This window comes from Cucumis sativus, chromosome 1, assembly GCF_000004075.3.
Source record: "Cucumis sativus cultivar 9930 chromosome 1, Cucumber_9930_V3, whole genome shotgun sequence".
NCBI classification, from domain to species: domain Eukaryota; kingdom Viridiplantae; phylum Streptophyta; class Magnoliopsida; order Cucurbitales; family Cucurbitaceae; genus Cucumis; species Cucumis sativus.
The window spans coordinates 19,083,653-19,225,691 of NC_026655.2; the positions used below are offsets into that span (position 1 = coordinate 19,083,653).

The window sequence follows — 142,039 nt, forward strand, 5'->3', positions numbered from 1 at the left end:
GTTTAACCCTTATATGGTTAAGGTTAGTTATTAACTATGGCCTTATTCACTTTTAATTTAATTTTTATTTTTGTTACCAAACTTTATGTTGAATATTCCATATATTTTGCAATTTAATTTTGTGATTAGATCGAATAATTGTTTTTTTAAAAAATAATTATAAAAATAAATCGAATAATTGATGTCTAAAATCCATAGTTGAAGAACCAAACATCACATCTTTCATTTTGAACCCTAAATATATAAAACATTTTTTTAATAAATAAAAAATTAAAACAAAATAAATTATTCCAATTTTGGTTGTTTTTTCTTTTTCTCTCCAACTTTTTTTTTCCCTTCTGTTGCAAATCTTAACATATTCCTTTTTGTAAGAAAAAACTAACAATAAGAATATATTTGATAAAGTCAAATAATAATTGTAAACGATAATAATGTGATGAATAGAGAGAATTTAATTTGTTTCGAATATAAAGATTTAATCAAGATGTTTCATTATGTATATTTTAAATAAATTTCTCTTTTTTATTGGAATCTTTTATCCTTTAAAACTTTAGAAAAAGTATAAATTTTAAATGTTTTTTTTTTGTCACAAACTCACATTTTTAATACCTTTCAACGTTAAATTATTTAATATAGGTTGGATATATGTTCGTTGACATGTGTATTCTTCTATACGTTTCTTCGCCAAATATTGTCAATAATTTGAACATAGCTTTACTTCGTTAAACAAATTATAGCATCAAATGTTCGAATTTCAAGATCTAGATTTTGTTGTCTAAAAAAAGAAACGCTCGATTGTACCTAATTATTGTATCTTTTCTATTCATACTAGAAAGAACAAAATTTCTCTCCAACTAAAAAAAGGGTATGACAGAATTTATTGGGTGGGCTATGCATTATTTGTCAAATGTCACAAATCCTTTTTTTTTTTCTTTCTGATCTTTAAAAGTGTTTTGATGGTGAAATAACAAATAAGCAATTGAAACACATTGCTTAATTTGAAGATAACAACATGTGTATAAATCAAGTTGCAATCAACTTTTTTAATGAATTTTCTTTTAATTCATATAGATATATAGTATTCACTAAAGATGTGCTCACATCCTTTGGTTTATAAAAATAATTTAATCAAGAAAAATGGATGTTAATACAAATTCATTAATTAAGCTTCATGTTACTTACCATCTCTTAAAAGTTATTTGTTAGATTCACTAATGATACGATAAATTAAATGAAGTCACAAATATATATTGTTCTTCCATATTAGTTGTCACGTCAATTTTTATCTTATTTTAACGAAAAAAAAAAAGAATAAATAAAGCTCTTCAATGATAGTTTTTAATTAGAATAAATTCTAAAGTTTAAAGGTAAAACTAAAACCTTTTCACGTAACTCCAAAACATAAAAAGCGTAGAACTGTTAAAAGTCCGTGAACGCGTCTCTTCGACATTTTACATGTATATTGTTTTTTATTAAATAATTTTGAAAAATATTTAGTTGTATTTTCAATGCATATTTTTCTCACTATTTATCCATAATAGCATAAAAAATCTATAGAGAAATTATTTTGTTGTAAAATATATATATATATAGTAAATATCATGAAATTTGATTCATTTGGTATATTAATAGATGGCAAAATTAAAAATTGTTTTATTGACATTTTTAAACACATGAAATTAAACATTGCATTATATATATAGACAAAATTATGAAATTTGAATCTTTGTTTTTTTCTGTATTCCAATTTTTTCCCTTTTCACACACTCATATTTTTTCTTGAGCTTTCAACTTTTTGTAGTTGGTAAAATTAAATACATGTATACATAAATATCAACTTTTTAATCTTCTTCTCTCTCGATCATCATTTTAGGTTCAAAAAGTTTTATTTTTTACTTATTATCACCTAATTTTGTTATAAAAAAATCAATTACTGTCGAGAGACAATGTTTGATCTAATAAAAAAGTATACAAGTCATTTATCGCTATATTTTATGTATATTAGCAACAAGAGTATCAATCGAGTTTCAAGTATACCAATAGTAAAATATCAAACGCGACTTTCAAAATGTATTTCACACATCTATTATTCTATTTCAATAATATATCAAAAAATTTAACTCTTCATTTTTTTTATATCCATCTACAATTCTATTCTATATTTTCATATTGAGTTTGAATCATCCTTCCAATTTGATGTTTAATTATTATAAACAAAAACACCTTTAACTTAATTACATTGATATTAGAAAGGGAATAAAAGTAAGAACTCAACTATCCAATTTTTTTTTAAAAAAATTAAATTAGACCGTAAAATATGGTTCAAGAAAAGTTTAATTTTCCTCTTTTCCATTAAATTAAGATTAATTAAATATGTATTGTAGCAAACATGTCCATGGAAATACAAACATTTCATAATGAGCATATACAGTTAATCATTGTAAAAAAGAAGTTTCAAATATGAAAACAAAGAAATTAAAATTAGTGGATTATAATTTCTCGTACATATTGGAGTTGGAAAGTTGAAATCCAATAACTTAAAAAAAAAAAAAAAGAAACCAAAACATCAAAAGTTATAATTGAAAGTCAGTTTCAAAGAGAGAAAAAGAGACTTATTTAGTCAAAAAAAAAAAAAAAAACTCTTAAATTTGGCAGTTTTCATAATCTAATTACCATTTTCTAAACTGTTGAAATTTAACTCTTCCAAACCAATAATGTAAAAACGCTTACAAATAAATTGGAGAAAATAAATTTTAAAAAAGAAACCCTCTTTTCCTACTTCTTCTTCTCATGTGTGAAATCATGACTTCTTATTCACCAACCTCGTTATTAATTCTATTCCTATAATTTACATTTTCTACTATTATCATATATATCCATTTTCATGACTCGACAATATCATATCATTGTAACTTCTCTATCACGATATTGATATAATTGGAAGTTTTTCGATTAATAAAAATAAGCTTCAAATATTCAATTTCGGAATTTATTCTTTTTACTTTTTATAGAAGAACAATCATAGGTTGCATCTAATCTCTATCTCATCATCATCCTTTTCTTATATAGTAGTGAAACACAATTCGATTTTTCTAAAATTTTTGTATCGATCCATGATAAATTTGAAAGCTACGTGCAACTTGACAATACCTTAGTTTTTTAAAAAAAGAATTTATAGAATTAAATTGATAAAAAAAAAAGGTAAAAGGAACCATGATTCCTAGAGTATATATTAGGGTAAAAGGTGGATTGGAAAATGCTTAAAAACAGCAAAAAGAAAATGATTAAAGAAGCCAAAAAGAAAGAAAATAAACTTATATATATATATATATATATAGATATATAAAATAAACATAAAGTCAAACAAAGATATGGGTCCAAATGCATTTAAGGAAGATTTTGGTTTCATCTTAGGAGTCATAGTTCTAACGCATGCTCCTTTACTCTTTCCAAAATTCTTATATTCTCATTCCTAATTAAATTCTCTCTCTCTCTTTTTTTTTAAATTTTTTTTTTTATAAAAAAGTCATTAATTACTCTTTTTTTTTTAAACTCACAAACCTCAATAATTAACTGATTATTATTCCAACTTGAAACCTCTCTCATTCTCTCCCTCTTTACCAATTTTTCTTCTGTCTTAAAATCCCCCACTTTTCCCCTTTCTCTTTGTCTCCACAAGATTACTGCCATGGAAGATCATCATGAAGATGAAATTTGCAATATCAGTTGGCTTAGCCTTGGTTTGGGATTTGGTGATCAATATGTCCCAAAGAAGATTCAAAAAAATCAACAGCAACAACAACAACTCTCTTTCACTCTCATTCCTAAAGAAGAATTGGAAATTACCAACAACAACAATATGGAAATTGATGATGATGAAGCTAATTCAAGTGAAGAAGATGATGATCATCATTTAATGAAGAGGATTAGAAGCAGTAATAATATTGTTAATTACGATCATCATCGTCAAGATTCTTCCTTTGGATCAATTAGAAGATTATCATCAGATCATTACATCAACAACAGCGATATTGTTAATACTACTAATCATAATTATAAAGGGATTAGTAGCAGTGGATCAGAATTAAGGGAGAGGAAAAAACTTAGGCTTTCTAAAGAACAATCCACTTTGTTGGAAGAAAGCTTCAAACTTCACACCACATTGAATCCGGTATGCTTCTTTTTCTTTTTTTTTTTTTTTTTGTCAATACATATTTTTTTTCCATTTTTATCAAATACCCATCAATTTTTTTTTGTTAATTTTTTGAATACCCATTTCACTTTTTTTCACTCTTTTCCATTTTTATCAAATACCCATCAATTTATTTTATGAAAAAAATCGATCTTCTTTTGTTTTTTTAATACCCATTTCACTTTTTTTCATTCTTTCCATTTTTTTTATCAAATACCCATCAATTTATTTTATGGAAAAAAATTCAATACCCATTTCACCTTTTTTTTTTTTTCATTCTTTCTACTTTTATCGAATAACCATAATTTATTTTTTCCGTTTTCTAATGAAAAAAACTGAATCTTTTATTGTTATTATTATTTTTTTCTGCATGGATTTGCAGGCTCAGAAACAGGCACTTGCCCAACAATTAAACCTCAAAACTCGACAAGTGGAAGTTTGGTTTCAAAACAGACGTGCAAGGTATTTTTACAATTTATTTTTTCTTAACATTATATCTATCTCCCTTCTTAACATCAGTTTCTAGTTTTCTGGTTTTCAAAAATTAAGTTATCATTATTCAGTTCGTTCCTTTCATTTAAGAATAATGTCAATAGTGAAATTAAAGTTTTCAAAAACTTTTTCGTTACCATTTTATTTATAATTTTTGAAATTTAGTAACTGTTTTCACCCAATTTTCTTAAAATGATTTCATTAAAATAACCTGAACATACTGGTTTTTCATGAACAGGACGAAACTGAAACAAACAGAAGTGGACTGTGAGTTCTTGAAGAAATGCTGTGAAAGATTAAACGAAGAAAATCGAAGGTTGAAGAAAGAATTAAACGAATTAAGATCGCTTAAACTTGGAGCTTCACAATTGTATATTCAGCTGCCTAAGGCCGCGACGCTCACTATTTGCCCTTCATGCGACAAAATTACGAGGACGCCCGCCGTCGACGCCAATTCTCCGCCACAATAATTTAATATAATGCTCTCTTTTCTTTTTTCTTTTTCCGGCTGTGTGTTCTTAGTACAGCAAAGAAAGAATAATTCAATTCAAATAATAACATACAGCCTTTTTTAGATTATCATTTATGAATCATCTCAAAATTTTATATTCTTGAAAAAAATCAGACCCCAAAAAATGATTTTCTCTCTCTCTCTCCTTGAATTGCAAATTTGATCTCAAAAGGAATTTGCAAAATACTGCAGTTTATTTTAAATATTTTATAAAGATTTTGGATTATATCTTTCTATATTTAGAAATATCTCTAAATTTAATTACGAGGTTTTATTGATTCCTAAGGTTCAAATGTAAACTCCAAAAATGATAAGAGTTCTAAACATTATAACAATTAAATTCTAGTTCTTTTTATGGAGATTGAATTCCAATCCCTTTTTCTGGGAGGTTTAATTAGAATTTTCAAAGTTAGTTAAATTGAATCAATAATGTTTAAAGAAGGAATCTAGAGAGGAAAATTAAAGAAGAATGTCACTGTAAACTGTTTTAGGGTTATGAGACCTAACAAAAGTGAGAAGGAAATTGGGTCTAATTTGATCTCTTTTTGGCCTCCCCTAGTTTTCATAAATTTAATTTGAGGACAATAACTCTAGTAGTTGAATTAAATTCAAGAATTCAACATTATTATTGACATTAACAATTTGGACCAATTTTTAAAATTTCCTCTCTTTAATTCTCTCTCTAAATGTGTGTATTTTATGGTTTTCTAGTTCGAAAAGGTTTTATATGTTAATATATATTATTACAGTATATATATATATATGAACAATTTTGGACCATAATTGTTTTTTCCCCACTCTCTATGTGGTCTCAAATAAGCCAGAAAATGTGTATATATATATATATATATATATTTTCTTATCCTTGAGTTGAATCATATAATTTTGATAATGGGAACTTTTAAAATCAAACTTGGACTTTTTTGGTGTGTATATGCTATTATTGTTGTTGTTGTAGTGAACAGAAAATTAAAAAGAATTTTTATTTTTCATATCAATTTTGGGATTATGGAATTTCCTTATGGGTTGGTATAGTAAAAGGCTTTTGAATATTAAGCACCTAATCTTTGACCAAATATCATGTCAACAAATTATAATTATGTGTGTGTATGTGTTTATATATTATTCCTTGTAATCATCGCCAATATTCTCTTTTTAATTTTTAAAACTGTGTTTTTTCTTTCTTCAGAAAAAGAAATTTGTAATAATAAATAAATAAATAAAAGCTCATAGTGAAATAAAGTTTGCATTATTCGATATATTGTGGCCTATCCCTATAAGATAAGTATGAGTTATTTGATAACTATTGTGTTCTTTATGTTTTTATTTTTGGATTTAACAATGCTTCTCAAAATAAAACTATTTTTCTACTTTTTTTTAAAAAAAAATTGAATTTGTTTTTCCTTATATATAGTAGATAATAAAATAAATGAAATTCTACTTCAATGGATGGAAAATTAGTGTTTGTTTCACGTAATTAATTCTAAAAATAAGTTTTTAAAACCTATTCTTTTGTTTAAAAACTTTAATTAAATTTTGAAAGGTTCAATAAATTTTTAAATTTTATTTAATTTTTTTTAAAAATCAATTCTTACTTTCCTTTTATTAATTTAACATGTATAACATTTATAAGCTAATTTGAAATAATTAATTAAAATCGTTTTGTCATTTCAAAATGATCTTATTTTATGAATGAAAAAGTATGATTTTTTCGTGTAGGGAAGAAACAATCACAATTTAAAAAATGATAAGAATATTGTGTCGGAAATATATTAATTTTGCTCATGGAAGAATTTTCTATAGCCTCTTCCTACTAGCTGTTGTATGTCTTGTATCTAACTTTGAGCTTCTTTCTAACTAGATCCTCTTGAACGTTCCTATTTTTGTGATTAAGACATTACCTTTTACTTCAGTTCTAAAATATTGAAGAAAACGTTAAAGGTGTGTCAACTTAAGTTAAGACATCATCGTCGCATGTACATCCTAACTTCTCTCGTACCATTGTAATATTTTCTTTTTTAAAGAAAAAAGTAATCTACATAAAGCTTTTTTCATTATTCAAAATTAAATTTGATTTTTTTCTTAAAAATGTGAAATAAAAAATTAAAGTAAATTATTTTCAAGTGATTAAATTTTTTGTTTAAAAGTGTTTTTAGGCACGTGGTATTCAAATATAACAAAATAATCAAAACAAGATCATTTTAGAACAAAACCATTCTTATAATAAATCTATATACATACACACACATCTCTCGATCCTATTTTGAATATATAGTTTTCATTTAAATGAGTTTAATATGATTAATTTAGTTTATAAATACTGAATATTACAATTTTACTTTTAAAATTCCGATTTTATTTTAATGTAATTCATAAGTTGTGAGGTTAAATATTGGGAGGATCACACCATACCATACAATATAAGATTAAAATATTATATCTATAGTCTCCTTAGTTAGTTAGATATCATCACTGCATAGAGCAAATTTTTTTCTCCAATCTTAATGCTAGAATAACTTTGAATTTAATGAAAATTAAACCATTTAATTTTGTAGTTGACAAACATGTTTGGTATGGTACATTTTGGTCCTATGGTATCTATTTTCACTTTAAACTTTCTATTTCATCATGTTAGTCCATTAAGGCTTTAATTAATTGAGCTTCGATTTTATCCACTAATTTTAATCTCTTAAAAAAAGATAATAATATATAGAAAATTTATGATTAATCACAAAACTATTAAAAATATTTATTATTATATAATTTATATTTTAGATATTTTTTTTTATCATTTTACTATGTTTAGAAAGGTTCTATATATCAAGTTCATTAACTTTAACTTTTAACGATGTCAAATTATGCATAAATAATTTGAAATAGTTGAAAGATATTCTATTGCATAAATTCTATATCTATAAGACTATAACGTAATGTTTATCATTTAAGTTTAGAATTTTTATGTTATAGAGTCGTTTATTATAAAAAGTTTTTATTTACCATATTATGACTATTAGAATTAAAATTATAAAAATAAGCCACAATTAACTTAATTAAGAACCAATAAAATAAAGAAATATGAACCCCTCCAAGTTATTAAGTTAATGTTATATTTAATTGGTATTTAAAAATTTTAAGAAAATGAATATTGTCAATAGTACGCATTTTCAAATATACTAAAGAAATTAAAACCAAATCATTAAATTCTTTAGAGCTCTTTTCATTTTTTTTTCTATACATTTTATAAGTAGTTTCGAATTCTTTTACTATTTATGAAAATTCGTTTGAATAATATTTATAAAAATAACAAAATATTATAGTTTATCTGTGATAGTGGTAGAGCGTGATATACTATCCGTGTTTATGTGTTATGTGTTTATGTGTTATGATAAACACATATGGTAGTTTGTCATTTTTTAACAAGATCTATCTAAAACTAAATTATGGTATTTTGATTCATTTTTTAATATTTGAAAACATCCCAAATTTCTAATGTATTTGAAAGTTTTAAAGAAAAAAATATTAAACATCTTTCAAAGCTTAAGAACTAATCAAACACGAATCTAAGAATCTCAAAGATGAAAGAACTTGTAATTTTCTTAAATCACATCGCCAACATTTACACTATTAGATCAAGGTAAGTTTAATTATATATTATAGCACACTCTCACTTGTATGTTTGAAATCTATGAAAAATTTAACACTATACTTTCTTGGACTACTTACTAGGATACCATCTTAAAATTACCAGTTAATTAATCCAAAAAATTAAATTAATAGATATAGACGAATTTAATTATATATAATCTAATCAAAATTTTTGATGACATGACACACACTAAGCAAATAATAAAAAATTGAGCCGATCGAACAAACCGAAGTCGATCGAATAGAGAACGAGAGGAGTCGATCGGTATCGGTTGAAAAAGTTATATGGTAGATGTCAAAGAATAGTTTTCAAAGAGTTAAACCGATCGACATTTACTATTCGATAGTTGAGATCGAAGTCGGTTTGAATATTTATTAAACCAAACCGACCATAGTCGATTTAGTGATAGTTTGGTTGAAAAATAGGCTACGACGAATGGATGATTTTTAAATTCGATTCGATAATTGGTTGAAAATTTGTGGTGAAGGACTTATAAGAAACTATGTTATTTTGTAGTAACCAAATAAAAGTATAATGTGTAATAAAGTTTTTGATTTAACATCTCTCTCAAATATATCTCAAGGATAATAATTTATTTAAATTTATATCTTTTATATAAAAATATTGCACTCATCATTTGCATATATAATATATATATATATTTTTTTCTTTCTTGGAAGGTTTTTATTGACCATGACTTATTGACTTTTCAAATCATAGTCTTCTCTTCAATGTAATAACATGACTCTATTTTTTGCCAACTCTCTCTCACTTTATGAGAAGTTTGGTATGAAATTTTCTTTGTCCCATATTACCTTTGAAATTTCCTCAAAAAAAAACTTACCCCCTTTGCTTTCCTAGTGGGTAAGTTTTTCTATTTCTTTTCTTAAATTTAAATTATTACTTTTAATTTATTTATTTAATGCATGGACATTATTCTTCCTCCTTCAAATAAGTTGACTTTTATTTAGTCTTTTTCTGTTCTATTTATTTTCTTTTTCAAAATAAATATATTTTGAAATGTGAACAATAATTAATATAGCTTCTTATGAATTATAGAAATAGAAAAAGATCTTAACAAGTATATAAAATCTAAAAGTAGAATAAAATAAATTTAAATTTAAGGTAGATCATGTATATATATATATATATATATATATATATATATATATATATATATATATATATATATATATATCCTATCATATTATAAAGATACGAGAGAAAGAGAGAGAGAGGGGCTATTGTGTTAAATATTGTAAATTAAAAATAATAATAAATATTAGAGCCATTAATTAACTTGGAGTACTCTAATTGAATCATTGAATATAAAGTGAATATTTTGCTATTCTATAAAGTTTGTGGGAATTATTTAGCTTACTCTATTTGTATAGAGCCTAATTAACAAAAAGACTTTTTGGGTTTTAGGGACCAATATTTTTCTTTCATTTTAAATGATTGCCTCCACAAAAGGACTAATTAAATATTGTGACTTTGTCTCATTTATTTAATTTCCTCCAAATTCATTTTCAAGTAATGTAAATTTACTTGCCCATTTTTTTTTTCTTTTCTTCTTTTTTATATTCAATCAAGTAATTTCATCTATTTTATTTTTTAAAATTTTCCAGGATAACTTTTGGCCAAACATTATGAGTTTAATTTTATATAAAAATATCCAATTACTTTTTCTTTTAATTAAAATGAAAAACTAATTAACTTGTTCAAAAATATATAACATCATCAACTCAATTAATCATGAACAAGGAATACTTTGTGTTTTTCTCTCTAGTGGAAGAGTTTGCTTTGTTTCCATTATTTCTCTTTCTCTATCTTAGAAATAAAATTATAGGAATTAATTAATTAGTTTTCATTCAATTTCTCTTAAATTTATTTTCATGTAAAAAATATTTTTCTTTTCACAATTCTAAAAATCAAACCTTACCGGTCTTTCAAATCATAATCAACCAATATATCAAAGTTCAAAAATATTTTTTAGGTTAATTTTCATAAATGTAACAAAACATTAAAATGTTTACATCACGTACAACAAAATAAAAAGTTCATGAAATCGACCATTTGTTTAAAATATTCTAGATTTATCATTGTCGTTTTTGAATTTCGCGTGGCTTCAGTTTCTTTTTTCTTCCTTTTCATCCTCTTCACCGTAGTAGTCACCGATAGTGTGTTCTTCTTTTCTTCTCCTTCTGTAATTATTTTATATATTTTTGATATCAGGATCATTGTTCTACAACTATTATTATTCTTTTTCATTATACTTCTGCTATTATTATCTTTGTTTTCAATCAATCATCAATCTTGTATTATTCTTTTTTAATGTGTCATGGATAGAGATGAAAACTACATGATCATTTACCATAAGGTTTTTCAAAACCATCAATATTTATCATGAACTACACACAATAATTTACTAGGACTTTTCAGAATCATAATTTATCATGAACTACTTGATCGTGTATCATAAATTACACAATCGTGTGATCATAAATTACACACAATCGTGTATCATCATCTACACGATCGTTTACTAGGGCTTTTTCAAAACTATCGTTTATTATGAACTAACAACCGTGTACTATGAACTATGCGATCGTGTATCATTTTCTACACAATCGAGTATCACGATCGTTTAGAAGAAGAATTACACGTGCATGTGGCTGGTGTTGATAGCATTTATACGATCGCGTTTCATTTCTTGCACGACTGTGTACCATTTCTTACACGATCGCTTATCGTGATCGTTTAAAATTAGAAGAATTACACGCGCACGCGTGTCCAATTAATCATGGGTTGACTGAAGCATTTTTTTATATTTTTTCATTGTGAGTTTTTTCTTTTTCAAAATTGTTCTATACCATATAGATATTTTACCGATTGATCTATTGGTCAATTAAAAAAATTACAAACTTTTATTTTTGAAATTTTAGAAAAGAATTATCACATCAACACATTTTCTAAATATTTTCCTATGTGTTTTTATATAATTGGAACATTCTCTTTTTCGTCTTTTAAGCAAGTATAGACCAACTAACACATATATATATAAAAAGATGTGTTCGACTAAGGAGCTATGCGTTCAAAAATCAATATAATCCTATTGATTGTTTTTATATATATAAAAAAGACATTTTCTAGCTTTAAACGTTTCTCTTAAGTTTGACATAAATAGCCATCTTAAGTCTTTTTTTCTTTAGATCAATAGCATCCAAGTCTTTGTAAATTATAAATTATAAATTTTGATAAAATAAAAATAAATGATGAATTTCACTAAAGATATCTTAAAAAAGAAAAGCTACGAAATTTAGTAATATATAATAATTGAGAAGAATTATATATAGCAGCCCTAGCACACATTTATTTTCTCTAACTCAAACCCTAACCCTCTCTATATTCTCTTTCAAATTGAGAGCTTATGTAGAGAAATATTAATCATTCTTGCAGCTGAAATGGAGCTAATTAAGTTCTATCAATAATTAATTTATTTACCTTTTTGTAGAAATAATTAATGAAAAGATAAATTCTGATCTCACCCACCCACCTTTTATAATAACATCCTCTTAATTAATTAAACCTTATTTACTTTTCAATTTTTGGGACAATAAATTTATTGAATGTGGAAAATAAAACCCTCTTTCATTTTATATATTTTTTAAATAGTTTCACATTTTAAAATGTCTCTTTTAACTTATTTAGTTTTTAAGAATCCAGCTTTTTTTTTTTTTTTTTTAACAAAAATAATGAAAACTAGCAAGAAATTAATAGAAAACACACTTTCATTTTTTAAAAGAATAATTTGATTTTATTGGTAAGGACATTTTAAAATTAATTTTAGTGTTGATTGACAAAAATCTATATTTTATTTTTTACCCTCCTCTCTCTCAGTTTTTTTCCACATCAACATTAATGTCTAGTAATTAGTAACCCACTACCCTAAGAGAAAAAGTAACTTTAGAGCCACATTGAACTATTTCATAAAATTACTTTTATGAAAACTTAGGACATAATTGATTCATGAGTAAAAGCACTTTAGGTTCTAATTAATTTAGAACATGGGTAATTCTTCACTTTTCCCCCATTGAATTTGAGTGAATTTAAGTAACAATAGTTTGAGGCACAAAGCAATTTGATTTGATTTAACCTATGACCATAGGTAAAGTTTATATCATGATTTATTAATTTTACGTATCTTTAATTAGCTTAGAGAAAATTGATTCTAAAAGTTTGATCACATAGTATACTAGCTAGCTTTAATAAACATTATACTCCAATTTTCATTCTCAAAATGTAACTTCTTTTCCTTTCTTTCTAATACGTTTAAGAAGCTATTCATGAATGATGTAAGAAATATAATTGACATGTAATTATAAGTTTCATATGATATAGTTTTGTTTTGCTTTTTTAGAGTACACCACCCGTGGTAGATTCAAACATTTAACTTTTTTATAAATAAGTATATTAACTCGAGTAGGGAAAACGAAGAAACAATTATAATATATTATATGAATAGAAAGTACATACTATAATATCAAATTAAGTTGTGATATTTTTACAAACACAATGTGTGTTTTTTTTTTCTTTTTTGGATATTATATTAAATTTACCTTTATCCACGACCTTAAGTTTTTTGGGTTAATCGATTATTTAATATAGTATAAGAGTAGGTGGTCTACGAGAGTTCTACATTCAAGCTCACATTGTTAATTTTCTCCTCAAATAATGTTCATTTCCAATTTGTTTGGATTTTCATCATATTTCAACCTCATTGGTAAAGAAGTTCAGATTTGGATAATATATATTAAAGAAATAATTGCAAACAATTAAAATTCAAAGTATCAGCATAAATAACAATATTTTAAAAAAAATTTAAATAAAGCAAAATTTATTCAAGTCTAAAGTCTATCATTGATCAACTATATTATAAATGTTGACATGTCAGTACTGATAAACCGTAAGAATCTACCCACAACAAGAATTACATCATTGATAAACTTTTTTGTATTTGTAATTCTTAAAAATTATTGTTATATTGATAATTATTATTCTCTCTAAAATGCTGCTAGTTATAATAATTACACTATATTAAAGATATCTTCACCATTAACTTGAACTTGTAAGTCAATTGATGATTTAAGATTTTTTAAACAACACGTTGTGTGGAGAAATCTATCTTCATCTGAAAATTGATAGTATATTGAAATTTTGAAAAACAATTAAGACATTTTAAGTATCCATTATCTTTGTATTTTCCATCAAACTGTTTAATCATAATTTGACAATGCGATAATAAACTTTACTTTTCTTTAAAAAAATATTCAAAATATTTTTTAAGTGGGTGATGAGAATGGATGGGAGGGTAGGCATATTCACTTGTTATTATTCTCTTAATTCTATTATTATTGTTATTATTTTTGGCTAAAACATAATTTCAAGTAAATTAAAACAACCATCTTTAAATGATAATATATCCGCGAAATTGTGACATGTATTTATATATATATAATTTCACCATTGAGGTTAAGCCAATCGAAAACCTCAAAACAAACAACTAACACTATTAATGCAAAACCAAAGCAAATGAAAATTATTATGTGTTCATTAACTCCATGAACGTCTTCCCCCGAGCTTTCCCTAATCTGCACTCACTTTTTTTTCTTGTCTGAAATGTCAGGTTTTAATGGCTCCTTTGGGAGCAGGTGAAAATCCTTCATTGAAACATCCTAACTTCCTCCATAACTCAATGGTTATTTAGAGGATTTTATCATTTTAATTCCTTTTTATATATATATATATATATATATATATATATATATATATATATATATATATAAGAAAAGTGATAGGGGAAGAAGTAGGAAGTAGTAGGGTTGTTGTGTTTAGGGTTGGTTTTTATTTGAATACATATGATGAAAACATCACACAATATATTTGTATATTTCGGCAATAAATACAAATATATACATATACTTCTTGTTACGAGGGTTTTCTGTCCCAAGTTGTAAAAATAATGAAGTATGACCCTAAGAGTGTATTAATTATATATACACTTTATGAATATTATGATGTATTGATTTTAGTAAGTGTGGAAGATGATTTTGTACATTGGTGTTGAAAATGATTTGGGCTTTTGGCACATAGCAAAAGTATTTTGAGGGAAAAACAAGTAGTATGTTGTCTCACATTCGAAGATTTTGATTTACTGAAGGAATTTGTATGCAAAGGTTTTGCGTGAGAGCTTTCAAAATGTATTTGTGATGAAAGTAGATGAACTTTGTGTCAATATGCACCATTTAGTAACAAGGTTGTGCTAAACTTTGCGTACGACATAACAACGAAATTTGGTCAAAACAACTAGAATAATCGTTTCTTCCTCCCTGAGTTCTCATACTCACATTTCCTCCTCCTTTGAACTCCTGCTAGATATTGCTCTCTTGCACTTGCACTCTTCCTTTTTGTTCATGTTTGTGCTTGTCATTCTCACAACTATCATTTAATGGTGAGCGACAGGTAGTATGTATAATTAACACTTTGTTGGTGCCACAGTAGCATTGACAAAGGATCAACTTTCTTCATTATTTCCTAAAACTAGGACAAACAACATTATTATCTCTTTAAAGTTCAGGTCATCCATACAAAAAAAAACGTTTTTTCTTGAAATGAGAGGTTTTTCAAATTTTCATAATACTTCACAATTAAAAACAGAGAGGAAGAGAGAGAGAGAACACAGAATGTTGTGTTTTGAGCTTTTGTTACAGTTCCCAATTACAAATCCTTGTCTTGTTTAATTTTGTATATAATGATATATTTCACCAATGGCAATTAATAGGGTTGGTGAAGGCCTTTTTAATTAATTTACTTTTATTATTATTATTTTTTTGGATCAGACAAGAGATTTTGATGTATCAAAAAAAGACCTTTTTACTGTTTATTTCTTCTTATTGGTACCATATATCATAATTATTATTCATTACTTAATGTTCTTCACACCCTCTTCTACTCTCCCTTTCTCTCCCTCTCTCATTTTCTCGATTCCTTTTGCCTTATAATTTTTAATTTTCATTCCCTCTTTAATTTCTTCCTTCACAGGTCACTTTTCAACTATAAATTCTCCATTCTCTTCTTCTTTTTTGTTTTGTTTTGTTTTGTTTTAAAACTATAAATCTCATATATCATCTTTTTTTATTTTGTGGGTCTTCACCCTTTCACATGATCATCATCATTTCCAAATCATCAATTTTTCCCTTTCTTCAAAATGAGTGGTGCAATGGGACTATCCAAGTCTAGCATTTTATTGTTTTGGCTTTCGGTTTTAGTTGTTTGTGTTACCTCCGTTGCGGGTGCTCGGAAGACGTTGTTTTTGGATCACAACGGTGTTAGAGACAACAAAAACAGCTTGACAACTACACTGGCAGAGACGACAATCAACAGGTGCAAGTACTCGAAGAACAACGACGTTAACGACCTCCATTGTTGTGAGTGCTTCTTCTTGAGCTCTAAGAAGATGATGATGATCGATAATAATAATGGCACCAACTTTGAAGAGAAAAGGGTTGTTCCTACTGGCCCTAACCCACTTCACAATTAAGTAGAGAGGAAAAAGAACAAGTGATCAAGATCAAGATCAAAGTCAATAATATATAATATTATAGTTTATGCTGATCTTGATTATTATCATGCATGATTATGATATATATATATATATATATATATATATATATAAATGTTTCTTAATTAGCTTTTGTTTTGGTAATTTTCATTTCCTTTTGTTGATATAGTCTAATTAATTTCTGTAAGAAGTGAAATCAAGAAAGCTCTTTTTTTTTTTTTCAAATAAAAAAGAAGACTAAAATTATGAATTGTTGCTTTCACCCTTTATTCCCCTTCAGCTATTCAAGTGATTACAGTTAAAGTTGATAGGAAGAAAAGGAGTTAATTAGGGCAGATGGAAGCTTTAAGGAGAAAGAAAATATGAAGAAAAAATTGAAAAGAAAATCTCAACAATATGATATGAATATCCCATATTTGGGAAATGGCATTGAATTGAAATGGGTCAGAAAGGAAAAGAGAGAAAGAAATTAATTAGGAAATTCTACTTTGTAAACACAAAGGGAATTGAATAGTAACCTGTTTTTTGTTGCAGCTGACAAAACAACTGTGGACAGTGTGCATTCAATTTCCAAACTACTTTTCTATATATTATTTTTTATAAAAAATTTACTTTTCCCATTTACTCTCTCTCTCTCTCTCTCCCTTTTCAGCTCCAATCTTAATTCATTTTGGTGTTGATATTAAAAAGATGATTAGGGGAAGTTAGGGTTGAATGCAATCTTTTAATTGTTTGATGAAATCCTCATAAGTGATTTGGAGAAATAATTTAGTGGATGTGTGGTTTGATATAAAATCCTTATAAATAGTTGGTTTGGAGAAAGTTTAAATCTAGTCTATATGGTTTGATAACATCTTCTCGTAAGTAACCGATTTAGAGAAAGTTTGGATTTTAATTTGACCCATCATATAGTTTATAGTTACAATTCATGGGTTTGATAAAAATTTGTAATATTATACGAACAAACTTTCTTTTATCTAGAGACTAAATTTGTAATTCATCACTAAAATAAAGTAATAAGTATATTATTTAATGACGTGCTAAATGTTGAATGAGATTGAAATGTATATCACCAATGTATTATTGAAAGTTTTCTTTAGTTTCTCAAATCTCGAGATTCCAACGAAAAAGAGGTTGTGGACAAATAGAAGTTTTGTTTTAGGGAACACAACATACAACATGAACAGAATCCAAAGAAAAGAGAGAAAATCACATATATGATTTGGTGATGATTTGGTTTTGATGGTTTTTTTTTTTTATCTCGGGATAATTAATTGGGATTGATGTTTTAATCAAAGAATATGATTAAGAAATGAAGAGAAACTTACGGTTGAAATTCTTCATTAAGTTTTGTTGACACTTTGAAATGATTAGTCAAAGCCTTTGGAATTTTGTATTTTGACCAAATCTCATTGGCTTTAGTCAATGCATTGACCATCCATGTGTTTGTCCAACGTGTAATTTCCTTTTCTTTTACTAAAATGAAAAATATATTTTGACTCACAAAAAAAAAAAAAGAAAAAAAGAAAGAAAAAAAGAGAAACAAATATTTTCATTATGAAATATGGTTTGGAAATAATAATTAAAGAGAAACCCATCAATGTCAAAGAAGAAAGACTATACTGCAGTTGTCTAGTTTTGTAGACTTTAATACATATCTTTATTTATAAATATCGAATTTATGATTCGTATTTATAGTGATAATTATTTTGCAATGGTCAAGTTCGAATTTGATTGTACTTTATATTCATTTCCATTTTCTAATTTCAAAATGTTTTTCTTGCTTTTGAGTTTTGAGTTTTGTTATATATAAATCTTTATAGAAAATTTTAAGATTTATGCTTTTACTTTGAATATTTCATTAAATTTTTATTTAGTGTGAATGTATATTAACTAATTCTAAAATTTTAAATTAATTTATTACTATTAAATTATTTTTTTTCGTGATAATATTTCTAACTAATTAATTAAGATATACTGTCAAAAACTGAAAGAGTGAGTGAACTTTGCTTAGAGACCAATAAAACTATAAATTATATATTGAAATCTAGTGACCAAATAACAAAAGTAGAATCACAGAGTTTTGAGAAAATCAAATTCAAAACTCATAGAAAAATATGTAACATTTTTGCGACTTATGAATAAAGTAAAAACTATATGTATATATTTTGAAAATTAGTTTAGACGTGTCCTCTAATCATTGATAAACTTTGTTACATTTGACAACCACCAATAAGTTTTTCGTTATAATCTAGTTTTGAGAAGAAGAGTTTATCCGTTCCAACTCCTCCAAATAGTCATATATTTCCTCGATGTCGATAAAGGGCTACAAGATCAACTACTTTAAATGGAATGTTCAAACAAACTTGCTATGTTATATATATGTAATACTAAATTAACTTTTCTCATCATAAAAATAAAAATGGTGGCGATCATTTGAGGTTGTCAATTGAGTGTGTGTATATATATATATATATAAAAATTAGAAGCATAAGAACAAAGAAAGAAAGAAAGACAAAGAAGATAGCCGTTCTGTGAAACACATTCCTTGTTGTTTTCAATTAGCTGTTGTTGACAACAACAAATCCCATTTGTCTCACATTTATAAGATTACAAATTCTTACTAACATCATAGTTATATGTTCAATACCACAGACAAACGTCCCTATCCTGCTTTTATCCATTTTTACAATATCAAATAAATAAACGCCACCTCATTTTTCAATTCAAACGACTAACTTAAACCTACTGTCAAGGACCATGATCGATTGATCCTTATGATTCGAAGAGAACTAAAATTTCTTTTCCTTTGAATTACAAAGTTAGAATTTAGTCTCCTAATTAGTCACACGATTTAGTAAAATCTTCATAAGTTGTAACGCTCTAATTCAAGAGGGGTATATGAATGAACTAAGAGCACATTCGAATGAGAGAGGTCATGAGCATATATGGTTAAGAAAGATTTTTGATAACTCAATCATAAAAACTCTAAAATTAAGTATGTTGAACTTGAACAAATTTTATGTTGGGGACCTCCAGAGAGATTTCTTAGAAAGCACTAACAGTTTTCACTCTTAGAATCAATTTTACTATAAGGACTATTTATGAAAGTTGTAACAAACTGTAGAGACCAAAGTTGCAACTATAACTATTTTAAAGTTGCAACTATAACTATTTTAAACCTAGAGATAAAGTTGATCTATTATCCAAATCTCATGGACGAAAATGTAATTTTCTTATAAAAAAAGAAAAGTTTAGGTATTTCTAATTCTATCAAGGTGCCAACTGCTAATAAGACCCAAATGAGAATTTGTAATATCCAAGGGAACTTCACAGTTTACCTCTTTCGTCAAAAACTATGTTGATTTTGTGTCATCATCTGTTCATCTCAAGCATTTTCAGCACAGCTTCACTGCCCACTTCTCAACCCTAAAAAAGCAAAGACAATAAAACAGACAAGAGGAAACCTGAATTGAATATTTGGTTGAAACCTTCTTCCTTTATGTTTTGCAGGCCAACTCAGGGATGCCTCGCCGAATACTTCAAGGTAATTATAAACTCCACACCCATTCTGACGTTTGTTCTTACCACATATGGAACTGAACATTAACTCTGGCCTCTGTCATGGCAAGAAATTCAAAATTGTAGGAGCCACTTTCTTGTATAATGTCATAGAGATTCAATTTTACATATGCTGTTGTTACAGGAAGCTCTAAAGATCAGATGATGAAGAGCACTTCATCTCTGCTACAGTCTCCAGTTTTCTGCTTCTTCCTTGGGATGTTAGCTGTGCTGGTTATATTGCTGATTCTCTTATTGATCTTTAGGAAGTCTTTTAAACAAAATAAAGTGGTGAAGTTATTAAGACAAAGTGGAACAACTCAAGGTAACAAAATAGAGTTAAATTGTAAGCTCAGAAGAAACTATAAATAACGCTTAATAAATTGCGAAAAAGTAAATGTTTTTATCTCATGTTGCAGCATCAACAGATTTGTTAAGCGATAACCTGCATTCATTAAGTTACTTTGACTTTCACACACTGAAAAAGGCCACAAAGAATTTTAACCCAACGAATCTTCTTGGCCAAGGAGGATTTGGACCTGTCTATCTGGTATGGTTTTCTTTCAGACAAACATGGATTTCATAAAAAAAAAACCAATTGAAAATGAAATGCTTAACCCAACGTATCTTGTAAAAATTACGATGTCTCATCTTTTCAATTTGGGATCCTTAACATACCCTTTCAAGATGGTGGCTCTTTGAGTTCATCCATGACCTTTTCTTTTCCACTTTTGAAACAAACACTTATTAAATTGTGAGGTCTCTTTATCTTTTCAGCTTAACTTTGAACTAAAGGAGAACTTATCTTTTATAGGGTACACTCGAAGATGGAAGGTTAGTTGCAATTAAGAAACTTTCACTTAACAAATCCCAACAAGGAGAAGCAGAATTTCTATCAGAAGTCAGACTGATAACAAGCATCCAACACAAGAACCTTGTTCGCCTGCTTGGTTGTTGCTCCGATGGGCCTCAACGGCTACTCGTGTATGAATACATGGAGAACAGGAGTTTAGATCTCATAATATATGGTAAATCACAGGAGTGTAGTTCTCTATCTGATGTGATCTTCCCTGCTGTTTACCTGCAAATATAATAAGTTGAACATCACAACTCTCACAAAACAGGTGGAAGTGAGCAAATCCTCAACTGGAACACCAGATTGAAGATTATCAGAGGCATTGCCAAAGGGTTGCAGTATCTTCATGAGGATTCCCATCTAAGAATAATTCACCGAGACATCAAAGCAAGCAATATTCTTCTTGATGACAAATTTCAACCGAAGATTGGTGATTTTGGGCTGGCCAGGTTCTTCCCTGATGATCAAGCTTACCTAAGCACTACATTTGCTGGAACTCTGTAAGCCTTTCGTTTGATTTCTCATGGCCACATCTTATAAATCACTGGCTAGTCTACAAAATTTGATATAGTATTCTGTAATTCTAATAGCTTTATCACACGTTCTTCATTTATCCAGAGGTTACACAGCGCCAGAATATGCAATTAGGGGAGAACTGTCAGAGAAAGCAGATGTATACAGTTTTGGAGTTCTTGTGCTTGAAATCATCAGTGGCAGGAAAAACACAAATCTTTCTTTACCAACCGAAATGCAGTATCTTCCTGAATATGTACGCATAAAATCCCACAACTATTTCCCAATATTAATAAAATTTCCACGGCATTATGATAATGAGTATTAAATGATACTAATATGCAGGCATGGAAACTATATGAGAGGTCAACACTGATCGAACTTGTGGATCCAAAGATGAAGGAGGGTGGATTTTTGGAGAAGAATGTAGCACACGCAATTCAAGTTGCTTTGTTATGCCTTCAACCTCATGGCAATCTAAGACCTGCAATGTCTGAGATTGTTGCCATGCTAACATACAAGTTTGAAATTGTTCAAACGCCTTTGAAACCAGCTTTCTTAGAAAGAAGGCACAAAAGGAACAGAGATCTATCGTTGACTAATTATGCAGATATCACTCCATCTCCTTTACAATGAAGGCAATGCCAATGCCTATTTTGTGGAAACGAAACTTGCTCTCTAACTTGTAAGCCATTTCATTTTTATCACATTGGAGGAGAAATTGAAACAATCATCATATAGTTTTAACTTGGTCTTCATTTTCTATGTCAACAAGGTATAGGTGTCGCAATTTTCATGAGGACTGTTCTAGTAAGTTGGACTATTCTTACTAAAAAGATTGATCTAATTTTCTCTTCTTCTACTACTCTTCCATTTCAACCTTTTACATGTCACTGCAATCGTAGAAATATAAGCCTTACTACATCAATTCAACATTCCATCTTGAGATAGTGCATTCAAATTTTTTAAGATATAGATGTTTCCTTTACAGATTCTTGGTTATGAAAATTTATTTTAGATTTCCAGACTTCAACAGACTTTAAAGGGGTTGGCTTATTAGTCAATAAGTGCCAACTGCTATGTAAATAATAAATGGCTTAGAGAAAATGAGTTCAAGGTATGATGACTACTCAACAGGATTATGTATTCTACGAGTTCCCTTGAGAAATAAATGTAGTACTAGGGTTTCATATTCTATGATAACACCGTTGTTTTATATTATAAGTTTATAACTGAACTTGCATCTAAATCCACTTAGGAACTTTGAGGATAGATTAAACAGAATAAATCTACCCTAGCCTAGTTTAATATTATACATATAACGTTGTGAATAAATATAAATCAGAATCTCTTTTTTTCATGGCTACTTTCACGATTTTCTCTTTTAATAAGCAGACAAAAAAATGAATATCACCAAGGAACTTCTCGACCTCCACAAGAAACTCTCACCTTGTGGGCTAATCAGATACATTGATCATTGCTTTCCCTTGAGAAACTTTGAGCTTTCACGAATTGGAGAAATTTGCTTCCATATTAGCTGAGCGTATTCTGGATGATCGATAAAAGGATTTCTATTGTGCTGATAAAACTTGCATATTCTGTCATTTCTCAACTTCTCTTCTCTTGATGGTGGATCACCCTTATTCCATTTTAACAATGTTGAAAGTAGGCCCATTTCATTATTTCCTACAAAGGATGAATGGAACCCTATTAAAATCTTAAGAATTAATTTTTTGAAATGTATATGCAAAAATAAAGCATTGCATAAATAATATAAAAGCAAAAAATAAAAAGAAAAATTAATTAAAAAGAAAAAAAAAAATGCACAAGTACTATTACTACTTTTTTCTCGCTTGAATCCTACCCTTGTTTGGAGAATCAGAAAGCTGAAACCCATAAGAGACTGCCATATACATTACTGCCCTTGCTATATCTCCTCTAACCTGCCAGTGAACAAATGCAGACAAGGAAATCATGATATATAAGAAAAGACAACTCAAGTAAACACTGTCTTCTAAATTTAATAATCTTTGCCGTGTTTCAGATCTCGATAAATTAGGATAGTGATATGTATATTTATTCAGAGACTTCTCAGGTTTCAAGGATACTTTTCAATTTCCTCATCCAAATAAGAACATATGATATGCCATGGATGTTCTATGATATACGAGATCATCTCCCAAAAGCAATCAAAGAATGTTTTGAATCAATACTTACTTTTCCTGGGAAAGAAAAAATTCCACCTTCAGTATTACCAAAATTTAAACAAAAAGTCTTACATGCTTAGGAGGTGCCCATTTTTCCTTATCGCTTTCAGTATCAGAAGCCGCTTCTTTTGAGGCTGGCTTCAAACATTCAGGGGATTTAACTTGGCATTCTCCAAAATATTTGTTTCCTCGGGAGGAATTGACTGCACAAACTTCAGTTAGTTACTAATATCAAACTAATTTCATCAACTTATTGCCATGATAGAAAATTCTCTAGATACCATTTGTATCTGCTGGATGGATATTGTGCAAATCTGTCAAGGATGGACCTCTTCTAAGCCCATAAGAACGAGGCCACAAATGCTCCCCTGAATAACAAGATGGAAAGATGAAGGAGAAATAACTCTTCATCTCTAAATATTGTTGTTAGGTTGCCTTGGTATACCACATACTGATTGTTTTATCTTCAACAATAAAGTATGTAACAGTCATACATTCATCTTTGTACTTAAATAGCTAAGAAAGCTATTAAACTGAAAGCTATAGAACAGGAGATCAAAGTGAAGGACATGATATAAAGGTGTTTAGACATGTGGCATAGTAAGTTCAAAAACTAGTCTACAAAGGAACTTACTGTTCCAACCCTCAGGTTTCCCTGCTAGAGACTTTGGCACAATCCTCTGCGAGTATATCTCCACTCTGTGGTAATCAAGTAAAATTCATCAACTACGTAGAATATTAAGGTGCAAGTCAACTAAATGCCCGCCCCACCAAAATGGGAAAAGTTATGATTGCATGAAATAATTAAATTTGTATACAAACCAAATTACATTGTTGTAATGAGAAATGAAGTGATTTTAGCTGTAATGAGAATTACATTGCTGATGAGGCTTCTGGATTGTCTACATCAGCAGCATCAAGAATCTTGATGGCATCCCAGACCTAATCACCACATCCCCTTAGATGAGAGTTAGATGCCAAATAGACAAGCTAGAAGCGGAACTAGTCAAGCTAGAACTAAAAGTTCATCATAAAAAATAAAGGGACTTTTAGTCCTTGGAGTATGAGTTTCAACAACACTTAGATCCCTAAGTATTCAAACTTGATATTTTAACTCGTTGGTTTCAGAAAATGGTTTATTTAGTCTCTATCGGCTGCAGTGTCGTTGAGGCGCAGCCGGGCACTCGCCTAAAGCGAGAGGCGAGGTGAGGTCTTAGTGCCTTGCAAGTACCCAAGACGAGCACCTCTAATAAACGCTCACCTTTTGCACCTTTCAGTTGCCTCGAGCATATGTTCAAGGTGGCCAGGTGTTTGCCCGGTTTAATTCCTTAGAACTTTTTTTTAGATAAAAAAACATTCTTCTCTAATAGGATAGAAGGAAGTATCAAAGTTTGTAAATGTAGAATTAAAGAAAAATTAAAGAAAGAAAGAGGAATTGAAGAAGAAAAAGAGTCAAAGTAGAAAAAGATTCTATATCTTTTTTCAAAATTTTTTTTTCCTCTAAGATTATTTGAGTTAATTTATTTCCAATCTTATGCATTTTTTTATTTATAATATTATTCTTTATTGTTTCATTAACTGCACTTCGCTTTAAACAAGCAACACCTTTTTATCGCCTCTCGCCTTGAGGTGATTAAAAAGTTTGTCACCTTAGAGTGCACCTTGCACCTTGAAAACACTGATTGGCTGCCAGTCAGTATTTCATTAATTAGCTAACATAATGATAACATGACATTCTTTTTATTAAAAATAATATATTTTTTTAAATAAGAAGAATTTAAATCTTTTTTCTATCTTCTTTCTTCATCCCCCCATAGGCCACTACACTCCTGCCAGGGTGCCACTGCTTGTAGTCACCCTGCTTCACCCTTCTCCCTTGATATGAAACTCTTCCTCATTTGAATGTGGAGTCGTGAGCAAGAGCAGGCAAGAGGCTGCCCCTCGTTTCAGGTCAAGGGAGAACGGCAATGAGGAGTGAGCGGGATTCAGCAACCAATGCCGGAGGGAAAGAAATGGCAACTATACCAGCTCTAGTTAATGAAAAACTGAAGTCATGGACAAAATAAACCATATTTTCAAACCATGGTAGTTAAAATTTCAAGTCTGAAAATTAAGGGCCTAAGCACTAGCCAACTCAAACCTCAAGGACCAAAATGTGTTTCTGCCAAAAACAAAAGGCACCTCTTTATAGGACAAGGAATGATGAGCAGCAACAATTGAATTTAGCTTACGTTTGAGAAGTTCACCTTTAAACTGTGCTACATTAGCATAATACATATTAACATCTTCACAAGGATATCTAACAGAAGGAGACGGATAATCATGGGCTTGCGCAACTAAACAAAGGAAGAACAATTGATAGGATATGAATTGAGCAGCCCATCTCCAAGAATCCCTATAGTGAAAGTTATCATCTCATGAGCCACTCATACAACAATACACGAATTACTTCTACACATACAAATCACCAAAAAAATAACAACCCCAAAATCTCAAAAAACACAACATTTCCGATTCGCAGAAGATATTGACCTAATTTCTTCTGTAAGTTTTGAAAGATTCAATACATTTTCAACAAACCCCTTTTCTATACACAAAGGTTTCACAAGCAATAAACACATTTGATGGAAAATACATAAAATAATAATAATAATAAAGGGTATAAGTAAAATGGGGCTAACCAGGCAAAGAGAGCAGAAACAGAGCAGGAAAGACGCGCAAACGGGAGAATGTTGAGGGTGTGAAGTGGGTTAGAATGAAATTCAACGAGAAGATTAGTAAATTTGGTTTGTGAAAGTAGAAAAAGTTTCAGCTTGAATGGAAAGCGGGTGGGTAAGGAAGAAGGGTTCTGATTACAGGGATGGCTGGCCTCGATTCCGGCCACCAATTTTCTGGGAGCGGAACTGCCGATGGCCGTAACGTATAACATTTCTTTCGGTTTAATTTGAGTTCCCACAAACGAACACAGTGAGAACGATTAACTTCTTTTTCCATTTGTTTTGGTAAAAGTATTATTCTTATTCATATATTTCTTTCATTTTCAATTTTAATTTTTGTATTTTGTCTAAAATAAAAGATAGTTCTTGACTTAAACTTACTTTTTTTTTCTTCTTTTAAGAAAGGAACTTACAAACTTTTCGAGTTAAATAACTCAATTTTCAAGGACTTGATCTTCGACTTCTTCTTCTTTAGTTTGATATGGCTTTCAAACTAACATGTGTAAGAGATTTTCACATTAATACAGTGTCAAACCTACCACACTCCAATATATAAGTTAGTACGTGGAGATCATAGTTTAGTTGAGGCACACAAGAAGTAAGATAGCACTCCCATTCAGGACATTATACTTACTAATCCCTTCTTTTCAGAGTCATTAAATGAGATTTACAAATTCTTCCTCTGACACACACGCCCTCTCGCTACATGTAATATCGTGAGTGCTAGGGTTGTTTTTTATGCTCGATGTTGCAAAGAACAAGATCACAAACTTAGTTATTTTTTCATTGATATATTTACAAACTTGACTAGTTGGTCCAAACCTTAATGCATTTAACTTCTCCTTTTAGAATGTGCATCATTCTTTACCTCATCAGCATATCCTATGGGTTTGAACTCAATTGAACTTGTCTTAAACAACCCTCGTCAGGAATCGATATCAACATCTCAAACTTTCGTTCTAACATATTATTTAACCACTTTTACATTAATGAAGATTTGTTTTTTCTTTTCCATTTTCTCTTTTTGTCTCCCAATGGCATTTAATTTTTACCTATATGTTGCTTCTTTAATCGTCGTTGTGTTGTATCACTGACCTCTATCTCTTCATTGTTGTTTATATGTTTTCACTATCTCCATCCATGGCCCTCACATGGACCTTCCTTTAATGTTATTAAAAACACTTGGGACTGCTTATTTCCCCCACCATGTAAATTGCAAAACAAAGCCCTACAGAATTCAATGTGATTGAGAAGTACTTTTTCTTGTTCTTTATCTTTTTTACCCTAAAATATAAAGTAAGAAAAATTCAACCACAAATCTCAAGCTGTCAAAAAAAGAAATAAAGAAAAAATGTGGAAAATGTGATGGAGAGAGAGAATAAGGTGATCAATACAAATTAAGTTAGCAACAAAATTGCAAACAGAGAAATGTTTAAAAGAGTTCTCGGCAAGGTTGGAAAGGATTTCTTGTTTGAAAATTCTCAGTGATGCTATTCCCAACATACATGATTTACAAGCAGAAAGAAATCTCCTCTAACTCCTTAGGTTTATTTTGCAAATCTCACATTGAATCTACATAATTTATATTGTGTGGGATTGTAATTTTTCAATTGGAAAATTTGGGATGTTTTTTTTTTTAAAATTATTATTATTGTAGGTTTGTTTGTTATTGGAGAGGTAAACTACTCCCCTTTGGATTACCAGGATCATCAGAGATCTATGTATTCTTGTAAAGATCAGTTGGATTGCACATTGAACATTTTGTGTAGATTGTAGAACTTAAGAAACAATAAGTGTTGTAGAAAAGGTGTGCAGACATAGTTGTCCTCAACTGCTCGTTTGAATTTCATCTTCTCGATTGTGAGGGTGATGGTAAGGATTCAGGGAGTAAGGCTCCTACTCAAGTCCCGCTTTGATTGCCTCTCCCACCCATTCCCCTCGTTGGTCCCAATTGAGCTACTAAGTCTCTAGAAGCTAAATGCATATATGACTCGATCAGAGGAGGGAGGTTTTTGAATCATGTGTGGTTTGAAGAATGATTATGGGAGGCTGTAAATTTCTTTTTGGAGGTGGAGCATCAACATTTTGTAAAGATAATGTGTTGTCTAGGAGGGCTTAGTGGTAAGTGAATGGATTGGAAACATTTTGTTGATCAAGGTTGTGTAACACGATTAAGCTGTTAGTAGCAATGAGAGTTCTTTCATCTAAAAAGATGATTTTCTCTATAGGAATCTCCCGTTAGGGTATAGTTGATTGGTTAATTAGGTTGCTTGTTCTTGGTTGGTTGCCTAATAATATACTTTTCTCTATGTATATATAAAGCTAAACCAAAATTCTAATCTGCAAGTGCAATAAACTACTTGATTAAGACACTTTAATACTCTGTTATTTTTCTTCTTTTGACACGTTTTTTTGTTTCCTAATTTTCACTAACTTCTAAACATTACATTTATACATTTCCTAAACTTCAAATTTGAAATTTACCATGGTGTGACAATGGCATTCAGTGTGATAGTCCAAAATCAAAGATAATAATACAAAGTTATTTGAAAAATTGCAGATTTTTGTTTTGTCTTTTGTTTTGGGTAAATTTAGGCTCCAAAAATATTAGAAAAAGTAGTTAAAAAGAAAAGGTAAAGAAAGTGGATGAATGAATTGAAAGGAAAAGCAATGGCATCACACAGAGCACATCATAGAGACCAAAAGCTGAGTTAGGACAAGATGGTTTTGTAACCAAAAACAAACCTTAGGTTCGTTATTCCTACACTATTTTCCCTACCAAAAACAAAAAATAAATAAAAAGAACTCTAAATTATTTCTATCTTTTTAACATATCAATCAAAATTCCCCCTCTATTTCTCCTCCCCTTCCACTGTTCTACTTTTGTTCCTATCCCCTTCCCTCCGCCGCCGCCACCGCCGTCGTTTACCTGTCCCTTTCTTCTCTTAATTAGGATATCAATGGTGGGTTGGTTCAGAAAAGTTGTAATGGTCAATGGGTCGGTCTGTTTTTTATTTTGTTTTAGATTTTTCTTTTTGGGTTGCTCTGTTCTAGAACCTTGTGGGAGCTTTGAGTTATGTCCGTTCATCCGTGATTTCTGAATCTGACACTGTTATTTATTACACCATCTGCCATCATCATCATCCGGTCCCTTTTCCGGCATGCTTCCCCATCATCCCCATCCGTCGCTGTCTCTTTAATTCTACTGGTAATGAAGCTACTGAAAATCTCCGGCTGTCGGATATTATCATTTCTGACCGTAGATACAACAGATCCGAACCTTGGACATCGCTCCATCTCTCCACCACCGGCACCTTCGGCGACACTATGATCCTGTGCTCCAATCTGTTCTGATTCTGATTTTGATTTGTTTTCTCCTCCGGCAAAAGTAACCCGTCTTTTCGGTGCCGATCGAAGCACCCAACAGACACCGTTTCGGTTCTCTTGCTGTCGAGTGACCGTCTCAACAATGCTGGATCACGGTAACTGGACTCCCCTGTTCTCTTCTCGCCCACTGACGAGTGTCTACCGGAGACTCTCCCGGATCCAGCCTTGCCGCTTCTTCTCCCCTGTTCTAAGTTCAACACTACATCCTTGGAATTCGATTCCCGTGGTGGCGGCGGCGGCGGCTGAGGTGGTGGAGGTGGTTGGTCGTGAAGAAAGATATTGACGTCTTCAACTAATAACACGTCCTCCGGGTCGACTCTGTAGCGACAGAGAGGGCAAGTGGAGTGAGCGTCGAGCCAAGTATCGACACATTCAACATGGAAAGCGTGTTTGCATTTCGGAAGAAGTCTCAGAACCTCCGTCGGCTCGAATCTGTTCAAACAAACAGCGCATTCCAGGCCTTCCTTCTGTCCACTCAACGACCCAAATCGGAAAATCGGTAACGATTCGATAACAGTCTGGTCGATGCCAGAGTTCTTCCTCGTCGAGAAGCTCGGAACACCCATCATCGTATTGGGACGCATCGAGTAACCGACCACCACCGCCGCATTCCCACGCTTGCAGTGCTTGGCGTATAAAAGAAGAAGGAAAGTAATGGAGAAAGTGGTGGTCAGGACACCCACCACCACCGCCATGCTCGGCCGGAATGGAGAGTAGACCGGCTTCTCCTCGGGGGGTGGAGCAGAGGGAATAAACAGAGGTGGTGGGGGAGGAGAAGAAGAAGAAGAAGCAAGAAAAACAGTTTCCTTTAAAGGGTGGGTTAGGATAAGGTTTAGAGGTCGGTGGTAGGTGGTGGGGGCTGCCGGAGAGACGGCGGTGAAGAGGAAAAAGAGAGAGAAGAGGGAGAAGGAATTGGGAAGGGTGCCCATGTCTGAATCAAACAGAGGAATGAGTTAGAAGGAGAATGGGGAGTGACTGGTGAGGGAGCAAATAGGAATTTTAAATTTTAATTATTGTCTTTTGTTTTATGTTTAGACTAAAAAATAAAAAATAATAAAAAAGTTTGATTATTTATTTCTTATTTAGGATTAAGAAAGATTCGGATTTGGGGATGGATATATATAATTTGGAGAGATCATGCAGAAACAAAACAAACCAAACCAAACCAAACATAAAAGCTGTTCACTTTTAACATTATAATTCTTTTTTAATTCATTAAATACTTTCAAAAATGTAAAAATTACTGTAGAAGGGAGGATGGTGACGTGGCAGGAGTGAAATGTGGGTCCGGGAGGTAACCTAGCACGTGACTGATGTTGGGAGTCTGCGTGCAACAGAGCAGACCATTGGATCGGTCCCCGCCCCCTGTTGGTTCACTTTGCCAACGCCATTCCCTTCCTACACATTTTCACTCTTAACACTCCTCTCTTCCCTTTTTCTTCATCCCCATGCTCAATCTCACTTCCATCTCGATTACCACAATTCAGGATCCGAGTGAATAAACAGTTATCGAACTGTACACACACATCTTCCGCTAATACAACAGTTGTTTATTTATTTTTCCACTTGTTAGAGGCAACAAACGTTCAGGAGTAAGGTTGCTTTCATGAGCTGAGTTCAAGGAACTTGAGAGCCATCGGGTGCTTTGCTTCCGACAGTTTGTTCGGTGGTAGAATTTCCACAATCTCCCCATTCACGAGTAGGCAAACTATGTCTGCAATTCTCTGGATTTGTTTGATACTATGTGAAACCATTACGATTGTTAATCCCCATCTCGTCTTCAGCCTCACCAATACATCTTCAATGTTCTCGGTCGAGATAGGATCCAATGCGCTTGTTGGTTCATCTAGCAACAACACCTTCACCACAGCAGAGATCCCATTATCAATTCTAACACATCCATTGCTAAACTACATCCCTAAACAATCAAACAAACACAAATGCCATTCCAATTGTATATTCTCCTGCTCAACTACTCGGATTTCCTATCTACTTAAGCTACCATTCATTCACATTTTCACTAAATCACTTGCAAAATCTAATAGAATGCAATGGATGCGACTAAATACCTCAGGTGCATTGGCTAAGGTTCGAGCAAGCGCAACACGTTGAGCTTGCCCGACGGATAGTTCAGAGCCAATCTTGCTAAAGAAGGACGAGTCAAGATCTGCTAGACTGAGTAACTTATGAACTTCATCATCACTCAGCTTCTTTCCCCTCAACTGAGGTCCATATCTTATATTGTCAGCAACAGTACCTGAAGAAGGAGAAAACATGGAAGGTTTGTTTTGAAAAGTAGCCAACAAAGCAATTGAATTCAACAGCCACAGTTTTGTTCTTGAATTTTGGACAGTATCGACCTCAAAACATAATGTCTTTGAAGCATTTCATAAGTGAAATTCATCACTGTTCTTCAAAATCAAAGTTCTGATAAATTTAAATGCTATGTTTTTCTTCCAGATTAATTGAACTTTTTGCCTAAAGTCAATTCCTCATAACTAACATCAAAACGTTTCAATTTTCTATGAATATCCCAAATTTTCCGATTGAAAAAACGAAACCCTAGGCGCAAAAAAACAGGAGAAAACGACGCAGCACCTTCAAAGAGAACAGGAATTTGGAAGAGCATCCCGACTTTCCGGCGAAGACCAAGAACGTCGAGATTGACAATATCTTGGCCGTCCAAAAACACGGAGCCCGCCGGCGGCTCCCACAGCCGATTAAGAGCCCTCAGCGTCGTTGATTTGCCACCGCCGCTTGGCCCTATAATTCCAACGATCTTCCCTTTAGGTATATCCACACTGATTCCTCTTAGAATCTGATTCGTCAAATTACGTATCCGAATCTTCACATGATCACCCACCCCTCCATTTTCACTTCCCTCGTTCACCACAAGTAGATGCTCTCGAAGCCCATCACCTACAAATCGAAACCAAATTTCCAATCACCGGTAAGATTCTAATAAATCAAAAGAGCAACTAACGAAAGTAAATCGAAATTAAATTGAAGAACTTACTGATACCGTCGGAGTCATTAGCCGGAGTAAGAGTATCTGGAATCATTCTAATCGCCGGATAGAGGGAAATTGAATAAAACAGAAGATGGGGGAGGTTGGGATGAAATTTGGAAGAAGTTGGGATGTAAAAGAATGGCGGTCAAATGAGAAGAAGATGGAACTGAATAAGCCGGTACCAGATGAAAATTGAAATGAAAAAGATGGATCGAATCCTTTCTGTTTGGAATTCAGAGTGGATTATAACAACGATTGTTATTTTGTTTTGTGATTGTCGTTTGGAATAATGTCAAATTTTCACGAAGATTTTCGATTGAAAAAGAAAACAAGGACTTTCATGGAGAAATAAGCACATGAAGAGAGTAAGTTGTTGTTGGGGTGGAGAAGAATATTTGATAATGATGGCCACTCAAGATTTTAATCCCTTCTTTTACTAATCGATTAAAGTATAAATTGTTTAGTGTCCATTTGTATTATTTTGTCCAATGTGCATGTGACTCAACATTCAAATCTTTTTTAAATAACCTTACATATCTTAATATTTTGAATTTAATTGTTTTACCAACAACCCAAGAATACTATATTAAAATATCTACCAATTTTAGTAAAAAAAATTGGTTCGTCTACACCCTTATCCCTTGTATATAATAGAATACAAACATTTAAAAATCCCTATAAATATATATCTATATTAATTTCAACATTTAAATATATATATACATATATATAATAGAAAATTTAAACTAAGCCTTTAGAAACCATGCACATAATTACGCTAAATATATATATTCTAGTTAGATAGCATCTGTACACATCTTAATTTTAGGTAGTTACAAATTTAGCAATTAAATTTAAATTAATTAAGTATATAGCACAATTTTAAAAAATTTGCAAATATAGCAAAATTTATCAAATTCTATCAATGATATAAGTCGATAGATCATATTGTAAATATTGGTCTGATATACCATATGAAGTCTATCAGCGATAGTTTTGTTATATTTGCAAATTTTTTAAAATATTGTTATATCCTTAATTATTATTGCTAAAATAGTCATCCATTGCAATTTTCCTTTTAATTTAGTACTAAAACCCATAAATTATGATTTTTGTATTTATTTCTATATTATATCATATATATTATATAGTCTATTAAAACTAAGCCATCTTAAAAATAAAATTATTTTGCTAATTATTAATTTTTAAATTTACAACCTAATGCCACTAATAATTGTTGCTAATACTCTTTTAGACTTTTCTTTACATTCTTTCTTAGGCTATTTTATATGTTTGTAGTTGATTAAAAAAACATGAAAGTTTATTGAACCATAAAATTCCAATTAAAAGAAGAATTATAAGAAAGAAAAACCCACTTCCCATTATATAGATGAACATCAATTCTTGAAGATCAAATAAATGATATAATTAACAAATGTTAGTACGTCAAAATAAATACATACAATAATTAAAACATTTTTTTAAAAAATTACGAAGAAGAATTAGTGTAGATATAAAAAAAATAATAGTAGAAAAATTAAACGGATTACATAGAAATTGAATTAAAATATCTCAAAATCAAATTTGAATTTCATAAATCAAACATTATTTAATAATGGTTGAATAAATACTTTAGTAATTGCATTTAAATCATTTCAAAACATTGGTGAAAGTAAACTTATAACTTAACGTCTAATATTAACATAACTTTCCTCCCTAAAAACCTAGGATTCAATCCTCCATCCTCTAAAAAACGAACACTTCAAAACATGTTATAGAATAGTGATTTCATATGTATGAGAGAAATTGGTGTATGTGTTTTATGCCAAACAACAATACATAATAATGAAGGGGGGAAAAGGAAGAGATTGATGATTGAAATTGGGTATTTGTAAATAAAAAGGTAGGTTAGGGGTGGCTAGCTAGCTAGGGTTTGTGAAAAACTCTGCCTGCAATAAGAGCAGCTTCCATGACTAAGGAGATGACTTCAATCACTTCATCAACTTGGCATTTGTTTCCTTTGAAAGGACTTGATCTTGATCTCTTGAAATTCTCCATGCAATTCAAGAAGCTTTGACTGCATTCTTGGCTTAGATAGTCATCTGAAATTATGTAACAAAAACACATATACACCACTTCAGTGGAGTACTCCAAACACTTCAAAAAGAGTTTATAGTTTTTGTTTTGGTTTCAAATTGTGTCGATTATTCTCGTTGGGAGTGAGGACTAAGTTGTGTGAGTGACTTTAACGCTTTGGAATGGTGTTGATCTTGTAATTGGGATTAGCAAAGAGAATTGTAACGTTTTTACATAGGAGATTTCGTATTCTAGTGAACCATAGTTTTTTATCTCTCGTCTTGAAATTTTAAGTGAATTCTTGATGTTTTCTAGTAATTTTGTGGTTCACTTCTAATCTCACAATTTTTTTCTACTTCTTCATGTATTAAGAACGTCGGGTTTTTACTATTAGATCAATGATTCAAATCTCTCACACAACATGTGTTGTGTTGAACCCTGAAAGAAATAATAATTGGAAAGCGTCGTATACGTAAGTAGGGTTGACTCACCTTAGACGTAGCAAATGTTTTATTTTTAGCATGCAAAGAAGATGAAACTCGAAAGTATAGGATTCCGAGCAACTTCGATTGCACTTAATTATTTTTTTTCTTTTTTATTTTTAAATTGGAGTATTATTTTTTTAAAAAAAAAACTTTGGATTAATTTAAGTTAACAAGTTGGAAGAGTTTAAACTAAAATCAAATAAAAGGGAAAGTTGAATAACCAAGTTAAATATTTCAAAAGTTTTTTTTTCTTTTTGGGCCCATTTTATTATTAATATTTTTCTTTATTGGAAAAGGTTCAAAATCCAAATTTTGATGTTTGTAGAAATTCCTCACATTCCAATGAGAACAATTCTCTATTTCAATTTGGTCTCCAACCCTAAGTCTATTGCACATTAATTAAACAATATATATATTGAAAATGAAAATTAATTAAAAAGTCTTGAATTTAATTTCATGTTTTTTCTTTTAATAAATAAACCATAAAATTAAGCTTTAAAAAAGGATCTTCATAGCCACCTTTACATGTGACCCTTTTTGGTTCACTCAAAGCAAAGAGACAAATTTAGCCATCTCATCACATATACCCTAAACTCTTCAAAATTATTGATCAGACAAAATTCAATCAGAAGTATGTGTCACCATCCATCTGCCGAAACAACACAAGGTGGTTGACGTCCTTAAAAGAGTTATTTTTTAAAACATATAGGAATCGCCACCAATCTTTTTTAGGGTGTGATTGGACACTGAAATAAAGTAAACAATTTTTAAAAAAAATAGTCGGCCAAAAATAGAGTTTGAGTTCGAGAGTCATTTTTGTGTGGAGAAGGTATTAGCACCCCACAACACTCATTTAGAAAATTGGTGATCAAATTTAAAATCTTGAATTGATAAATATTTTTTAGTTTATTTTAAAATTATTGTCTTATTTTTACTAATCTTATTTAAAAAGAAAAATATTGAGTACTCAAAATCATATGTTTTAATTTTTAGATTGATAATACACATATCATATATGTTTATTTTGACAAACTAAAAATTAAATTAGTAATTTATTTTAAAATGACAACAAATACATAATTCCATACAAACTCTACTTCTAATTAATTTATAAAACGCTTTTCGAATGTGACGTATTCGTCATCTGTCCAACTTCCTATCATATCACACTAATTACACCAAAGTTTATTCAACAAACACGTCACATTAAAATCATACCAACAACTCTAATGAGATATGAACTAAACCAAAGCAATAAACGAATGAACACATCAAATGGTGCTACAATGTAATAAGAACGATAAAACAATTTTGATAGTAAAAACTCGTATAGCGTAACAAATTTGAAAGAAAATTTTCGTCAAATTGGATTCTAAATTCAATTTTTAACAAAAAAAAAAAACTATAAAATCCTCACAAATTCATTAATTTTAATAAAAGGAAACTTCACTCAATAGGACCAAATCATAAATATTAACCATTGAAAAACTAGCTCTAGCATAGCAAGTATTGGTTTTCTCCAAAATTTTGTCAATTCCATATTAATTGTGCCATTATCTTAATTTCTCTAAGGCTTATTTATCTATTGACTCCGTGTATTTAGAAAAAGTAACACTCTTTCTACTCCATTTGTTGTACTAATTGTTGTACTGAAAAACAAATTAAAACTGACATCAATATTGATTATCAAATATGTACTGTCAATCTCTCAGACAAAAGATTTGAGCCTTGAGGATTCTAGACCTAACGCATTGTTGGAAAGAAAAAGAATTGGATGGGAATAGAGAAGTATGTGTAGTACTAACCGTTCTTGGCAACAACACAAGCATCGTGTTTCATACAACAAGCATCCAAGCCATCACAGGGGTGTTCCCCGGGGCATCCACTATACAACAGCCCACAATATTTCCCATATCTCAACAGTGGAGGCACTACAAAACACACACAAACAATTAAATACAAATACAAGCTCGAACCAAAATCAAACATAAATCAGAACTGGTTTGAATTGACTTTTCAAGTGAGTTATTAAAAAGAGTTGTTCCAAACAACAGCTTCTTAAACTAACCTGAACAAAACTCAGACTCGCATTTTCTACTGCAGTCCTTACTCTACAATATGAACAAATTAAACCAATTAAGAAGGAAGAAGATCAAATTAAAGAAAAAAGAAGATGGGAATGAAATGAGGAAGAACCATAGTGACGGAGGCATCAAGGGCTTGGACACCAATGTTGAGAGCATGAGAAGGAAGAAAGACAATGGAAGGCAACAGAAGAAGAAGAAGAAATTGAGGCATTTTCTTGTTCTTTTGGTTGTTGGAAAGACTGAATGAATTTTGGTTTGACAAGAAATTGTGGGGTTTTTGAGTAAAGAGAAAAGTGTTTTGGGATTAAAGAAAAACAAAAGGAGGAAAATAGTTGAAGTGCTTTTGTTTTGTAGTGACTCGTGACATGGTTTTTTGGAAACGTTTGTCAATTTGATTGAAGGAGAGATGAGGGTAAAAGGCATTTGTGACATTCGTGGCATTTGTGGCTCTTGCTCTCCCCTCGTGAACAATACTATTAAAAAATCTAAATGTCTAAATTATTCTAATTCACACTTCAAATATATTAATAAAACAATTTTAAAATATTAACCATGATAAGTTATCATCAAGATATAATTTAAACCCATCAATAAACAAAAAATAATAAATAAGATGTAATTATCAATTTATTTTTCACTTCCATATAGAATTTACAAACCTACTAGACAATATTGATAAAAATATCGACTTGTTAAGAACATATCCAATCAAATTGTATACTTTAATGGATTTAACATGTTATTGATGTCTTGTCTTAGATATTTTATTACACTGTCACCATATGATTTATTTTGAAACTTACTTGACAAATTTCAATTAAAATCTTTCTTTTTTTCTTTCTCCCTAAGGACAAAGGAAGATCCAAAAGAATCTTTTAGGAAGAAAATGAGGCCAAGAGATAAAAGAGAAAATATTTGTTTATTCTAAACACATACAACTTGTTCATAAATTTCATTTGGTACAACCAACATTAATTAACCTCAAGCTTCCTTTTCTTTTGATTAAGGACAAATTTTCAGTTTTAAATTACAAAATCATTTGTGAATCTTAATTCTTACCAGTGTGAAATTAATTTAATAACTCTAATATTCTTTTCTTAATTTAATAGAATGTAATTTTATCTCTTATTTTAGTAATGAATAAGGTTACTTAAATTGATCATCTCAAAAGAAAAACAAAAAGTTTACTAAATTGATTACTGACTTAAAATGTTGTTGGAGATTAACTATATATGGTTACCCATTATTTATTGATTTAATTAATAATTTAAATAGTGGTTAATTAATTATAATTAACTTTTTTAATGAATTTTTTGGCAAATCTAACAAAAACTAATTTTATTAAATTTAGGGCCAACTAGCCCCTAAATAAAAATGTCACGTACCTATCTTTTTTAGTACTCATATGCTCATAGTGATAGGCTTACCAAATTCAACACTAATTAAGTCTCCACCACCATCAATAAATTTAGCTAGAGAGGTGGAATTGAGAGAGTAATTAGAGTTTCTAGATTTTAAAGTCCAATAGAGTTTTTAAATTTAAATTTCAACTGACATCTATTTGTTTACGATGACAAAACGTTGCAAACTTAAATCAAAAAACTTCTTGTTAAAAAAAGAAGAAGAAAATATTGAAATAAATGATGTAGATTAGAGGAGAAATATAGATGTAGTTTTTGTTCAATTAGACCAATTTGTCAAAGAATGGAAACTGAAGAGCCCAATAAATACATAGAACATAGAAGTCACATCCCCCTAAAGCCTGCTTTAGCATTGGGTTGTGAGTTTTCTTATTATCTTTTACTTTAATCACTATATATTACTTTAATTATAATCTAAGAGACTTTCTTTAAAAAATGAAGAAAAAAAAACATAGCTAGAATTAGAATTACCATATAAAGTCATTAAAAAAATAACTACTACTATACATTCAAATCATAACGAGTAAAATAACCTCTTAATAGATGTACCATGTTAATGAAAAATGTTATAATATAGTTCACTATTATTATACTAAAAGAAGAATTTCATCTCATCTTATTCTTTTTAATTCAAATCTATGAAAAAAAGATGAAGAGGTAAAATAAGTTTTTAAAAAATTACTAAAATAATTTATAGTTGAGAAATTAGATAAGTCTATGTCACTTATACACGAGCAAATTTGATATAAATTGTGTTTTTGTGTATTGTTGAACTCAAGAGAGATAGGAAAAAAAGTTTTAAACAAGTTTCCAAGCTTTTCCACCATCCATGTTAAATTTTTTGAGTCTTCCAAACATCATGACCAAAATGAGTACAATTTTGGCTTTATTACTCCATTTTGCTGAAAATCCATACCATTTATCAACACAATCGTTTGGTGGATGAATTTGCAATTTGCAACTATACCCCGTTGAGAATCCCACGTTTCCGTAAGCACTATCAATATTACAAAAACGAATTTAACTCAATTGACATATAATATACATAGTATTAACAATGAATGTTCTATATATAATTTGAAAATTTATATTCTTGTATAGTTTTGTGAGTGGTTTTAGTGTCCTTAATGAACCTTAATTTAATTCCTGTAGTAATGAGGTGAAACTCCACCAACCATATATGTCTATCTCATTAACATGTCATCAATGTTGTATTGAATTTTGAAGTTAGGTAAAAAGAACTTAGTGGGTAAACACAATTTAGGAATGATTTATCAAATTTCACAAAACAACCAAAAAAATCATTTTCAAATATAGTAAAATAAATCAAAATATATCAAAATGTTAATTTCCATCAATATTAGACAGTGATAGATATGAATAGTGTCTATCAATGCACTAATCTAAAATTAGAGATGCTAAAAAAAATCAGTAATCCAATCAATCCGGATTATCCAACCCAAAGCGTAAGGCGAGTTGGATTGGATTAGAAAATTGGAGAAAAAACAAGTTGAGTCGGGTTGTGCAACTAAGAGGACGGAGTTGACATGGCCTAAACCGATTATGTATATATATATATAAACCTAAAACCTAAAAGTAAACCTTCACTTGAATAGAAATTGTATATATATATATATATATATATCCCCTTGCACTTTAAATGACAATTTGTTTACCTTACCTATTGAAAAACAATACTAAAATTTGTCTAAATTATTATGGAGAGAGATGAAAAAAAACAATCATCCCGTCAACACAATTCAGCCCAACTCGAGTTTTTTGGGTTGGTTTGACACTTGGATATTGAACGTATCATTTTTTGCCCACTCGTATAATTTGGGTTGGTCTATAATTTTCCTCCAACTTTCCAACCCGAATTATGTACACCCTATTCTAAATCTGTACCAACCAAATTAAAATTCCATTTGAAACACATAAGGAGTGTTAAGTTCAACTAATTTGAACTAGAGTGATAAAATGAAAATTTGTCCTATACTAATTAATAAAACCACATTTAGTTTTTAAAAGATTTTACACATTAGAAACATTTTTTTGTTACAAAAAAAGAGAGTATAAGTATAAAATTGACTTAATTTACAAAGCCACCATCCAATTTCAACTCAAATTTGATACCATCACCAAAAAGAAAAAGAAAACAAAAAAGAAAAAGAAAAACACAAAATTCAAATTTAATTTATAGTTAGCCCCTAAATACATTTCAATTAATCTTTTAAGTTTTTAGTTAAACTAAAAAAAAAAAGTGAAAATAAAAGGTATAAGGGTTACCTAATAACTTCGAGCACAATATTCAAAACACTGAAATTGATCGGATCTTCAACCATCTTTTTTCTCTCAATTATGCAAATAATAGTGATGAATATGATTAGATAAGAAAGTTGTGAGAACAACAAATTTTGCCAAGCTTTTGCCTTTTTTGATCTAACTTTTCTTCTTTGAAGATGTCGAAAATGATCTTCTAGTTCTTGTTTCTCGTTTAATGGAAGAAAAGATGTATATGGAGGAAGATACCTGTAATTTAAAGTTCAAATATTCAAAACTATTATTTAAAAATAAATAAAAAAATACAATTGTAATTGTGTAGAAATTCCAAAAATATAGGATATATATGAATAATTTAATTTTTTTGGTTTAAAACTATTCTGTATAGATATATTAATTACACCTACTGGTACTATTTTGTTTTGTATATTTTTGTGTGGTTACAATTGGGAATATTGACTATTTAAAATAAAGAATGTAGATTTAGGTTTATTTATTATATTGTTTACTATTTTATGTTTTGACATTATTACTTTTTTAATTAGTAATTTTGTTTTATTGAAAATATTGATTAGGTAGTAATTAAAACTTTTTTTCTTCATTAAGAACCTTAAAGAACTCATTCATATACAACAATTTCTATTAAAAAAAACATTCATAAACAACAATTTCTATTTAAAAAAATTCCTTTTTTAAAAAAATTATTCAAGATCTAACATTTCTATTGAGGGAATGTAGTTTTAACGAATTTAGAGATTTAATTTTGAGGAGAGAAAAATATAAATTAAGTCTTATATTGAATGCCTAATTTTAATCCTACTTCTCCTTTGAAAAGTTACATCATCATTTATTGATTGTTGAATTAAAATACTATCTTTTTTCTTTAATTATATTTCATTGTTAAAAAAAATTATTAAAGAAACTCTCACAATCTAACACAAGTAAAGAAATTAAAGTCAATCACATTATGATAGTCTTCTTGAATAACGAGGAAAAAGAAGAGAGATACTAACATCATAACAATGAACATGATCAAGATGGCAGAAGAGAGCGATGAAATGTTGACGATGGTTTCTCCCGCATGTCGAGAATTTGTGCTCAGAAATAGAATAGCAACAACTTTTTGATAAGAATTCAATCCACTAAACCCATTGGAGTCCCATTCCATTGAACAAATCAATACAAATTGAATGAAAATGAACCCAAAAACTGTCACAACCAAAAGACAAGAATGAAGACTGGGAAGCAAATGAATATACCCAATCTCTTCACTAGTCTTCAACAAATAATCAACTTTCAATCGATGTTCATCGTTATGATGATCTTTACTAAACTTCCCAATAACCCATATGCAAAACCTTAAACAAGATGGATATAAAGTATTACCAACCAAAATTTGAGGGATTAAGATTAAAAGAAGACCTGAATTTTTATGAAACACAATCATATTTTCATTTGTTGGGACAAAACCACAACTAGCTAAAGTAGAAACACAAGTAAAGAATGAAAAAGTGACCAAATTTATACCTTTTTCATCAAGAATCTCTTTAGCAAAACTTGAAATAAAAAGAAAGTAAACAACAATCATTCCAATTCCAACAATATGAGTAATCAAAAGATAACCCAACACAACAAAACCTAAGAATTTGATTAAACTCAAAGAATCAAAACCCTCAAGAGTTGTTGGAATTTGGAGGTTTTTTTTAAATAATCTTCTCAAATGAAGTCCAACCATTGAAGTGAAAATCTCACCTCCTATGAACATGAGGACTGTCAAAACAATGAGTTGTGAATTTGAAAAAACTTCCATTTCAATGGATGACATGCTTGAAACAGTTGAAGCTGAGACTGAAGTATAGAACAAATCAAGCTTTGTGGGTTGAAAAAAAGGGTATGTTTTAGGTTTTAAAATCATTAAGATTAGAAATCCAAAAGAAGAGATGAAGATGAAGTAGAAGAATTGAATCCAAAATGGGTTAATAAATATTTTTAGAAGAAAGAAAATAAATTTTCTTGGGTTTGATAAAAATAAAGTCTCCATATATTTTTGTAATTTTGAAGGCTAGGTCATTTGAGAGGATGGGGTTTAGGGTTATTTATAAATATAGTGGATTTTTGGTAAAAAGAAGTCTTTGCAAAAATTATAGCTTATGAAAGTATGCTATTGGTTTATTGACAATATGAGAGAGACATCTCACATCAGAAAGGAATAGAAAAGTCATGAATACCTATTTCGATGTGGAATACAATGACTTGAGTTCTTATTTCTAAAACAAATAGGAAAGGGATGGATTTTAATTAATATATAAATTACAATTTTTGAAGTTTAATATATTATTTAGGATTTAAAATTACGCAATCTAATAAATGGGAGTTTGTAAAAATAGCAAAAAAAAAAATATATATATATATATATAAAATTTATGATAATTATAGAGTGAATGTCTTTTACATTTCAAAACTGCAAAAATAGCAAAATTAAATGCAAATTACCATTTGATTATCGTCATATTCGTTAAATTTACAATATGCAAAAAAATATGTGTTATGAGCTGTTTTTTCTAAAAGAAATTTTGTCATCTAATGTAATTTTTTCTAATAAATCTATATTCAACGAAAAATATTCTAAAAAAACAATTATTATATACTATTTCGTTTTAGAAAAAGAAAAAAGAAAACAATTGAAATGTGTGAAGTTCGAATTTCCTTTACTTTGAATGGATAGATTTGAACCAAGAACATACATGAACAACAAATTTGAATTTTATTATTCTACTAAAAAGCACTCATTTTAGAAAAAGGATAGAACATACCAAATTAACAAAATATTTACAAGTTATAGCAAAATTTCAAATTCTATCGATAACAAATATTAGATAGACATTGATCTCCTTCTATCAGTAATATTGATAATTAGTGATAGAAGTCTATAAGTTTCTATCATTGATACGATCCAAAAAGTTATTATAGCTTATAAATATTTTAATCTATTTTGCTATCCTAAAAAATGTACCCATATTTTAATCAAATTAATCATATCTTTGATTTTCTTTTACATGAAAAAAAATACTTGTATCCATCTTTATTTTTTTCAATTTCTTTATTGACGTTAAGTATAGATGAAGGGATTTAAATTTTTGACCTAATCGCGTAAAGAAATTGTCTTAATTAAAATTTTGAATTATTATGTTTAATTTCATTGTCACGCATTTATTTGTGTTAATAGATTAAGGCAAAGAAATTTGTATTAATGATTATAAATAAAGTTGTGTTTTCATTTTTACACAGGTGATGTATTTTGTATTAGAGAAGCTTCCAAGCTCTTTGTGATCTATTCATATTAAACTTCTTTAATCGTCCAAAGATCATGACGACAATAAGAACCAGCTTTCCATTGTCGCTCCATTTTCCAGAAAACCCAAACGACTTGTCGACACAATTGCTTTGAGGATGAACTCGTCTTCCACAGCTATATCCCATCGAAAACCCCACGTTTCCATATGCACTGTGTCCAAATTTAATGCATAATTATGTTAATTTAGTAAGATATGAAACAAATTAATCGTTGTATAAAAGGTTAAAATGAAAATTAATTACCTGATGACTTCAAAAACAATGTTGAAAATATTGAAATTGAGAGGATCTTGTTTCATATTATGTCTCTCAGTGATGCATATAATGAAGGTGAAGATGATGAGATAAGAGAGTTGTGAAAACACAAAATTATCCATAAATTTTGCCCTTTTTGTTCTTGATCTTCTTTTTCTATTGCCTTCCATTTCATTTTCTTCTTCTTCAATTGATTTTATTGGCATGAAAGAAGTGTAAGGTGGAAGATACCTGAAAATTAAAATATAAATAATACAAAGATTTAAAGAACAAACTTTTTTTTATTATTATTATTAATAAAAAGTTGCTACTTTTAATAACAGTAATAATAATTGCATATTAATTGATAGTGATAAGTCAAACTTTTACCAATAATTAAAATTAAATTAAGACTTTTTTTTCTACGAGGATTTGTAGACATCAATCATAGTTAAGAAGGTCATTTTTCTATAAATAAATAAATTAAAGAAGTCATCCTTAAAAGAAGAAAAGTTTCATAACTATTAATTATATTTATATGTATACTAAGGTGTGAGTCCACCTTATTAATCATTTCATTATTATAAAACCTTAATAGTCAACCCAATTACTTTTTTTTTCCTAACTAGCACAAGAAATCGAGTGTATTATTGATCATTTTAATTATTGTATATTTATTCTAAAATAATTGTTGAAATTAGTTCATGGTAAGAATTGATGCCACCCCAATTATACCATTTATAAGCTTACCTTAAAGGGTTAAATAAAATGAAAACTTAAAACCAACTAGTTATCACTAAGTAAATTAACCAAACCCAAATTAAGTTCTTTAATTAGTTGTTTTCAAATATATATATATAAAAATATATATATTACTTAATCAAGTTCAACAATTTCTGTACTAAATTGAATATATATAATGTAACAAATGCAAAAATTAATCAAAAGAGAGAGAAGAAATTACTAACATCATAGCAACAAAGAGAACCAATATGGCAGAAGAGAGTGTTGATAGATCAACAGTTGATTCACCACTATGTCTTGAATTTACACTTAAAAACAAAATCCCAATCAATTTCTCAACCCAATTTAATCCACTAAATCCATTATTTGATGATCTCCACTCCATTGCTCCAATTGCTACAAATTGTATTAAAACAAACCCAAGAACACTTCCAACCAAAACCAATGAATATAGCTTTGGAAGCAAATGCAAATACCCAATTTCTTCACTATTTTCCAACAAAAACCCAATAACTTCTTTCTTCTTCTTCATAATTTTCCCTAAACTCCAAATACAAAACCTCAAACAAGAAGGAAATAAAGTATTTCCAATAAGTGCTTGTGGAATAAGTATTAAAAGTAACCCTAAATTCTTCCTAAATACTATCATGTTCTCATTTGTTGGTACAAACCCACAACTTGCAAAAGTTGAAACTACGACAAAAAGTGAAAAAGTTGATGTTCTTAAACCTTTTGATTTCAATACTTCTCTGGCAGTACTTGAAACACGTTTTAAATAAATTAAAACCAATGCTATGCCTAAGAAATTGAAAATTAGGAGATAACCAAGGACAACATATCCCAAAAACTTTATGGAATCATATTTTAGAATTATATCAAAACTATTATTGATAACTCCCAACTCTAGATTGTTATTATTGAAATCATTTTCAACACAAGCAATTTTTTGTTCAGAAAATTTGAGTTTCAACTTCCTTAATTGAAGTTCAACCATGGAAGTGAAAACTTCACCACCTATAAACATTAAAACAGTCAAAACAATGAGTTGGGAATTTGAAAAAACCTCCATTTCCATGGTTGACATGCTTGAAACTGTGGAAGCTGAGACAGAAGTGAAGAAAAGATCTAACTTTTTTGGAGCTAATTTTGGATTTAAAATAAGCAAAACCCAAAACCCAAAAGATGAAATGAAAAGAAAATACAAAACATGAATCCAAAAGGGATTCAACAAAATAAGAAAACAAAACAACCTTTGAATTCTCGACATGATAATTATTATTATGATTAATAATATTATTATTCTTATAGTAGAAGCTAAGAGACATGGAAATCAATGAAGACTTTGATTGAATGTTACGAGACATTTATAGTACAAATATAATTTTGCATCCGTAGTACCTTCATTAATTAAGGTTATTATTCCTCTCCCCTTGTGATTTGATTCCCTTAATTTGGATGAGCTTCTTTAATTAATTAGACGCCTCCCACTATCCAATCATTAATCAAATTTTCTTTTAAAGAATTATGAACCATATACTTTTTTATTTTTAAAAATTTGCAATAATTGATGTGTCATAAATGCACTCATTTCTTTGCGTTTTGTAATCTATATACAATTAGAAAAATAACTAAAATGTTTCAAAAAAAAAAAAAAATTCAATCTATGGTAAGATGCACACAAATATTGTCGAGATATACCTAAATAATTTTATTTTAGTCAACAAGATGTTAGACATCTATTTGAGTAGAAAACCAAGTGGTTAAAAAAAATTCTTAATTTCATTCATTTGTTAACAATTTTCAACTTTTATTCTTATAGAAGATGAACGGTTATAAAAAGTTGGAAGAAAATAAGTATAATATTTTTAAAAAATCAAATAATTATCCAACGTGTCCCATATTTTAATTTTGGTAGGTTAATAGTCTAATAAATCTTGAACTTAACCATTTGCTTACAAGAATAAAAGTTAAAGATATATTAAACATTTTTTCATTTGCTTACAAAAATAAAAGTTAAAAGATATATTAAACATTTTTAATAAGTTTGTTACAAGATTAAAAAATTTGAACTCACTTATTAAACAAATAATTATGGAATGGAATGATTAAAATGATTGAAACTATGTATGTTTTTAAAAAGCTCACATTAATAATATTGTAATTTTTAGAAATCAATGGATGTATTGATGGAATATATATTATCCTTCATCGGCCCATACAATAATTTGAAAACATTGGAAAATAATTTTAAGGAAACCAATTAGAGGAAGACACATGGGGAGATTACACATGGCTACGATGGAGTTATGTAGGAAACCCTAGTATATCCTCTCATAATTAACGACTTAACTGATTCCTTTGTGAATTTTATAAGTGCATTATTGTGAGCAAAATATTGACTATTCCAAACCAATAATGCCATTTTTATATTATGTATGTATGTGTGTGTATATATATATATATAATTGTTTATTGATTTATTGAATTTAGATCTAATCAATCATAACTTTTTTTTTTTCTTACGAGGAATACTAATCAATCATAATTTTTTAGAGTTTCATGGTTATCATTGTAAATAAAATGATATTGGTTACATGCTTGTTTATTTAGTTTATGGGTATCTTTATTAATTTTTAGTGTCAGCAAATCAATTCAATAGGATATTGTATAAACGAAATAAATTGATTTTTTTTCTTATATTTTGTTACCTACATTTATCAATGTTTTAAAAATCAATTTCAGTTTTTTTTTTCTTTTGTAAGAAATCGTTTTTTAAATTTAAAATTTTACTAAAAATTCTAACTCTTTTGCTTCATAAAGATTGAAATCCATGGTAAAAAATTAACTTAATTTTTAAAAATCAAATACTTACCGAACATTTTATTAAAATGTAAGTTATATAAGTTTCTATCAATTATGTTTTTATTTATATATAATGATCGATATGCATAATAATCAACATCCTAGGAATTATTTGATTTTATAAAATAGTTTGAATACTATTATAATATTTTATTTGTAATTATTTGATTGTATACATATATATAATTATTAACTCCTAGGATGTTTACATATTAGAATAAAATGTTAGAATAGTATTCAAACTCCTGGAAGTTAATAATTAGAATAAAATGTTTACAATCTAGGAATTAATAATTATATATATATATATGGAACTGGAATCAAATAATTACAAATAAAATATTATAATAGTATTCAAACTATTTTTAATACCTTTAAACAAATTAATAATTGGCAACTATATTTTTAAATTAAATTTAGAATTATCAAATACATGGTTAGATTAATTAATTACTCGATAATTTATAATAAAATATAAAAAAATTGTAATGTATAACAAATTAAGAATGTGGTATTTAAAGTATATGTCACAATTTTTTTCATTTTGTAAATATTTGATACTTTTAGAATATGAAATGTATCAAGTACATATCAAAAGTATCAGTAGTATATCAAGCGTACCGTGTATATCGAATGTATCTTTACTTTTTTTATATTTTAAGGGTTGGACTTGTTTTTTTTGTCATTTTTGCAAAATTAATAAATTTGAGTTATATATGAATTTAATGTTTAAAACTTGTAATCCGAAAATATAATATCTTTACATATATCATGAAGAAAATCTAATCACTTATGTTATCAAACATAGTTTATAATTTAATTTTGAAAATATATGTATAATTCAATTGGGAAAGTGATAGTGATTATAAGTAGTATGAATCTTGAAATTAAAAGTTCAATTTTCCGTCTTTTTAGAATAATAAAAAAAATTAAATGATTAATCCATTGACAATTATTATCCTTACATATCTATTATTTTTATCTATTTGTTTGAATATTATGCCGGCCATGTTAATTCAACCAACATCAATTGTATGGTATTTGTCACATCCCCATTCTATTAATAGCATAGCATTATTTAAGATGAAGTTTAATTTATGGCATTTTCTAACCCTAACTTAGCATATGTTCTTATTAAAGTGAAGTTTTATGAAGTGGTAAACTACAACTAATTTCAAATCACTATATATGAACATTTGGGGAAGCTATAAATTTTGTTGCCAAGACTTTATATCATAACTTAAATAATTTAACAAGCAAAGATATATTAAGGTAGTTTTTAAAAAAATAATAACAATAAAAAACAAGTTATATACAAGATAAAAAATAAAAAAAAAAACTATTATGAAGTGAAATATTTTGCCCACTTACCTATTTTTTACAATTTTCTTTTAAGATATTTACTTAAGTACGGTAAATTATTTTTAAAAATTAATAAAATAAATATAAAACTAAAAAATAGAAATTATTTAAATTAAATGTATAAAAGTAATTAAAATTATATGAAATATAATGAATAATCTAATTTTTTAAATCGTAAAACTAGAAAGAGTTGAAAGACAAAAACTAAGTGTTATATAAATGAAATAAAAATGTTTACGCTCCATAAAAAAATCAAGTTAAATTATATTTAAAAATATGCCTAGAACTTTTCACTTTGCCTAAAAGAATGTCTAAATTTCTAAAATGAAACCATCCAGAAATGTTAGAGAAAGGAGATAAACTATTAATTTGATATGGTTTGAGAGAGATTGTGTATATGGTTTCTACCTTCTGTTCATTTCTCTTTTATCTCCTTAGGACGTTGTGTATACAAAGTCTTTACTTTATTAAATTGTTAATTTAGTATGTCGAGTTTGCCATATTGAAAATGACTTTTGAACTTGGACCCATTGCAAATGTTAATTAGGAAGTGGACGAGCTTTCTCCCACGTTACATTGAAAATTTAGCAATGCCTAAAAACTTTTGGACTTGGGCCCATGCATGTGTTGATGCCACCCCAGATTTGGGTAATTATGCTCATTCATATAGAAACAATTAAATTTTTAACACTTATTCGTTTATTTTTTTTAATCTGGTTTATAAAAAATTTAAAAAACCTCGACATCGTGGCCAAATTTTATTATTTAATGTGCAATTTGTCTTATTATAATTGTATAATTATATATATATATATATATATATTCGTCCAATGACTTACCTTAGCTTGTATTGCTTTCTCAATACAATTATCTTATAGGGTTTTGTAGTACCACTTATTATCTGATATCTTACAAGATCCAATTATCAATTCTCTTAGAAAGGTATATAATTATTTTTGTCAAATTTATTTAAAGATAGTGTACATCTCATAGTCTAAGGTTAGGTTTAGATATTGGTGTTTTTCTTCTTTTCTATAATTTAAGGTAAAAGATAGTGGTTTATTTATTTAATTTTAAATGGTTTCATAAAATAAACCTATAAAGCAGGAAATTACTCAAAGGAATACACATATTAAAAGAAGTCTCAATCTTTACACTTGCAACGTAAGGACAAATATTTATATATATATATATGTATCATATTATCAATGTGGCCTTCATATAGTGTAGGCTTTTTAGATTTTTTTTTTTAAAATTTGTCTTCTAATGAAAATTAATTGATGTTTCTAGTCAGGTTTTCAAAAGGATTATGGTTTAGGGTTAGGATTTAGGGTGAAGTTTTCAAATTTTAAAACTTAACTTAAGACAAAAAATAATTTGTATCATTAGATTTTGTGAATGATTTGATGTTTATGTTATAAATAAAGTGTTCCACGTTTAGTGATTAAATTTTGACTTTGTTTTTAGTTTATTTTCAAATTTAGAAAAATGTAACCATTTTATTTTCTTTTAAATTTTAGTTCTTAATTAGGTTAGTATTAAATTAAAATAGTTGTTAAATAAAATTTTAAATTTAATAGTTATGAAAAATAGTTGGTTTTCATAATTATAATTATTTTAAATTAAGTTAATGATAAATAAAAAATTGAAATTGAAATAAAAATCATAAATGGTAAAATTTTGAAATTTATGACAAATTAAATCAAACTAAATGCATATCAATCTTGAAATTTAGACGCTAAATAAAAACTAGATATATCTAAAAACATGACGATCAAACAAAGATATTTTTTTTTCAAACTTGTAAATGGATCATATTATATCTTTATTTAAAATTTTAAATTCAAAGTAACTCATAATTGAAGTTTGAAATAAATTTAAACTATATAAACCAAATTAGTTGATATAACGTGTAATTGGCTTTCTCCCTTGAAGTCCGGTTTGAATCTCCTGTACCCCATTTGCTATATACTAAACAAAACTAAGTTAATACATAGTTGGATACTTTATTTTGGTGAAGGAACTAATTCTTTTGTGAAACTAAAAAGAATGTAACAAAATTGAAACAAAAGAATAATTAGTTGTTACCAAACCAAAGTTGAAGGGAATTTTCTTCCCACACACTTGATATATTATTTGATTTGTATGAAAAAAAATGATGAAAGTATCGAACATAGAGAAGTATAAATGCTCCACACACTATTGTGGAATTAATTTAGATCCACCAATACAAGGAAAGAAAGATTGAGGGTGTTAACTTTTTTTTTATTTTATTATCTTTTTAAAGAAGGGGTTTGCAAATTAGATGGTGGATGGAACCTTCCACTTTTTAGATGGAGATGTTATGTTAATTATCGTTGAACTAAACCCGTTTTAACATAGTAAAATATGTATTTTTATACAAAATGTTACTTGAATGGATGTTATTTGAAATTTTAAATCTAATTCGATTAGTTATGATATATATATATTATATAAGAGATCGAATTTTCTTTTATATATAAAATAGAGAGTTTGAAATTCAAAATTTTCATATGTGATATAAGTGTGTGATTGGTGTGTTATCCCTAGTGGACATAGAATAGCACATTCATATACCACTTGTAGCAGTATTGATTTGGAGTTTGTGGTAATAAGAAGTCAGTAGAACAAAAATAAATATAATATCAAAGTGGATAGGGCAATGTTTAATAGATTACAATTATCAAATAATTTAATTATTTATCAAAGAAAGTTTGCAATATAACTATTAGATTCAATGTGGTGTTTGTAGAGATTATATGGCAAAAAGGAAATAAAAAATTAGCGTATATATAAAAATTTAGATTTAATTACCGAGTTAGTCTATGTGACATGAAAGTTCATCAATAATAGACCATATTCTTTTGACGATAGAGTTTATTATTGATAGATTATATAATATTTGATTTTTTTAATAAAAGCGCTACCAATATAATTGCTCAAAAAGTTAAATTGACAATTGGTTAGTTAATTAAGAATAGGTTAAATTAATTAATATACAATATATCATACTTAATAGCGACAAAAATGAGTGATTTGAATCACTCAACCCACCATAAAAGAATTAAATTATCCAAAAGTACCTAATATTTTTTAATTATATATGTCTCTAAATTTTGAATCTTTTCATTTTGGCATAACTTATATACGTTCCAAGTTAATTAAATGATGTTATGAAGACATTTTGCAATTCTTATCATCAGTTATCATAGGCTGATAAATTATGGTGGTTAAAATGAAAAGTTTGAAAGTAGATAGATATAATTGGTATATTACCTACGTCGATTAAAATATTTTTACTTTGTAAGCGTTTAAGATAAATAATTGTTATAAAAAATAAGTTAATTAAAATTTTATGAGAAAAAATATGTATGAAGGTGTATGCTAGCTAATATGAAATGATAAAAGAAAATTTTGAGAGGTTAATTTCACAATAGAATAAAAGTTTAAAAAAATTAATTCTAAATAGATTAATATATAATTTGATTGTTAGAAGTCTTCCTTATGAATAATTGCAAATATTATTTGTTTTACAATTTGGGTCTCGAAATTTAAATTTGATTCTCCTTTTACAATTAATTAAATAATTAGGGTAGAATTCCTTTTGACTTGACCTTTAATTTGTTTCTGTTAATTTGACTTTCATCAATGATTAATGTTAATTTGGGTTTTCTAAATTCAACACCACTTTTGTAGTAATGATTTATAATTACTAATTATTAGTATCTTTGATTTTCTTTTTGTTTGGGTATATTTTATGTGCTAATCAATTAAGTTAGGTTTAAAAATTATAAAATTTATATAACATTTTTGTGAGATTATAGGTTAAACTTGTTAGTATTATCAAACGTTTTGTATTAATTCAAATTAGAGATGTATGGAAATATAACAATTATATTTAAAATAATTAAGTATATAGCAACATCTTTAAATATTTACACAATATGTGTTAGAAGTTATATCACTAATAAATCATAATATTTTATTATATTTTTAATTTTTTAAAACGTTACTTTGTATTTAATTAATATTTTTAAAATTCTTATAGGAATTTTTAAAATGATGTTTCATATATAGTTTTATCTATTGACACAATGGATGTGATTATTTAAGAAAATAATTTAGATTTATTTTCAACAAACAAATTGGGATATGATGAGTTTTTAAAAGTTAACGTCTAATATTTTGTGTATACTTAAAAGTTGGAAAAATAAATAAAGATTAAAATTTTCTTAACCTTTTAATCAAAACAAACATATTTGTAAATAAGTTTTAAATTCTCTACTAATAATAGACATTTATAAACGTTGATAGACTTCTATCCGTTTCTATAATTATTACTAGCATACACTGATAAAAGTCTATTACGGCTTATCATTGATAAAATATAAAATTTTGCTATATTCTCGTTTATTTTATAATATTTGAAAATATATATTTTTTACTATTTAATAACATCATAGTCCAAGGTAATGGAACAATCAAAACACAAACCCTACTAAAGGAAAGAGGAGAAGAAGATCCAAAAATGTAAACTAATTAAATACAAAAGGAAAGACACACTAAGCATAAAAATTTCCCAATGAGGTAAAATTGCTTTGATAATTTCCTTCAATAATAGGAGCCTTAATCCAACTAAAAACAACAACAAAAGGAAACCTAACTACCTTGAGAGGGTGCAAATGGTAGCTTATACGGATACGAATTATGTTCATTTACACCAAAAATATGATGTATATCCATCAAGTGACTCTCAAAACTCTACGCCTCAAATAATGATCAACATTGTCGTATAATTGATAAACAAAGAAAGAAAATAAAATTATAATAATAATATAAAATAGTAGAGAATCGACGTACATATATGTAAGAAGGTTCTCTGCAAGTTTCTTAACTACATTTATGAAACAAAAAATGAGAACAATTTTAGTTGTACTAGAAGGAATAATTCAAAATACATAACAAACACGCTTCAAGTGGCTGAGAAAGATTAATATAAATTATAAAATCTTTTTCTTTAACCCTAACATTAAAAAGGTAAACAATACAAAGATGTCAAATATAATTAACCAACAAAATGAAACTTCTTAATTTGAATTTCAAAATTCAAATGGTGAAATAATAGATTTAAACCAATTTAATAAATATGAAAGTGAGAATTCAATTAAGTTAAAATATTCAAATTATGAAGGGTGGTGTGGAAATATTGAAGTTTAATTTGTTTGATATATAAAGTTAAGGTATTGTCACTCTCACACACATTGATGATTTAATTATTCCACGCAACCTTTATTCTATTGTTTTATTGTATGTTCAAGTAAATAATTAGTTAATGAGTAAAAATACAATTAGTTAATAATTAGATATTGCATTGAATTGTTTACGCATGATTAGCATCATTAAGTGATTAATCTTGTTCTTGTCTTTTCAAACTGAGAAGATCTCTCAAAGGACAAGTTGGATCTCAATCTCCAATGTGTATTATTCAAAACGTGCCTTACAATGAAATGGGAAAAGACAATCCACTCAAGTAATTGCGCCAACCACTTACCAAAAAATATTCTTTCTTTTTGTTGAATCTATGAGTTTAAATTGTGATTTACATTTATTCTTGTTCTTCCTTTTTTTTTTCTTTTTTCTTTTTCCATTTTCGAGTAGAAAAGTAAACCCAAAACATATCCTTATTTGCAAAGATCATAAATATAAAAGAAATTTATTTATGTTAACAAATTTTTAGTTCCCAGCTAAATCGAGTAGAGCTCTATTAATGAACAACAAAAATAAAAGTTTCTATTATAAACATTAATGATAAAATATTAGATGCCCATGCATAGATGTACTTAAGAAAGAAAGTGGTATTATATTCACTCACTTACTCCACGTGTTATGTTATCCATGTGTTCTACCACTACAAGCATATACTTTAGTATCCATTGTTATGTGTCAAAACATTATCACTCTATTTGTTATTCCATGTGTCTCAAGCTTATACACCATTAGCGTCTATGTAATTCACCCGCCACTTGTCTCTTTCCCTATAAATAAAAGTCTTTGGTGGATCTTGTAAGAACACACATCAACGTTATTTCGTATTGGTGAAATTTCAAAGTTTTAGGAGTTACTAAAGTATAGAAATTCCATATTATTATATTTTGTTACTTTGTTTTAATTTCTCTATATTATATATTTATTTTACTAATATATATATATATATATATTTTGAAATTTTAAGACACTTTCATATATCTACATTGAAAATTATATTTTTGATTATTTTCTATTGCTAATCTTTTAAGTATTTAACACTTAACTATAGCATATATTCATTGAAAATAAAAGGTATATTATTATTGCAATTTCAAGTGAAGAAAAATCTACAAAGAATGAACTTTACATGTGGATACAATTAGTTATAGTTGAAGATCTTGCTTGTGCACCTTCTATTGTAAATGGAGCATCAAAGTAGATAGAGATACTTGTGGCATCTACTATGGAATAAAAACCTCCATTAAAAAAAACAAAAGGCTTTCTAGATTACAATATGTTCTTATATTATATTTGGACAAGCATGCGTGCATGCATGCTACCCAAAGAAGTTTGAGTTTGGTCTTAGGCCTAGACGTGCACTCTCTTCCGTATGTATAACGGTATAAGCTTAACTTTGATGCATCTTTGTTATCAACGGTAGACATAGACTTTTGAGCAATTGTTCAAAATTCTGATGGTGAACCTTTGATATATTGACACAAAAAGCTCTAAGTTTATTAGTACTGTTGAGCTTGTCAAAGTTTTGTTGTTATATCCTAGACATTTTATTACGGCCGAAGAAGCATGCATTTATTCTTTATTGGGTTAAAATAAAATTGAAGATATTCTTTAGAACTTATACTTGAAGATAGGGACTATTTTAACAATGAAATTGAAACATTTTGTTGATGATATTAGAACTTTTTCATCGACAAGCTAGGCACATGTAATGCATGCCGAACAAAAGTCTCTAGTGTATGGCTTGAAGATCACCCCATGAATCGATGTTGTTGCGATTGGCATCTAGTGATTTGATACCTTTATAAATAATTTTGTTCTTCTCTATCAAAATAATTACTAAAAAAAAATATAGTATATATAATATTATCTTCTAGAAAAATAATTTTTAACATCATCAACCAAACTTGTTGACAAATTCTGAACACGTCTCATGTTTCGTTCTTAAAAGAACAAAAACAAACACGTTCTACCTTATAACATTTTCCATTATTAAGTAAATAATTCTATTCTTTTATTATTTTAATTAATTGATAATATCTTGTATCTTTGTATGACAGGTTACAAATTCTTTGGACGTAGGAGCATACTATTCTTGTTCACGTTATAAATTTATCTCTATGAATGCAATGGATCATGTACTTTTATCACTTAATGTTATTCTATACTTAAAAATCTTGAATAACATTATAGAAAAAGTATGAAAAAATCCGATACATACTTCCATAATATATTGAAAATTTTTCGATACTCGAACAATATATGAAAAGGGACAAAGTTCTTTTTTTTTTTTTAATTGTAATAAATATTGTCTCTCAAGTACTTTAACTTATATGATATACTATATGTATGTAATGTTAAAATGTATGAAAAGTATTTCGAAAAAGAAAATGAAAAGTATTTCGAAAAAGAAAAGTATTTTGAAGAGATTAAATGATTAATACTCAAATTAAATAAATAAATATATCATTAATAATCTACTAATTATTACACAAAAGTTGAAATACTGTATATTAATCCTTTTAATTAAGTTAAAATAATTTATCATTTTAATTAATCCCACAAATTTTTAAGTAATAGATTCATTTGGTATTTGAATTTTCAAAAATAATTTTTATTCTTACCATTTGCTAAAACGTTAAAAGAAACCAAGCATCCAAATATTTTAATCTTGACCTAATTTTACTATCTTAATTAGTTTACATGTCTTCACAAAAACAACTAGAAAATTTACACATAGTTTTGGTGACGAAATGAAAACATTAACATCACATATCTAAACTCTATTCATTAATTTAAACTATTCTAAAAAACTTCATCCAAATTATTTTTAAAATATACATACTAACTAAACATACTTAATCTTTACCTATCTTAAATTTAGTAAATTTTAATCTTTATGTAGCTCAAATCTAATTCTTCAATCACAATTTTTCTGGTCGAATTTTTTTTCTCTCTCTATTTTCTGAAGTACTTTTTTTTCAAAACGGTGTCAATTCAAAATGCTTCCATTCATCGTTTTTTCTTCAAACCATATGAATAACTACGTGGTTAAGGAAGTTAAGTGGTGGTTTAATGGGGTTGGCGGCGGCCTCCCCACTAAATTTTCTTCCCAAAATGGTAAGAATAATTCAAAATCACACAAACCCAAAATATTTTTCAAATGATCTTTGCAACTCTTAACCCAACCACACAAATCACATTCCTTGAGGATCAAATACTACAATTTCCTCACTTCTTTATAATCCCCTTCACTCCACTCTCCTTCTTCCTTCAAATCGATCTCTTCCCCCTGGCCGGCCACACACATCTTCCACCATGAAGAACATACCTCTCTACTTCCTCCGATCTCCGCCGTCTCTTCGCTTGCCGTTGCCACCCGCCAACCCCTTCTTGTCTCATCTCTCCTATTTCATAACCATCTCACTCTTTGGCTTTGGAGCTCTAAAGCTCACCCAAACTAGAACCTCCTCCTCCCCAAATGACCTCAACCTTTTCTTCACCTCTGTCTCTGCTGTTTCAGTATCGAGCATGTCTGTCGTTGAAATGGAAGTCTTTTCCAACTTCCAACTTCTCATCATCACCACCCTCATGTTCCTCGGCGGTGAAGTTTTCGTCTCCGCCGTCGCGTTCCAACTCTCTCGTCGGTTCAAATATTTGAACGAAGAAAACCATGTCGATTCGGTTCGGTCCATTGAGATGGAAGAAAATGGGACGTCGTCATCCACGATGGTCACCATTGATGAGTTGAGTATCTCAAGATCATGTTCGAAGGTTTTGGGTCATACGATAATTGGGTATCTTTTGGCGACGAATGTTCTTGGTTCTTTTCTCATTTTTATATACATTATTGTGGTACCTCATGCAAAGCAAGTGCTTGAAAGCAAAGGCATCAATTTCTTTACTTTTTCAATTTTTAGTACGGTTTCTACTTTTACCAACTGTGGGTTCATACCTACTAACGAAAATATGATCGCTTTCAACAACAACTCCGGCCTTTTGCTCATCCTCATACCACAGGTATCAAAAGTTTAATGTTCTATTAGATCCAAAATTTAAATTGATTGTTTTTCAAAAAAAGAATTGGATGTGTTAACGTAACAACTATTATTTGTTTCCATCTCTCAAACTCGTCCAATCATTCTTCGGGAAAATCACGAGCCAAACTTATTCTTCTTTTCTAAAAATAATTCAAGTATGTTTGCAATGTAGAACTCAACAGGTGCAGCATCTTAGATGCATCTTATTCACATCTTAGAACTCAATGTACAACTCAAACCCACTCAATTAAAAAATCTTAAAAAAAATAAAAAATTTAAAAAATCTATTAAATAACATAAGATTAAAAGTTAAAAATTATTATATGTATGGTAGTAAGTAAATCAAAATTTAACTATCAATCTAGAAATAAATATAACAAAAATGATGATATATACGAGCACTAACACACTAAATCATCATATCCCATAAAAACTTCATTAATATTAAGTTGAGTGATCATCAACTTGATTAATCTCCGGTGTTTCACTTTTAAAAGAATATGGTGTACGTAATTTTGGAGTATACAAACTTTATTCTTTTAAAAAAACTATTTTAACGTTTTTCTCTTAAAATTAAAATGTATACAATGGAAAGTATTACTCAAAAGAATTAGATAAAATTATAATGAATTGACTTATAATACAACGTTGTTTAAACTTTACGATAAATAGTTTATTCATTTATTCTTGAAAAGGTATTGTTGGGAGGTTGTTTATATCCAGTGGGTCTCCGGTTGGTGATAATGGCAGTGGCGAAGGTGTCGGGGAAGAAGGAGTGGAGATACATATTAAAGAACGAGTCAAAGATGGGGTATTCCCATCTCTTGCCAGGGCTCCATTGCGGGTTTCTGGCTGTGACAGTGGCAGGATTCATAGTGTTTCAATTGATTATATTTTGCTCATTGGAATGGAACAACTCCGACGGAATTTGGGATGGCTTGAATCCCTACCAGAAGTTTGTGGCCTCACTTTTTCAGGTCACTAACTCAAGACATACCGGAGAATCCATCGTCGATATCTCAGTCATCTCGCAGGCAATCTTGGTTGTTTTTGTTGTCATGATGTGAGTTTTGCTTTCCTTTCGTTCTATTGCTTTGCTTCTTCTTGCGTGTGTTAAATGAATTTTGAAATTGTTAAAGTTATATTTTTACTTGAAATCAATCACTTAACACATATTATAAAGAAAATAGGTTTAAAAAGTATATAATTAAATATTGTATTGATCTGGAATATGAGAAAAATGTGACAAAAATACTTTTAGATATTTCAAAACTATCATCAAAAAACATACCGAAGTGATTTTAGGAGGATGAGATATCAATTTTGTTTCAAGTTCAAAATCACATCATTTGGAATGCAAATTTCAAAGTGATTTTTATCAGGGATAGTACAAAATTTAAGTGACTAACATTTCAAATTTAAAAAAGGAACTCCCTACTCCACTTGAATTTTACGGGAAAGCTTACTAATCTTGGAAAATTATCGTAAATAGCAAACTAGTAAAAATATTTACCAATTATAACAAAATTTTAATTTCTATTAAAGATAAATCCTAATAAAATTTTATCGCGTCTAAAAATAAAGTTTATTGATGTCAATTCATCATAAAATTAATCTAAACTTTTGATATATTTTATAAATATTTTAATTCACTTTGTTCTCCGTTTCTTCTAAAATTGTCACGTTTTTATTTAGATAAATATAATTTTCTTATAAGAATCGATTTTTATTTTAAAAGAACTTTTAGAACGAAGAGATTTGAATTAAAAAAAAAAAAGAACATGAACCTATTATGTAAAAGTAATCCTAAATTTTTTAATAACTAGGCTAGTGAGTTTATAATTTATAATAAAAGGTTACTTACTTTTTGCGTACCCTCAAAATAATATATAAAGATAAAATTCTTAGTGTAAGTTTTTTTTTCTTTTTTTTAATATGTCACAATCTGACTATAGAAACAATATATATACTTTATTGGCATGCATATCTATGTAGAATCTTATAACTATATATATATTACATGTGTCACTTACTCACCCAATACTAGTGGACAGTTAAGTTTTCAATATTAAAATACTTAAGAATATAGTTACGAATAATTTTTTCTAAAAAAAAAATTTCCTCCATTTTAGCTGTGGTTAATGTTTATTTATATGTATATATATATGAGTTTTTTTTTTTTTTTTTTGCTATTGGCTTTAAATTCTTTTGCATCATTTATATTACTAAAGTCATGAAGATATTTATTCTTATTCCACTATCTTAGTGTTGTAATGTCATTATTGACCTCAAAAATTTTGTGAATGATATGCAATAAAAAAGACTTGACGTGAGAGTTAAAGTAATTATATCCCAATTCATAAGTTTAGAAGTTTAATTCAATCTTGAAGGGTTTATGTCATAAAGTCTAAATTCTAAGTTTTGAAATTATATGATCTAAATTTTAACTTTTTTTTCAAGGAACCAAATTTAGAATTGAATCTTGTTGATAAAATAGGAATTGAAAGCTAGTGGTTGAAATAAAATTCTCAGGTAAAAGGATGATAGAAAATATTTGATTGAGGGTGGAGATAATGGGTATTTGGTAAATGAAAGTGACCAACTTTGAGTAGTTTTGAATATGTTCTTTATGAAACCCACTTAGATATTGAAATTTATGTCATATTCATATGAGTGATTTTTGTAAATATAAATAAATATGACTTTAAAACAAATAACATTTCATATTTACAAGTTGGGGATGCTTAAATTATTAGCTTTTTCTTTGAAATTTACATATGATTATGGTTTTTAGGTATCTCCCACCATACACAACTTTTTTACCCATAAGGAACAACAAAGAGAGAGCTTCAATAATGACTGATGGGAAGAACAGAAGACAATACTTAGTGGAATTATTCACATTCTCACAGCTCTCTTATTTGGCCATTTTTATCATTCTCATATGCATCACTGAGAAGCAAAAATTAAGAGATGATCCTCTTAACTTTACTCTCCTCAACATCACCATTGAAGTCATCAGGTAACTTCAAAATTCAAATTATAAGTCAACTGTAGGAACAAAAAGGTTTTATATATTCATTTATATATAATGTTGAATATGGCAGTGCATATGGAAATGTTGGATTCTCAAGTGGGTATAGCTGCAAAAGACAAATTAAAGTTGATAGCTCTTGCAAAGATGCATGGTATGGATTTGCTGGAAGGTGGAGTTCAAAGGGAAAATTCATTCTTATTCTTGTCATGATTTTTGGAAGAATGAAAAGTTTTACTATGCATACTGGTAAAGCTTGGAAATTATCATAACAATTACCCTAGCTTTATTATATATATACACACACACATATATAATAAATGTTATATGTTGTATTTAGGTTATTACCAGACGAGACTTCTTTATGCTGTAATATAATGTAAGGGCAAGTCTTGCTTTTATACCAAGTTGATTGAAACTATAAGGTAATTAATTACATTGTGTGTACCGTATAACAATTTGGCAACTTTGGTTAAGGTATTGTATACTTTGTTTCTCTAAAGTTTCTTCTAAACAAATCTCCACTCCACATTGTTCAACTTTGGATGAAGTATTGTTCGAGTTAAAAATAAATTTCCATAAGATTTTTTTATTTTAAATTTTAAATTACAAATAACAAATTTTTTTTATTAAATGTCATTCCATTTTGCCTACTTGGAGACAGAGTTTTTTAGTTCAAATATTTCACCCCAACTTGATACTAAAAATGATGTATTTCCATTTTTCTTTATTAAAAAGAATAAACATACGAAATAAGACGACATTGTTATCACAATTTGAAATTTAAAAGTTAAGAATTTTAATGAGAATTTAAAAGAGCAAAAGTATTACGTATTTGAGGAACTATAACCATTCCTTAAGATGTGAGGATTCAATTTTAATCTTAATCACCATTAGTTAGATTAGATTCAGTAACTATTTGGTTTCTAATTTTCCTTTTTTTTCTTTTTAAGATTCAGCCTATGAACATATTTTTCACCAATAATCTTAATCACAATTAGTTTGATTATTTTAAAAAATCAAACAAATTTTTTTAAAAATAATGAACTTTTTCAAATGTAGCATAATCACCCAAAATATTTACCGAATATAATAGAATTTCGGATATCATCTAGTAGATAGATATGGATAGAAGTTTATCAATATCTATTGTCGATAAAATCTAAAATTTTACTATATTTTATAAAATATTTTGAATAGTTTTACTATTTACAATCATCTCTTCTAAAAACTTGTTTCACTCTTTAAAGTTGGCTAAAATTCAACCTTTGTTGAACCTAAAATTATGGGAGAAAATAGACTTGAATAAATAATTTTTTTTTTAAAAAAAAGGCTAGCATGCCGTGGAGAATCTGGATATTATTATTTTTCTCAACACCGAAAGTGAGGAAAAAGATGCAACTGTGGATGAGTACTAACCACGAATTTTTTTATACGTATATTTTTGTATGCCAAAGCCCGTTTGAATCAAAGTTAGAGGTGTCACAATTCATTGCTAAATCATTGTCAAAACAAGGCATAAAAACGTCTAGTGCTAAAATGATGAGATTCAATTCCCTCTCTTTAAGACCAATCTATGTTGGTTTTTGAAGAACAAGCCTCACTTTCATTTCATTGCCAAAATCCAAACAAATTCTCATCCTTCTTCTGTCTCATCTTTACCATTATCCTTTTTGCCTAATCTTGACTTTGTCATTGATCAAATCTTCACCCTAATTTTAACTTTCTCACCCTTTCTTTTAAGATGGTAAGATAAGATGTATCGATTTTACATCTCTTTTAACCTTTCTGTCAAGAGCAATCATTCAAATCTTGGTATCTCCCAATACTTTATTCCTAATTTCTATAATCAAGTGCATTTCCAAGCATGCACTTGTTTTAGTAAAAGAATATAACATGTACAAGTACAAGTACAGTACAATGTTAAAAAAATAGTATTTACAAGATGCTTCCTCCTTGAATGTGAAACGTCCATGAATCAATGATATAGAGTGACAAATATATAGAACAAACAAGAAATGACAAAAATGCAATGTGTGGTATGGGAAGAATGAAACCAATTGTAATGCTGGAGAAATGGTACGTAGGATGTACCTCAAATGATATGAGCACAATGGCCCGGTTCACAAATCATCACGGCTGTCTTTGGGTTTATCTGTGCTGCTAACTCTGGCTGCACCTTCATATACTCTGTCCGCACAAATTCTGCAGCTTCGGTGGCATACTCTACGTCTACCAAAGCGAGACAACAACCTCTAAAGCCAGCACCGCTGAACCGTGCTCCACATACTCCAGGTGCTCTCAAGAGGATCTCATATAATTGAACAAGTGGCTCCGCACCTGCAAGGAATTAGGAAATCATATATGGTGTTTACAATTTGTTGCTGATGACATAATTTTTCAGCTCAAAGTAAATCTGAGAAAATCGTGTATTCTAGCAACAAACCCATGTAATTGTTTGTGACGTTCAAACAAGAACTATGCCATCACTATACTTTAGTATACCAAATCCAAAAGGAAAATCTGAAATTTAGGGTGCAAACAAAAACTTGAAAATAAGGTATTCAATGAAAAACAAGGTTGTGGTGTGTTCGTGTTTTGAATGTGTTTGCTAGTAAATTAAAAATTGGATCCCAATTTAAAACCTTTTCAAATGAATTTGCTACTATAATTTTAAACCATAAATGACTAGTTTCGAAATTTCCTTTCATTGAAATTGAATCATATAATCCAACAAACAGATTTCAAAAACATGTATGTCAAACTGATATTTGTTGAATCCATTTGATTCAATTTAGTGAATCTAAAAACATAAAATATAATCTAAATTATATACCAAACATGTCTTTATCCCAACCTAGTAAGTTGGATGCCTGGAACCATAAGTGGAATGCTCGTGATGCAAGGGATAAGAGATAATAAATATTTGTTGACGAGAGATAGGGAGAGAGAGAGAGAGAGACATGATATAATAGTCTTTATTATGCAGTTAGCACTAACTAGAACTTTCACGCATACATAGCTTGCCCAAGTAAAGTAATTGATATAAGAAAGTCAGGGCATACCACATTCGTAGTTTACAATTGAACTTCGTCCAGAATCCGCTATGAGTTTTCCAAAGTCTTCCAACCTTCCTGAAGCCCAGGCTTCGAGTCCTAAAGTTACCATTATATTATAATTCTGTTCAAGTCCTCAACATGACTACAGTTATAAAACTGAGGGGGGAAAAGCTGGTACTCGAATAAAGGAAAAGAAGAAATAACGTCTATGAAAGAGTACCTTGTAAAACTCGCGTGTTTTCTGAGAAATAATGCTCTGCTCTTTTTGCCAAGTTTGGTTCTAGCTGGGACTGTACAGGAAAATCCAAACGAGGTGAAATTCAAGAAAGAGTGACAAAAATAAAGTACAAAATTGTCGGCAGTTTTGCTAATATTGCTTGACTTCATTACAGACAAGGATGTAAGGTAGAGTTGGTAGAATTGTTGGAAATTGGAATACATCAAAAATTGATTAAATACACGAAATAATAGAAATCAAATCAACTTTATAAGATTCATTGATATTTGCTGTAAACCTGGTATAGGACCATGTAATAAAATGAAACAAAAAGAAATTGATGGCTGGTACTGAAAAAATATGGCAGAAGAAACAATGAAAACTGATCGAGGTTAAAATAAGTAATTGAAGCGGTAATGCTACCTTAGGCAGTTTTAAGTCACAGTTTTAACCTCACTGAAACCAGCAGACCTTTACATCCTTGATGCATTTCATCTCATAAGGTAGAATATAGAGAGAATTGTTTGAATTCCTATTGATAGAGTGAGGGAGATAATAGATAACTGTATTGAACATCATCTCTACCCATAACATATATTTTTACAATAGAGTGCACCGAGTATGCTAATTTTAGTCTCTTTTTTCTTTTTATAGAAAACAGTAACTTATAAGGACAGCCTATTGGCCGAGGAAGAGAAGCCCATGCCTAAGGATCTACAAGAAAGTCTTCCAATCCAATACGATTCTTTTATAATCTTTAAGCCAAGTTTCCTCAAAAAGCATAACGTTTGGAACAGGAATTTTTTCTTTCCCTGATCGCATCACCTCCAACAACTAGATTTTAAAGATGATAATTTGCTAGTAGTTTTACACGACGGTACTATAGTATAGCTGTGTACATTAATTCTATTTTACAGTTTTTCAGGGTTCGTAACTTTAGCAAATCCAGGGAGGCCAGAGCAATAATGCATGAACAAATCAATTAAAAATTTATATGCATAATGGTAGGCATAACTTTGAAGCTTACTATTTGACTTTAATATAGTTCCTTATCATACAAACATTCACCAATGCAGAAATTTTGGTTGTAGAAGGAAGATGATAAGACTGATTATCGCTTTCATTAATGTTAAATGGCATTACCTTATGAGCTTTATAAGCTTCCTGATCAACTGATAAGAAGATAAAATTCAGAACGGAGATAAGAATCAAAGTCATCAAACGAGGATTAAAAAATAACCAATACAGAAAAAAAAAAGGCAAACTTTACAAGGTCAGCAGAAATACTAACCATTACAAAGGAGTGGCTCCATATGAGAATTTCCAGATGCACTATAGAATGAAAAGGACGCATAATAAATCCATTTTGTCCATTAAGAAGCAACAAATTTCATATAATGCTCATTTAAAATGCAAAAAAGAGAGAAAAGCCAGCATAAAAATAGCTTAGTGGCTAAATCATCCTAACTTCCTTTAAGAGGTTCTACGTTTGGATTGTCCCCACCCTACATGAGAAGGTATTCTCAAGAAAAAGAGAAGAAATCCCTAATAAGTTTAGATCTCAAATTCTTGTCTTTGTAAGGCACGACCTATTTATACATATCTAGACGTTATCTACAATAGGTAATGAATTCACAAGTGTTACCCCAAAACTGAGCCAGTACTTCCCTTGGTCTTATAGCTTCTCCTTGTAGTACAAGATTCCCTTTCAAATACATATTTCTCTTGTTAATTTTCCAATATTCTCGCCAGACTCGCCTTTAGATCAGTTTTTCAGCTGCGATCTTGTACTAGATTGTCTGATTCTCAAACTACACTGCATTACAACCCCAACCCAAGCTCTCCTTTTCTACTTAGTCAAAGAGAGTTGCTTAAAATACTGCAGTCAGTCCATTTTATGTTTTCCAATTTAATTTCCTCCGTCATTCTAAAGCTCTCTTTTTATATAAATTAATATTTTGAGGCACTTAAAATAGAAACTCGATAAGATATTTCTGTGATTATACTCCATCCCAACTTCAAGCATATAAGCTGATGTAATTCAAGTCTGAATTTAATTTCTCAAAATGAATTCTCTGCCAATTATGGCTAAGATAAGGGGTATTTCTTGAGGATTTGTAAGTAGTTACAATTAGTTGAAATAACTGTTTATGAAACAGCCTTAACTGTTAAACAGTTTAACTGTTTAAACTGTTTTACTAACTAACTACAGCTGTTTAACCATAGCTTTATTCTATATTACATCATAAGCTCAAAGACATAATTCCAAACTCTAATCGAACTTAAGACCTTAAACGTGAACGGTTTTAAAGCACAGAAGGAAGATGTCTGATATGATGAAATCAGTAATAACTAAAACAGTAAGCAAGAAGAGCATTAGTCTCTTTCATTCTACATTTATATGAATAAAGCGACTTGTTTCCTTTTCAAAAAAAAATAAAACAGTAAGCAAGAAGGGTGTAAATATTACTTCAGAAGAATTTTTGCAGCCTCTTGACACTCTGCAACGCGGTGATTATATCCAGGGTTATTTGTCAAAGCCTGCTTCAATCCTGAAAATGCTAATAAAATTTGGTATTCTTTCTGCTTCTCAGATTTTAGACTGCTTTCCATATCGAGTGGGCGGATAAGCTTGAAATCCTTAGTCTTCACATGCCAAATAAGAATTGTGAGACAAATGACAGTCATAATTAAAGGATAAAACATGTGACAACCCAGAATTTTGAAAGAAATAGAAAGACACCCAAACACTGAAAGCCAGTACATTCTAGAAGGATTGAAGGCTTGTTTCTGAAAAATATGATCAAATTGCCATTATTGAAAAGAACCGGAAACTACTGGAAAAACAAGCATTATGCCCGAGTAGTATAATTTTGCACGTCTGAGTGTGAAGAATAATCCAAGCCAAAAAGAGTAATGGTTAAATGACTGTTTCACAATTGCCAAGGCTGATTAGACGTAGGAAGGGAAGAAAGCTACCAAAAAGAAGAGAACAATATCCCAGGGGCAAAAATATAAGTTGTAAGCCTGTAACGCAAATATAGTTGCTCCTTGTTTAGCGGTACGCTTTTATAGAAGAAACCTTTAGGTCAATGCTTACATTAACTTTGATTGTGCACCCCATAACGTTGCTATTATCTTATATATAAGATACAATTTCCCTTTAGATACATATGAAAAATAAACAAAAGGGAATAACATGAAAAGCAGTCTCCATAAGCTTATGCGCTCACTGAAAACAGCGCTGGCTATTAAGTATAGATAGTTTATATTTTAAATACACATATTGTTATACTTAATTCTTCCCCCCAATTAGGTTAAGTAGTATTTATACCTAATTTTAGTAATATATCATTTAAAGAAATTTCAGGGTACTTTTATGAACTCGATGGGAAAACTCGACCTACATGCTATAACTATTATTGTTCAACCAACTAGAAAAGGGGATATATCAAACAGAAAAGAAAAGCAATTGCAAAACTCAACTCTGGCTATTATAAAATTTAAATATGAAGAAACATTAATATAAAATTCAAATAATTTGCAGGTTTACACACACGCTCACAAAAGAGAAAAAATTGGAAGATGAAGATAACGAAAAAAGAGTGAATAACGTATTGCCCAACTCAAAAGGGGTAATTTAAAAATTTACATACAGAAACTGTCTCCTAATCCTAGCCAATATTACGAACACAAAAGAATCTTATTACTTAAAATATTCAAAATGATAAAATGGTAGATGAAATAAAATTCTTCTGTAGAACATAATAAAATATTTGCAAAAAGACAACAGTGCATAATTAATTCACTACCTTGCAGTTCATGTGCAATAGACAACCATAGCTTGAAAGTAATATTGCTGATTGGTCCAGTATGCCATTTCTCAGACCCAAGTATCCATTTTCAATTAGCCTACATTACAACGAAAAACAACATAAAAAAACATGTGAATGTAATTACATCGAGAGTTCACATTTAGCTGCATTTGGTAATCGTTTTGAATTTCTTAATGGAAAATAATTATTTTAACCATTTCATATTGATTTGTAAATAATGTTCGGTATTTAATAGTAAATTTGAGAAGCAACTCAAGGGTCGATTCGTTAATCTTTCAATAATGAATCTCTTTATTAAAATCTCTATTGAATAATAATCTCTTAATTTAGTAAAAAAATAGTATCACCAATAACCTTTTCTAAAAAACTACATCACTGCAAGAAATGGTTTGAGCAATTTTGATGAAGTGCAGCTGACTGTTTCTAATGCAATACAAAACTGACCCAAGTAAAATCAACCCACGCATTTGTGAATCTCCAGAAAATGCCTCATATCAGATGTTCGGACATTAATTGTTCATCTATCACCTTACCAAAAGTTTATAAGATTACTTATTATCAATTGGCAGGCTGAATAGTGGTGCATAGGAAACTGTGCCAGTGCAATCCTCACCAAGGTGATTTCAAAACGAAGGATGCACTTGAAAAAAATTAAATGAAGATCAAAAGTTTATGTCTCAATGAATTAAAATTGAAGTTAACTGAATGGAATAGTTCACGATAGAACAGCTATATGAAGGGGATGTGGAAATAATATAACTGCCGTTAAGCTCCATTCTTATAGAAGCAGGCCAAACTAATTTGTGTTATCATGGTAATTTGAACATGTAAACTAGTAGCATTGTTATCTCAGACAGACCAGTTGACTATACGAGGCAGAAATATAATCTAGAAATCAAACTACCCACCTATCATATTCGATATTTTCTGTTGGAGATATTGTTAAATTATTAGCATTTTCCAGCGCTAACAAGTAAGCCAATCCAACCTGTCAACCATAAGCTAAAAATATTAGAACTTCGTTATTAAAACTGAAACCTCTCACTATGAGCTTCAAAATTAGCAATGTAACATTCCAAGAACAAACGGGGGAAAACATCCCACTTTGTACTTTATCTTTACAATTCAGTTTAATGTATAGCTACATTACAGCCTGCAATAAAAAACGTGATATTCAATTTTTCCATTGAAGACTTACAACAGACTTCAGGTGGTGCGTCTTTGCATATTACCAAATTCCTTTGACTCGGGCCCATCACTCTAAAATTTTAAATCACATAGTAGTCTTTTGTGAACTCCACTTAGGGGTTTTAGATAACTACGTACATCATTGCAAATTACAATCAACTGAAAAGTCTCTTGTTCCGCAAAATATGTTTCATACATATTTAATTAAAAAAATTATTTCCTTGTTCAAAGTGAGAATGATTAGCCAAATGTATATCAATTTATATTATATGAAATAAGACCTTTATTTTTTTTTTTTTTAAAAACTCTCGCCCCAAAGTATAAAGTTTAACTAGTATAGTATAATATAGGGAAAAATAGACTTATTGTCATGAAGTTTAGAGTTGGTGTTTATTTGGTCCACGAGGCAAGCAACATTCGGGTACTTTAGGTTTTGAGAAGGATTCTAAATGGTCAAAAGCTCCTTTAACCATTACTTGACAAACGTGACAATAAATTTTCATTATAACCTGCTGATTTGCCAAAATTAATAATTTAATATTTCTTTCTTATGAGATGAGCATCCTCTTTCTTCCTTTCTCCCATTCTCTGGCAATCTCATCGCTACTATCATAATGCTTCACTCCAACCAACTATCATTGTCATCACCCCTACTTTAACTCTGATCTAATCGCTCAAGATCTTTTCTCCTTCCTTCCAGAAAATCTAGAACAACCAAATTTGAGCTCTGTAGGGACGGCAATGATAGTTGATTGGAGACAAATGACGTGATGATATCTCTTGTGAACTCTGCGCTTAGGAAAGGACAAAAGTGACTCTTTGCAAAAAGGGAAAAAAAGTTCCATGCAAAAGTAAACAAAGCTGTGAGTTTGGAACACATTGACTAGGGAGCAAAACTTATACACATACCACAGCGTTAATTGTATAGAATAAAAATTCAAATATAGAGAGGAGACCACAAAAATGACCAAAAAAAAAATAAGGGCTTGCTTTCGCTTTGGCTAAATCATGTGTCAATCTAATTTGCCAGGAAAGAATGATTCTCTCAAGTCTTGGTAAATCAATTTTATGAAGTAATTTAATCCTATTAACAATCAGCCGACTTTACAGCTGTCAGAAAGCAAAAGGAGACACAAACGCAAAGCATGAGAAAAATATATTCATGTATATATATACTTACAGCTGCAGAAGAGCTGAGTCCTGAACTGTCAAGACCATCAGAACCATAAATATATCCTATTATTCCCTGCAACATTGCAATAAAAGATCTGAGACATAGTTTAGCTACCTCACAACTTTAAAGTTTATTTAAATCCACCTCAAAGTAAAATAAGTTCTAGTTAACTTTATATTTATTAATACACACTCCAACCCAATGTTTACAAATTCCCCACTCATTAGTCAGGATTCCAGCAAACAAGGCAATTATATTAATGCTCTAATGTAACTAACCTATATTGCTTATCACTAACAAATTATTGAGAGATGGAGGATTTCAAGGCACAAAAAAGGACTTTATTGTAGTTTAGCTGGACAGCCCTTTGCAAAATCGTACATCCTACTTAACTTGGTGGAAACTGAATGAAGAATAAACAGAGCATTGTTTAAAGGTAAAGTGATACAATACCTTCTGATAATTGTAAACCCTAGACATTCTAAATTCCAGTTGACACTTGCAGCCAGAATATTAGGTAATGACCCAAGTCTCCAAGTTATAAAGCTGACTACTTCGGTAGTTAATTGGTTTAAAACAAACTAAACGTTCAATAAAGGCAATACTATACATCGTGAAATCTAATATACTATTTGGCGATGACTTTTTTACTGGGTTCTTCAAAAATTAGTTACAAACTCCAAAACAAAAAAAAGTCTCTCACCTGAGAAAGACAATGTTCTTTTTCTTGTAATGCATATACTGCTCCTCTAGCATACCGTCCCCAGTTATTGTCCTCTTGCAATTTAGCATGACCATTTTCGTTAGTCCCTTCCTTCTTGTTACTACAGTGGTTTGGATAGAGCTTTTCATCAACTCTGCAGTTTGCACAATATAAGTCAATGATTTTTTTTCTTTTTTCTTTTTTGATAAAAAGTCAATGATTGTTTATTGCAGCAGTGTGCAAGAAAACTAAACTAAGCATTTGCAGACCTCTGTGAAAAGTAGGCCAATATCAACAAGAAATCCAAAAACAGACGATTAAGTCCCACTACATTTTAAATCTTCAAAGTATGATATTGCTTTCTCATATATAGTTTCGGGCAAAATACAAAATGAGAAACAATTCTAGTTTCAAAAAGGAAAGGAAGTGAAATCTCATACTGTCATACATATAATTCTAGTCCCCTTTGTACTCAAAGCGATATAGTTATATAATGAAGACAAGTAATAAGGTCCAAGGAGAAGAAATCGTTCATCTTAGCAGAAAAAGTTAAAAAGAAACTAACAAACTAAAGTAAAAATTTTCTTTGAGAATGACTGAATGCAGGGAGAGGGAACAAACAAGTTGGAGACAGCCTCATTAAGTTAGCGATTAAGTTATTTCTAGTCAACATGAATTGGCCTTTTTAGGCTGTTTTGCAGACAATTCACAATCACAGCAGCAGTAGGAGATAGCATTTGATATTGCATGGTAAAGGATTATTTCATCTCAGCCTATAGGCAATGTGGTGTTATTTACATGAATTCAGGAAAGAAAAGCCTGCAGTTTTCACCTACCAATAATAAAAGTATTGCCAGGGTGGTAATTGATGCATACTTTCACAAGAGTTTTAAGAAATAGAACACAAAGATTTGAAGCAGTGTACTAAACCTGAAATTAACATCTCCTTTGAACTGAGCTGAACGGAGTACAACCTACAAGAGCTCCAAACATTAGATTACATCTAATCATATGGAAACTTGGGTTTCCAGATAAAGCAAGCTGTTCGTGCATATTCGATCATTCATGAAGAAATATAAGGTAGAGATTAATATCTCCATGTGCAAAAATGTTTAGGAGCTGAAGTTGAAAACCCAAGAAATTAAAATACTAGCAATACACATAACAACCATGGTTCATCAATTTAAAACAGAAGTAAAAGTATTGCAGGTCCTTTAACCTGTTTACAAATAGACGAATGTGTGTGAATATAAATACATACACACATTCATATATATGTGCATAAATTCCATCAAACAAAAGGAGCTTGCAACTGTAATATCATTTCATACCGGTCAAAAAGGTGATAAATCATTGATTCAAACCTTTAGATCTTTTGAAACACATATAAGGTTATAGTATCTTTTATAATTTAGTAGACCTACAGACATTTCAAGTTTCTTTGTAATTTCTATTTGCTTTCTTTTACTTTCATTAACTTTCTTCATACTCTTGTTTCCCTTCGAAGATGGCCCTATCATGTGCACACACTAGAGTAGTACACTTTTACACTTGGGTACAAAGTAAAGGAGCTGAATTTTAAAATCTAAGGAAATATCTTCTAGTACTTACCCTGATTAGTGACCAGGCAGATGGCATGATCAGATTAACTAAAAGTTGGTTTTAAATTGGCTTGAGGTAGAATATAGCTAATGCAAGATTTAAATAGCTGAAACATCAAAAGCTATTCAAAAGCAAAAGGCATTCCTGGCCATCTTAACGTTGCTACTATAAACCATCAATAACCTGGTTATCATGTGCTCTCACCCACTATCAAATCAAACAATGAGTCCTCAACTCACTTAAGGCCGTTTGGGGCAAGGACTGTCTAAGACTACAATAACCACCCCTTGCTACAGCAAACACTATTTTATACTTTCCAATTCAGTGAACACTATTTCAAAACCCTCCATTTACTATAGTATTTACTATTTGCTACAGATTTATTGTTTTACATTCATCAATTTTTTTGTTCTTTGCTACAATGTTTACTATTTCCTTCTCAAACTAAAATAGTTTAAACCTCAAACACATATTATTATAACCCAAACTAAAATAACCTACACTCAAACACAAATCATTGTAACCAAACTATAATAACCTAGGACTATAATAACCAAATGTTTGCCCCAGTGCCCTCTAAAAGTGTCCTAAAAATTGAGTGAATCTAGGAACTACAACCATATGCAGATATAAACCATTACAGTTTTGATGGGTGTGACCGAATGAAGTATGGTCGGACCGTCGGAGTAGCCGTCAACATGTCAGCTGCCGATGATGGGGTATTATTCAGAACCAAGGTAATACCTCCGTCCCATGTTGGTTAGAATGGGATGACCAAGCTCTCCCACCTCAATAGCTGGCTTTGGGGTGTGGTTCACTAAGGTGCTTAAGAACCTAACAATTTCTTCGTAAAATTAATATTAGTAAAATATAACATGGATTTCAACCCACATGTGAGTAGCTGATTTTGAGGCATTGTAAATCCTGTAGTGATGCTACATTTTTTTAAAGAAGTGCTATTAGTCTCTCAATTGAGATTCAGGACTATGTCATTCAAATAGGTACTGCAGAAGTTTATGATTGCGTGATCATTACCTGAACATCGCCGGAAGGAACAAATCCTAAAAGCACTCCCTTATTTATGGCCATCGCTGAAACATTCCCACCCTAGCAACCAATAGGAGAGTTCAAAAGAACTTCAGTGTTATCTTGGAAATAAAATCCTGATTCTAAATCCAGCACCATTACTTACTAGTATAAAGCTAAAAATGAAAACCAGGCAAAATGTCGTTGGCCTTACTGCATAATAGTACAGCACCAATGCGAACTTCAACGAGACGAGGGTTCAAACTTTTTAATATCATCGAGTTGGACTAACCTGATGATCAATGTGAGCTCCCAGTGGACAAATGCGATAGGGAGAGACAACTACGCGAACGTCCTCCTTGCTTCTCTTGGACATTTCCGAAACAATCGTCTTGATTCCATTTAACTAAAACAACCAAACAGCTCAATTACAAATGAAATAGGAGAGATCCAATATAGAATCACAAGAGAGAGATTTATGTCAGGACTCGAGAACAATCTCCCATTCGATCCCTATACTAGCATTGAGCTAAAACATTAACGCACGGATCCAATACGAAATGTACTAGGTGAATCAAAAATCAGAAAACACGTTCAGTATATCAACTCAAGTTTTCCAGCTAAATATGATTTAACAAAACGCGTAATCCAGAAACCAGTGAAAACCAAGCAAGAACAATACGAAAGATATTCACAAAAACCCGAAACAACATGGAACCGCATTGCAAAATGAAGGCAAACTTGAAGAATTTACCTCTTCCTCCGATGGCCAAGACGGCTTCCCCATGCTCTGTAATGCAAACAATTGGCGACGCGATTCGAATTCTGTAGGGTAGCCAATGCAGAAATCTGTAAGGATTCTAGGAGAAGAATGATGAATAAAGAGTAGAGGTGAAGAAATCTATAGGAATAATAATGGAGTTGGCGACAGAATCGGATGAAGAGTAAACGTCTTGTTTCGTAAATTTGCTATCGAATTCTCCATAGCCAAAACATGGGCGAAGGTTTGGTTGTGCTATTCATCCGAACGGTTTGATTCGGTTCGTAAAATTTTGCTCGTCCTTAGCCCATTGCCGGTTGTTCTTGGAAACATTGTTTTTGTTTATGGTAAAAGTAATGTAACCACGATAGAGTATTGAATATAATAATAAGATATGTGGTTTAAATCTATCTATTTAAAAAATGTCTAATACGATACTCGCTCAATGTAAGTATAAGTATTTTGAGTAAAAGTACTTTGTTACACTTTCTTTTAATAAAAATTTTGACATACAATTGGATGGTGGCAAGGTCACTCTAAATTATTATCATAAGTTGTGTTTCGTGTATGAGTAGGTTGTCGGATGTGGTCACTCGACAACATATGGTCAACCACGACGGAAAGAATATAACTAGTTTTTTCCGTAGTTGTTTTGTTAGTTTAATGTTGAATTTTTATTTTGGAAGAAAACAATATATTAGCATTTTCTTTATTAGAAATTGTAAATACATTGCATGTGTTTTCTTTCTCATCCTTACTTTATTGTTGAATTTTTATTTTCAAAGACAACAATATATTAGCATTTTCTTTATAAGTAATTGTAAATACATTGGATATGTCTTATTTATCATAAAAGTTACTGTTATCATGTAACTAAATTAAATAAAAATTAACTTTAAAAGAACAAAAATTATCATTATAAAGTCAAGTTATTTTATACATCATATATTGTAATATTATTTTATTCATCCACATCATAGCAAAGTATTTGATCATATATTGTTGTGAAGTATTGATAGTTATAAAGTTGTGGGTCCAAAATACAAGAAGTTGAATGAATAAAAAGGAGAAATAAGTGAAGGAAGCGAGATGGAAGAGTGGAAACGTTGATTGTTACGATAATTTCACTAAAAAATGACACAAACCAAAGATATTTTCAAAATTAAGTCACATTTTCTTTGGACATCTTGAAATATCGATCATAAGCCAAATCAACGGTGTCACGTTCCATCAAAGCCTCCCTTCAATCTCTCACCAGCGTCCCTCCATGGATGAAAGCGATAGCTATAGCACATGGGACCTTTTTTCTCTGAAAAGAACGGTCATGGCTGAAGCAACGAGTTCCCTGTTTCCTCACTTTCACTGTTAATCACTGCGAAATGCCTTGAACGAGAGTTCATACATTTTCACTGAACTAGGCTATGGTTTTCGTTTTTCTTTAGCTTTTCACGAACAGGCGATGAAGCTAATTCTCTAAGCTAATGGAGCTGGTTACACATAGTGCTGCATCGTTGTTTTCATCTGCTTCATTTCTGTGTGTTTCAAATTTGAGTTTTCCTGAATGTAGACGCCGGAATTCGAAGCAGAATGTTGTTCGAGGTCGCAGAAGAAGTGATATCTGTTTCGATTTGGATGCTAATTGGATTCATTCGTCGTTGAATAGAGCGAGGAATCGTGGAGCGGAGGTGAGGACTTCAGTCGCCGTGGCGGAAGAGGTTGAGGTCTCCAATTTAAATCGGTTTGAAGTGTTTGATGGTACTCCTACGCCTTTCGGTGCCACAGCTCGAGAAGATGGGATTAATTTCGCTATCTATTCTGCCAATGCGGTTTCAGCTACTCTGTGTTTGATTCATCTTTCTGATTTACAGGAGGTAAAGTAGAAATAAACTTGAATACATTGTTGTTGTTTCTCCATAGAAAGCATCTTATTCAATATTGCCGTTGTTCGGAACTTTATTGTCAGAAGTGCATTGTAATTTATCCTTCAATTCACGTTGGCTTTTCTTGAGGGCATTTAGATTGGTGGCTTTTGCTAGCATATGCATTTTATGGAACCCTAAACGTGGATGCTCTATTTTATGAATCCTTCCCTTTCACGATTGTTATGTTGATAAACTTATTTCTCTTGAGGCACGTGTGTGTGAAAATAATTTCTGAGTCTTATCTCTGATTTAGCTTACTCTGAATCGCTTACTTCACTGTAGCTGATCCCATGGTTACTATTAACTTTGTGCAGAATAGAGTGACCCAGGAGATCACACTTGATCCCTTAACCAATAAAACTGGGGATGTCTGGCATGTATTTCTGAAGGGAGATTTTACTGAGATGCTTTATGGCTACAAATTTGATGGGAAATTTTCGCCTCAGGAAGGATGCTACTTTGACTCTTCTCGGATTTTGTTAGATCCATATGCTAAGGTTCGTAATTTCATCATTTTCATTTTGAAATGATAACTTGTATGCCATATTTATAAGTTGCATTATTTCATTACTGTGGCTAGATTGTAAGTTGTACGAAAGGATGTGTAGCAGGTTGCTGACTTTCTATTTCTTTTCTCAGGCTGTTATTAGTAGAGGGGAGTTTGGTGCCTTGGGACCCAATGACAACTGTTGGCCACAAATGGCTGGGATGGTACCCACTGCTAATGAAAAGATAAAAGATGTATTTATGCTTCTCTCTTTCAGTTTCTTTAATTCGTGTCTGTGTATACAGTCTATGGTGCTTCTCAAACCTTATGTTGCAACTGTTAAATGGAAAGAGTTTCTGCAGATCCCCTTTTATGGGGGTCCCTTTTCTTTTCTGTAATTGCATACCATCAATGAAATTATATTATTTAATCCAAAAGGAGGTTCTAAAGGAACGACCATAACCATTTAAAAAGATCTAAAGCAGGGAATATTTTCACTCCCCAAGTTCCCAATCTTTAGACCAATCTCTTGCCAAGTTTCAGCATAATTTACTAAATGTGGCCCACCTCCCTCCTCCTCATACGCCCTGGAAAAGGTCTCTCATTACTCTTTTCAACCTTCCCTTGGAATACCAAAGAACACCAATTAGATCAAGGTGTGCCATCCTTCTTTTAGAGAAAAAGGTTTTTTCCAGACTGAGCTATGATCTTTTTTTAAAAAAACCAAACCTAAAAAACAGAGACCAGAATGCTTATTAAATAGGCGCAAAGAAGAGTTAAAAGTAACCTCCTCTTTTCAATGCTTTTGCAAGATAATGCAGTTCCATTTCATTGTAAATTGCTTCTATGTGCAGGGCATCTAATATGCTTATATAATATATATTCGACTCAATGTTTTCAGTTTGATTGGGAAGGAGATTTACCTGTGCAGCATGCACAGAAAGATCTCATAATATATGAAATGCATGTACGGGGGTTCACCAGGCATGAATCAAGCCAATCAGAATTTCCTGGGACCTATCTTGGTCTAGTTGAGAAGTTAGATTATTTGAAGGTACTTTTCTAGAGTGCTCCAATAATAAATCAATGCTCTGTACCCCTTTCTGCGTGCTTTTTTCTTAATATCATTCATGTAGCTCTTATCTAAAAAAGGTTAATACTAGTGTCATTGGAGAGCAGCATTTTCTTTTATACATTTTTTATTTGTTTAATTGTGATGAATAGCAAAATGGGTTGTCATATTGGTAAATGTCACATAAATAAATAATTTGCAAATATGGAAAATTTTTAAATTTTCAGGGTTTCATTGATATACCATTTTCTTAGACTATCTCCTTGGCCTTGAGTTTAAGTTGAAAAAAATATATGGGTCTCGTAGTGAAATATTGGATTTTGTTTCTGGTTGGGTCTGATGATGTTTTTTCGTCCATTACTCCATCCAATTTCTAATAATATATTCATTTAATCCGTTTTCATTCTTCATGCAAATTAGGTTGTTCCGGATCTGCCCTTCCATTATCTCAAATGTTGCTATCTTTAACTAGTAATACATATTCTTCATCCTTTCCTAGTTAGTCAATGACACAAAATCTTTCTAATTATCAACTTTCAGGAACTTGGAATCAACTGTATAGAGTTAATGCCATGCCATGAATTCAACGAGTTGGAATACTTCAGCTATAACTCTGTCTTGGGTGACTATAAGTACTTTTTGACACCTTTCTTTGGAGACCTTTAAATTTTTGCTATAGTTCAATGCATGGCTTGAAATTTTCCTCTGAAGAAAAGGGCTGAGATCCTTGGACTGTTTTTATTTTTCGTTTGTAGTTCACACATAGTTTTATTTTATAAGAGAACAAGTCGCCACTCTTGAAGATCTGTCATATTGTAATGGCTTTGCTTGGTTTTTTTTATTATTTTTCTTATTTTATTTTCTATTTTATTTTATTTTATTTTTTATAAGAAATAAATATATTCAAAGAACAAAGAGAACAACCTAAGGGCAAGGGATAAAAGGGCCCTCCCCAAGAAAAACTAAAAAAATAAGGGTCTTCCAATTGTTGAAAATCATAGAAAGATTGTAATTATAAAAGTGTTTGGTGTTATTCGAAGTTGTGTGTTAGAAACATAGTCCAAAAGGAATCAAAAGAATTATAGTTGTCTAAAAAAATTCTACTATTTCTCTCTTTCCAAATACACCACAAAAGGGAACAGGTTGCACATCTCCACAAAATGTTACCCGTCGAACTAAAACCTTTGCTATTGAGCCCTTCAAGCATCCAACTATCAATCTTACTAGGAAGACAAAAATCCAGATTAAAGATTTTGAACAACATATTCCAAGCATTCATAGTAAAGACACACTGAAAAATAAGTGGTCCAAGGTTTCCTTGTCATTGAAACAAAGGCAGCACATTGAAGGACTGAGCGTGGTGGACTGGAATTTTTCTTAAGCTTCTCATGAGTATTTAGACTTCTATAGACGAGCGACCATTAGAAGAACTTCACCTTTTTCGGGATTTTAGTCTTCCAGATGTGACAAACTAGAGGTAAGGCGATGGTGGGGGATCTTTTGGTTAATTTAAGAAAGGTAGACTTCGTAGTGAAATTACCAGCAGCACTAAAGATTCCAGTTAAGACTATCACGATCATCCGTTATGGCCCACGAATGAAGAGTTTCCAAAATGGTAGCCACGTTGTCGAATTCATTATCTGACACATTTCATCGAAAACCCAGATTCCAAGAGTGACTAACATTACACTAGCAATCACCCATGAAAGCATCCTTATTCAGCGAAATGGAAAACAAATTAGGAAATTTTTTCGAAAGGGGTTGAGTCTCACATCAACTATCCTTCCAAAATCTGATTTTTGTTCCATCTCCTAACAAAAAGGCTGAAAAATTAAAGAACGTCTCCTTATGTTTCAAGATGCTAGCTCACAACCTATAAGACCTTTCCCTATCCTGGGCTTTAGTAGACCAACCATTCTCCTCCAAGTCGTAGATGGCCACAATTAAACGTCTCCATAAATCATTCTTTTCCTTACAAAATCTCCACAGCCATTTGGTGACAAGTGCATTGTTCTTTTGCCAAAAGGAACCAATCCCAAGGCTGCTATAACAGATTGGGCGAGAAGTAGTATCCCACTTCACAAGGTGGGCAGCCGACTTAGTTGACCTCCCCGTCAAGACAAAATTCATGACCATCTTCTCCATTTTATTGATGACACCAATCGAGGCTTGCAAAAGGGAGAACAAATAGCAAGGAAGGCTATTCAACACCAACTGCACAAGGGTTAATCTGCCACCTTGGAGAAGGACACATTCTTTCGTCTATCAATTTTGTACCTGAACCGCTTCTCAAGGGAGTTCGAAGCCTCTTTCCTATTGCAGGCCCCTCCAGTAAAGAAACCCAATTAATAAAAGGGGAGAGTATCCACCATGCAACCCAAGGTATTAGCGTAAGAATCCAGATCGGCAGTATCAGGTTAATACCTGTTAATGAAGTTTTGGCACCGTTAAGGGACAAGCCAGTTCCCAAGAGAAAGAGATTAATCACCCTCCACCAAGCCTCCAGATTTCCATCCTCCCATGCAGAAAAGAGAAGAGTATTGTCCGCATACTGTAGGTGAGTTAGATCAACAAGCAGAAAATGGAAACCTTTAATGGTTCGCTTCTCATTATAGTAATGAATAAGAAAGCTAAGGGCGTCTCCCACAATTGTAAAGAGAAAAGGGGCCAGCGGATCTCCCTAACGAATGCCCCTTTCGGGAAATATCTTTCCCCTTGGCCTGCCATTGACAATGATCGAGAAATTAGTTGTCGGTAAGTAGCCCCAAGTCCATCTCCTCCATCTTTTACTAAAGCCTTTTAAGCTTCATAGTCGTATCAAGAAAGGACCAATCCACCTTGTCATAAGCTTTCTCAAGGTCAAGCTTCAAAAGAACAATTTTTTTGCCTTTTAAAGACCGATCATCAACAACCTCCGAAGCTATAAAAATTGCATCTAGAATTTGCCTCCCCTTCACGAAAGCCATTTCTAGGTTTTAATTTGTATGCCATGAGCAATAATCTGTACAGACTTTTATACTAAAAAATATTCCAATGACATGGGAAGTTAATTTTTATGTCGGATTGGTTGTCATGTACACCTTAAGAATAAACAAATACAATGAAATCTATATACCAACTTTTTAGAATTTTTACCCTTTTTTCAATTAAATCACTTCATGAACTCGATTTTTTTTGTCCAGGATGAACTTTTGGGGATACTCAACAGTCAATTACTTTTCACCAATGATACGATATTCTTCTGCTGGCATAGGAAACTGTGGCCAGGATGCTATAAATGAATTCAAGCTTCTCATTAGAGAAGCACATAAACGTGGAATTGAGGTGGAAGAATGAAACAATTCCATGGTTACTCTTAAAATATGACTTATTTTTCAATTTTTTAGTTGACATTTTTTTTATCAGGTAATCATGGATGTAGTTTTCAATCACACGGCTGAGGGGAATGAAAACGGCCCAACTATTTCTTTTAGAGGTGTTGATAATAATGTGTATTACATGCTTGCACCAATGGTATGTATCTCTAGGATTATTAATTTTTCCCCCTCACATTTTATTTAGAGGAAAATAACATATCATCAGTATAAGATTGAAGAATGATCTTTTTGCAATTTTCTTAATTCAGCTTTCTGCAAAGTTTATGTTATTTAAACTATACTAGTTTTTTTGTACTCAACTGCTCGAAACATCTGTAGGCTTACCTCACCACTAATTCGTTGGTTAAAATTTAAAGATATCGAGGATGGAAAAAACCAAGGATATCAACACTGTTAAAAAGAAAAGAGAAGATCAATTCTCCCTTATAATTCATGAATGCTGAAATTAATGGAGAAATGTTTGAGAAACTGACTACTGGTTCTAATGTCTATTTCTTTATATATGTTTAAGGCTTTGATGTGTGCATTCAAATTACAGAGCCCTGGCATTCAGTATTTCATACTTACACTCGATGGCTGTTTTAAATTTAAATCAATAGGATAATATTACACATGTGCTAAAATTTAAGTGGAAGATTAAGCAATGGTTATGGTTCAGTTTAGTCTTCTTCTTTGTCTCTTTTTTAATCTTTCTTTGTATCTTCTTTTTTCAATTATTTTATGTAATCATATGATTCACATCTTAACCATGGTTTTCCAGGGAGAGTTTTATAATTATTCGGGATGTGGGAATACATTTAACTGCAATCATCCAGCTGTTCGCACATTCATTGTGGACTGCTTGAGGTAGATGTATCATAGTTTCAGACACCATATTTCTGGCACCTGTTGGTTTCAGTTTATTTAAAAGTATTGAAAGCGGTAAAAGAAAATAGACATTGGGTTACGTGGAAACCCAAGTACCGGGAGAAAAACCACGATTTGACTTTCTTATTATTATTTTATATGAACAAAAGATACAAAGGAAAAAATAAATAGACAACAAGCTTATGATAAAAATAAAGAAAGAAAGAAAATTAAGGTAAATCTTTCCTTGGGCCAAAGCCCACTAATTCTAACAAAAAGACATGAAAAGAGGTATGTCAAAAGGAGAAAGAAAATTAAGTGTATACTTTTAGAAAATAATTTACAGCGAACTTAACATTCAACAAGGTTAGTTAACAGCATAATAAACCAAATCTAAACGAGGATATAAATTGAAAATGCAAAAAAGAAGGGAAAAGAATAAAAATCTTTTTAGAGAGAGGCACCCCACTGTAGAACGGCTTATAGATGTACGTAGAGACAGGTATAAACCCAGTCATAGCCCACACCTTCTTCTATGGGCTTTCAACTCTTAAAAAAAATCTTCTACTTCCCTTGCGCTAGATATTCCACAAAAAGAGACTCTCCCTTGTTTTGAAACAGTGAGTGAAAGACGATCTTCTCCATCATTAAACAATATCAACTTAACAGGCCAAACACATATCAAAAGTCCAAAATAATCTATCTCAAATCAAGTATGCAAATTAACAGCCCCATGAAACCAAAACTAGATTCTCAAAAGTACCCACAAAATATGCCAGCTGCCTTGATAATAAAGAAGAGTGCCACCGTTTGACTATGATCAGTAGGATATTTTGGTTTATGCATGTCCAGCCTTCTAAATTTGAAAATATTTTACTATCTGTCAGATTATTGCTTCTAGTTTAGTCTATCATCTCTTTTGGTTTTACCCGTGGTCATTTCCTCAATTCCTCCCTTTTCATGCAAGAAGCGTTGAGATGACAAGTTCTTGTCTTTAATCATTCTCATCTTCTTTAGGTTTTTCTCCTTGGAAGTAGTTTTGTTAAAAATATATCAACTGACCCTAAGCTATTGTACTTGTACTTGACTATTCCCTTTGAGTGTCTGCATATCATGCATTTTCAGAATAATTTATTTGGTTTTTGAGATGCAAACCTTTGGCCACAGATATTGGGTGACAGAAATGCATGTGGATGGGTTTCGCTTTGACCTTGCTTCTATAATGACCAGAGGTAGCAGGTTATTGGCTGATCTTTCTGTCTGTATGCTTAATTTTTTTATGGATACTTATCTCACTATTCATCCTCTTCCTCTTTTGTGGACAGTCTGTGGGATGCAGTAAATGTGTACGGAAGTCCAATAGAAGGTGACATACTCACAACTGGCTCTCCTCTTGGCAATCCTCCATTGATTGACATGATAAGTAATGACCCAGTACTTCAAGGAGTGAAGGTATTTACCCTGAATCCCTCTATTCTACTTGATTGTCTGCTTCACGGACAATTGTAAATATGACCTAGGGTCCTAGATGGTTTTCTTCTTTCTCCTTTCTTGATTTCCAAAAAACAAATAGTCAAAAGTATGTTTTTATTGGATTGGAGTTGTTTTTTTTGTTAGACTGATTTTCTTACGCCCTTGTACATACTTTCATTTTTTTGCCAGTTTGCTTGCTTGTTTTGTCAACGTTGTTTGGAGTTTGTAATGGTCTTTAGCTTTGATTTGTTTTGTCTTTGTTTTCCAAATTATTTGTCCCTAAGAGATTCTAGCTCTTTTATATTTCTCTTGTACTCTGAGCATTTGGCTCATTTCATTTAATTAATGAAGAGTCTCATTTCCGTTTCAAAAAATAAAAAAATAAAAGCTCAATTTTTAGAAAAAAGAAACCCAGAAAATCATTTCCTTGATGCATGTGATATAAATGAAATATGGCCTCCTTAAAGGCATGCTTTAAAGCATTTGGTCTTCTTTTTTATCTTATGGTAGGAACAAATCCTATTTTTTTTTTTTTTCTTTTTCATTTTTTGTTATCATTATGGATTATTCTTATTCCCTCTCTTCTTATATAGCTCATTGCAGAAGCATGGGATGCTGGGGGCCTATACCAAGTAGGCACATTCCCTCACTGGGGTGTTTGGTCAGAATGGAACGGGAAGGTCTGAAAAGATATTTTCCATTTTCTTCATCATTCACTTATATTTGATCGACAGTGTTGAGAGGTCTATGCTTCCAAATTGAAAGTTAAAAGTAAATTATTGCCACATTACCTGAATACAAAAATAATAAAATAATGACTGGAATTTGGTGGATCGTCAATTAGCCAAGTAACTTTAAAGATTTCTCAGAACTCGGAAGTCTTAATGACATTGCTTTAAGAACTTCTAGTTATGTACCTATATATTTTGGTATTGTTTATTTTGTTTGATCAACTTTTTTGTTTTTGGATCAATTTCAGTATCGAGACGTTATACGGCAGTTCATCAAAGGCACAGATGGGTTTTCTGGAGCTTTTGCTGAATGCCTTTGTGGGAGCCCTAATCTTTACCAGGTTACGTAGAGTTTCTCTTCCCTGCCTAGTGAAATAATGTTACTTTTCTTTAGATAGATTAATCCGTCCATGACAACATTTTATTAGAAGGATAACAACAGTACCATAATAGCTTTGGATATATTTTCAAGAATGAAGAAAATAAAGTTGGGATTTGGAAGTAATAAACAAGGAACCACTGTATACCAGCATCATAATGGAGGTTTACTTTCACAAGACTTCCTGTGGGACATTGAACATTATAAACCAGCATAATGTTGGGAGCCTTGTAGAGGCCGTCCTTCATTTTTGTGGGTTTTGTTTTTTGTTTGCCCATATATTCTTTCATTTTTCTTTTTCGATGAAAGTGGTTATTTTCATAAAATATATATATATATATTAGAAACCAGCATAATGGTTGCATTGCTAGGGAATAGGGCTACGATTAAAAGGTCTGTGAGTTGTATATTGCACATGATGCTTGATACTGCCTGGTTAAAGTGGATGGAAATGTTACAAATTAAATTTCCGTTTTTAATTTACTGTATTGAACGATATCATATCAAAATATATTTATAGTTTTTCTAATTCTCTTAGTTCTTTTCTGTAGCAGATTAGATATTGCTGATGATTACACAAGTATGCTACAATTATTTATGCATATGAATATTAAAATTTAAAATGATTATTTTTTGAGGAAAAACTTCTTGGGGTGAGGAAACAATCGCATATTCAGTGACTCAACACTCTTTTGATAGATTTGTATACTGTTTTTCTACACCCGCTAAATGGTGCAGATTTTATGTCCCTTTACCAATTACAGTTTGGTTGATCTTTTGGCTAGTTGGAAGGCTTTTATGAACTGTCTTTAGGTCAGGGTTATATTTCATCACATCAATGAATTATCGTCTAATTACCCTGGTCAAAGAAACAAGTATTTTTTATTTATAGTTTAAATTTTTTTCTTTTTTTGTTTATCCTATTAGTTATAATGTTGTTTAGGATATTTGCATATTGAGTAGATTTCTAACAATATTTTTTAATATGCATATCGAGTTTAATGTCTAACAACGTTTTTACAGGGAGGAGGAAGGAAGCCATGGAATAGTATCAACTTTATTTGTGCACACGATGGTTTCACTTTGGCTGATTTAGTGACTTATAATAGTAAACAAAATTTAGCAAATGGCGAAGAAAACAATGACGGTGAAAATCATAATAATAGCTGGAACTGTGGACAGGTATGCAATCAATTGTTTGCATCTCATAAGACCATCGTTGATGTGGTATTAAGATAAAATCATTGGACCTTAATAACAATAGGCATACTTTAGGATTAGGTATTGTTTATCAAATAGACCAAAACCTCTTTAATGCCTTCTGATGGTTAAAGTTTAATTCTACTAATGGTTTCAGAATTCTGCTGGACTCCTCTGCAACATTTCTTCCCTGAAAAGATATTATTATTAGTATCAAATTTTCATAAGATAGTAGAATTATTCTTGCCTGAAAGCCTTTACCATTTAGTATTCAATGGGTTCAAGTCACTCACAGATAGAGATTGGGTTATGTTTTAATCTAGTTCATCAATCAACGTAATGGTTTATGTTTTCTATTTAAGAAATAACTAATAAGTATTAAAGGCTCCTGGTTTGTAAGGATGAGTATTAATCTTTCTATACAGGCGTCTCCAGAGAACTTCTTATTCCTTTTTGGAGTCTGTCGCTTAGTTATTCGATATGTTTAATATTTTTGCTATGTTTTCACTCTTTTTAATGTGCCCGTTTCTTATAATATACAGGAGGGAGAGTTTGTTAGTATCTCAGTAAAGAAATTGAGGAAAAGACAGATGCGAAATTTCTTTGTCTGCCTCATGGTTTCCCAAGTAAGGTCCTTTGATATGATATATGACCTGTTAATTTTTTACGTTGATTAAACAAATGCACAAAGGATCTCTCGCTCATATCATACTGGATGTGTCAATCAGATTATAGGGACATCATATTTTCTTTCATATACTTGTACAAGCATTGTTCTCTAGGTTTGACGTTGCTGTAGTTCAAAGTTTAGCTATGCATGTATGGGAAGTTGTGGTGTTTATGGCAGTAATATTTGTCCCTTGAAAGCAATCTTTTTTAGCTTACTTCTCCAACACCTTAGAATCCCGTTCACATATAGGAAATTTTGATGATATCTTGATATAGAATCTACACGTTTCTTTTAAAAAATATGTTAGTAGGTGTCTTCTTTTTTTTTTCCTCAATGAAAGTTGTACATATATATATATATATTATAGGAAAAGGAACCTCATAAGAATAAGTGAATTACTATGAACATCCTAATATCACCCTTGACTTGAGAAAAAATAATATGAAATCATTTTTTATGAATATTGGCATTGAAATTAACATAAATTAATTAACATATCAAACTACTACAAAGTGCAAACTAATTTTTTTTTTTTTTTAGTAAGGCATAAAAAATAACCATTTGTTATGAGGATCCAAGGAACCGGTTCAAGTTTTGGTGTGAGATAAAAGGCTTATTGGATGCAGTGTTGTTAAGGCGCAACCGGGCGCTCACCTTTCAATTGCTCGACTTTTTTTCTAGAAAAAAAAAACATTCTTATCCAATAGGTTAAATGGAAGTATCAAAGTTTCTAAAGGTAGAATTGAAGAAAAATCAAAGAAAGGAAGGAGAATTGAAGAAGAAAAAGAGTCAAATAGAAACAAAATCATTTTCATTTCTATATATTTTTTCAAATATTTTTTCCTCAACATTATTTGAGTTAATTCTTTCTAATCTTGTGTATTTTTTATTTATTTATATTATTATTATTATTTATTATTTTATTAACTGTGCCTCATTTCAATAAGGTTACCCTTTTTGTCGCTTCTCTTCTTGAGGCGACTAAAAAGTTTGTCGCCTTAGAATGCATCTTGCACTTCGAAAACATTAATTAGATACGTATCTATCTTAAGATAGTTGACATTCCGAACCGTTGGTAAAGAGATTGTGAGAAATATGGAAATCTAAAGGTGGGTGGTACCTATAGATTCCAACAAAATGAACACAACCTAATACGATTTTACAACTCGGACTTCACCTTCGTTGCTAAACACTGAAAATAAACACGTGGGTTGTTTGTGCTTCGATGGTAAAGTTAATTCAATTCTCAACCAGATTCTTTCTTGATGACTTTGAATTCTGGTTTAGTCGAGTGGGTTACTGTTTATCATTGAAAAGTTTGTATTCTTTTTTTTTAAAAAAAGTTACTGGTAGTTCTATCTCCTCGTGAACATTCTTGTAATATGGATGGTGGCATGCACGTAGCATATATACTCGGGTCACAGTGTTAAGCAACATTTATTTCATCGCAGTTGCTTCCTACTGTAATAATGAGTCTAAAAACATGTACAATAGAATTTCGTCCAATTTGTTGATAAAAATTCTTATAAATTAGTTTTCTAAACTTTTGTGACTAATTTTATCTGATCAGGGCGTCCCGATGATATTAATGGGTGATGAATACGGTCACACGAAAGGGGGGAACAACAATACATATTGCCACGATAACTATGTAGTTCCTTTATCTCGCTATTTCCCAAACTTTTTTTTGAGCTGAAATTCAATGCAGTTAACCTGCACTACTCGCTTTGCGACAGCTCAATTATTTCCGGTGGGATAAGATGGAAGAGTCAACCTCTTTTGACTTCCATAGATTTTGCAGTCTTATGACCACATTTCGTCAGTAAGTGCCTTCTGAATTGAGTTGTTTCGTGAGTTTGGTGTTATGAATGTCTATTAATCCCGTCTTTCTATGCCATCTCTCTATGATCTTTTGCAGTGAATGTGAGTCACTTGGCTTAAACGATTTCCCAACGGATGAGAGATTGCAATGGCATGGCCATTCTCCTGGAAAGCCAGACTGGACTGAAGCAAGCCGTTTTGTTGCATTCACATTGGTACATTCCTTTCTCCAATCAATATTTTCTCACTCAAACACAAAACATTCTTCTCAAAATTATCTTTCATTCTTCATATTTTTGCTCTTCTGCCTCCAACTTCAGTGAGGAGAATAAGTTAAATATTAAGTATATTTAAGTTATTATTTTTTTAATTGTTAATTTAGATCAATTAGTGTTTAATCAGCATTCTATAATTAGATCATTTTCTCATTTTCTTGTAGGGTTCTAGATAGCCACTTTTTAGGTTGTAATATGAAGCTTTTGGTTATTATTGAACCATATTGCTTCTCAACTTGCTGAAATCATATCAGTTTGACGGTTTCTGTATATACTCTAAAGACTGGTTCTTATAATGAGATGGCTTGTTTGCTAGGTTGATTCGGTAAAGCGAGAAGTCTACATTGCCTTCAATGCCAGTCATTTACCTGTCACGGTGACGTTGCCCGAGAGACCCGGATATAGATGGGACCCTTTGGTCGACACGGGTAAGAATTCACCATTCGACTTCCTCACAAATGACATTCCTAAAAGAGATGTGGCAATCCAACAGTATGCTCACTTCCTTGACGCGAATTATTATCCCATGCTTAGTTACTCTTCCATCATTCTTCTACTCTCTCCTGAAGAACCCGCATCATCTTGATCTTCTAATAATCGCACCTCATTTCCCTTAAAACTGCTTCCTTTCATGTGTGTATGTATATATAGATTGAAAATGCATGAGGGGTGGACAATCAACTTTTGACTCAAAATCGAGAGTACAAGCTTATGTCATCTGTGCTCGTGTTTGGAGTAAATAAATTGGGATGTGAGTGACATTTATTTCTTTATATCTTAAGTTCTTATACGACCTTTTTCTTTACATAGAGACATGGTTTCGTTTGGTAAATTAGAGTAATTTTGTTCTGTGTTTCGTGGTAGGGCTACGATTTTCCCCTTCCATAATGCTATTGTCATCTGTTGGGTGATATTTGGATACATCTTCTCAATGCATTTCATCCTCATCACTCACTCTAACAAGAATTGAAATACTACACGACATAAATAAGAATAATTTGTCACATGTCAATGATGAAACAATTTGGTGGAATGCGTCAGAGTTTTTTTTTTTTTTTTCTTATTGCATATATCTCAAGGTGATTGGTTGAAAATTGATCTCATCTCACTATGACTTATACATAATTTCAACCTATTTTGTGACTCTAATGCATGTAGAAGTGTTACTGTTAGTTTGGGGGATTAGACCTTTAAACCTTTATCGTTGTTGAAATAATGTTTTTTTTTCATGAAATACTACGACCCTTCCTCACTTTTTTTAATAAATTTAGAGCCCTTCAATTCATTATGGGATTATAGGTAGCTAAGATTTTATTATTTTTACTCCTAACATTTTTTCATATACAACAAAATGATTAACTTATTTACAAATATAGTAAAAAGTAGCAAAAACTTCTCATTGCAAGATCTGTTTTATTAAGACAATTAAGTCCTTCAACTATGACAATGGTACTAATTTAGTTTGAACTTTACTTTGTAGTGATGTAGAATGTTTTAAATTTGTAACAACGGCGTTTCAGTAGTAAAATATATGGTTGAAATTTGGTGAGAAATAAAATATATGGTTGAAATTTAGTGAGATTTCTTATACATGTGGACCAAGAAATCAGTTATGAAGTAAATGTATTTATTCAATGGCAAACAATAAATCGTTGTACAAATACAAATTTAACACTTTGAACGTTTTGGGTATGAAATTGGTGCAAATTTAAGACAAAAGGTATAATGTTGCGTACTATATATATATATTTCATTTATTAAACACTGCATACTATATTTATAGTCTGAGACCTAACATATTTACCCCATTGGAAACAAATTCTGCTTGTACAGTTTTACAATTGCAACCTTTTGAATATGAGACGGACGATTGTATTGCACTTGCTCTAACTCGATGAACAAGGCCGTTGTACAAAACCTGAAAGTTGCGGACAATCTTGTAGTATAATGTAGTCTCTGAGAGAATAGTTTTATAAAATGTGGAAGAGAAAGAAAAGCGTTAAAACATTCACAAGGAAAATATTGAAGACATAGAAATTAAAGTACAACAAGACTTAGTCGGAGAATTGACAAGTGAGTTTTTCGCATAGTACACTTTAAACACTTTTAGATATGACAAACTTGCATATGAAAAGTGTGAAATGTCACTTACAAGCAAGCGACATAGAAATTAAAGGAAACAAGCTAAACACTAAACTAAGTACAAAAGCATAAACATAAAATGGTGTGAGGTTGTTTGGACATACAGCTATAGGCAAACAACACCTTGGACGAGCATGCTCTGACACACAGCGCTGCCCCATCCATCGATTTCCTGTACTTTCTATATTAAATATTTATCTTTCTGTTTACATTCCTTTCAATGGATGAAGGGAGGTTCAGTTTGAGAACCGATTTTTCCTAATCAAAGGCTTTAGAAATTCGTTTGGTTGTAAATTCTTACAATCAAGATTACTGATTTGGTTATCAGTTTGGCTAAAAATCAGGAAGACGAAGCCCAACAAGGCTTTCATGTAATGGAAGAAGCTTGAGGTAAATATCCAGTTTTCAAGTGGCACAACATGCTCGCAAGCAGTATCTTCTTGTTGTTTATGATCTGATAGCTTATCTTCACTTTGAGTATCAGAATCATTCTAGTTCTCAATCTTAGTTGTATCAAAAGAGAAGCATGGTATTTGCCTGGAGCAACTGTAATATAAACTTGTCTAAGTAATAGAAATGACGTTAGGAAAATGTCTTTGAATATTTATGTATTCTGGATTCAACTAATTTGTCTTTCAAAGTCCTTAGAATTAGAAACCTTATGTTGTCCTCATGCAGCTGCATTTTTTCATCCACTTGAAGTTTCTTCGTACATGGGAACCAAATGAAACATAACTTTGCAACTTCTCTAACTTGTGGGGATCTTGGAACGAAGGTTTGATCTTCAATAGAAAACTCTTCATCTTGCCTTTCATCTTTGGGTACTTTAGAATTGTAAATTCAGTTTCACCGTAACACAATACAATATCAGTAGAAGAGAGCGATAATAAGAAAAAGTCAAAATCGAACATGTTTCAAGTCTATTAGTAATAAAAAGCTATAGTTGATAGATTATAAATAAGGCCATACAAAAAGAAAAATAGTAGTACAACTAAGCATTTATTTAGAAGTAGACAAATTTATTAATATTTCGTATGTGTGAAGATCATAAAGAAATCGTAAAACTGAAGTCTCATATCTTATGTATTAATAAGACTTTACAATACTTAATTAAAATAATTATTATTATTGAGAAAACTACATTTTGACCAAAGACCTATAAATTTAGTTTTTATTTCAAAATTAAATTTAAAAGGTTACACCGTAAGATTTGAGTTTGATTTCAATTCCATTCTTAAGTTTTAAATTTAACATTAAACTTTCTTTTCAAGTTAAAGTTACAAGATTTAACCGATGCTAATGTAATTAAGTTTCACTTATTTTCCTCACTTAGAAAAAAAATTTAAAAATTGATAAAGTATTTACACAAAATTATTTACTTAATTTTATATAAAGTATAGACATTTAAATAAATTAAAATATTTATAAAATATAACAAAAAAAAATTAATATAATATTTTATTATTGTCATTGGTGGTAAATATTTTATTTTTAGAATTTATCAAATATAATATTTTGAAACAAAATTTAGGTCTAAAAAAGATTATAAACAAAATTTAGGTCTAAAAAAGATTATAAACAAAATTTAGGTCTAAAAAAGATTATAAAAAAATTATTTCAATAATTAATTTCCTAAAGAGAAAAAAAAAAGGTAAAATGGGTTTTTCACCATTCTCTATCTGTGGGGCTTTCCAGAGCTCTCTAGAGACAGCCAGAAAAGAACACAAACCCTTTTCTTTCTTTCTTCTTCTTCTTCAACCATTCTTCCATTCTTCCATTCTTCTTCCTTCTCTTCTTTATAAGCAACCTTCCAATTCCCTATTTTCACTTCATCCGAAGAATCATTATTATTTTTTTAATTTCTGTATCAACTAGGGAGAGAAGTTTCTTGGGGAATTGACAAAAATAGGCCAAAAATGGGGTAGAAATAGAGTTTTAGGATTGATTGTAGAAAAGTTGAGATTTAGGATAAATTGGAGGTGAAATGACGAAAATACCCTCTTTTATTTTCCTTCCTCTTTTCTTCTTTTTCCTTTTCTTCAACCCGAAGACAGAAGGCCGTTCAAAAGAAAAACGTAAACTCGCATTTGAACTCTCCCGCGTCTGCAGTTACCCTCTTCAACTCTCTCCCGGCTCCGGTGAACGTTTTTCTCTTCCGTCCATTTCTTCTCCACTTCCATCCATTTCTTCTTCACGACTCTCCGCTATATTTTCCGATTTCAACTTGTTCACCGAACGTCTCCATTTCTTCTGCACGGGTCTCCATTTCGACTTCATCTCCGGCGGGCGCTTCTCCACTTCCATCCATTTCGATTTCAGGTTTGTTTTCACCGGACCTCTCCATTTCTTATCCACTCCTCTACATTGGCAGTGCCGTATCCATCATCTTTGAAGTCAAGTGAGTAATAAAATCTCAGTTTTTTTTTTAGAGTTAGTCTGTTGTAGCTTATTTATTATTACAGTATTCCATCTTGTTTGTTTAAGTTGTCTGTTAAGATGTGAGTTTTTTGTTTTTGGCACATTTTGGAGAAGAAATGCATGTCATATGCACACAGACATAGAGAACCGTGGGAGCCATTCTGTTTTTAGGAAGAAAAACCATTTCCTTTGCAATGTACTGTAATAATAGAAAAACCATACCTTGGAGTTTAGAACTTGAATTCGAACATATATTTGGTATCCCATATAAACTCTGCAAAGTTACCAGTACAATAGATATGTGCTAAACATGCATTCTAAATATTGTATTCTAAAGACATTATCATAAGCTGCATTGTTGAAAGACCATTTCCTTTGCCTTGAAGTTTTCCATCATCTCTCACCTATCAGCACCTATCTCTCACCTTCCAAAATTTTGAGTAGAAGTCCCAATATAAGAGTGTTAACTTCCTAAACCGTTTAGAATGCATGTTTAGCTAGTCTACTAGGTGTTAAGGCTATAGGGTTAGCAATTGTATTAGACTTAGCAACTTTGCCTTGAAGTTTTCCATCATCTCTCACCTATCAGCACCTATCTCTCACCTTCCAAAATTTTGAGTAGAAGTCCCAATATAAGAGTGTAAACTTCCTAAACGGTTTAGAATGCATGTTTAGCTAGTCTACTAGGTGTTAAGGCTATAGGGTTAGCAATTCTATTAGACTTAGCAACTTTGCCTTGAAGTTTTTCATCATCTCTCACCTATCAGCACCTATCTCTCACCTTCCAAAATTTTGAGTAGAAGTCCCAAGATGCTAGTGCATCCATGTTAAGTAAGTCTCTTATGCAATTATATTTAATTAGTTTTTTTTTTTTATGCAGGTCTCAGTATGGCTTCGACATCAACTAACGGTCCCATGTACAAGATTGACCCTGCTCATCATTTTCAGTCTATAGTAAGTAGTTTAGCACATTTAGAAAACAGTACACGTACAATAAAGGCTAAATTGAAACCGGATCAATTAACCTTATTTAGAAATACAAAGTTCGGCCACTTTTTGGATCTGAATATAATCTTTAATGGGCCGCTCATCCACTACTTATTGTTAAGAGAGGTGGAAGATGAAAGGGTTGATCACATAAGTTTCAAGATAGGAGAAGTCGTGTGCAGTTTTGGAAGGAGAGAATTTAATATGATGACGGGTCTATGGAGTTCTCAACCAGAGCCTATTGATTTGGTTGGGAATAGTAGGTTGTTGGAGAAGTTCTTCGAACAAAAAAAGTGTATTTATATAAGTGACTTAGAGGACACATTTGTGGAATACGAGGGGGATGACGATGACGATGACATAGTTAAATTAGCTCTAGTTTACTTTATAGAGATGTCATTGTTAGGAAAAGATAGGCGGACGAAAGTGGACCGAACTTTATTTAGGATTGCAGATGATTGGACCACATTTAACAATTACGATTGGGGAGGGTTGGTTTTTGGACGTACACTTTCTGCCTTAAAACGAGCCTTGGACATGCAACATGCGAAGGGAAAGAATAAATCAACTAAGACAAAATATACTGTCATGGGATTTCCGCAGGCGTTACAGGTATGTTACTTTACTTCCTATGCACATATTTATATATACATATATCTTGGGACACTTGCTAAACTTGTTTTGTTGAACATGGAATAGGTTTGGGCATATGAGTCTATACCAACCATCACTGAATGTGGTGTACATAAAGTAAGCAACGATGCAATACCACGAATGCTGAGGTGGGTGTGCGAACTATCGCCGAAGTCTCATGTCCTACAGAGGCAGGTGTTTGACTCACCAATGGTAAGTATCAACAAACAGTAACTTACCGAATGCATGACTTTGTTCCTTTATGTTTTGACTAACTAACTACATTTCCACTTTGTAGTTCTTAATTAACGTGGTAATTGAGATGATGCCTGAAGAGGAGGAGCATCTAAGAATGTCTTCAGGGGAACTTGTTGAGAAAACTCATCCATATAACACCGTTTCTGAGAAGAATGGTGATTCAAAACGACCAGGAGAAGCTAGTAATGATGACAATGACTGCAAAAAGAGTAAGAAAAAGAAGAAGTGGAAGTCTAAGATGAAAGAAGTTGTTCGAAAACTCAAATATCGAGTAGCGGTTCTCGAGAATGAACGTGAAAGCCTAAAATCAATGCTGTCGACTATATTGAAACACCTTGAAGTTCAAAAAAAGGTTAGGAATCAAAGTTTGTTTAACATTTTCAAAGTTTGTTTAACGTTACCAATACATTTTGACATTTCCAAAGGGTGAAGAAGGAGACTGCACGGGAGTTGAAGGTCATGATGCCCAGACCGAAGATGTTGACACACCCGGTACACCTTCTTGGTTGAGGATGCCCAAGGAGGATGACACAAGTGATGGGGTGAAACATGTTGAACGTCAAAAGCAGGTTAGGAATCAAAGTTCTGTAGTGGGGTGAAAATCATCCTTACTAATGCTTTATCCTTAGTAATGCATTTTGACCTTCCATAGGGTGTCGAAGCAAACCGCACGGAGGATGACACAATGGATGAGTTGGATAAGAAGGTTCATATTCATTCGGAGGAGCCAGTAGACGTCGTTGACGATTTGAACGAGGAAATTGGAGTAAAAAGTCTTACTTATTTTGATTCAGACGTCATGGAAATAGAACCATTATCCACTGAACGACCACATGTTCGGCCCGCACGTAGCAAGCGTGCAAGTGTATACTTGTCAACCCCCTTCACAGCTTTAGATAAACGGACTACAAAATCAATCACCACCACCTCTCAGTCTCAACCATCCGTCTATGATCCTATGCACAAAATACCTGACGCCCATTTAGATCGACTCAGAGCTTGGATCACAGACAAGCGTACGAAAGATGAGGTGCGTGAAACTTTTCACGGGAAAAAATCGAAGGAGTTTTTCAGAGACTTGTTCATGTGTCGTCGGTGGTTGGCGGATGAGGTTAGAACTTTTCTCATTATTTCTTATTTACAGTTTTAGAGCACTTAGTACCTTCAAGAAGTTGGTTTGATCGCATAACCGAATTAAATGCTTTATTTTGTTTCTATTAGCATTTGGATGCACTGTTTCTTCTCATTCGCTTCAACATTAAGACAGCCATGATACCTACTGCTCAAAACTTCACAACTGTAGACACACTATTCATGGTTTGTACTCGCAACCATACTTTATGTACTGAGTTTGCTTTTGATATTTGTCTTATTGTCTCATTGTATACATGCATGTGTGTTTTTTTTCCTTCCAGCGACTATTAGTTGCGAAGTGGCCTGAATACCAAGAATGTATTAAAGAGAATCGACCATTTCACTGGAAGGAGGAGTATCGGTTGGTTGACTATGTTGTCGGATCAAAACAAGACTGTCAAGATCCTTGGGTGAATGTTGATTACATTTACTCTCCATTCAATATCCATGGCAATCATTGGATTCTATTATGCTTGGACTTCAAATGCAGCAAGGGCTGAACCTTTAAGTAATCAGCAAGGGCTGAACCTTGTAAAAACTAACAGAGGCTGAACCTTGAAGATGAATGTAAAAACTAAAAGTAATCAGCAAGATTTGCATCATTAATACTGCAGTAGCAAAAGGAGAGCATTTATTGAGTTCTAAAGCACACAATATTGTCATAATAGGATTTCAAGTCTTTCTCAAAAAGCTTGAAATGCCAAAGGAGTAAATATTCTATAAACAGTTCACTGTAGGATAAAAAAAAAAGAGAAGGAAAGTCTTGAAGTTGCAGAAGAAAAGTCTTCAACTTAGAATTGTCAGTGAGATGACTTTAGTGATCTTGCAAACAACACAGGACACAATTTTATAAGCATCTTCCACCTGCATTAAAAAAATGAACCTTTTTTACATCGTGATCATGCAAACAACGCAAGCACAAACCAAGCAAGTATAAAACTATTACTACGTACCAAGACGGGTACTAATCTTGTATGCTCGACTTCTGGATGTATGAAATTGGATTGGTACACGTTAATCTATTGTGGCCTGTTTCTTTACATCGACCACATTTATGCAATTTTGGTGCTTCACCGACACTTGGAATCCTCTTTTTTCTTCGGTCGACCAACTCTTTTGACTACTTTCGGAGGTAAGACAGTCATATGTACATATTCTTCGGTTGTCTTCCATTCCGACTGATTCCCAACTGGGTAGACGGCCTCCGAATATGCTGCCAACAAACATTCATTAGTGTAATAGTTAGCACATAAGCTATAAACATTTATATTGCGATCCCGTGCAACAGCAATGGCATGTGCGCATGGTAGTTGCTCAGCTTGAAACTCCTTACAAGTGCACTCTTGAGTATGAAGATTTATGACCTCCTCTTTATCTAAATCTTTAACATGGAATTGGTAACAATCAATTGGGTTGACTTTCATTGTCAAAGCTCGTTCTTGTTTCTTTTGTAGAACTAACTCTGCCCATTTAGTCAATGTAGACGTCACTTTAATGCCTTCTTCTCGACGCTCCCAAAACCAACGTTGTAGCAAAGCTCGAACATGTTCAAGGAATGAAGCAATAGGCAAATCTCTAGGTTCTTTCAGTATAGAATTCATGGACTCTGCTATATTTGTTGTCATCATATTATATCGTCTTCCTGGACAGTGAAAACGAGACCAACGTGTTATTCCAACATCGTTTAAATATTTTCCTGAATCATTAGGAAATGCAAGAATACTTCTCCACGCTTCTGAGAACGTTGATTCACGGTATGTTCTAGATGCATTGTAAAACAAAGTAGCTATAGTGTCATTCTTGTATTTATCATTCAAATTTTGAGTCAAGTGTTGGACACAAAGTCCATGGAATGCGGAGGGAAAAACCGATGCAATACACTTAGAAAAACATGTTTTTCGATCTGTCACGAAGCCTAGATTAGGCACCTCTCCTATTGCACCTTTCAATTTCTCTAAGAACCACTGTATTGAAGCATCTGTTTCTCTGTCCACCACTCCAAAGGCAAGAGGATAAATTTGATTGTTACCATCCAAGCAAACAGCAACTATCAACTGACCCCGATATTTGTTCTTAAGGAATGTTCCATCCATGACTATAACCGGTCTAATGCAGTTTAAGAATCCTCGAACACATGGACCAACAGCCATAAAAAGATATTTGAAGAAACGATTATCTTCAAGTTCCATGTGAAATATTGTACCTACATTTGCAAGTTTGAGAGCTTCACCATATCTAAGCAATAGATTATATGACTCTTCAGGACACCCGCGCACTCGTTCATACGCATTTTCTCTAGCGCGCCATGCTTTTTCATAACTCATATTTATGCCATAGTCTTGCCTCATGTCTTCTATGATATCACGCGGTTTGTATAGACGACCGACTCCCTTGAACTTTGACTTTATTAATTCTCCAACAACCCAAGATTTTGCTTGCCTATGGTCACGATTCAAAACGTCAAGAGAACACGAATGAACTTTGACATACTTTTTAATCTTAAATATATTTGAATCCTTCAATCTCATCGCTCGCAGTCTCCAACCACACTTGTTGTCAATGCATCTAACAAAGAGAACCTCTTTTGTAGACTTTTTTACTACAAACTGAAAATTTTTTTTCATTGCCAAGACACTTAATCTCATTGACAAATCTTTTTTGGAAAAAAATATTTGTCCTACATCAAACTCCTCACTTGTAGAGCTTTCTTCGGACCAATCATTCATGTCTGTCTTCAACTTTTGGCTAGAAGAGCTGTAACGAACTTTAGATTTTCCTTTGCAATCTTTTGTAGGACCATCTCTATGTTGTGGGATGTCAAATGATTCACTATTCATCTCTACTGGCTCCCATGTAAAAGTCTCATCTTTCGAATCATATGACTCATATGATTCCCATATAGCCGAAGTGGTCCCTATCACGTTATCACACAAGCCAACTTCAACTTCACGAACATGGACTTCATTCTCATTTAATGTATCCATTACAATTGGAGGATGAGGGTTTAAGTTATGAGCTTGGTTGCTGCCAGATACTGAATTGTAATCTTTGCTTAACACTTTTTTGCTTTGATTACTTTTAGGCTCAAATGAGACGTATAAAGGGACCTTTAATGGATTTTCACTAAGAAGATAAAACTTCAAATCACGGTCATTGCTTAACTCAAATGTAGGAGCTTCGTGTTCCACTTTTATCTCATATATGCATCTTATCATTACGTCGAACTTTGAAGGGTCAACTTCTGCAAGGTCATATAATTCTGCCTGTAAATCTTTATGTGTTATTTCTTTACTGACAACGATGCCTTTTAACATGCCTCCTTCGTATTTTCTTCGCCTCTCATCCCACATACCACCGTAACGCACTAACATGGGAATATGTGACATCCTTAAACCACCTTATACTTTTCAATTGCTGCAAAAAATGATTTGAAGTTAGCATTTGACATATCACATAAACAAAGTTTATTAAAAAACAGTAGGTAAATACTAAATAAAACGTGCATAGTCACACCCTACATGTTTACGATCTTGACAGCTACAAAATGTTTAGGATATTGCGAGATACAAAAAACAATAGCTAAAAGTCACCCTAAATCAATTCATTTCAGATTAAACATTTCAATTTAAGAACCTGCAAGATGTCTGCGAGATGTTTGCGAGATGTCTACCAGATGTTTGCGAGATAAAATAATAATAATGATAAATTGCTAACATCATTTGAAACATCTATAAAGCAACCTTAAATCAACCCTAAATCAACTTGAAACAATAAAAAATAATATTTGATTTATACATTTAAGATGCAAAAATATATATACATATAACACAACACAATTCAGATTCGGATTTAAAAATTAAAACAAACCACAATGCGTGAGATGTTCGCCGGAGTAGATGATGAACGACACCGGAGTAAAGCGGAAAGTTGACAAACTTTTGAGAGAGGAGAAGAATCGCAAATGAGTTTTTCTTTTTTCTTTTTCCTTTACATAATCTATGAGAAGGAGGAGAAATGCTTCTTTTTTCTTTACGTAATCTATGAGACTGCAAGAGAAGGATTCTTCTTTTTTTTTCCCTTTACGTAATCTATGAGGAGAGGAGAAGAAGGCTGCGTTCGCAATTCTGTTTTTTTTCTTCACGTGAATGACATTGAAGAGATGAGAGAGAGGGGTTGGAAAAGAAGAGAAGAGCAAATGTGAATTAAAATTAAAAGAGGGTATTTTCGTCATTTCACCTCCAATTTATCCTAAATCTCAACTTTTCTACAATCAATCCTAAAACTCTATTTATACCCCATTTTTGGCCTATTTTTGTCAATTTCCCAAGTTTCTTGTTTTCCGATGAAGATGAAGATGAAAAGAAAAGATCTCGATCAAATCAACGATGACTTCTCCGATTTCTCCCTCTCCTCACCTGCCAGGAAGATTCGCCGTCTGGTACTTTTTTTTTTTTGTTCCTTTTTCTATACTCTTATTCTTACTTTCAATTCAGTTTTTTGGAGCTTTGTTCTTAGAATCTTCTTCGATTTGTCTAGGATGTTGGTTTACCGCCTATTATAGAAGAAGAAGAACCACCGGAATTTTCTGTTTTAAGTAAACAGCCTTTGATTCCTGAAGATTTCACAGTAGGTGGTAATGGTGTAAGGATTGAGGAATTGTCGGATGCTTCCTCTGTTTCTCCTTCAGTTTATGCTATGGAGGATCGTCCTTTTTGTGACAATCAAGAGAGGGCTATTGTTCTGTTTAAGCCTGTTAATACGTCTTTCTTCCAATCTTCTCCTCTCTCGGTATCTGTTGATTCTGACATTATATCTGGTTTCAAGAGTAAGTACTGATTTTCCGTCTTGTTTTTTCTCTGTATTTTGCGAACTTGCGTTTCGATTTTTGAATTCACGTATTCGAACTACTTTTTGTTTTTAAGCCGATTTGAATATTGGATTGATGAACAACTTTTCTTAAGAATAAGAACTGTATTTTATTTATGACAAACTGGGACTGTGAACAATGAATCTGATCTCCATGTTTCTGATAATCATCAGGTGAATTTCTTCGCGAGAATTGTTATGATGGCCGGGTGAAATGTGGTGAAGATGATGAAGATATGGTGATTGAGAACAAGAATCTGGCTGTTGTTCCTTGGGTTCCTCGTTTACAGGTTCCTACTTCCTCAACCATGAATGTTCCCCAAGAGGAAGAAGCTCCACAGTTAATGGAAGCTGAAGAAGTTGGAGAAGCAACAATGGAGATTGAAGAAGACAACAACTTAAACAACAGTCAACAAGGTTATGGGTATGGTGGAATGGATGGAGCTAATGGTATACATCAATGGCATCATCAACAACAACACTGCATGATTCCACAGCTGCCACAGCAAACATCTTCACCCATAACTTGGTTTCGTTGATGGTATGTAGAATCTGTACATATTGAGAAGAATAGAATACCATATTTTGATGCCATGGGGTTGTTAAGTAAAAGGATGAAATTGCATTTGCAGCAAATTTGAGTTGAAGAACATATGGGCACATAGATATAATTGCCTCTTTTTGTTCATCATTATGTGGCAGCTTTTTCTTAGGAATTGGTATGAGAATTATGAGTCCATGTACCAACCCCTTTTACCCCCACCAAAAAGAAAAGAAAAAAGAGCTTCCTAGCTTGGATTCTAATGGATCAGAATTTGTCCACATGCCTTAGGGAGAGATTTTGGATTTTGAGAGGGTTAGCATCACTTTTGTTATATTATTCAAAGTTAATTTCACCCCAATTTGATCATTTAATTGTTTCTAGTTCTTGAAAATTAAGATGCTAAACACTATTACTACTCAGACTTAGTATCATCAGATTTGTTAGAACGAGGAAGCTTCTAAATATTTGGTCCCTTACTCGAAAATTGAAAAAATGAAGTGAGTTTTTGTTCTTTTAGTGTGTTTTTTTATCCTAAAGGGTAAATTAAATAGTTTGTATTTTTTTATTAGTTAACCAATAGAGTTTGAACTTTTTGTTGTGCTTATGAAGTTTGGCTAATAATCTAAAATTTTCTTTTAAAAAAAATTAGACAAGATTTTACACCCTATGATATATTTTAAATGGTCGAGAATATGTTTTCAAAATGATTTTGTAGATTAGAAAAAGTGAGGCATTTTGTAGACCAGAAAAAGTGAGTAAAAAATCCCTTGAATTTGGATATGGCAAAGAATAATAATGAATTAATGTTACCTACTTGTTATAATACGAAAAAGAACTGAAATTTGTGATAGGGATGAATATTATTGACAAATGTAGGGTAGGAATGTACACGAGTTTATCAATCTATATGAAAGAAATCTATGGGAAGTGTATTATTTATCAAACTATTTGGAACTCGTATATAATATTCACTAAAAAGTGTGTAAATCGTTAAGTGTTCATGTGATCAACAAATGAGGTCATGTAACCCGATGAAACCTAATTACCTAATTTGTGAAATAGAAAAGCATATTCTAATTGTATACAAATCTAAATTGATTTCATTTTTGAATAAATGTTTAGAGCTTGTTTCACATTTGGTTTTCCCCTTTTGTCTTTTAGATAAAGTTTGTTTTGAGATGGGACTTAGTCTCACATTACTAATTTGGAAAATCTTATGATAATTAACTTTGATTTACTAATTTTAAGAAAATATTAGTTTAAAAGATAGTTGGATTAATAAGACACTCACTATCTGTTTTTTTAAAGACTATCATTGTGATTGTTGAAAAATGATGTTTACTTTTTCTATTCATTCTTGCCAACAAGACTTCAGAGATTCCCTTCAATTTTACTTCACGTCTCTATGTATTTGTTTTTAATCCCAATTTGGCTTTTAACTTTTCGATTTTGAAAATTAGTTCTCAAAATATCACTTCCACCTATTCATTTATTTGTTTCACTCTCTGTCATTTAAGCTCAATTTGATAAAAGAAAAAAAAAAATTGCATGTTTTCTTTCTATTTTTCTATTTTGATTTTTATCTATTTCGAATCAACATTTGAATTTCGTATCAAATTTAAAAAAACAAATTACTTGAAAAACTTAGTTTCTCAAGGTCTGGTAGAAAGTGAATAGACATAAAACCTAATGCGAGTAACTTATCTAAAATAGTCTTTAAATTCTTTAGTTTTTATAATTTGATTTATAATTCAGGTGTGATTAAGAAACTTGTGAGTAAACATATACAAATTTCGAAAGCTAAAAAGTGATTCATTAGAAAGTCATGACATGTAGATCTGATTTAGGCTTTGCGATTGGATCTAATTTCATTTTACATTGGACACTTTGTTAGATGATTTATTATTTTATTAGGAAATTTTTAACCGCGTGCCTCTTAATTCTTAAGACAAATGTCAGTTGAGTTAAAACTTTCGACAATTAAAATTACATAGTCATTATCTTATTTTTCTTATAAGGTTGTTATAAATTGCCAATTTAAAGTTGTAATAAGAAGCTCTTGGACATCTTTGTTTTTAGAGTTCTATCAATACAAGAGATGTATTTCTCTACTTTAGCTATGTATTTAGCCTTATAACCTCTTTTAAGGAAATTTGTAATTGATGACTATTTTAGCACTAATAATTAAGAATATAGCAACATTTTAGAAAAATTGCAAATGTAGCAAAACTATCACTGATAGACTTGTATCGCTGATAGACTTCATATGGTATATCAGTGATATATCAATATTTGCAACATGATCTATCAGTGTTAGACTTATATCATTGATAGAATTTGACAAATTTTGCTATATTTGCAAATTTTTTAAAATCGTGTTATATAGTTAATTAATTTGAATTTAATTGCTAAATTTGCAACTATTCCATTTTTTAATGCATAAGTTTTTGTTAAAAACAAGCACAATTTTCAAAAAAAAAAATTAATTAGACCTAAGTAACTGATATGCAATTAGGAAAAAAAAACCTCTATAAAGTTATACAACTAATACATATGGTTAAATCAAGAGTTCAATGCTTAAAATTTGACTCTTTCATTTCAATCTTCTTGATTTTTAATTTTGCACGTAGAAAACTAATATACTAAGAATTTGTTATATCTTCAAGACCTCGACCTGTAATCTAATGCAATCCTTCAACTTTTGTATCAAATAAATGTAGATTTAAAGAAAAAATACTGAATTAATCAATACTCCATTAACCATAAAATTAAAATTTTGGAGATATATCGAACACAATATACTAATTTAAAAAACCAATCAGACATTTTTCAAAATTCAGAAACTTATTTAGCATATGATTAGAAGTTCAGGATCAATCACAAACATTGAAGCTAAAAAACTAAACCTGTAGTTTAACCAACACAACTAACAATAAATATAATAAATATGATTTGGGAATGAATGTCAATTCCATAGCAATCAAATAATAAATATAACTTTTACTGCTTTCAAACAATACAACAACACCTAAATTACTTGGGGAAAAAAAGGGAAAACAATGCCATTAAAGGCACAAGATGATACCTATACGATTTGGATGTTTACATGATGCATAATATCAAATCATTGTGTAGTGTCATAGTTTTTTTTTTTTTTTTTCTTCTTTGTGTCCCACTTTTTTTTTGTTGTTTTGATCTCTATTCTAGCTGCTGCAGGTTATAGCCTACAATGAAATTACAAAGTTAATTGGCATGTCAAATTCTGGCGAAGCATTCTTGGGAAAAGGATGTGTAACTCCTTCCAATACTCTAAAACCTATCTCCATGGGAAAATTCTGTACTGAAGACCTTCAGAAACAAGAGTAGTTACCAACACTAAAACGCCCAACAGTAAATTGTAGAAGCAACAAACCATTCATTTAATCCCCACATATGTATTTCTTCTCCGCGTAATATTTCTTCTCGCTTTCCACTTTTTTGGCATTCCGTTTCTGCATTGTAAAATACACCAGACAGGGAAAGTCCAATGAATTCATCAGATTAAGAAGTCTAGAAAGCAGAAACAAGAGTTAAGGGGGTCTTTGGAGAGCTGAATTGATTACTATAATTGGTAGTTATTATAATCTCCAGGATGTAATAGTTTGCATTTAGGGTGGATTATCTTTAGCATGGATAGGAAATAATAAAAACTGTAGAGGATGAGGAGGAAATAATAAAATATTTGAAATAGTTATACTGTAGTTAATTGTAGGTTATAGTAATGGAGCGGTGTCCAAAGGTATGTGGAGATATAACATAATGCAAAAAGACTTGCAAATAAATATAGCAAAATTTAGAATCCACTCCTAAAGTCTACTAAGATAGACCATCTTGATAGATGATGGAAGTCTATCGTTGATGATATTTTGATACATTTGCAATTATCCTATAAGCACCAACTAAGCCAAAACAAGTTTTTGGGCTCTCACTTACCCTCCAAGGGTTAGATTAAGACCAAAGGGTCCATTACAAGGGTTTAAAAACAAGTCCTCTTTTAGAAGTCATTCCAAACAAGTGCGAGTGCATTCTCAATTTATTATTTATTGAGTTCAAATTTCTGTAGAAGTCAAATACAGAGATTACTTTCTGGAGTTGAGGGTTAAGAAATAAAAGGAGCAGAGTACCTTAAAAGCATCGTGATTGGCAACTATCCTTTTGGCTATTGAAGTAGTGGTAATGGTTTTAGGGCTTTCAAGCAACTTGAAAATTCCCATACTCTTTGGAACGGCATAGGGGTCACTGTCGCCCTGATACAGACAAGCACATCTTGTTATGGTTTTGTAAACGCGAACTTATAGAAAGATAAAGAAAAGTCTTATCTCATCAACACAGTAAGAATAGCTATACTTACAGCAAAAGAGTTGTTTTCAGCAACTGTCCCATGCACAACTAAAGATATGTTGAAAGTTGTTATCTGCCAGCAAAAGAATGCTTCCGTAATTAAAACTTCACGGTTGATGCTCAAAGACAATGACCCAACAAAGCAATAAATCGGTGAATGCATAAAGTATAAATTCTATTGGTTTCTTTGCACCTCCCCCATGTATGGAAAAGGACGGGCGGCTCCAATGAGGATGAAACCCCTGTGTTATGTTTAAGTCAAAAACAAAACAGAAGCATACAACTTACCATGTCTCTTGTAATTTCCCAAGGTGCACCGATGATCACCTCATCAACATACCGGCAACCAAGGACACTGAGACTGCGTTCATGTAAATGCATAATTGGAAATTGTTTCCCTCTGAGATTACTGCAAGAGACATTGAGTTATTAACGTCTACTTTTCCAACTCATTAGTATCTAAGGCAAAAGTCCATATCCATAATCTAAGGAAAGGTATTCATTTTTTAAAAAAAATAAGAAACAGAACATCTAGAAGAGGTTTAGCCAGAAACTTAACAGAAAAGACACACATAGGTTAAATCTAAAAAATGAAAATAAGGTACCTCACTGTCTGATCATTATGTATGCCAACTAATAAAAAGTCCCCAAGCTGCCTAGCAATCTTGAGAATCTGAAAAGAGAAACGATGATGAGATCACAATATGGGATTCCTGAGAAACTGTTCTGTTATTACTAATTAGCATGTAAAGGACAAATCAAATTCAAACATAATTGAATTGAAATTGGGGAAAAGAACACAGAGAATATTTAATTGCCATTGTCCACTTTAAAAGAAAGAAAATGATGCAAATATATTGGCACGAGGTCATGAACAAATGATACAAGCTCATAATGAAATCTGCAGCTGTAAAATAAAGCACACTAAGCATGATGGATCCCAAGCAAATTCCTGCCATAAAAAATGAAACTAAGACAATCATTTTTATTCCTGCTGTCCTTCAATCATTGTCAGGTTCACACCACACGTGTAACATAGCTACTATCCTCTACAGTGTACATGAGTTCATCGTGAAGTCTTTCTTTAAAAGACCAAAAAAGTTGATCTCGCCTTTACTGCCCCAGCCAAACTTTGAAGGCTTTGCACAATTCTAACAGCAGCATCCTAGTGACATAAACTTTCCCAGAAAAATCCAATAATTAAAATTATAGTGCATTGAAATACTTACAAAGGCATTCTTAATGCTGAGGGCCTGAGGCGGTAACCATTTTGTTTCTGATTTTTGGCTTTTGGCTTTTGGCTTTTAAAAATAAGTCTATTTCATCCTCATCTCTTATAATGATAGTACAGAGATTGAATTCTTAGCCAAATTTCAAAAACAAAAAAAACAAGTTTTGAAAAGCTTCTTTTATTAATTTTTAAATTTTGGCTTGGTTTTTTAAACCATTGGTAAAAAGTAGATAACAAAGGAAGAAATTTGGAGGTGGAAATAGTGTATGTAGACTTAATTTTCAAAAACAAAAACTAGAAACAAAATGATTACCAAATATGGTCCAAATAAACACAAAAATACAATTCAACATGGTAAGTTTCCAGAAGAAAAATAATTTTGGAACTGAAATTTTAAGGCAACAAATTGCTATACACAAGAATCGGCATGAAGTATCAACAATCAAACCAAGGTTAAGGTAAACATAAAAGCAGTCTGGAGTGAGGGATGAATCGAGAAGTGATTCTAGAATTTGTAAAGCATCATACCTCAATATGCCCGGCATGAAAAAGATCGAAAGCCCCATCAATGTACACAATACGAGCATTTGGTCCAGGCCCCTATCATTGGATATGATAATTTGTTAGCATAAATGAATTGGCTGCAAAACAGAGTTTACTGCTAAGCAGGGATGAGAAAACCACCCTAGCTAAAAAAAAAATCAAAGAGAGGAAAGAATATCATTTTTGCTCACGGTTCATGGACAAAAGTATAGGGCTAAACACAAACACAATCTGGAAAAATGAGTTCCTTGAGGCATGAAAGGATTGATCACCCTAGCTTACTTTTTGGAAATAAAAAATTTATATATTATATAGGCCAACATAAGGACTAGATCCTGGCATACAAAATTCTTGGAAATGGTTTCTTGAAAAAAATTTATGTTGCAGTTTCTTTTAGTATTAGCAAGCATTTCTAGTTCATATGCTTGAAACATTGCATGCACTCCCTAATTTCCATTGCATACGTGGTTGATTTGTTAAAACATTACTAAAACAACATTATAGTGTTGTCCACAAACCTTTTCTACCAAAGAATTGGCTTTTTCTGTCATGCAGTTTATTAAATTCTTGATATATAAATAGATAAAATATAAAATATAAATTTCAAACATTGGATTATAGAAATGTGATATTATTAAATAAATAAATATTAGACCCACATCATGCAAACAAAACGATAGAATCTTGTAGATGGCAGAATATTATCACAAATACAGCTTGCATGACACTAAAAGAGCTCCCTATGTTTCCCTAACAACCAGACTACCACAACCTAAGTTCTCAATTAGAAATGTGATGTTACTAAATAAATAAATATTAAATATTAGAAACACATCATGCAAACTAAATGAAAGAATCTCCTAGATTTCAGAATGTGATATATCACAAATACAGCTTGCATGATACCTAAAGAGCTCCCTATGTCTACCTAACAACCAGACTACCACAACCTAAGTTCTACCTTCACTAGAGAATTCTAGATGACCACCCCCATCAATTACTAATTCAATCAAGGGCCCACCATTTTTTGTCACAACAAACACCCAATGGACCAGATAAGAAAACTAGTATCTATTGATGAACAATCCTCCAGTATAAGGCTTCAAGAATAGTTAGGTCACTAGAGAACCATACCCTTCCATTTGAAAACTGTACAATACGGTGTGATGTTGGTAGAAAGTGAGAAAGGGCACCATGGGATGGACTTTCCTTCATAGAATCTCCATTCAGGGAAGTTGCATTGTGATCTTCAGAATTCGTAGCATCATTCATGGAAGAGAGTATCCTTCCTACATCAAGAAATTAATTATAGGTTACAAAAATTTCTTTTCAGATCTTTAAAAATGGATGTATAAGAAAATACAAAACCACGTTACATTCAAGAGCTCAATAAGCAAGCAAATTTAACATATCCTTCTTGTGAGTTGTGACAATTACCTACATATGTACCAAGGAGATGAACAGGAAAGCAAGAGAAAGAGAATGGAAAGAATGTACGAACTAAAAACTGCTTGCAGAAGATTGAGAAACACAGTACCTACGATATCGGTGCTGGAGACTCCTTCAGTACGCTTGATCTGCTTGTATCGACCAGCTTTCTTAGCTAAGGCATAAGCATCAGTTCCATCTGGAAGTAGGCATGGATCATCTCCGTGAATAATATAGTCAATCTTATGCTCATTAAAGAGTCTGTTCATGAATTGTTCAGTAATTGCATACGGGGCGTTGGCAATAACTTCATCCACCCACTTCAAACCACTAACAAGTGCCAGCCTAAAAGGAGCTTTGGGTTAGAAGAAACTGAGCAAATTATTGTGGGAAAGTTTTAGTTTCTGTACACATTCTAAATTTCGTGACTTCAGTAGTGTGGGTCGAATGAGGCAGCTAATGAAAACTTAAAATAATTCCAAGTCTAACAACAGGAAATAAGAATAAAATAAACTCTTTCTCAAATATTCTCAGTAAAGGTTCTAATATGCCAAAGAATTAAGTAGAGTAAGGCAACCTACAAATACATAATGTGTTTACTTTCGATCGTGTATATCTTGCCCATGATTACACTGGTAGGAAAGAGCATAATCTTGTATATGCTCTGCTAAAATTTGTGAAGATGGGTAGAACAAAATAAATAAGAATTCGACACATACCTTTCTTCCATAGGTAACACTGGAGGGCCCTTATTTGCTATGATTTCTTCATCACTTACGACACCCACCACCAATTCATCACCCAGAGCCTTAGCTTGCCTCAACGCATTGGCATGACCAAAATGCATGAGATCAAAACAACCATCCATATAGACCCGAATGCGCTTTTTTTCACTCTTTCTTTTCTGGAAAATTCCGAAATCAGACCAGAAAAATGGCAAAGATGGTACTCCAATCCCACTAAAATAACTCGTTGAAAATCCAAGCAAGGCCGCTGTGAGCATTAAACCACCAAACAAATGTGGGTAGTAGTATACGCCATCCCATATCCAACTGTTACTTTCGTAATCCATTGGTCCCATTTACTCCTAGATTCTCTAGACTCCTTCTTTTTCCAAGGAGGAGACACAAAAACTGCAACCTGTCAACAACAAAACAACTTCATCAACAACTAATCCTAACAAGGGAGATACTGCATATAAATTTCCTTTTCAGCAAAACCAAATTAACATAGCAATCAACAAAACCCAAAAGGAAAATCAAATTAGTAACCACACACGTAAACTTACATATCTTCCGGTGAGTAAACATCAATCCAAATAGAGCAATTAAGAAGAATACGAATGAAATTCGATGCCAGCCAAAACAAAGGGAATATGGAAATAAAACTCAACATTCTGATGACATGACGATGCAGATTCATCAAAATGTCAGCCAAGTAAGCTCAGAAATGAAAGAAATTACTGGCAGAAATAAAAACAAAAAGAAATCGTGAAGTAAAACCCCCAGAATTTCAAGATTAACCAAAATCCAAATTCGAACAAATCAGACACATAAATGTAAAACAAAAATTGATCGAAACCATAGGGGATCTATCAAAATTTAAACACTGAAAAAGAAGAAAAACAACAACAAAACCTGGGAAGAAGAAAAGGTGATATAAGAAAGCCTATGGAGGGAAATGGAAGTTCATAGTTCCAGATGCGTCAGAAAATCAAGAGAAAAGCAGATCAATAAATTTTAAAAAAAGGGAAGAAAGAAGAAGAAAAGAGGATCAACAAAAAAATAGAAATGCATTTAAACAAAAAGAAAAAGAAGAAAAGGAAGATGAAAAATCCATAACCTCTTTTGTGTGTCTCCCCTTGGTTGATGGCTGAAGGTGTCGGCTCAGAATAGAAGAACGAGAAAGGGACTCTCTGTTCGTTCGTTCTTTCTCGTTTGCAATTCCCAAGATGGACAACGCCCAAAAATATCCGGCTGTTCGTCACCTGTCCGAACGGGATATGAGATCTGACGGTGAGCTCCCAATAATAATAATAATAATAATAATAATAATAAAAGTTAGGAAATTATTATAAATCTATTCCATCCTCACTTTTCAAAATATTTACCAACCTAACAAAATTCTCTTTCTCAATTTTTCTAGTAATATTATTTTATTCTATATATTTTAACTTTCAATTCATTTTTAAATTTTGTTTTGTAATTTTTATCAAAATTATATAATTAATAATATTACAACAATTTTTTTAAATAGTTATTTTTAAATAACTAAAATAAATCAAAATATTTTCAAAATTTTAAAATAAAGTATACTTTGGTTTGATGGGTCATATATTCAGAAGTTTTGTAATCTAAAATAATTTTTCTTTCTTCAAAACTACCGGTAATGCATGTGAAATATCATAGTTCTAATTATTTTTTAAAATAGTAATATTTAAATAAATAAGAAATATACATGTTAATATATATCTCACACGAAACAAAATGTATTAATTACTACTTTTATTTAAGGGATTTTTGCAAAAATGACAAAAATATATATATATGATAATAAAATTCGTGACATTACATTTTCTAAATTACATAAGTAACAAATTTAAAAACGAATAAACATTAACTAGCATTATGAAATATCTAATTACTAGTCATATTAGTAATTTTCGTTGGTTTTTAATTGAATCTTCTACTTTCTATTGTATTTTTAAAAAATGTAAATGCAAGTATTTATTTAGTTTTTAGTTTACACGCGTGTTATATATAGTCATTGTACGGGTGTTATGTAACTACCTCAACTTGGAAAATATGTCTCCAAGTAGCATTTATTGCATCCTATTTGAAAGAGTTTTGTCCATCCAACATCATATAACCTTATTCCACCTAATACTTGTATAAATTTATTTTGTAAACGAAAAACCCAAAAAAGTGGAAGAATATAAGAGAAAAAAGGGCTAATTATTATTTTTTTCACTGAAATAAAATAAATAAAAAGAATTGTGAAGTGGCAACTTTGGAATCATATAATGTATGTATAGAATAATATTAGAAAATATGCAATTGGAGGAAATATTCACGTGGTTGCATTGCGTTTGCTTTAGGCGGTTGGGGTCGGGGCATCTACCGTCGTCGTCGTGTAAGACAAATACTAATTTTCTTTTCTTATACTTTATAGTTAGTTGGTACACGTTTCACTGCCTTATTTAAACTCCGTTTATGTGGATGCATATCTTCACTCTTATTTCATACCTCCACTTGTTGATCCCACTTTGCTTAATGCTAAAGCCAAGTGATTGTCTTGTGTTTGCTTGTTTTTTTTTCTATTTATTTTATGGGTTTTCTTTCTTCACATATTATTTTATTAATTTTCTTTTCAGTTTTTTTTTATAGGTTAAATTTACATTTATTTTTATTCTAAGTTATTTTTGTTGTCTTTCTCCATAAAATATATTTAGAAAATTGTAAAATTTAAAATATTTACAAGTATCTTCTGTTTTATGAAAGGTAAACAATTTGTTAATTCTTCTTTGTATTTTTTAGAAAAAAAGCCCTTAAATTTATAGTAAATTTTGATAGAAATAAAAATAAGAACAAGGAATGTTTTATGTTTTGTTTGGTAATATTTTTGAGGAGAATTATTATAATAGTAAAAAGAAAAGAAAAAGAGACTATTTATACTATATATATATAACTTATATGGATTTAATATTCGATCAATTTTAATGTATTATGTAAAAAGATTCAATATCTAATTTTTATCAACGTTTTAGAATATTAAGCTGAGTTTTAAAATATACATGCATAAATATAGATTTTGAAAATCGTTCAAAAACTATATTTGCTTCCTATTTAATTAAATTTAAATTTTTTTTTTCTTTTTACTGTAAGTTTGATAGAATTCTTTTTAAAACATAAAGTTATTGAATTTAAATAGTTTGTCAATTTTTTTTTTTTTGTCAGTTTTCTTATAATAATCCATGTTCAACAATATTAAAAAAATAGAAAAGAAACAATTCAATTCCTCAATAAAAGTTGTAATAAACTAGTAATAGCATTTAAACTATAACCGAAATTAATGTAAACTACCTATAATTATGTATTTTGAAATATTATGATCATTAGGATTTCATATATATAATTGGTAGAGCAATGGAGTTTATCTTTATATTACAATCATCAAATTAGGCATGTTTAGCGATCTGTAATGAGATGTAATGAAATGAAATTGTAGTAATGTAATCCAAAATCTATATATGAATTGAGCATTTTAGTTCTCGATTTGTAATGTAAAATTCATTTAATTTTGACAGTTAACTGTTTTTCTCACCATTTTTCAACACTCGTCTAATTTTCAATAATTTTATTTTACATTTTTAATCCTTCAAACAATCCTAGTGTTTAAAAAGTTTATCATTAGTCAACAACTGAGATGATTGTCCTTTTCCGAAAAGAAAGGAAAAAAGAGATTACAACTTATTGATTTATTATACAAAGTTATTTATGTTAATGAAAAATTGCTTAGTAAGCAACAATATGGTCTACACAGTGATCTTGACAATAATTGAATATAAAGATTTCAGAGTGGCCGACAGGACAAAACCCCTGTTTGGCGTTTTCTGAGAATCTTATTGTTGGCTTTTTGGCCCTTAATCTCAAATTAATTTATTTTAATTATTCAATTAACTTATGTTTTGATGATAACAAATCTGATTTTTTTATTGACAATTTTATTAATTTGAATAGACCATATCGTAGAGCTTGGAAAAATGATTCTAACGGCTCTTGAATCACCCAAATCGAAGTTCAAATGAAGAAAATATTGCTAAAAGAAGCTTAACGAAAAAATACCCGAGATGGTGACGTGGCGACCAAGCATTCAATTTGAACCAATTAGAGAAAGCCACTTGGAGCAATGAAGGAGTAACAAATGTGGCTTTTTGTTATGTTTTATTGGCTTTTATAAAGAAAATGAATTTAAAAGGAAAATGATTTTAATATTATTATCTTTTTCTTGTGTCTAACGGCTAGTTTTTTTAAAAGAGGGTGAAGTTGCTTTATTGATTTCTTTTTAAACAAAGTATTTTGAAAAGACATATTATTATATTATTATTTGTATTGTGTCTAACGGCTAATTAAGTTTAAATCTCAACCATTCATTTTTCTTTTACTTATATCTAATGACCCAAATGATTTTGAATTTATCTTTCCTCTCTTTTTAAATACTTCACATTTACACAAGATCAAAAAAAAAAAAATCTTTACAATCCTCAAAAAGCAAAAAGCCAACATTGTTATTCTCTCTAAAGCTTCCAATTTTTATTCTTTTCATCTTATTCTTGAGAGCTTCTTATTATATTGTGAGGATTAAATTTGTGAGCTTCAAATTGTATACTCACTCTTTTAGAGAGTTTTTCTTTTGTGTGATTTAAAAATTTCAACATATTGTAACGGTTGGATCCTAACCCGTGGAAAGGATCGGGTTTGCTCTTGAACCCGAAAAAGGAGCAAGAATCGGTTCGGCTCAAATCCGTGGAAAGAGTCTAAAGAAGATTTTCAATCAAAATCCCAAGAGGTGCTTGGGAAAGTGGATGTAGGTTGAGTTTAACCGAACCACTATAAAATTACGGTGTCTTCTTCTCTAACTCTTTTCTAATTATTTTTTAATTTAATTTTAGTTACATATTCTTATTGGTTGAGTTTGATTGCATACTTCCATTCATATCTTTTTATCAATCTTGTTATTTAACAAAGTTTACAAAGTTCTTTATTTAAATATTAAAAAATATCTAATTAGTTGATTTTACTTTTTATTTGTCAAAAAGTTTATTTAAACCCTATTCACCCCCTCTAGGGTTGCCATACCGATCCAACAATTGGTATCAGAGCAAGGTTGCTCATCTTGAAATTTTAATTTCTTGATAAACTTTATTGTTAGAGCATTATGGCAAACCTATTGGCAAATGGTATTGTTGAAGGTCAATCTACTTCTAGACCTCCTTATTTTGATGGTTCAAATTATGCATATTGGAAAGCTAGAATGAAAATTTATTTGCAATCTATTGACTATAATTTGTGGTTAATTGTTGCTAAAGGTCCTTATGTACCCATGAAAAATGTTGATAATGTTGATACGCCTAAATTAGAAGAAGAGTATGATGAAAATGAAATGAAAAAGTGTTCATTTAATGCTAAGGCTATTAATTGTTTGTATTGTGCCTTGAGTAAAGATGAATTTAATAGAATATCCATGTGTTCTTCCGCTCAAGAAATTTGGAATACTCTTGAAATTACTCATGAAGGAACAAATCAAGTTAAAGAGTCTAAAATTAGCATGTTTGTTCATAATTATGAATTGTTTAAGATGGATGCTAATGAGACTATCACCGATATGTTTACTAGATTTACTAACATCATAAATGCTTTGAAGGGTCTTGGTAAAGTTTATACAACTTCCGAAAATGTTAGAAAAATTCTAAGGTCTCTACCTAAGACTTGGGAAGCTAAGGTAACGGCGATTCAAGAAGCAAAGGATCTCACCAAACTTCCACTAGAGGAGCTTATTGGCTCACTCATGACTCATGAGATCATCATGAAGGAGCACTTGGAGGATGAGTCCAAAAAGAAGAAGAGCATTGCATTAAAGACTATCTCCTTGGAAGTTGATCCCGAAGATGAGGATGGCCTTGATGAAGATGACATTGCTTATTTCTCACGTAAGTACAAAAATTTCATAAAAAGAAAGAAATATTTCAAGAAACACCTATCAACCCAAAAAGAGTCAAAAGGTGAGAAAAGCAAAAAGGATGAGGTGATTTGTTATGAATGCAAAAGATCGGGTCATATAAGAACGGATTGTCCTCTCCTCAAATCATCTAAGAAATCCAAGAAGAAGGCAATGAAGGCTACATGGGATGATAGTAGTGAAAGTGAAAGTGAAGTTGAAGAAATGGCAAATCTTGGTCTCATGGCTCATAGTGACAAAGATGATGAACATGATGATAAGGTAACTCTAGAACCTCTTTCTATTGATGAATTATTTGAAAATTTTGAAAGCATGCAAAATGACCTAGAAAAACTTAGTTCTAAGTATGTTGTGCTTAAGAAGAAATACAATGTTTTAATTAGTGAAAATAAGTCTTTACTTGATTACAATTGCTTGCTTTAAAGAGAATGAAAATTTTGAGCAAATTGAAGAATTGAATGTCTCTAGTGATAAGCATGTTTGTATTGAGAAAGATGCTTTGCTTGATAAAGTTAGATTTCTTGAGCATGATAGTTGTGAAAAAGATAACTTGATTAAAGTGCTTAAAGAAAATGAACTAAGTGTTTTACAAGAACTTGATAAAGCTAAAGAAACTATTAAAAAGTTGACAATAGGTGCTCAAAGATTGGACAAAATTATTGAAGTAGGAAAATCTTATGGTGATAAGAGAGGTTTAGGCTATATTGATGAATCATCTACTCCTTCAAGTTCTAAAACTACATTCGTTAAAGCATCACCTATTGTGCCTAAGTTTAACATGTCTAATCATGTGTCTAATCATGTTAAATCTAGTTTTGTACCCATATGTCATAATTGTGGTGTTGAAGGTCACATTAGACCTAAATGCTTTAAATTGAAGTATGCTCAAAATACTTATTCAAGAAGAAATTTTTCGCAAAGAGCAAAGTTTTACATTGCTCCAAGGAAGAATTTCTCCAATAAAAGTAGAGTACATAAATTTGTTATGAAAAATAAATCTTTGCATAATGTTGTTTGTTTTTCTTGTGGCAAGTATGGACATAAAGCTTATTCTTGTTACCTATCTAGATCTAGTGCTTGTAATGTCTATGAAAAAATGAAATGGATCCCTAAATATGTAAATGCTAACATTCTAGGACCCAAACAAGTATGGGTACCAAAGGATCAAACTTGAAATTAGTTGTTTTTAGGTTTGTTTGAAAGCCTCCAAGAAAAACAAATGGTACTTGGATAGTGGTTGCTCAAGACACATGACGGGAGACCGATCCAAGCTTATCTCTTTCTCCAAAAAGAATGGAGGCATGGTAACCTTTGGTGACAACAAGAAAGGTAAAATAATTGGTAAGGGTAATATAGGAAATGATTCATCTACTTTGATTGAAAATGTTCATTTGGTTGATGGTTTAAAGCATGATTTGCTTAGTATTAGTCAATTGTGTGATAAAGGATTTAGAGTAATATTTGATAAAAAAAATTGCATAATTGAAAATGTTAGTGATAGAAAAGTTTTGTTTGTTGGAAATAGGGATGAAAATGTGTACACTCTTGATTTGAATGATTATCCTATTATTGATAAATGTCTTTCGGTTTTGCATAATGATTCTTGGTTATGGCATAGAAGACTAGGACATGCTAGCATGCACTTAATTTCAAATATTTCTAAAAATTGTTTGGTTAGAGGTCTTCCTAGTTTTAAATTTGAAAAAGACAAAGTTTGTGATGCTTGTCAAATGGGTAAGCAAACTAAGTCCTCTTTCAAATCTAAAAATGTGATCTCTACTACTAGACCCTTACAACTATTACACATGGACTTATTTGGCCCTTCTAGAATTGCTAGCTATGGAGGAAATTATTATGCTTTTGTGATAGTTGATGATTTTTCTAGATTTACTTGGGTTTTGATGATAAAACATAAGGATGATGCTTTGAAAAGTTTTATTAGTTTTGCAAAAAGAGTACAAAATGAAAAAGGATTTTTTATTTCCAAAATTAGGAGTGATCACGGAGGAGAATTTGATAATGATGCTTTTAAAGCTTTTTGTGAAGAAAATGGTTTTTCCCATAATTTTTCCTCTCCAAGAACTCCTCAACAAAATGGTGTAGTTGAAAGGAAAAATCGTACTTTGCAAGAATTTGCTAGATCAATGTTGAATGAGTATGGTTTACCTAAATATTTTTGGGCGGAAGCCGTTAACACCGCTTGCTATGTTTCAAATAGAGTTTTAGTTAGACCATCTTTAGATAAAACTCCTTATGAACTTTGGCATGGAAAAATTCCAAATATTGGGTATTTCAAAGTTTTCGGTTGTAAATGTTTTATTTTGAATAACAAAGAAAAACTTGGAAAATTTGATTCTAAGACGGATGTTGGTATTTTTCTAGGATATTCCTCTACTAGTAAAGCTTATAGAGTTTTCAATAAGAAAACTTTAGTTATTGAGGAATCTATTCATGTTGTATTTGATGAATCTTGGAATAATGTTTCTAATGAGTCTATTTGTAGTGATGATTTAGAAAAAGATTTTGGAGATTTACTTGTTAATGACAAAGGCAAAGAAATTGTTCCAAGTATGCAAGATGTGAACATCATAGAAAAGAAAGAAAGAGGGTTCTTCATCCTTGCCTAAAGAGTGGAGATATGCTCTATCCCATCCCAAGGATCTAATTCTTGGCAATCCCGAACAAGGTGTCAAAACTCGTTCTTCTCTTAATTTATTTAGTAATCTTGCTTTTGTGTCTCAAATTGAACCTAGAAGTTTTAAAGATGCCGAATGTGATGAGTTTTGGATTTTAGCTATGCAAGAAGAATTAAATCAATTTGAAAGAAACAAAGTTTGGAAATTAGTCCCTAGGCCTTCTAATGCATCTATAATCGGAACTAAATGGGTTTTTAGAAATAAGATGGATGAAAATGGAAATATCATTAGAAATAAAGCTAGACTTGTAGCTCAAGGTTATTGTCAAGAAGAAGGTATAGATTATGAAGAGACTTTTGCACCGGTTGCTAGATTAGAAGCTATTAGAATGTTGCTTGCTTTTGCTTCTTATAAAAATTTCATTTTGTATCAAATGGATGTAAAAAGTGCTTTTTTAAACGGTTATATTGTGGAGGAAGTTTACGTAGAACAACCTCCGGGCTTTGAAAGTTTTGATTTACCTAATCATGTTTATAAGTTGAAAAAGGCTCTTTATGGCTTAAAACAAGCTCGCAAGAGCTTGGTATGATAGACTTAGCAAGTTTTTACTTGAGAATGACTTTAAGATGGGAAAAATTGATAATACTCTATTTATTAAAGTTAAAAATAATGACATGCTTATAGTACAAATTTATGTGGATGATATTATATTTGGTTCTACTAATTCATCTTTGTGTGAAGAATTTTCCAAGTGTATGCATAATGAGTTTGAGATGAGTATGATGGGAGAACTTAGTTTCTTCCTTGGTCTTCAAATCAAACAACTCAAGGATGGCATCTTCATAAGTCAAGAAAAATACACAAGGGATTTGCTCAAGAAATTCAAATTAAATGAAGGTAAAGTTGCAAAAACTCCTATGAGCACTACCACTAAGCTTGACAAAGATGAAAAAGGTAAGTGTGTGGATATAAAGACTTATCGAGGTATGATCGGATCTTTACTTTATTTGACCGCTAGTAGACCCGATATCATGTTTAGTGTATGTCTTTGTGCTAGATTTCAATCTTGTCCTAAAGAATCACATTTCCATGCCGTTAAAAGGATACTTAAATATTTGCTTGGAACTATTGATGTTGGATTATGGTATCCTAGAAATGTTGAGTTTAATTTGGTAGGATATTCCGATGCGGACTTTGCCGGTAGTTTACTTGACCGTAAAAGTACTAGTGGGACTTGTCAATTTCTTGGTAGTTCCTTAGTATCTTGGTTTAGTAAAAAGCAAAATTCGGTTGCCTTATCCACTACCGAAGCGGAATATATTGCGGTTGCTAGTTGTTGTGCACAAATTCTTTGGATGAAACAAACTCTTTGTGATTTTGGATTAAAATTTGATAATGTGCCTATATTTTGTGATAATACTAGTGCCATAAATTTGACTAAGAATCCTATTCATCATTCTAGAACTAAGCATATAGATATTAGGCATCACTTTATTAGAGAGCATGTACAAAATGGTCATATTACTCTTGAGTTTGTAAGTTCCAATAATCAATTAGCGGATATATTTACCAAACCTTTGAGTGAAGAAAGCTTTTGTAAAAATAGGCTTGAGCTTGGAATTATTCGTTGTGATGCATCTTGATTTTATATCTTACTTGATATTGTTACCGTAATGCATATTGATAGGGGGAGAATTAGACATTTTGTATGTGTTCATTTTTTTTGGGAGAGCTAACTTCATTGGTATTGTTTTTGATGATTCCAAAGGGAGAGAAGTATAAGAAAAATATGTTTTTATCAATTTGTTGCATAATTGTTTCTATTGAATAATGCATATTTTTTTTAGAGAAAAAAAATTAATTAAGGACAAAGAAGGTTCTCTTATCAATTGTTTTCAAGTATGTTCTTTGTGGTGAAATATATACATGAGCTTTATGGTTATACATCTTGATAATAGAATTACTTGTTGATCATGTGTGTTTCAAGTTATTTTTCTTCAATGATTTGTCATCATCAAAAAGGGGGAGATTGTTGGCTTTTTGGCCCTTAATCTCAAATTAATTTATTTTAATTATTCAATTAATTTATGTTTTGATGATAACAAATCTGATTTTTTTATTGACAATTTTATTAATTTGAATAGACCATATCGTAGAGCTTGGAAAAATGATTCTAACGCCTCTTGAATCACCCAAATCGAAGTTCAAATGAAGAAAATATTGCTAAAAGAAGCTTAACGAAAAAATACCCGAGATGGTGACGTGGCGACCAAGCATTCAATTTGAACCAATTAGAGAAAGCCACTTGGAGCAATGAAGGAGTAACAAATGTGGCTTTTTGTTATGTTTTATTGGCTTTTATAAAGAAAATGAATTTAAAAGGAAAATGATTTTAATATTATTATTTTTTCTTGTGTCTAACGGCTAGTTTTTTTAAAAGAGGGTGAAGTTGCTTTATTGATTTCTTTTTAAACAAAGTATTTTGAAAAGACATATTATTATATTATTATTTGTATTGTGTCTAACGGCTAATTAAGTTTAAATCTCAACCATTCATTTTTCTTTTACTTATATCTAATGACCCAAATAATTTTGAATTTATCTTTCCTCTCTTTTTAAATACTTTACATTTACACAAGATCAAAAAAAAAAAAAAATCTTTACAATCCTCAAAAAGTGCAAAAGGCCAACATTGTTATTCTCTCTAAAGCTTCCAATTCTTATTCTTTTCATCTTATTCTTGAGAGCTTCTTATTGTATTGTGAGGATTAAATTTGTGAGCTTCAAATTGTATACTCACTCTTTTAGAGAGTTTTTCTTTTGTGTGATTTAAAAATTTCAACATATTGTAACGGTTGGATCCTAACCCGTGGAAAGGATCGGGTTTGCTCTTGAACCCGAAAAAGGAGCAAGAATCGGTTCGGCTCAAATCCGTGGAAAGAGTCTAAAGAAGATTTTCAATCAAAATCCCAAGAGGTGCTTGGGAAAGTGGATGTAGGTTGAGTTTAACCGAACCACTATAAAATTACGGTGTCTTCTTCTCTAACTCTTTTCTAATTATTTTTTAATTTAATTTTAGTTACATATTCTTATTGGTTGAGTTTGATTGCATACTTCCATTCATATCTTTTTATCAATCTTGTTATTTAACAAAGTTTACAAAGTTCTTTATTTAAATTTTAAAAAATATCTAATTAGTTGATTTTACTTTTTATTTGTCAAAAAGTTTATTTAAACCCTATTCACCCCCCTCTAGGGTTGCCATACCGATCCAACACTTATATATCTTTTGAAAAATAAAATCTGCTTTAAAGAGAAGTAGAAAAATATGCAGTGGAATTAAAATAAAGCAGTAAGATAGATGGGATATGTCTGTCATTCATCCTTATCTTCGAGGAGAAACTTGTTGGAGAAGTTGATGATGTCACCCGATTGTCCTCTGCTTGGCTCGACGCGGATTAAGATTCATAAGATTGATATCTTCCTCTGAGGATTATTTAGCTCCCAACTGCGGTCTTATTTCGGCCTCCCGCCTTGCTGCTGCTAGGAGCAGGTCCCCTCCCCACTCTCAGATATCTTTCTTATGTATCCTTTTGGAAATAATCCAAATCAAAGTCAATCCATAACACGTACTGCGTTTGCGTCGTCCGCTTACTGCGTTGCCTGAGGTTGGCTAATCCTCTTGCAGAAGTGAATCATCTCCATTGTCTTTTCTCTTTCAAATCCTTTCTTGAGGATAGTTACAATAGCAGACTGTAAAAGCAATGATAAGATTGGACTTACTTTGAAATTCCCTGAGGGTCCGAGTAGAAAATTCCAACAAAAGATCTAGGGTATTTGAAAATACAAAGCAAACCTAAACGTCTTTGAGAGGGGAGACGAATAGATACTTTGTTGAAAGAGATGGTATGAACGTTGAACTTCTACTAGGAAAATTTCCTCAGAGAGTCCAAAATACATCCACCAGTTTTGAAACCATTGGGGAAAGTGCATTTTGTAAGCTTGCTTGCAAAATGTCACAAACCATGAATGATTATGTGCTTGAAGCCAAAATACGATATACCATGCTTTTGTGTAATCGCGGTAATTGTATGATGGTGATTTGAAGGGTTGAGAAAATCTCTTTCCCACGAACATCCCCTGTTTCCAGTAGGATGGCGTGAGTACACGAAAAATTCTCAGCTTCGAGTAAATGATCTTCAAGGGATCATTTTTGTAAGGAACATGGGTGATTTCAGCCGATTTAGAATCAACTAAAATGAACTCATAAAACGTCTTGGTTTTTGCTAGATCCTCTGGAAGAAAATTGAATCCATGAGGAAATATTTGTTTGCAGAGTTCGAAGACAGAAGGTCTGTCAAATTCTGGTTCAATGGTCAAATCCACCATTGTTGTTTTGGTGAAACAACCAGTAATTGGTGGTCTTGGCTGGAAGACTTTTGGTCGTACAATCTGGGAATACGAGGATGGATTCTGCAGAATTGCAGACCTTGAGGAGGAAGCGGTCAGTGATGCGACACACTTGTTTGGAGTTGTCGGCCCAGAGGGTCGCAACAACGTGCTTGACGATAAGGGGGGAAGACTCGAAGAGTCTGTTTGGATTGTCAATGCTCTGTTAGCAGAGCCTTGACGATGCCTGGATACTTGCTCAAATTGTAAATCCATGGCATAGTTTTCTGCACTCATCGGAGACGGTGTAGATGATTGAGCCGACGATTTTCCCCTAGGAGAAGTAGTTCCTGAAGAGGAAGCTACTGTTTGAGGTGGTCTTTGAGGATTTTTGTTTGGGTTATTTAGCGGCGGTTGTCGCTGGTTGGATGGCCGTTGCCGGCCGAAAGGAGGTTCCATTTGAGAGAGACTTCAAGGCTGATTTTTGGTTCTTCAAGAGATGTTCTCTTTAGAGGTAATCTGCAAGCGAATTCTCACTGCCTTTTATAGGCTCAATTTTGAAATCGAAGCAAGATAGGATTGCCTGCCATCATGCAAAGATTTGCTTTGAGATAAGATTCTTTACATCTTTTTCAAAGATGTATTTACTTGCTTTTGAATCTGTTCTAACAAAAAATTCCTTGTTAATCAGATCTCCTTGAAATTTCTGGACGGAAAGCACTATTGCTAGAATTTCCTTTTTCACTATTGAATAATTCTTTTGTGCACTATTCCAGATTCCTGAATGATAACGGACAATGGAGATTTTTCCGTTAAGTTCCTGTTTGAGGATGCCTCCATAACCAATATCGGATGCATCTGTATCAATAATGAGTTTGGCCTGTTCATCTATAAGAGATAAGCATGGGGTGCTTTTGGCGAGGGACTTGATTGATTGAACTGCTCGAGTATGCTCGTCCATCCATGGCTTTGGATTCTTTTTCAGTCTGTCATATAATGGTAGACAAATTGAGCGAAGATCGCGGATAAAATCTCCGATGTAATTAACACAGCCAAGAAACCTCTGTAGCTGAGTTTTGTCTTGTATTACATCTGAAAATTTATCTGCAAAATCCAGAGACCTTTGAATTGGTTTGATGATTCCTTGATTAATTTCATAAGCAAGAAATCTAATCTTCACTTGAAATAATTTGATCTTCGGTTGGGAAACCACAAGACCATTTGTTTTAATCACATTTAGAAACACCCGAAGATGTTTAAAATGTTGATCAACAGTGTTTGAGAATACCAAGATGTCATCAATGTATACTATTGTGAAATCTTGATACGGGTTAAAGATATCGTTCATTATCTTCTAAAATTCGGACGGAGCATTCTTCAATCCGAATGACATGACATTCCATTGGAATTGTCCGAATGGAACATTGAAAGTCGTCTTATAATGGTGAGTTGGGTGTATCTGGATTTGCCAAAATCCAGATTTCATATCAAAGTTTGAGAAGACTTTCGCTAGAGTAATTCTTTTTAGCAAGTCTTGACGATTAGGAATTGGATATCTAATCCATTTGAGAACTTTGTTGAGGGGCTTGTAATTAATAACAAGCCTTGGTACACCACGTTCTTTTTCGGCCTGGTTATTAACATAAAAGGCCGAACACGACCATGGGCTTTTGGATGGGCTTATAAGGCCCTTCTTGAGAAGATCCTTTATCTCGTATGTACAGACTTTGACTAGATCTTTGTTCATTTGAATAAGTCGGGCTTTTGTAGGAATTTGTGATTCCTTGAATCCTTCTTCATATGGTAGAGTTACCATATGTTTCTTTCTATCCCAAAAGACATTTGGGAGATTTGAGCAGACTTCCTTTTCAAGTCGTTGATGGAAGTTCTGGATTTTTTGTTGGATCAATGGCTTACTGATTTCAGAAGTCACTTTACAACCTTTGATATCGTCTTGAAGAAACTCTATTTGTTTCTCCTTTTTGGCGATTCTATTGATGAATTGACGAATTGCTTCCTCAATATTTGAGATGTACTTGGGAGTTACTGGTTGAGTAAACTCGAAAGTAATTTCTTTGCCAAATTTCTTCGACACTATACCCTCTTCAGTGACATGAAAATGATATATTTGAGTTACGAACGGTGTTCCTAGAATGATACCTTCATTAAGGTTTTTAACCAGAATGAAAGTATTAACCAAGCACACATTGTCTTTGCAAATGTGCGCTTTAGATAATTTAAACTGGATATTGAGAGGATTTCCTCCTGCTCCAGTTAAGGATTCCTTCGTCTTTTCGAAATATTTCAAATGGACGAGCCTTCTTGAATAACATTCTGATCAGCCCCGGAGTCGAAGAGGGCTAATGTTTCTAGTTGAAAGTCTTTAACTTTAAAGACTATCTTTGACATCCACTTCTGATCATGAACTTTGCTTATACTATTGATAAAGTTTGGTTCTTCTATCAATAGTCTTTCCCGTGGTTTTTCTTTCAAAATCGCTTGTTGAAGTTTCCGGATATTCTTCCAGGATTGGAGATTCTTGGAATGCTTGGAAAGCATTCTCAAGATAGGTAAGTCGTTGCTTGTTATCAGCAACTTCCCTTTTGAGAATCTTTACTTCATGGTGAAGATCATCAACTTGAATGAGCATTTTTGTTTTGCCCTTTTATTCGGTTCAATATGTTCTGATATGAGTACATTATCGAACTATGAACCGTTTGTTGAGGCGTTTGCTCTTCTATACTTTGCCTCAATTTGAGTAGACAAGTTTTCTTTGCTGTTTCATCCGGTATTTGATCGATGAGATCGAAAAGAGTTTCTTGATCTTTAGTGATGACATTGATGTGTCCAGCACATTGTCTGGTGCAGGGAATAGCCCCTTCGTCATCACTTGAATCACTTTGAGAGAAGAATTCTTCTTCAGAGGAAGATCTTTCTTCTTGTAAAACGTTGATGATATCTTCTTTTGATGAAGATTCTGTTTGAGAAGAGTTGTCATCATCCGACCTTATAGCATAGAGGAGGGATTGCTTCGTCTCTTCGTCTATTTTGAGGGCATTGATTATGTCCCTTAGAGGACAGTGATTAGCATAATGACCACTTTGATTGCATTTGCAGCAAATTGTTTTGGCCTTTGAAGAGTAATGCTTACTGCTTTTACCCTTCTTGTAATTGTGCTTCCTTCTTCGAGGAGGCTCTTGATTCTTAGATTTTTTCTTTCGGAAGATAATGTTTCGAGAAGGATAATTCTTCTTCTTCTTCTTTTCCTTTTCCTCCTTTGGTCCGTTGGACAGACCATATTGTTTACAGAAGGTGCCCAACTCCTTCCGGTAGTCGCAAATCTTTAATCACCTTCGTTGTGTGTTTATTCTCTGTACAGAGATTAACACATATCATTTGAACTATGGACGATATATCCCCGTAAGTTAGATTCGCCCAATCAATTTGTTGGTTGACAGAATTTGCGGTCATAGTTTGATAGAACTTTTGAGAAATATAATACGGCAATCCTTCAACGAATTTCTGTTTTCAGATATCAGTGTCGCATGTTGTTAGGGTATACAGTCGTGCCATGAAGGTGTCTTTATACCATTTGTATCTGCTCATCTTATGACATTTCAGTCCAAGAAGAGCTTCTGTTGCCAGATTGAAATGAATCTGGGTACTCCCAATGAAATGTTTAGTCATTGTGTAGAGTAATTGATTTACCATATCTGGTTCTTCAGTTTGTACTGGAACTGAAGAGTTTTCAGTTTTTACAATCGTTTTTGTTGCAGTCAGGATCCTTTGTCGATCGTGTTCAGTTAGCTGATTATGCCACCATCTTCTTAGGTTTCCATTGAAACCTAATATGAGAATTTGAGACGTTTCGTAGATAGATTTTCTAGCGCTAAATGCATAGGCTGCCTACAACATTTCTTGAAAAGTATTCATCAATTGTGTTTCTGAATATCCGTCGATATTCCAGGTGATGAGTGATTGACCATCATAAGTTCTTTTCTCATGATGTATATCGTCCCATCCTAGATCAGGAGGAGATTGTTGAGGATAGTGATTCTTCATTTATACCCACTGGGCAATTAGAAGAATTTTTGAAGTGGAAGCTTGTGGTGAGGGGTTATGATTATTTTTAATCATATTAACCATTTTTGCTTCTTGCTTGGCCGATGCTTCTGCTTCTTGGCAAATGGAGAGAGCAGCAAGTCATCTGTTGATCTCAGCTAGATAGTCTGAGTTATCTTCTTTAAGTTTATCGACATTAAAGCTGTTAGGCTGAAAGATCGGTTGATTTGGGTTTATTTGAGGAATCTCGGGATTCTTATTTTTGAAAGACAATCCCAGATTTTCAATTCTATCTACAGCTTTGGAAACTGTAGAGAGAATTTTGTTTGTAAAGTTCAGATGGTGTTGGATGTTCTTAATTTCTCAAACTCCAACCTTTTGAACTTTGGATTCATCAATGGTCTTGTATGGAGACACGACCATTTTCCACAAAAGCAGACATGTAGAGGAAAGGTTTCTTGGTTTCAGCAGGAGCTTTGGTCCACGTTTCTACGTATTTGATATAATGTTCTCTGAAGCGTTCTCTGTCATCAGAGATAACATTAATTTGATTGAAGGCGGGTTCTGATCTCCTTTCCATGTCGAATTGGGTAGGAGAAAGAGATCCGTCTTCTCTTTCGTAATGGACATTGGGGATAGATCTAGTAAAATCTACCGATGTCCTTATTGACTCAGATCTCCTTAGAGTATCTTTGTAGGGCACTTCTAATCTGATTGAAAACGTGCTTGGACGACTACTCATTATCTCGCTTATCCGAGGATAGGAGATATCGTTAGTGAATTGAACTTCGACATTACCATCTGGAAATTCGGTAATGGAAGCTTCGTTACTGCTTCTTTTGATGGGAGCAGTTTCTTCTTGTAGTCTCCATATGAGATTTTTTGTTAATTCCTTCCAATGAAGAGTTCTTGGTATAGTCATGGATGACTTTTCTGTATTGACTTCCATAAGCATAGTCTTTTCCTTAGGGGAGACATAAAGTGCTCTTGGAGAGAGATTTGTATGCATTAGCTTTAAGTAGATTCGATATGCTACAGCAAAGCAATCCTTACTTTAATTCAAGCCCTTGAGAATGAACATCAAGACTTAAGGTGTCCATGATGGTGTCATCATGAAGAGAAATCGTGATATTTGGTTTACAGTTGAAGTAAACCGGTCCCCTTTCAAGATTTGATTGAATAATCCCTAAGAGAGAGGGAGTGAACCTTCGATGCCTTTTATCTCTTAAGGCAAGATAGACTGAAACGTCTAGACCTTCTCTGAAGAGTGGTTTTAAGGCAACTTGCACGCATTCGATATGGAGGTATTTGAATTTTTCTCTGCTTCTGAAGAGCGTTTCTTCAGGCAAGAGTTTGACCGTGGTGAATTCGTCTTTCATCGCCACGTTTTCCTCAGTGATAACTATCATATCTTGCTGGGAAAAGTTGAAGGTATTGATTCTATATACCTCTTTTGCTTCAAGCTTTGGAATAGACCAATTTTTAAGTCTATTTTCTATTTGAGCAAGTTGTGATTCAGCTTTGGTTTGTTTGGCGATAGCCTTTGAAAGATCATACTTTGATCTTGAGTTTGAAGATACAGTTGTATCTATGATCGTGGGAGTGTGCAGAGAAAGCTTGGAGAGAAGTTTAAGAATCATGGAGGGAAAGATAGGGGAGAGAGAAAATCCATCGGATTATTGATGATGAATTTTCGATTCTTTATAATACAACTTTCTGATATGAAAGCAGATTTTAGCTTAATTAATAATAAGATCTTCGATCGATCAATCAACTCTAAACTTGAACATCCTCATGATTTTATTATGAAGATTCAAGGAACTTGTTCATATCTTGAAGGTTAGCCGTATTATATTTCCTAAAAGTTTTATCAAACTATGACAGCAAAATAATTGAAAGACGAATTTTATATTTCAAGGTCGTTAATATAAACGACGGAATGCGAAGTTTCCTAGATTGCAATGAAGAACCAACAGAAGAAAAGAGATAAAGGAAAGACCCAAATTGAATTGAAAAAGAAGGATTGTAAGAGAAAGAGAGGAGGGACCTGGAAAAGGGAAACGATTCTATCTTCTTCTTGTAGAAGGTGGTCTTGGAGTTGGGGAAGAGCGGCGTGAGTGGGAAGAGGAAAAGCGAGGAGGGAAGGGAGTAATCTTCTTCAACTAGGTGTACCAAAATCCCATTATCTTCTTCCTTGCCAGTTTAGATTACTCTTTGTGGATTTTTAATACGCATTCGCCCCATCAAATAATATTAACAAATTAGTTGGGCCGTTACATATTAGGTCTGCAAAGATTTAGGAAATTTGTTTACTTACCTACCTAACTTTAAAGATGATTCTTTCCTATCAAATTTCGTTAATTAGGATGTTCATTTAATAAATTTAACTTCAAACTATTTTTTCACGAACTTGCTTTTTATGATTATTTCTAAAAATGTTTGTGTGCCACCATGGCCTCCAACTTGCAAAACATCTTGTCCTCGGACCGATATTTTCTATGAACTATATATATAATTTTTTAATATTGGGAGTGAATATAGATTAATCTTCTCATTATCGTTGTTTTAGGTCGAGTCTCCAAAATGGTATGAAGAACCCACCATCACCTGGTAATCGTCACATGCTTAGTTATCACCTCGAAGTCCCTAAGATCAATATGACACTCCTTATTGAGTTAAGGTTCTCAATTTCATTATTCAATACAGTAAACACATTCGTGGGATGCAAGGATTCCAACAAATTTAGTTGCGAGGATAGTGAATAAATAAGTATTTGATTATTATATTGATCAAACACCGTACAAGGCATATTAGCTTTTGACTACTTCAAATTTTCACATCTCCACCCATTTGTCTCCGGAATCCGAGCATAGATGTCACTGTTTTTCGTGGACGATGGGAATGATGGTGCAATTGAATAGGAATGGATTTATGTGATGCTGCAAACACAAAGGATGGATGAGGTATTATGGCTTTTGAACTTCTTGATTGGACGAATAACTTTGAAAAACTTTCCGGTAAACCCATTCCTTACTCGTACATAATTTTCCATTCCAATTTCATCAATAAATATTATAAATGTAAATTAGGAGTAAATTTAGTTGTTACCTTGTTTTCTTGTATTCATAGTGTATTTATTCTCTAATGTACAAACATAGAATACATAATATATTTTATCAATAATATATTCAAGCAAATGGTATCAGAGCCTAAACTATAACCTAGGTCAACCAGCTGCCGTCGTCGTTCCTCTATGCGGTGAAGTTCGCCGGTGAAGACCCCTCGGCTTGGTTCACGCGTAGCAGACCTCAGAATCAGCCGACCGACCAGATTTGCCTCTACTCTTCGTCCAAAACACCTTTTCGATCAAATCCGTCGCGACTCCATTCATCTCTGTCGCGATTCAGTCCAGATCAGTCGCGATTCAGTCTACATCCACCCCAATTCTGTTCAGATCTATGATCTGACAATATCGTTCGTTCTATTCCGATCAAACTCGGCCCGTTTACTTGCTGTTTGTGAAGCTCGCTGCAAAGCCTGTCCTTTGCATTTGCGTCGTGACAGTTCACCTATCGTTAGCTTCTCTAACTACTACTGTATCTTCTTTGCCTTCAGTTTTGTGAAAGCTCCGACGAGTTTACGTTCCGTTTTTTTGAATCTGATTGAAGCTCATGCTCAGCTTTTCGTTAGATTTGACTTGCCTTTAGCTTTGTGACCGTTATCCCAATGGAAAATGATAATGTTTTTAGACCCATTAGCACAGTATTAGATGGCACAAACTACCTCACTTGGGCCAATCAAATGAAAAGCTTTTTAATTGGCAGAAAATTATGGAGCATCATTATTGGAGACGTTACCAAACCAACCAAGCAAGACAAAGAAGATGATAGTAAATTTGTCGATCGACTCGAAGAATGGGACAATGAAAATCACCAGATTATCACGTGGCTTGGTAACACATCTATCCCTACTATTCATGCATAATATGACGCATTTGAAGATGCTAAAACATTGTGGGATTTTTTGTCTACACGATTTAAATCTGTCGGTTTAGCTCATTATTATCAATTGAGCCCGTTAATGAATTTCTGGCAATTCTTCAACCTATATGGACTTAACTAGATCATGCAAAAATTAATAAAGATCATCTTTGCCTTATTAAGGTTCTTATGGGATTACACCAAGAATATGAATATGTTAGGGTTGCATTACTACACCGCAATCCCTTGCCCTCACTGGATGCTGCAATCCAAGAAATTTTATTTGAGAACAAACGTTTTGGCATCAATCCCTCCAAACAATCTGAAGTTGTTCTTGCCAGCACTTATTCACTCAATGGAGCGTCGAACACATTTTGTAAGAATTGTAAGCTCTCTGGTCACAAATTTTCTGATTGTCCAAAATAGGGTGCAAGAAATGTCATAAACGTGGTCAAATTTTGGATAATTGTCCCACCAGACCACCCCGACCTTCAGGTTCTTCTACAAAAACAAGGAACTTTAATAAACCTAGTTCCTCCTCTGTTGTTGCTGCTACTGCCTCAGATGATTCCACCTCCACCAATCTTCAGATAAGTGATCTTCAGAGCCTATTAAATCAGTTACTTTCATCATCTTCCTCTGCTCTTGTTGTCTCATTAGGTAATAGATGGCTTCTTGACTTTGCTTGTTGCAATCATATGACATCTAATTTTTCTCTTATGACTTCTTCTAGTCCAACTAAAACCTTACCCCCAATTTATGTTGCTGATGGAAATTGTATGAACATCTCTCACATTGGCACCATTGATACTCCTAGCCTAAGTCTTTCTTATACTTACTGTGTTCCAAACCTAACATTTAATCTTATGTCTGTTGGTCAATTGTGTGAACTCAGCCTAAGTATGTCTTTTTCTTCTAATGGTTGTTAGGTTCAGAATCCACAGACGAGAGAGACGATTGGCACGGGTCGCAAAGTGGGAAGATTATTTGAGCTTGTATCCCTTCAGCTTCCTCCTCCTTCATCTATCTCTGCACCTGTCACTGAAGCTAATACATATTAGTGGCATCTTCGTCTTGGTCATGCTTCTTCTGAAAAACTCCTTCATTTAATTTATGTTAAAAACTTGAATAATGTTACTAAGTTTGCTCCTTTTCATTGCTTAAATTGCAAACTTGCTCAACAATTTGCTTTGTCATTTTCATATTCCATTTCTATTTCTAATAAACCTTTTGATTTAGTACATTCTGATGTTTGGGGTCCAACACCTACTACTACTATTCATGGCTATCGCTATTATGTTCTGTTCTTTGATGATTACTCCCGCTTTACATGAATTTATTTTCTTAAAAATTGCGTTGAACTATCTCACACATATATTGAGTTTGCTAACATGATTTGCACTCAATTCTCTTATCTTGTCAAAACCCTTCACACTGATAATGCCTTGGAGTACAAAAACTCCAGTCTCCTTTCTTTTCTCTCCCAACAGGGCACTCCTGCTCAACGCTCTTGTCCTCATACCTCTCAGCAAAATGGACGTGCTAAGCGTAAACACCGCCACATTCTTGACTTAGTCTGTGCCCTCCTTCTCTATGCCTCATGTCCTGAGAAATTTTGGGGAGAAATTGCTCTTACATCTGTTTATATCATCAACCGTCTTCCTTCTTCTGTACTTCAGAACATCTCTTCATTTGAAAAATTATATGGTACTCCTCCCAACTACTCAAACCTTAAAGTTTTTTGTTGTGCCTACTTTGTTCTTCTGCATCCTCATCAGCACACTAAACTTGAACCACGTGTCCGCCTCTGTTGTTTTCTTGGTTATGGCACAGAACATGAAGGTTTTCGTTGTTGGGATCCTCTTTCCAAAAGACTTCATATATCTCGACATGTCATCTTCTGGGAGCATACTATGTTCTCTTGTTTGTCCTCCTTCCACACCTCCTTCTCAAGTCCTCATCCTTTCTTCACTGATGCATCTGTTGAACTCTTTCCCCTCTCTGAGTCCACTTCAGATACTGAGCTTGCTCAATCTACACCTACTTCTACAACCTCGGACCAGCGACATGTCTCCGACGATGTTCTTGAACCTACTGTAGATACTCTATTTTCCGTTCTACTCGGGTAAGGGAACCTCCAATTCACCTCAATGATTATCATTTTTTTCCACTATTATTTTCCTTGTTGAATCCACCTCTTATCAAGAGGCTAGTACTAACTCTTTATGGCAGAAGGCAATGAATGATGAATTGCAGGCTCTTGAAAAGACACATACTTTATGTTGATGATATGATTATTACTGGTAATGATCCACATGCCATATCTGACCTTCAACATTATCTCGGTCAACATTTTGAGATGAAAGACCTTGGTTCACTACTTTCTTGGCCTTAAAGTCTCTCGCCGCTCAGATGGTTATTTGTTGTCTCAAGCAAAATATGCATATGATCTTAGCCAGCTCAGGAATTACCGACTCACACACAACTTCGACACCGTTAGATCCCAATGTCCATCTCACTCCTTTTGATGGCGTTCCTCTTGAAGATGTGATCTTATATCGACAACTTGTTGGTAATCTCATCTATCTAACAGTGATTCGTCCAGACATTGCATATGTTGTTCATATTGTTAGTCAGTTTATGGCTGCTCCCCGCACCATCCATTTTACTATTGTTCTACGCATCCTTCACTATGTCAAAGGAACTTTGGGGCATGGTATTTAGTTCTCTTCTCAATCTTCTCTTGTGTTATCTGGCTACTCTGATGCAGATTAGGCTGGAGATCCCACTAATCGATGATCAACAACCGATTACTGTTTCTACTTAGAAAGTTCTCTCATTTCGTGGTGATGTAAGAAACAGAGTGTTGTCTCTCGTTCCACTATTGAATTAGAATATTGTGCTCTTCCTGATGCTACCGCTGAACTACTATGGCTTCGTTGGCTCCTTGCTAATATGGGTGTCCCCTAATAGGGTCCCACCCTCATTCATTGTGACAATCGTAATGTCATTCAGATTGCTTATAATGATGTCTTTCATGAGCGTACAAAGCACATCGAAAATGATTGTCACTTTGTTCGCCATCATCTCTTGAGCAACACACTTCTTTTACGCTCTGTCTTTACTACTGAGCAACCAACAGATATTTTCACCAAAGCCTTACCATCTAATCGCTTCAGTCAATTACTTACCAAACTCAAGCTGACAGTTACCCTACCATCTTGAGTTTGAGGGAGAGTATAAATGTAAATTAGGAGTAAATTTAGTTGTTACCTTATTTTCTTGTATTCGGAGTGTATTTATTCTCTAATCTACAAACATATAATACATAATATATTTTATCAATAATATATTCAAGCACAAATATGAACAAAGTTAAGAAAATCCTATTTTGAAATCAATTGAAAGGAAACTTGACTCTCCTACTAATTTTAATTAAACCTTAATCTTCTTCTTTTCTGTGTATAACCTTTTTCATTTCTTTCCTTTGAAGTTGTTCATCCTCTGTGTTCATGGAACCATTTTTTTTTTTTTAACTTTTTGTTTCTTAGCTCTCTGGCGCAATTTGTATTTCTAGGTTTTATATATGGTAAGAGAAAACAATTGTGTAGGCCATTTTGTTTTTCTTCTGCTATGGTCGGGCATGAGATATAACATGAGTAATTAAGGGAAAATATTATTGAAGAAAGTTTTGTGAAGGGATAAATTGGGTACAAAATTGTAGAGCAAAAGATCAGTGATGAAAGTTTTGGGAAATGAAGAAGCCAAGATGTTACGAAATTATTGATCATAAGTAGGGCAGAAGAAGGAAATTAACAATCTTTGCTTGGCTTAAATTTGGTCTACAAATGGATGGATGGTAGAAGGAAAAAGAAAACGTTAGAAATAGAAATGAATAAGGAAAAGGAGCATGTGCGAAATAATAATACTAATAAATAATAATAATGAAAATAATGTGATTGTAATTTGGGAAAATTGAAAACCATTTTGGGGCATTTTGATTTTAGGGGGAAAATAAAAAATGAAATTTAAACCTATAAATAAGTTAAACTTTAGTTCACTAATTAATTTCATAAAGAAGAAAAAAGAAAAGCTTCCCAATCGTCAAATCCACGCTATCTCCTCATAATCTCTCACGACCAACTACTGCTTACCCCACCACCTCCGCCGCTGCAGGTCTCACCGGCAGGCTCTGTCCCATCCAGAAACAATCCTATAATAATCTAAACGATCATAGCTATAAGGTCACCATTGTAGATGTATAAAGAAAGATTGTTTTCTTTTCATATATCTGAGAATTGGGATCATACCCACGACATGTTATGTACCGTGTTCAAAACACCCACTAATCTGACCAATCTGAATTATCCAACCAAACCAAAACGGTAAGAGTTTGATTTGGATTGTAATTTTTTTTAAAAAAATATGTTTCAAGTTGGGTTGGGTTATAAGATTCAGTAATTAGATCAACTCCGCCCAACCTAGTTTTTTTGTTTTATTTATTTATTATTATTATTATTATAAATGAAATCAATTACATTTAAACTTTGCATGCGATGCTTTTAAATGTTTTTATTTCTATTTACTTTGTAAAAATTTGTGTTTTTGGCGGAAAAAGACAGAATTTTTCGGATAACATTTTCTGCGATAGAAGATACATAAAATAATTTATTAAAATAAAATTAAAGTTTATTAAAGCTTTTCCCCAAATCTAAAACCCTTAACATTTTTCCAAATCTTTCCCGTAACTCCATGGGCCAAACTAGGTGCGAAATTTGCAATTTTTGTCTGAACTTCCTCTTTTGGGGTAAACATCCCTATATGATGTATGTCAAATAAATGTTGGATGTATTTTCAATTCATGCCCTGATTTATCTTTAACTTAAATTATGCGATTATCCATGTAACAATGACACCAATTTTGATTATGGGTTGGGGAGATAACATGGTGTAAGAAATGGATGGTGATTCATTTCTTTTGGAGATTTCACGAATGGTGATTCGCTTTTTTCGCGCCTTGACAGAGGGACATAGCGCAAAACTGGTGGGTTTGGAGCCTTTTCATCCTTCAAGATCATACTATTTGTATTGTTAGTGTATGCTTCACTCTTTCCAGAGTTAAAGGTTCCCGCACTTTCATGTGGTTCTGTAGTTGCAAGTGATTTCTGTGAATTATCTTCTCCTTTTATAAGAGGGGTTTCTGCAGGCAAAGCTTCTAAAATATTATCATTCTTCGAATAAAACTTTGCATCTGCGAAGTGAGATTCAGCCTCTAAGAACAGATTAGAGCCGACTTCAAACTTCTTTACACCATCCTGATAAAATTTAAAGCACTGATATGCAATGTTGAAGTTACTACTCCGTTTCCGTGAATCCAAGGACGACCTAGTTACAACTTGTAAGTGGTCCTTGAGTCTATGACATGAAACAATGCACTGGCCTTTAGGTAGCCAATTATGAGTTCTAACCGTATCATGCCTATTGCTCTTTGGCTGCCCTGATTAAATCTTGAATCACTAGCTTGCTATTTGAGAGCTCGTCCATTAAGATGTCTAATTGCCACACAGTCGACTTTGGCATTATGTTGACAGCTGACCCATTATCAATGAGAATTCGATCGACTCTTTGTTCTCGAACGTATCCAGAAAGATACAAGGGTCTATTATGAAGCTTAGATCCCAACAACAAATCATCATCTAAGAAGTCTATAGACATACAATAAGAAGCACTCTCATATGTCGTAGTCGGAGTACTCGAACTTGATGCTCTTGAATTTAGCAATGCATCAATAAGAATGGTTTTGGTCTCTTGAGGAAATGATAATAGATCCTCTATATTAAACCTTGAAAGGTTTTTTGACACTCCCTCCTCTTCTATTGATCTTGGAGGGATTATTTCTTCCTCTGTTATGCTGATAACATGACACGCAACGACTTCTGGGTCTTCATCCTGATGATCACAAAGGAAACTTTTTGGAAGGAAGTCTGCCAAGGTCACTAAGTGTTGAGGTTGAGAGAAATCCATGTCTTCATATGTACGAGCTTAAGCTTATGAGTCTTCTTCTTTTTCTTATTCTTTTGAGTCTTATTTTCTCTTCTATAGTTTTGGTAAGAGCAAGACTCTCTTTGGGTCAAGATCGACTGTCTTTTCTTCTAGTGGGTCACCACTATCCACCCTTCATTGTCTTCTTCGATTGGTCTTTTCCCTCCTTAATTAAGGATTCTCATATGAGACTTCCTGAAAGAATTGGACAACTATAGGCTCAAAGGTCCCGAATTGGACCAAGCTTTCCCTTTGCTCAAAAATCAATCTCGACAAAGGAGCCTCAGTCATTATCGCCACTGCAACATGGTTTGTTTGAGCTACTTCCTTCAAATCTAGCTCGATTCTTTTCTCACGAGCCAACCTTAGAATTAGCTCATTTAGCATGAAACATTTCTCTACTGGATGACTGATGACCCGATGATACTTGCAGTAATTGAGATCATCTACCTTTCCTGCTTGCTCAGGTCGCTTACATTCTGGCAACTGGATCAACTGCTTCTCTAGTAGTTGCTCTAGCATGTCTGCGATATCTGAATCAGGAACATTCTGGCAACTGGATCAGCTGCTTCTCTAGTAGTTGCTCTAGCATGTTTGCGATATCTGAATCAGGAAATGGGTAAACTTTTTCCTGCCTTTCTTTTAAAGTCAGACGTTGCCTTTCGCTTCCAATTTGTTGAATCATCTCTTCGTGCTTTGGACGGTGACACTTCTGTTTACGAGTGCACTTTTGTGCAATCTAATCTAACTGAGCTTCCCTTCTTTGCATCGAGGGTTAAGCTTAGGAGGAAAGTAATTGAAACCTTTGTAACGTATGATCTTCAGGGTTTATCTAAGTATGGGCAAAAGGCACTTGAAGCTCTAAAGCCATAACTGAAGACAAGCATTGAGAAGGGCATTGCTTTTACACAGAAGCAAGCTGTAGCTGCTTAAAAACTCGCATTTCCAGAACATGCTTGGAGAGTAGATTGAATCCCAATAATCGATTTGTGGCTTTTCTTTTTGTTTAGTAGTTTGTATGTTTTCATTTTACCTCGTAATTATGAAAATAATGTAATCGTTTCATTAAGAGTTCTTAGTAATTGAAAATTTTGTAATAACATGGTTAGTTTAAATTGTGCACCACATTATAAGATACACTGGATTGAATTTCTTGGGTTAATACCAGAAAAGTATACAGAATCTATCTGTTTGGCGATGTTCTTTGAGAGTGAAGAACGTTCGATGTTCACTTTGACTTCTTTTGTACTACAACAAAGCTTAACCAAACAACTTTTCTCTTCGTTTACGATTTGGGTTGCTTGATTAGTTTTTACAGAAGCTTGTGAGCTCTCTTTTTGCACTTACTAGTCAACTCTCTTTTTGCACTCAACCATTATACTTACAAAAAATGTAAATTAAAGTAAGAAATAGGCAAAAAAAAAAAAAAAAAACTTCATTTAAAAAATCGAATGGATCGTTTGGAAAAAAGAGTGTGTAGACTATTATATAACCATCCCTAGCTACTATAATGCTATTTAAAATTAAAAATCTTCTCGTAAACACTGTTTCAAAACACTTCTAATTTACTATCGTTTCAAACTCAAAAATAAAACTTGAATTTGCATTCTTTATTAATTTGAATAAATATCAACAATTTTTTAGCTATTTTCTATTTCGAATAACATGTTTTCAATTATTTGGCACATTATTTATGTCTTAAAAAATATAATATTTGTCAAATATCATAAGATCAATAATGTTTTTTAAAGGAAAGAAAAATATATAACGTGCTACACACAAAATTTTCTTCAAAGAAAAAAAAAGCAAATTAAATTTGTTCCATGCTTTCTTTTTGTAGTTTGTGATCCTAACTAAACCCAGGTTAAAAGAGTTATGTTTATATTTGTATATTTTAATGGAGTTAATTGCAAATAGAACGATTAGATACAAAATATTTGCATATGTAACGCATACTATATTGCTAATATAAATATATCACTTATAGATTTTGCTATAATTATACTTGTTTACACATATTAATACACACCTAATCTTTTTAGTTCAATAATGGTATGGAGTGGAACAAACTTCCTACATTAGGATAAAAGTTTTTTTTTCATACTTATGATGGCTTTTGGCTGACTTTTGTAAGTTATAAATTAAAGGCTTGAGTTAGGATTATGATGTTCATAAGTTATTGTTTATTGTTAGTTATTGGGACTATGTCTTCTTTGGTACCATTAAGCCAATCCATGATGGTTTTGTAGTTTATAATATTATACTAAGTGGGAAGGTTTAAGAGCTGCCTTTTTTCTAATAAGTTAGTAAAGTTATTTAACGAGCGCTTTGGACAAGAGTCTCTGTAAAATATGTGTGGAACTATTTCTCTCGAAATAAAGTGAGCCATTTTGCTAAACCTATACTCAACAACATAATTACATATAGTAACCTGTGTTAGAATTATTTTTCTAGGTTGGCATCCTCAACTTTTGGACGTTAATATCATTATTTTGGAACTGGCATATTGTCTTCTTCTTTTTTTTTTTTTTTTTATATTTCATGTGCATGAGAAGCAAAAAAAAAAATCGTCTTGAAAAAAAACCAAAGGGTCTTGCTTGTGTTGTGTTCGCTAGAATAAATCACATTGTTAAATCTTCCAAAATGCCAGTAAGAATTGTGAGAGTATACAAACGGACGTTTGGAGTATGATCTTTCGAGGTTTGGAAAATAAAGCATTATCTTTGCATATTAAGTTTGAATATCTACTTTCATGTTGGAGCCTGAAAATTTTGGAAATTTTCTTGATTTATGTTTTTGGAATGTTGAATGTGTGGGAGATATCTCTAAAACATGAAATGGAAGAACCATGACAAGAGGAGCATTGGATTCATTGAGAAAGTGATGAGACTCCATGGCTCCCATTTGTGAAACTTTTGCAATCGATATTAATGTTAATCTTGACAGGTATTGAAGACTAAAATTTAAGTTTGCTATAGGCCTAAATTTAATGTTGGTTTGGCAGGAACACAAATCTTCTTGTAGAAGAACTTCTGTGCTAGATTTCCAATTACCATTCAGATGCTCTATCTTGGAATTCAAAGGACTCAACTTGAGTTACTCTCCACCTTACAATCATGCAAATCTCAAAACTCCAAAAAAAATTCCTCGTTCGTTTCAGGCATTTGAAGAAAATGGTTTTCTCTTTTTCTCTTTCAATTGTACATGATAAAAGGGATAGAAGATTTCTGAAGGTAGAACGATTAACAAGTAGAACGAAGATGAAGAGAAAGGTTAGGGAGAGAATAAAGAACACAAGGTTTAATTGATTCGGCTAGGTTTATCTTCTTTATTGCTTTTCAATCTGTGAATAATTTTACAAAATGAACTCTTTCAACCACACTTTTGGCTTCTTTTGTATGTAGAATTTTAAAGGATATGCTTCAATAATGAGTCTGATTGTTACATCAGAAGGTAGGTATTTTGTTTTGACTCCTTTTTGTGTAATCGACTTGGTCAGCATGTCGAAGCATTGCCAGAGGTATGGATCTTGACAACTTATATTTCTCTTTTCTCAATTTCTACTCTAATGAAGTGATGCGTAATATCTTCGTGTTTTATTATATTGTGAAACTAATGATTCTTAGTTAGATATAATGTGCTCTAGTTATCGCAATGTATTTTGACTTTTGCAAATCATTCAATAACTCTTTTTCTCTCAAAGTTTGAAATCCTCTCATCACACTTGACTTATTTGTCAACTAAAGAAACAACATAAATATTGATTAAGATAGTAGGAAGCTTTTATTTTTCTTTCGTGCTTCCAATTTAGCATTGATTGACAAATTTGCAT

At 31.7% G+C, this 142,039-nt stretch overlaps 15 protein-coding genes across 23 annotated transcripts; 6 read left to right on the forward strand and 9 right to left on the reverse strand.

Annotated features, from left to right (window-relative positions):
• Window positions 1–3,508: 3,508 nt before the first annotated feature.
• Window positions 3,509–5,305, forward strand: LOC101203427 (homeobox-leucine zipper protein HOX18). Its single transcript, XM_004150697.3, has 3 exons — window positions 3,509–4,171; window positions 4,575–4,654; window positions 4,923–5,305. Exons 1-3 carry the CDS (start codon window positions 3,689–3,691, stop codon window positions 5,152–5,154), a joined length of 795 nt encoding a protein of 264 aa, XP_004150745.1. The 5' UTR covers window positions 3,509–3,688; the 3' UTR covers window positions 5,155–5,305.
• A 14,433-nt stretch (window positions 5,306–19,738) lies between these two features.
• On the forward strand, window positions 19,739–22,382 carry LOC101203677 (putative serine/threonine-protein kinase). 2 transcript variants are annotated; one of them, XM_011658833.2, is made up of 8 exons: window positions 19,739–20,009; window positions 20,169–20,348; window positions 20,443–20,573; window positions 20,838–21,051; window positions 21,148–21,379; window positions 21,498–21,648; window positions 21,738–22,077; window positions 22,168–22,382. In XM_011658833.2, the coding sequence occupies exons 1-7, from the start codon at window positions 19,988–19,990 to the stop codon at window positions 22,026–22,028; spliced, it is 1,221 nt and encodes a 406-aa protein (XP_011657135.1). In that variant the 5' UTR covers window positions 19,739–19,987; the 3' UTR covers window positions 22,029–22,077; window positions 22,168–22,382. The 2 variants fall into 2 exon arrangements, with proteins under 2 accessions (XP_011657135.1, XP_011657132.1); XM_011658830.2 differs by having other exon boundaries at window positions 21,738–22,382.
• A 200-nt stretch (window positions 22,383–22,582) lies between these two features.
• LOC101223221 (extracellular ribonuclease) lies at window positions 22,583–26,610 on the reverse strand. Of its 2 annotated transcripts, none has more exons than XM_004150694.3 (8): window positions 26,281–26,610; window positions 25,781–25,994; window positions 24,477–24,541; window positions 24,234–24,298; window positions 23,881–23,967; window positions 23,672–23,802; window positions 23,257–23,335; window positions 22,583–23,078 (listed from the first exon to the last, which is right to left on the reverse strand). In XM_004150694.3, exons 1-8 carry the CDS (start codon window positions 26,526–26,528, stop codon window positions 22,867–22,869), a joined length of 1,101 nt encoding a protein of 366 aa, XP_004150742.1. In that variant the 5' UTR covers window positions 26,529–26,610; the 3' UTR covers window positions 22,583–22,866. The 2 variants fall into 2 exon arrangements, with proteins under 2 accessions (XP_004150742.1, XP_031738395.1); XM_031882535.1 differs by having other exon boundaries at window positions 25,846–25,852; window positions 26,281–26,609.
• Window positions 26,611–28,950: 2,340 nt separating this feature from the next.
• LOC101203916 (RING-H2 finger protein ATL43) lies at window positions 28,951–30,775 on the reverse strand. The gene has a single exon (XM_031882525.1). It carries the CDS (start codon window positions 30,630–30,632, stop codon window positions 29,457–29,459), a length of 1,176 nt encoding a protein of 391 aa, XP_031738385.1. The 5' UTR covers window positions 30,633–30,775; the 3' UTR covers window positions 28,951–29,456.
• Window positions 30,776–30,884: 109 nt separating this feature from the next.
• LOC101202951 (ABC transporter I family member 17) lies at window positions 30,885–33,128 on the reverse strand. The gene is made up of 4 exons (XM_004150695.3): window positions 32,720–33,128; window positions 32,302–32,622; window positions 31,773–31,960; window positions 30,885–31,562 (listed from the first exon to the last, which is right to left on the reverse strand). Exons 1-4 carry the CDS (start codon window positions 32,763–32,765, stop codon window positions 31,308–31,310), a joined length of 810 nt encoding a protein of 269 aa, XP_004150743.1. The 5' UTR covers window positions 32,766–33,128; the 3' UTR covers window positions 30,885–31,307.
• A 1,252-nt stretch (window positions 33,129–34,380) lies between these two features.
• LOC101203184 (phospholipase A2-alpha) lies at window positions 34,381–37,660 on the reverse strand. The gene is made up of 4 exons (XM_004150696.3): window positions 37,471–37,660; window positions 37,343–37,385; window positions 37,080–37,205; window positions 34,381–34,815 (listed from the first exon to the last, which is right to left on the reverse strand). Exons 1-4 carry the CDS (start codon window positions 37,570–37,572, stop codon window positions 34,640–34,642), a joined length of 447 nt encoding a protein of 148 aa, XP_004150744.1. The 5' UTR covers window positions 37,573–37,660; the 3' UTR covers window positions 34,381–34,639.
• Window positions 37,661–39,436: 1,776 nt separating this feature from the next.
• Window positions 39,437–43,207, reverse strand: LOC101204165 (cation transporter HKT8). 2 transcript variants are annotated; one of them, XM_031880361.1, is made up of 4 exons: window positions 42,815–43,180; window positions 42,076–42,271; window positions 41,069–41,311; window positions 39,437–39,779 (listed from the first exon to the last, which is right to left on the reverse strand). In XM_031880361.1, exons 1-4 carry the CDS (start codon window positions 43,101–43,103, stop codon window positions 39,581–39,583), a joined length of 927 nt encoding a protein of 308 aa, XP_031736221.1. In that variant the 5' UTR covers window positions 43,104–43,180; the 3' UTR covers window positions 39,437–39,580. The 2 variants fall into 2 exon arrangements, with proteins under 2 accessions (XP_031736221.1, XP_004150748.3); XM_004150700.3 differs by having other exon boundaries at window positions 42,076–43,207.
• Window positions 43,208–44,275: 1,068 nt separating this feature from the next.
• LOC101204406 (sodium transporter HKT1) lies at window positions 44,276–46,661 on the reverse strand. The gene is made up of 3 exons (XM_004150701.3): window positions 45,619–46,661; window positions 44,660–44,902; window positions 44,276–44,567 (listed from the first exon to the last, which is right to left on the reverse strand). Exons 1-3 carry the CDS (start codon window positions 46,659–46,661, stop codon window positions 44,366–44,368), a joined length of 1,488 nt encoding a protein of 495 aa, XP_004150749.3. The 3' UTR covers window positions 44,276–44,365.
• An 11,420-nt stretch (window positions 46,662–58,081) lies between these two features.
• On the forward strand, window positions 58,082–62,465 carry LOC101206239 (sodium transporter HKT1). Its single transcript, XM_004149630.3, has 4 exons — window positions 58,082–58,924; window positions 59,640–60,007; window positions 61,739–61,966; window positions 62,052–62,465. The coding sequence occupies exons 1-4, from the start codon at window positions 58,223–58,225 to the stop codon at window positions 62,248–62,250; spliced, it is 1,497 nt and encodes a 498-aa protein (XP_004149678.1). The 5' UTR covers window positions 58,082–58,222; the 3' UTR covers window positions 62,251–62,465.
• Window positions 62,466–63,782: 1,317 nt separating this feature from the next.
• On the reverse strand, window positions 63,783–75,916 carry LOC101205994 (galacturonokinase). The gene is made up of 14 exons (XM_004149629.2): window positions 75,538–75,916; window positions 75,076–75,189; window positions 74,793–74,864; window positions 73,086–73,129; window positions 72,156–72,309; window positions 71,459–71,524; window positions 69,999–70,078; window positions 69,067–69,166; window positions 67,725–67,900; window positions 66,546–66,586; window positions 66,398–66,426; window positions 65,258–65,327; window positions 65,044–65,133; window positions 63,783–64,318 (listed from the first exon to the last, which is right to left on the reverse strand). The coding sequence occupies exons 1-14, from the start codon at window positions 75,568–75,570 to the stop codon at window positions 64,074–64,076; spliced, it is 1,314 nt and encodes a 437-aa protein (XP_004149677.1). The 5' UTR covers window positions 75,571–75,916; the 3' UTR covers window positions 63,783–64,073.
• Window positions 75,917–76,758: 842 nt separating this feature from the next.
• Window positions 76,759–90,628, forward strand: LOC101205766 (isoamylase 1, chloroplastic). The gene is made up of 18 exons (XM_004149628.3): window positions 76,759–77,414; window positions 77,780–77,962; window positions 78,105–78,206; window positions 78,854–79,006; window positions 79,565–79,656; window positions 82,207–82,348; window positions 82,430–82,537; window positions 83,162–83,247; window positions 84,415–84,486; window positions 84,573–84,699; window positions 85,314–85,400; window positions 85,700–85,792; window positions 86,854–87,012; window positions 87,573–87,656; window positions 89,271–89,351; window positions 89,437–89,522; window positions 89,619–89,736; window positions 90,113–90,628. Exons 1-18 carry the CDS (start codon window positions 77,025–77,027, stop codon window positions 90,380–90,382), a joined length of 2,433 nt encoding a protein of 810 aa, XP_004149676.1. The 5' UTR covers window positions 76,759–77,024; the 3' UTR covers window positions 90,383–90,628.
• A 2,993-nt stretch (window positions 90,629–93,621) lies between these two features.
• Window positions 93,622–103,149, forward strand: LOC101205533 (hypothetical protein). Its single transcript, XM_031889231.1, has 4 exons — window positions 93,622–93,822; window positions 101,697–101,806; window positions 101,905–102,193; window positions 102,409–103,149. The coding sequence occupies exons 2-4, from the start codon at window positions 101,711–101,713 to the stop codon at window positions 102,771–102,773; spliced, it is 750 nt and encodes a 249-aa protein (XP_031745091.1). The 5' UTR covers window positions 93,622–93,822; window positions 101,697–101,710; the 3' UTR covers window positions 102,774–103,149.
• LOC116405253 lies at window positions 93,891–98,118 on the forward strand. Of its 4 annotated transcripts, none has more exons than XM_031889226.1 (9): window positions 93,891–94,336; window positions 95,237–95,310; window positions 95,947–95,955; window positions 96,043–96,189; window positions 96,275–96,586; window positions 96,660–96,803; window positions 96,887–97,345; window positions 97,456–97,551; window positions 97,650–98,118. In XM_031889226.1, exons 2-9 carry the CDS (start codon window positions 95,245–95,247, stop codon window positions 97,866–97,868), a joined length of 1,452 nt encoding a protein of 483 aa, XP_031745086.1. In that variant the 5' UTR covers window positions 93,891–94,336; window positions 95,237–95,244; the 3' UTR covers window positions 97,869–98,118. The 4 variants fall into 4 exon arrangements, with proteins under 4 accessions (XP_031745086.1, XP_031745089.1, XP_031745078.1 ...); XM_031889229.1 differs by having other exon boundaries at window positions 93,891–94,257; XM_031889218.1 differs by having other exon boundaries at window positions 95,237–95,955.
• Window positions 97,971–101,537, reverse strand: LOC116405252. The gene is made up of 3 exons (XM_031889215.1): window positions 101,236–101,537; window positions 98,322–100,782; window positions 97,971–98,232 (listed from the first exon to the last, which is right to left on the reverse strand). The coding sequence occupies exon 2, from the start codon at window positions 100,752–100,754 to the stop codon at window positions 98,439–98,441; it is 2,316 nt and encodes a 771-aa protein (XP_031745075.1). The 5' UTR covers window positions 100,755–100,782; window positions 101,236–101,537; the 3' UTR covers window positions 97,971–98,232; window positions 98,322–98,438.
• Window positions 103,150–105,705: 2,556 nt separating the features above from the next.
• LOC101205296 (ethanolamine-phosphate cytidylyltransferase) lies at window positions 105,706–112,403 on the reverse strand. Of its 3 annotated transcripts, XM_031889536.1 has the most exons (11): window positions 112,203–112,403; window positions 111,080–111,500; window positions 110,470–110,705; window positions 110,067–110,221; window positions 108,918–108,989; window positions 107,764–107,831; window positions 107,447–107,567; window positions 107,169–107,231; window positions 106,942–107,064; window positions 106,191–106,269; window positions 105,706–106,002 (listed from the first exon to the last, which is right to left on the reverse strand). In XM_031889536.1, exons 2-10 carry the CDS (start codon window positions 111,439–111,441, stop codon window positions 106,198–106,200), a joined length of 1,272 nt encoding a protein of 423 aa, XP_031745396.1. In that variant the 5' UTR covers window positions 111,442–111,500; window positions 112,203–112,403; the 3' UTR covers window positions 105,706–106,002; window positions 106,191–106,197. The 3 variants fall into 3 exon arrangements, with proteins under 3 accessions (XP_031745396.1, XP_031745391.1, XP_011657166.1); XM_031889531.1 differs by lacking the exon at window positions 112,203–112,403 and adding an exon at window positions 111,998–112,112 and having other exon boundaries at window positions 105,706–106,269; XM_011658864.2 differs by having other exon boundaries at window positions 105,730–106,269.
• Between the last annotated feature and the right edge of the window lie 29,636 nt (window positions 112,404–142,039).

Bases quoted from the DNA above. Each gene is read 5' to 3' on its own strand.
- LOC116405252 (XM_031889215.1), bottom strand. From the start codon at position 100,754: ATGTCACATATTCCCATGTTAGTGCGTTACGGTGGTATGTGGGATGAG.
- LOC101203677 (XM_011658830.2), top strand. From the start codon at position 19,988: ATGCCTCGCCGAATACTTCAAG. The intron at 20,010-20,168 runs GTAATTATAAAC...CTGTTGTTACAG, and splicing joins GCCTCGCCGAATACTTCAAG to GAAGCTCTAAAGATCAGATG. The intron at 20,574-20,837 runs GTATGGTTTTCT...TATCTTTTATAG, and splicing joins GATTTGGACCTGTCTATCTG to GGTACACTCGAAGATGGAAG.
- LOC101203427 (XM_004150697.3), top strand. From the start codon at position 3,689: ATGGAAGATCATCATGAAGATGAAATTTGCAATATCAGTTGGCTTAGC. The intron at 4,172-4,574 runs GTATGCTTCTTT...ATGGATTTGCAG, and splicing joins TTCACACCACATTGAATCCG to GCTCAGAAACAGGCACTTGC. The intron at 4,655-4,922 runs GTATTTTTACAA...TTTCATGAACAG, and splicing joins TTTCAAAACAGACGTGCAAG to GACGAAACTGAAACAAACAG.
- LOC101203916 (XM_031882525.1), bottom strand. From the start codon at position 30,632: ATGGGCACCCTTCCCAATTCCTTCTCCCTCTTCTCTCTCTTTTTCCTC.
- LOC101206239 (XM_004149630.3), top strand. From the start codon at position 58,223: ATGAAGAACATACCTCTCTACTTCCTCCGATCTCCGCCGTCTCTTCGC. The intron at 58,925-59,639 runs GTATCAAAAGTT...ATTCTTGAAAAG, and splicing joins TGCTCATCCTCATACCACAG to GTATTGTTGGGAGGTTGTTT. The intron at 61,967-62,051 runs GTAACTTCAAAA...TGAATATGGCAG, and splicing joins ATCACCATTGAAGTCATCAG to TGCATATGGAAATGTTGGAT.
- LOC101202951 (XM_004150695.3), bottom strand. From the start codon at position 32,765: ATGATTCCAGATACTCTTACTCCGGCTAATGACTCCGACGGTATCA. The intron at 31,961-32,301 runs GTGCTGCGTCGT...CTCCTTCTTCAG, and splicing joins AATTCCTGTTCTCTTTGAAG to GTACTGTTGCTGACAATATA. The intron at 31,563-31,772 runs GTATTTAGTCGC...GCTGTGGTGAAG, and splicing joins CCTTAGCCAATGCACCTGAG to GTGTTGTTGCTAGATGAACC.
- LOC101204165 (XM_004150700.3), bottom strand. From the start codon at position 43,103: ATGGAGACTTTATTTTTATCAAACCCAAGAAAATTTATTTTCTTTCTT. The intron at 41,312-42,075 runs GTTAGTATCTCT...TTTAAATTACAG, and splicing joins ATCATGTTCATTGTTATGAT to GTATCTTCCTCCATATACAT. The intron at 39,780-41,068 runs GTAACCCTTATA...TAATATTGATAG, and splicing joins ATTGTGCTCGAAGTTATTAG to TGCTTACGGAAACGTGGGAT.
- LOC101204406 (XM_004150701.3), bottom strand. From the start codon at position 46,661: ATGTCGAGAATTCAAAGGTTGTTTTGTTTTCTTATTTTGTTGAATCCC. The intron at 44,903-45,618 runs GTTAGTAATTTC...TTTAATTTTCAG, and splicing joins GTTCTCTTTGTTGCTATGAT to GTATCTTCCACCTTACACTT. The intron at 44,568-44,659 runs GTAATTAATTTT...ATTTGGACACAG, and splicing joins ATTGTTTTTGAAGTCATCAG to TGCATATGGAAACGTGGGGT.
- LOC101205296 (XM_031889536.1), bottom strand. From the start codon at position 111,441: ATGGGACCAATGGATTACGAAAGTAACAGTTGGATATGGGATGGCGTA. The intron at 110,222-110,469 runs GTACTGTGTTTC...TTCTTGATGTAG, and splicing joins CTCCAGCACCGATATCGTAG to GAAGGATACTCTCTTCCATG. The intron at 107,232-107,446 runs GTAAGTTGTATG...TTTTGCTGGCAG, and splicing joins GGGAAATTACAAGAGACATG to ATAACAACTTTCAACATATC.
- LOC101205766 (XM_004149628.3), top strand. From the start codon at position 77,025: ATGGAGCTGGTTACACATAGTGCTGCATCGTTGTTTTCATCTGCTTCA. The intron at 82,538-83,161 runs GTATGTATCTCT...ATGGTTTTCCAG, and splicing joins ATTACATGCTTGCACCAATG to GGAGAGTTTTATAATTATTC. The intron at 89,352-89,436 runs GTAGTTCCTTTA...GCTTTGCGACAG, and splicing joins CATATTGCCACGATAACTAT to CTCAATTATTTCCGGTGGGA.
- LOC101205533 (XM_031889231.1), top strand. From the start codon at position 101,711: ATGAAGATGAAGATGAAAAGAAAAGATCTCGATCAAATCAACGATGAC. The intron at 101,807-101,904 runs GTACTTTTTTTT...CGATTTGTCTAG, and splicing joins CCAGGAAGATTCGCCGTCTG to GATGTTGGTTTACCGCCTAT. The intron at 102,194-102,408 runs GTAAGTACTGAT...GATAATCATCAG, and splicing joins CATTATATCTGGTTTCAAGA to GTGAATTTCTTCGCGAGAAT.
- LOC101223221 (XM_004150694.3), bottom strand. From the start codon at position 26,528: ATGTTATACGTTACGGCCATCGGCAGTTCCGCTCCCAGAAAATTGGTG. The intron at 23,803-23,880 runs GTATCTAGAGAA...AAGTTTGTGCAG, and splicing joins CCATCCAGCAGATACAAATG to TCAATTCCTCCCGAGGAAAC. The intron at 23,079-23,256 runs GTAGGATTCAAG...CATCCTTTGTAG, and splicing joins TTCTGATTCTCCAAACAAGG to GAAATAATGAAATGGGCCTA.
- LOC101203184 (XM_004150696.3), bottom strand. From the start codon at position 37,572: ATGCCTCAATTTCTTCTTCTTCTTCTGTTGCCTTCCATTGTCTTTCTT. The intron at 37,386-37,470 runs GTTCTTCCTCAT...TTCATATTGTAG, and splicing joins TTGATGCCTCCGTCACTATG to AGTAAGGACTGCAGTAGAAA. The intron at 34,816-37,079 runs GTTAGTACTACA...ACATAATTTCAG, and splicing joins TTGTGTTGTTGCCAAGAACG to ATGACTATCTAAGCCAAGAA.
- LOC116405253 (XM_031889218.1), top strand. From the start codon at position 95,245: ATGGCTTCGACATCAACTAACGGTCCCATGTACAAGATTGACCCTGCT. The intron at 96,587-96,659 runs GTTAGGAATCAA...ACATTTCCAAAG, and splicing joins ACCTTGAAGTTCAAAAAAAG to GGTGAAGAAGGAGACTGCAC. The intron at 97,346-97,455 runs GTTAGAACTTTT...TGTTTCTATTAG, and splicing joins GTCGGTGGTTGGCGGATGAG to CATTTGGATGCACTGTTTCT.
- LOC101205994 (XM_004149629.2), bottom strand. From the start codon at position 75,570: ATGGGGAAGCCGTCTTGGCCATCGGAGGAAGAG. The intron at 71,525-72,155 runs GTGAGAGACTTT...GCAATGTTGCAG, and splicing joins AAGAACATTGTCTTTCTCAG to GGAATAATAGGATATATTTA. The intron at 66,427-66,545 runs GTTAGTATTTCT...TCTTCTTATCAG, and splicing joins GGAGCCACTCCTTTGTAATG to TTGATCAGGAAGCTTATAAA.